This window comes from Octopus sinensis, linkage group LG17, assembly GCF_006345805.1.
Source record: "Octopus sinensis linkage group LG17, ASM634580v1, whole genome shotgun sequence".
NCBI classification, from domain to species: domain Eukaryota; kingdom Metazoa; phylum Mollusca; class Cephalopoda; order Octopoda; family Octopodidae; genus Octopus; species Octopus sinensis.
Window position 1 is genome coordinate 17,602,014 of NC_043013.1, and position 144,179 is coordinate 17,746,192.

Sequence of the window (144,179 nt, forward strand, 5' to 3'; positions counted from 1 at the left end):
TTTTCTTTGGGACTGGCCAGATTGGAGCAATCTCAAGTATAATCAGCCGAAATTACGAAGATAATCTGGTACTCGACTGAGGAAAGAAAACTTTGAATGACCCATCCTTGTTTTCTTTGTATTGTCTATCTGGATGTTTTGTTGTCCCATTTTTGTATCATCTAACTGTTAGGATGTTTTTCGTTCTTGTCCCATTTTGTATTTTATATATATATATATATATATATATATATATATATATATATATATATATATATCATAACTCTTTAAATCCATGCAATATTCACTCCCTGTGTTTATAACCCATGTGTTCCCATACTTTGCCATGATTTCCTCAGCGATCTATCCCTCAATCTCTTTAAAATTTGTAAAAATTCTCACCTTGTATAACTTGTGTCTTTCTCCTTCTTATGATTTCCTCCAGCAATAAAGTCTTTCAACTCTCTCTCTCTCTCTCTCTCCACCTCACTAGTGTCTTCTTACTGCTATTTCTGTTTCCTGAGGCAAAGCTGGCCGTTGCTTATCCACAATGCACCCACCTATTCCTGCCCCACCACCTAAACCAGAAATCACTTCTCTTATACCAGAAACCCTACAGGGCTCTGCCTCGCTTCTGTACCAGAAGACTTGCATACCTCCATCCCCACCACCACCAATCATCCACACTACTGCATGCACCAAAAGGAAATGTGTTACATAGTAAATTAACGAATCACCTACTGCTTTCTATATATAATGGACTAAATAATAGCAGTTCATTTACTTAGTTAATTTAAATACTGACCTATTTATATTTGCAGCAGTAATGCTTATATTTACAATGCTCATAAAACTTATATTTACAATGCTTACATTACACTCATCCCCCAATAGGGGCAACAATTTTAACATGTTTGAATGATGGTAGGTTAAAGCAAAAACAATTGATCTGACATGTTTGTTATCAAATGATTGTTGAAACTGCCTTTTCAGGTGCTGAATACCATCTCTCCTTCCCATGTCCCTTTCCTAGTTTTCAGAGTTGGCACTGTCAATGTAGGCACATCGAAAGGTAGGTCTAGCGAGATTGTTGTGATGCTTGAATGGAGGCATGTTGATGTGTGTTGCATCCAAGATGTAAGGTGGAGAGGAGCTTCAGCCAGGTTCCTCACAGGCAAAACACATGGGTATAAAATCTTCTGGGAAGGTAACATCAACAGGGGCAGTGGTGTGGGCATACTTCTTGCAGAGAAATGAGTGGATAAGGTCATAGAGGTAGTCAGAGTGTGCAATAGAGTACTTAACTTTTGCAGAATAGCATAGTGACAATTATCTCTGCTTATGCCCCACAAGCAGGCCTACCAAATGAATAAAAAGACCACTCAAAGACGAGTGACAATGATCTCATCTTCATGGCTGGGGATTTCAATGGGTATGTTGGATGGCAGCCCAGTATCTTCCATGGTATACATGGGGACCATAGAATTGGTTCCCGAAACAAAGAAGGGACAAGGCTACTGGAGTTCTGTGATGCAAATAACCTACTGATCTGCAACACCAACTTCAGGAAGCCACCCAGCCACCTGATAGCCTACCAACCAGGTGACTGTGCTAGCCAGATTGATTACATTCTCACCAGACAGCGAGATGCATGGTCACTCTTAAATAGAAAGAGCCTCCCTGGTGAAGAATGTACACCCCAACCCCACCACAGCATAGACTAGTCACTAGTGACTTTAGAAGGGTGCTAAGAAGCAAACCAATTTGAAAAAGACGGATTTGGAAGCTTAAAGACCCTTCATATGGTCAGAGATTTAGGGACATCCTAATTGAGAAGTTTAATGAGAGGGATGAGGAGCTACAGACTTGTGACATAGGGGGCAACTGGGAAGTCCTGCAGGACAGTTTGCTGAGTGCCACAGACCAAATCTGCAGCTGGTGCAAAGTCCCATCCAGACGTAGGGTGACATGGTGGTGGAATGATGCCGTAGACAGGAGCATTAGAACAAAGAAACAGGCCTGGAAGAGTGGGGGTAGCAGGGAACTATATCAGATTGCTACTGATCTCACACCTTGCACACACTTTCTTTTCTATTCTTCTTTCCTTATCCACTCTTGAATATCCCAACTTATCTCTCTATCTACTGGTATTTATCACCATATGCACTCCCATCTGTGTTCATCACTCACTACATTAACCTCTACCTCCATCTGCTTACTCCACATCCACTTTCTCATCTTCTCCCATGTCTCCTCTTATGCTCTCCCTCTTGTGCCTTGAGAGTTTGTTCTAGCATCCAATCACTACCTTCTTCTTATCTCCTTCCACCATATATCTCCTCTATAGCAACACACCTCTGTCTCTCTATCAGCCTTTTAACACTTGGCATACAGCCACCTACCATTACATTCCCATCCCAAATACTCCTCTTAATACAGGATTCTTTTTCTGTTTCCTTTTTCTCTGTTCTTTTCTGTCTGTCTTGCATATTGCATAGTTAAACCACTAGAGCTGGTAGCACAAAAGAAAAAAAAAGCACCCAATACAGCCTGAAAAGTGTTTGGTATTAGGAAGGGCATTCAGCTGTAGAAACGATGCCAAATATGACATTGGAGTTCAACACATCCCTGCAGCTTGCTGGCTCCCTGTCAAACCGTCCTGCCTATGCTGCATGGAAAACAGATGTTAAATGATAATGATGAGATGTTGATCTTCACAGAGATAACAAAGGACCAAGGTGATGGGCGATTTGCTGTGCATGAGAAGATTCATCCAGCATAGGAAAATGGAAGGAAGTGGTGTCATAATTATAGCAGCTGAGTTGATAGTTCTGCAGATGGAAAGGGGAGAAAAAAAAGGGTTGTGAAGGGTGGTTTGTCAGGAAGGAATTGGGTGCATAGACATGGGTTATAGGGATAGGAGAGAAGGGAGGTTCGTCCAAGTCAGATTGGGTGATCATCATCATCATCATCATTTTAATGTCCACTTTTTTATGCTTGTGTAGGTTAGACTGAATTCCTTGAGGCAGATTTTCTAGAATCTGATGCCTTTCCTGTCATCAACTTCCACTTGTTTCCAAGTAAGATAGCTGGATATGTAATCAAGGAAGACTAGAAATGAACGACATCGCTTGCATTATTGTGATGCTCACTTCAAACTAACTAGCACACTATGTCATGACAAAGAGACACAAACACACCCACCCACATGTATGTATGTAGGTGTGTGTGTATGTATGTATGTGTGTATGTATGTATGTGTGTGTGTATGTATGTATGTATGTAATACATACAGCCCATGCTCTGAAACTTGTTAAAGAATAATTTGTGTGTGTGTGTGTGTGTGCATGCGTGTGTTCGCGTTCGTAATTTCATCCCTAATTGTATGGGCATGGAGAGTGTGGTGTTTGGGTATCGACCCCAGTGCGTAACTGGTACTTAATTTATCGACCCCGAAAGGATGAAAGGCAAAGTCGACCTCGGCGGAATTTGAACTCGTCTGCGTTACGTTGTGAGTAGTCGACTTTGCCTTTCATCCTTTCGGGGTCGATAAATTAAGTACCAGTTAGGCACTGGGGTCGATGTAATCGACTTAATACCTATGTCTGTCCTTGTTTGTCCCCTCTGTGTTTAGCCCCTTGTGGGTAGTAAAGAAATAGGTATTAAATGTGTTGTTGCATGGTCAAGAAACGGGAGTATTGAATGCAGAACGTGTGAGAAGGTTGGAAAAGAGAGGTGAGCTTATTTCACTGGATAACATGCCTAGATTAATTATTAAACTGTAGAAGCACCTGCTTAAAGCACCAAGGGATGTATGTTTAAGGATACACATATCTGTGGAATGCTTAGTCATTTACACGTTAATTCAATGAATGTGATTATTCAGTTGATCAAATAACTGAATCCTCACGCCAAACTACAGAGATTTCCCCCACCCAGCATATGTTAAATTTATATCAACTAAAAATTACTTGAAGGACGGAGTGTATTCATCCAATTGTTGTTTAATTCTATTCTTGTATCTATTTGTCGATATTTGTCCTTCTCTTGATCTTAGCTTTCTTTATCCATCTTTCTATCCCACCATATTGGCTGCTTGGCAGGACAGCCAAAGGAACTGTTCATTGAAAACTTCTTCCTTCCTTCCGTTCTTTTTTTTTTCTTTTTTCTTGTTTCTTTCGGTTTTTCCTTCTCTCTTTCTTCCAATGATGGCGCTTCTTTGCTATCTCTCGTCCTACAAGAAACAGGCAGCCAAATCTTTAAATCACACTACAAACTTAAATTATAAAGAACCACAACAGAACGTGTTGAATAAGAGAGACTCTATTCTCCGTTGTAATTTTCAAAGATTTTTTTCAGTTTCCTGTTTTCAATTGAAAGAAAAGAACAAAAACAAAAACAAAACTTTTAACATTTTTCCTCATCCTATATTTATTATTACCTTTTTTTCAATTTTATTTTTGTTTGTTTCTGAATTAAAAACATAAAAACAGATTATGGAGGTTACGATTCAGAATTCCTTTTTTTTTCTTCCCCCCTCCCCAAATATTAATGCCGATTGCATATGGTTATTTTCCACTTTCAGTTTATGATCATAAACCGAAAGAATGCCCTATATACACTATGAATGAATTAATAAAAACAAACAGGACAGTCACGCCAAGAACATCTTTGATCAATGTCTGGTGGATCGTGGCTCACCTAGGGCTATACAGCATCAACTTGACCTGCAAGAAATGGCAGCCACATCCTCCACGACTGTTTTAAAGGAATCAGAAAGCATACTGGGTATTTATAATCCTAATAGACGAGGTAGTCACGGCTAGAATGAGTTTGGTCAAAGGCCTGCTGAATCAGATTTTGATCTGAGACGATATAAACATCAACATTAAACAAGCAATAATCCCTATAATGATTTCTGATGTAGGTATAAAGACCAGCATTTTAAAAAAATTATATATCTACCCTGGTACTTGGTTGTTTTGTATTTTATCTACCCCAAAGGCATAAAAGGCAAAGTTAATTTCGATGGGATTTGCACTCAGAACACCAAGTGCCGGAACAAATACCGCAAGGCATTTTTTTCTTCGATACTCTAAAGATTCTGCCAATTCGCAGCAAAATCTTCCTCAACTCACAACTATGTAGTATTTAAATAAACGAAAACTATATTAGACAACGCAATATAATGTAATCTTATGTAATTAATTCCTTGATATTATACAAAACGACAGGATAGTCATGGCTGGAACGCATTCGATCATATGTGTTGCTGGGTTAGAGCTGATCGTGCGAAACACTAGCTATCCACTCTTCCCACAAGGAATCGTTTGCGTAGTTTCTCGTTCTGCTAGAAATAACAGTTAATTTACCTCAAATTATGTCATAGCGTCTTAGAAATGTAATCTTAGTGACATAGACAGGATGGCGATTGCCGGAATACTTTTGATCGTAGATCTGTTGTATAAAGGCTAAACACCAAAATCAAATACCTTTAAAAATTATTCCGCTCAAAAGAGGTCAGTTGGGGGTCACAGTTAGCCGAATCCCCCAAACAGAATTTGAATTTTCTGTTGAAGTCAACAGCTTTCGAGAAATATACGAACATTTTATAATGCCATTCTACTCAAAAAATTGTATATCGGCGACAGTGTATGTGTGTCGGTTGGCGATCCTTCGGGTTCGGGGATGATTTTCCACTAGATTTAATTTCTATGGACTCGCATGTGACTATATAGGCCAATAAGCCCCTACCTCACTCCTGCATGCGTATGTGTATAACTCACACACACGCATAGATAGATATCAAATCACATAGTCGGACGGTTGAGCGAGTGACTTCATGTAAAGCAGATGTAATTAAAATCTTGTTTTTTTTTTGCTTTTTGTCCCGGACAGTCCTGTGATCAAATATATTCCAGCTGTAATCACCCGGCCGTCCTTTTGTACAGCAGAAAGTAGTGTCCAATATACCTTTTCCTGTTCTTTTAAAGACGGTAATGATTTAAGGGAGGTTTTGGCTGCTAATTCTAGTAGGTTGGTCAGCGAGTAATTGAATCACATATTGTCCCATTACTTTACATGACGGTCATTAATGCGCATTTCAAATTTGTTACCTGTATTGTTTTTTTTTCAATTAACTTATTATTATAACTACGAAGTACTTAACAAACTGCTATAATTAACACATGTTCCTTCTGTTATGGCCTACAAAACCTCTACAAGCTACCAGCTTGCACTTTACAATATAGGTTATTAAATAAAAAGTAAATTAACATCATGTTCCATTACTATTATTGATTATTATTATTTTCCCCCTTCATCATAGAAGTAGAATTACCAAACATCTAAACGATCTGACAAATATCCATGTTCTTTATGGGTTAAAAAATAAATTTAACGTCGAAATTCGTAATGATTCACCCACAAGAATTTTTTTTTAATAAATAAATTCTTTACTAAGTTTTGTTGTGACCGGTTTAGGGTTTGAAATGTACAATTAAAAGGTTACATTCAAATTGGTCTTCTAATAGCTAAAAAAACCCCAGATTTTTCGTTTGAAAAACCATTAGATTGAAACGGTAAATAACAGAACGAAAAGCCATGCAAATTTTATTTGTGATATGAAATATGTGAGAACGAAGGATTAGCTTTGTCTCAAAAGTGCCATTTACACTCTTCTCTCTCCTCCTTCTCTCATATACACAACACACTCTCTCTCTTATCTCCTCTCACATACACAATACTCTCTGTCTCTCTCTTTTTCTCTCACATACACAACACTCTCTCTCTCTCTTCTCCTTCTCTCACATACACAATACTCTCTCTCTCTTCTCCTTCTCTCACATACACAACACTCTCTCTCTCTTATTCTGTATACTCTCTCTTTCCAACCTCGCTCTCGGTTCTCTCTCGAACAGTTGACAAGGTCCATTGTGACGTCATAGCGCTGTTTCGTGACGTCATAGGCCGTGTCAAGGAAGTCCGGTGCGGTTTGCGCATGCGGGCTTCCTCTGCTCTTCTTCAGCATCTTTCCGATGGCGGGGTCTGAGAAGGAGGAACGATGGCTTTTTACCAAAACGGATATTTCTCATTCTCCCAGTACACGGGGTCCTGATCCTTTAGACCCGAAGAAGGAGTTACATTACAGACAGATGGCCGCAAATTTTATCCAGGAGATGGGCCAAAAGCTTCAGGTGTATCCTTTCTATATATGTCTCCATGTATACATATATGTGTATTTCTATGTATTTATCATGCATACATACATATATATCCCGCTTTGTCTGTACATTTATATTAATATATATAGATTCATATATATATTCATATATACATGTATCTAAGTGAGTCTACCGTGCATAGATAATAACTATTGTAGCGAAATGTCGGTTCTTTTTGGCCAGCAATTATACGCTTTAAAATTCTGTCTGTTGTTGTCTCCCCATTTTAACTGACAAATTGACAAACGGTTTAGCCATTTAATTGTCATAATAATAGAAATACGAATGTTTACACAAGTTAAAATATAAAACTAATAATAAAAAAAGGGAAAACTAGAAAAGCTCCCCCCCCCCATTTAAACAGTTACAAGTTAACACATTGGAGAGAGAGAGAGAGAGAGAAGAGAGAGAAAGAAAGAGTAAGAGATAGAGAGAGAAGAGTGAGTAAATATGGCGGTCGTCGGCTTTTAACTTTTCGATTTTCCCCTCTCCCTTATCAGAAAAATGACTCCCTTTTAATAAACAATGTGGTTAACCCTTAAGATGTTTGACATTTTCTTTTTATTTGACCCTCTCCCCTTTCTTCGACTCCTCATTTTTGCTCAGCACTATTTCTATCCGGGTGAAAAAGCTCATTGCTCTTTTTATATATAATAATAATTATTCTGTTTGTGTGTGTGTGAGTAAAGGAAAGAGGGAGATGAAATATGGAGTGTATTGTGTTGAGTATTTTGCAATTTGTGTTAGATGTGTAGTATATTGGGTATTTGCTGTGTTGATTGACAGTAGTTGTGTGTTGGAAGCTGTAATCTAAAATAAATGCTCATTGTAAATGAGTGGTTATTATTATTTTTTTTATTAATGACCTACTTCGTTATTTTGTCATATATGTACTATACGCATATGTATATTATATATATTACCAAATCCCTAGCCACTGCATGTGCATGTTTCATAATAAATATATATGTATATATACACATACACACACATAATATGTAAACTACTGCTGTCTCAACCTCTTCGTATAAATTATTTAGACACAGATAAATATACTCATTTGATATACATGCAGAAATTATGTAACCTGTTCTTTCATTCTATATAATACGTTACACATACGATATCACAAATGTACAAAAGCAATGTACATTCTATGTCCCCTATACATACTACAATATATTGCTTTAAGCTTTCTTTATACAAATATTATGACCATATCACGGACAGATACGTAGATTTACACACACCAATCCCCTCCTATATTTAATACAACACCATGCTAGTTTCTAGCCTATTATATTTATTGTTAGACTTGTAATGGTCACTGTTACATATCTTTTGAAATTTTCTACAGCTCGAATTAGGTTTTGTCTTTTCAATAGTTTTGGCTACAAATGGTCAGTCGGGGAGTGAGTCAAGGGAATTTAAAACATAACTGAACAACAGTTTGGAAATATCGATATTTAAATTAGATCTTCAAAATTCGTGATGGTGTGTGTGAATATCTGTAACTAGATTCATGCTTGTAGCTCAAATCGAATTCCTATGGCATTCTTTACAGATATGATACTAATATCGAAAGAATGTATACTCATACAGGTTCAAGTAATTGTATGTATAAGGGAAGTGTTAATTTAAGTGCTTTTTCCAAAACCCTAAGACTAAAGAGAGGCCATGTTTTCGAGCCTGTTCTCACAGAAGATAAAGCCAGGTGATTTAGTATCTGTTAGTAAAAACTACCTTGAGAAATGTGTGCGTGTATGCTTACAATATAATTCTTAACATTTTAGTTTTTCGTTAATTCACATATATGTGAATCTCTATTACTAAAGGCACGTGTTTACCCACACGTGTATAAAGATAGGTATCTATCACACATAATCCTACAAACCGGCCTTCCCTATTTTTAATATATATATATCTTATTTGTAGAAAACAAACCCGGAGAAGAAGCACACTCGTGTGTGTGTTGGTTTGATATAGTCGTTTGTTCATAGCAGATTCGTTTTCTAGTTTCAGTCTGACTATACTGGGGCACGATGGCTAATTCTGAGCGAAAGGGTATGCTTCCTCTCTCTACAGATTTCATTCTCTTTCAACGATTATTAAGTAGTTCCTTTTTTTATTTGAACCCTTACGTTTGGGTTACTGAGAGGAAGTCTTGCGGATATTCACTGATATCTGATCCACTATACATCCACCCCTTCGTCAACAGGCCTCGTGCCTTCGAAACCATTATTTCAAACATTCACATTGTCAGCACGTGACCTGCTAAGACTTCCTACATTTGATGTCTGTCTCTCTAAGTTTTCTTTGTAAACGCCTCTCTTAAAAGGAAAGATATCGAGGGAGACTTTTATATCCCCATCTCTTGTCCCTATGTCGCGGGTTTTTTTTTTTTTTAAAGTTAATCCCTACATCGTTGTATGGAACTCATTATCAACCATGTCAACGTACACTCCTTTCTTGTGAACCTTGTTCTATCAGTCTGGCGGTTCTGGCTGGCTGGTTGGTGTGTTGCTGGCCTACTACGGTATATAAAGCTAGGCTTCACGTGACTTAACCGACCTGACCCCACACTGTACTATATCCAGTATCTCTGTCTTTGTAAATGTTTTGTACGATTGCACTAATTTAATTGATTGTATGTTTGTGTACTTCTATACAGGGAGAAAGACTCGTGCGCGCACGCGCGTACTGTTATTGTTCAGTTTCACCTACATCGCTAATGGACGTCCTTGGGAGAGGCATGAACGTTGCCGGATGACGAGTGTCGTTTTACGGAAACATTTTAAGACCCCTATCTCTAAATTTATCTTGTATACATGTGTATATAAAATACTCGCATGCTTCGTTCGTCAATTTGCTGCGAGAACCATTTTCACTAAGGTCGTTGCTCTTGAATGAGGCATAAATAATACTTCACTATTTTAAATCCGTTCCTCTCCTGCTTCATGTCTGTTGGCACAAATGGAGATATTTGTAAGGTGTCTAAAGAGTAACAAAATTTCAAAAATACAAAAAAGAAAAGAAATCTCCTTAATCTGCAGCCTTGTCTTGTTTATATCTTACCTACTCTCCACCTTTTCAATCATCTTTATTTATAATGTCATCTTCGTTTTACATTGATTATTGCTGAATAATTTATTCTCAAGAAAAATTCCGAATATGTTTCTTTTTCTCCAAGTCAGTAGGTGCTTATAGCGTGAATTGATGGGTATATTAGTATATTATTCTGGCTAAGTGTTTTCAATGTTGTGCTTTACCTAATATTGTTTTAGATGTTCGTTGATCGTCGCATTCTGGCGAGATGTATGCTTGTGCCAATTCTTTTCAAATATTTCTGTGGATAAAAGATTTTTTTTTTCTCTCTTCTGTTTGTTGGACTAAGAAAACATTGGTAGTGTAAACTATCGTTCGTTTCCAACCAAACATATGTTTTATTTTGCTAACTTTAATTAACCTCTGTATAGCATTTTATTTGGTTCGTCTGTGTGATTGTGTGTTTAACTTTAACAAGGGTGTTACAATATGAACTGGTTGTTTAGCTAGGTTCTATGACATTAAACCGAAGAGGCATCCTCCTAGGTGGATGGCCATTATCGTGTTCCTCAGTATTGTGAAGAGTCGAGAAACAAAAACGACAGTTTGATCTGATTCTGATGTAATTAGCTTAAAATGTTTTAATTTTATAGTAAAAAGTAGAAATAAAACACATTTAGCTTCATTTTTCTTTTTTTTTCAGAAAATCAGTGTAATCCTCTAGAGGTTGTATTCTGTTTTTTTGGTGCCAGTTTTCCCTTTCTCGAAAATAGAAACCCTTTTCATCGTTGAGGTAAAGCCAAATGAATGCAAGCACTGTCAAGAATATTATTTATTATGAATACGCGACAAAGTGACACTTGACTGCACTAATTGTAAAGATCAATACATTTGTATATAATGAATATATATAATAGTGATTAGGTCGCCGTGTTGTTTTTCGAAGCTTCCTTACACATTTAATATTTCGTGTCTGAACAAATTTTAATCTATGACTTCAAAACTAGTCACCATTTGAGATATTTTAATTAACCATTTGGAGTCTAAAGGGTATGGAATCTTATAAATGTCTCCCACGGTCAAGTGTTTGGGCTGTTATGATTTATGAAAGACTTATCAGTGGATACAGACAATATGGCCTTGGTAAAGATCATTGACCCATGTTTGTTTTATATGCAGTAGCTTGAGAGAGGGAGAGTGCAAGGTTAATTACATTGTTTATACGAGAATTGCATTTGGAACTGTTTTCCAGTTGATTTTGTCCCTTCTAATCCATAATCTAATTTGTCAACTATTCTCTCTCTCATATATATGATTTTTGTATAATTGTGGCCTTGATTGTAGTTGTGAGCAGACTGTTTTTCAATATTAAGATTAGACAGTAAAACAGCTTACTAATGCAGTGTGGTCTTAGAAATTTTTCGATTTCCATTCCAAGACAGGACTGAAACTGCTTAGTATATTGGGTATGTAATTCTAGATACAAATACAGACCTACCTCACTTTCAAAAATGTTTAGAGCATTGTCTTTACATTAGTACAATATATTTCTCTCTTACTATTCATATTTCCATTCCAGTTATTGTTGAAATGGCTCGTATCCTTTCCTGCACACCCTCCTGCCATTTTATTGTCGTTAAATGTATTTCATCTTAACACTCCAATACTATAATCACCCACCATTATTCCTGTTCACACATAATATTTATTATGTTCAGAATGTAGTCGTATAATATTCCTCAGTGTTTTTTCCAGACTGGTGTTGAAAACTCTTCATAACCCCACACAGTGAATTCCTTTTCACATCACCTGTATGGTTCAAGTTTCTTAAATAGTAGGCACATTGAATAAACGTGCCCCAACCTTTATCCCTTTTTGAAGGTAACCGTTCTGGAAAGATTTTGTTCTAGCTTCAAGAAGAAGGGTTTGCATTTAAAAGAACGTTTTGTTATTCATGTAAGCACATCCTTGTTTGACTGAATGGTATGGTTACTTGCTTTTTATGCTTGAACGTTCTTCCTTCCTGTCATTGAGTGTAGGACCTGTTTTTATTGTATGAGAAGAAATTGAACAAAGAGAACTAGGTATTTTTTCAGGGGTGCAGACAGACAGGCACACATACACCTGATGGCTAGTCTAGTAAGATGTGAATACATAACTTTGTAGTCCTATACATTAATTAAAAAATACACAGCTATCATAGTTGGTATTGTAGCAATTGTTAGTCTCCCTTCCTAATAACTAGCCTTTATCTGTTCACTTGAAAAGATAAATTTTGTTTATCTTTGTAAACTGTTCAGTCTTGTTTTATAAAATAACTTGTGTCAATAGATAAAATCTTATATAAATTTTATCTCTGAGACTGTCTCTCCCCTGCCTTTTTTTTTTTTTTTTCTGCCAATGTCCAATCCAGTTTCTTATCTTTCGAGATTTATAATCTTTGCAGAAGAAAAAGTTTTTGAAAATGAATGATTTTTCGTTGATTTCATGCTGGTTTTCATTTTTGTTTTTCCTTACATTCCCTGAAAATTCAATAAGTAGTGTTGTGTCTGGATATATAACAAATTATAAATTTCCTTTTTTTAAATTGGTAGATTGAATTGACTTGCCTGATACTATTTTATTGAACTTCATCTAATGGGATTTGAACTTGGAACAGAGAGCAACAATTCTGTAAATGTTTCCTTCAATACAACCACCATTCTGTGGTCATTTGTTTTATTAGTGATTATCTATGAGTAGGTTGCCAGTGAGGGGCTAGAAATAACAAAATCTCTTAAATCACAACCCGACATCTTTAACCATTTAACATTTAAACCAGCCATATCCGACCAAAATAGTCTACCTGTTTTATATTCAAACAGGCTAGAGCTGGTCTCACATCTACAAAGTCATTCTAAAAAAATTAACTGTTACTTCATCAAAATCTCATAGACATTAGATAATGCATGATTAATTCAAAATAATGTGAATAAATGAGCATTACTTTTGACAGAATAATGTGAATGCTGAGAGGTTATATAGGACAGACATATTGGGTAGTCTGTGAGATTGGTCATTCATGGCAAAGATTTTATCATTGGTTTAATTGCAGGCTAACCTGGAGGTAAACAGCATCAATGTTTGAACTTCTGTTACTAAATAAATCAGCCATGATCTATTGTTGATAACTGTCTCTTTCTAAGTGGCTGAGTTCTACACACACACACATATAGTCTTAATACAGTTCTCAGGCTGTATCAGCATGTAACAAGGCTGCACTGCTGAGTTCAAGTACAATCCAGAGAAAGACAAGAATAATCTCAGCACTGGACTTGTACTTTCTGAACCCTGTGGGAGTGTTGATGTCAATGGGATTTTATTCTTTGTGAGCTTAGTACTTTTTCTATCAGTCTTTTTTGCTGATAGGTGGGACTGAACCCGGAACCATGTGGTTGGTAAGCAAGTGACTTACCACACAGCTACAGTCTCTAAAAAAATTTTTCAATTTTAATGTTTTTGAGACATTGAGAGGTTTTAGTGTCGTAATTTAATTTTTTTGCTTACATAAGCAAAGTGATAGAAATATGGGGAGTGATAGACAGGACTGCCTTTACATAAGATTTTATATAATGTATATATATATATATGTATATGACCCTCTCTTCTAAAATGTGAGCAGTTATGTAGCTCCTCAATAGCAAGAAGCTTGTTCTACTCTTCCCTCTTTTCTCATTCTTTTACCTCTCATCTTCTATCATAAAGCCCCAACCCATCTTCCTCAAAGTTTGTACTTTTGCAAGCTACATGACAACCATGCTGGTGGCACACACACAAAAATCGAAAAAAAAAAAAACAGTACACACTGGAAAGTGATCAGTGTTAGGAAGGACATCTAAACCTCACCAAACTGGACATTATCATCATTTAACATCCATATTCCATGCTAGCATGGGTGGGATGGTACAAGAGCCAACCAAACCGAAGCCTGGACCAGACTTCTGTGACAGTTTTGGCAGGATTTTTACTGCTGGATGCCCTTCCTAACACCAACCACTCAGCAGAGTCGACTTAGTGCTTTTTATGTGACACAAGCACAGGCAAGGTTTTTACAGCTGGATGCTTTCGAACACCGACCACTTTACAGTGTGGACTGGGTGCTTCTAAGTGGCACCTGCACTGACAGGGTCACCAAGTACTTGCAAGACAAAAAATTTTAAGAGGGGAGGAGGCATTGGAGGAAGTGATAATGAAAAGGTTATGAGACAGATATAGGTGTCTTACTGAAGAGGAAGTACAAGAGGTTACCCAGCCAGAGAGGGAAAGATCAAGAATGAAGACAGAAACAGGTGTGCTACCGCATTGGAGCGTAATGCAGTCCTTTGACCTACTGGATCCTGTTAAACTGTCCAACCCTTGACATGGAATATTTATGTTAAATGATGAAAATATAAACATAATATACATTTAATAAATAAATAAATATATATATACACATACATACAAGATGCAGTGAATAAATTGTCTAAATTATGCAAATATGAAAATAAGTGACATCTCATTTTAACATATATTTACCAAAGTTACATAAAAATATCTTGAAATATTAAAGAGTAAATTTATTCAATATAATTGCCATTGGCTTCAACCATGGCCTCCAGACGACTTTGGAATCTCCTGCAACTCTTTTGGACATTTTCCTTGTTTAAGTTAGTGAATGCTGCCATAATCCTTGCCTTCAGTTCATCTTTGGTGTTACAAGGAGTTTTGTTGGTCTCTTGCTCAACTGCACCCCACACATAATAATCAAGGGGTTTGTAGTCTGAAGAGTTAGGTGGCCAGATGGTAGGGGTGACGTGGTCACAAAAATTGTTCGACAGCCATGACTGGGTTCTCTTGCTTGTGTGGCATGGTGCAGAGTCTTCCAGCAGCCACCCTCTTGATCCAGAGCTGTACTACCTCCTCCAGGCACTTGATGTAGGCCTCTGTATTGAGTCTGAGGTTGTGTGGGAAGATGAATGGAGACATAATGTTGCCATTAGTAGTGATTATTCCAAACACCATGATGACTGGATATTTGATTTTTATCACTCTTGGTGCATGTTTTGGGGACATGGCAAGCCAACAGTTGTGTTTTACCATCTGATCCTGGCAGAAATTTTTCTCTTCCGAGAAGAACCAAAGCACGTTTGGTTGGAGGGAATGCTTGAGTTTTTTTCAAAAGCTTTGTCGCACGGCCTTTCCTCTTGTCCTTGATGGCTTGGGATAAAAATTAGCCCTTTCTCATCTTATATGAGGAATACCAATGGTCTTCATATACTACCTGCCTGATAAGATACTCAAACACTCCCATGGACCTGATTGACTTTGAAGGATCGTTGTCAGTCATGGCCTAGATTTCACCAGCAAATTCAGGAGTTCTTATCAGAACAATCAGTGAGTTTTCCGAACTGCCATACCTTCGTAATCACCATTAGGCTCATCCAACGCTTTCCATATCCTCTACACTGTCCTCAGATTGACACCTAAACACTTTGAAATGTTCGTATTGGAGCTTCCAGTGCAAATGCCAAGCAGTATTGAATGTCGTTTCCAAATTTGTGGCAGAGTGAATTGTGTCATGGTGCTGTTCTCACAGATGGTACCCAATGGACCCTACTGTATACTGTGTCGTCAAAATCCAAAACTGCGCATGAGCAAAATTAAAACTATAAAATGGTGACAATTTACCCATTGCACCATATATATATATATAGATAGATATATATTTGTGTGTACATATACATGTGGGCCATTGGTAAATATAAACAGAATCCATTTAACCCTTTAGCTTTGAAACCAACCATGTCCAGCTGAAATATTCTACTTGCCTTATGTTAAAACTAGCCAGATCTGACTTCTCATACCTACCCTACAATGTTATTCCAAAAATTAAACCCTCCCATTATTGAAACCTCAAAGACATAAGATATTGCATGATTAATTCAAAACAATGCAAATGAGCATTACACTTGACAGAGTAATCTGAGTGCTAAAGGGTTGAAAAAGTTGCTGGTTCATGTAAGAATTTTCTGTCAGTATGCCAGCCACTGTCAATAGCCTGGGAGAGTATTGGTTAATTCTCCTTTTTAAGATGTCAAATTAATATTTAAGATATTTTTTTTAAATGTGGTGGTTTAAAGTTGGAAATATATGAATAGTATATTGTTTTTTTCAAATGGTTATAATTGAAAATGTTTTTTAATTAAATTTTTCTTTTCTAAATGTGCCTTGCTAGTTTTCTTTAACACTTCTTCAGTACCCAGCTGTGTATCAACACTGCTATCGTGTACATGCATAGATTTTATATGTTGCGGTGTTTCCAAAAGTTCAGCAGGAATGTAAGTAGCTCAGTTTCCTTACTTTTTTTAAAAAATTTTTGTTTCAGTCATTGAACTGGAGCACTGCCTTGAAAGGTTTTGCTCAAAATAATCAACCTTAGTACTTGCATTTTTTTTTTTTAAAGTTAATCCTTATTTTACTGAATCCTTTTGCTGAATCAATAAATTATGAGGAACATAAACAAATCACTGGTTGTCAAGCAGTGGAGGAATGACAAACACAGACACCAGCTTCTACAAAATTTTTGTCTCCCAAATTCATTCACAAAATCAGCCTGGGGTCAAGGTACCACTTTGTGAGACTGTACCTGAAACTGCATGGTTGCAAAGTGAGTCTTAATCACACGGACACACTTTTTCTTGAAATTTTATTGTAACAGTACCAACAATACTGTCATTCCCTGTGTGGGAATAGCTTTATTGTTGAAACAATTTAATTCACTAAACATTTAACATTCTGTTCTACCTGTTATGAGTAAGTGTACTTAATTATTTCTTGATATTAATTCTTTTGAGGTGGGTGTGGAGAAGTACTTGTATTTATAAGATAGTTGGGACATAGAGAGGAAGTGTGACACGTCACACCTGAATGTCTGGGAAGTGGCGTTTGTTCAGATTGCTAAAAGAGCTCATGGATCAAGCCAGGTGGTGTTTAAGCCCTTTTGATACAAACTTTCTGTATTAAAGTGATCTAAATTTAAGCCTTCTATCAAATTTTCTGTTAATTTATATTTTAAACACCAGCTTTATAGTGACATTTTTTTTTCTATTTATGACTAAATTCAGCATTATTTTCAAAATGAATAGAAATATAGGCACAGAAATGTGGTAACAAAAGTAAATATATTTTCATTTGGTATTATTTACAAAAGGACTAAAATTTATACATTCTGAAAGGCCAATCCTGTCAGAAATTGTAGTGATCCCATCAACACTGGCAGTATTCAGTTTTGTTTTCTTATAGAATTCAGTGATTGAGACATCTATTGCTGCTTACTCACCCACCCCCTCCAAACCTTAGAGAATGTAGAATTAAATGGTCTGAACAGAATCAAGGATTTATTTTAACCATATGATACTGAGTTTATATCATAGGATTCAATACGAAAGCTTCTTAGCTATTTTGACAAGCCAAAATTGATAATGTCACTTTGACTGTGGAAGTTGACTCCTGAGAAGTTAATGAAATTAACGGAACAAATTAGTTAATTTGCAAATTAGCCAAATTTAAATAATTTTCTTGATGGAAAGCTATTAGTCAGACGTTGAGCTTCTGACATTTGATGTCAACCACTGACATCTGTAATTGTGATGTCATCGTGTTTTTAGCTAATGTTGTGGTATGTTAACAAACTAACCTCAGGGTTATCAATTAGCAAGTCATAATATCTGTCATCTCCAATAACAAATTTAGTTTTAAAAGTATGTGTTAGCCATTATATTATTTGTGATGATTCTCAAAAACTTTTATGTCCACATCTGTAGCCTGCAATTTGATAATGTCCTCTACTTATTTGGTTTTGCATTAAATTTTATTTAACCCTTTCGTTACCAACCCGGCTGAAACCGGCTCTGGCTCTCTAGTACAAATGTCTTGTTTTCATAAGTTTTGAATTAAAATCTTCCACCAAACCTTAGTCACAATTTATGTTCCTAACACTAGCTTAATGATGACTAAGTTATTTTACTAAATTCTTTGTTATATTTGAAATTAATTGAAAGAAACACATAGCATCTCAACAGAAATATGGTAATGAAAGGGTTAAGCTATGAAAATCTTTTTAAGTAGAAAGTTGATTTAGAATTCCTCAGAAGTGAATTTACAATATTTCCTATTTCTTTTTCTTTCTTGCATTCTTAAACTTTTTTTTTATAGATTTTAACCACTAGGCTGTTAACGTGCCATCTACAGAAAAAACAAGAATTGTTTCTAAATAGAATTTTGGTTATGACATAGGAATTGTGTTTAAAAGAGATACAGATAGCAACAAATTAACAGCACTTTCTGTGATATGAATTTCTCTCCAATGCTAATGTCACCTGGTTTATTGTTTATAAAGATCTCATCATAGAACTTGTAACTTTTCACAGACTATAGTAAAATAGTGTTTCAGATTATCATTTTTTTGTCGTTTCAAAAGTTATTATTTTTAAATAAACCTTATCTTGCTTTGTCTTTCCAGCAAATGGGCTCAGTTTGTCTGTACCTTGCTGCCAAGGTTGAGGAACAACCACGGAAACTTGAACACGTAATAAAAGTGGCATATGTGCTACAACATCGCGATGGAAACCTAGACACTAAGAGTGAGGTAAGGAAAGCTAAAACTTTTCTTGGGTGCCATTTTAGGTTTTTCAGTGAACAGAGGTCTGTCTGTCTTCATTTCCATATTTTTATCCCCATAATTTTCATGATTCAGTAAATTATAGTTTGAAATGAGTATTTGAAATTTTTTAAAGATACCCTTTTTATCACCATTATTCTTGTCCTGCTATTTTTAATTTCAGGTTAATCTTGTAAATATAAAATTTAGTGACATCTGCTTATGAAATGCTAAGGACCTACCTTCATGGTCTGTTCTGGGATGCTGTCTTTTTTTTTTTTTTTTTGCAGCATACCATTCTTTTATGTACATTTATCAATTAATAATCTTGACGATGAGCTATGTTAAAGATTATAGTATAAACAGGTTTCTTTACAGATATTGAGTTCTTCATTTTCAACATGGATACACAGGAAGTTGCTACCCAACATATTCTATTTTTCATAGATACACAAGCATTCATATACATGCAATTGTTTGCATGTATGGTATGTGTTTGGACAAGACTTGTGATGTGTGTGTGTTAGTTGGTAAATATGTATATACATGCATATATTTGTGTGTATTATATATATATATAGTGTGTGTGTGTGTATGTATATAGTATGTGTGTGTGTATGTATATATATATATATATATATATATATATATATATATATATAGTATGTGTATGTGTATATATATATATATATATATATAGTATGTGTATGTGTATGTATATATATATATATATATTGTATGTGTATGTATATATATATATATATATGTATGTGTATGTATATATATATATATATATGTATGTGTATGTATATATATATATATAGTATGTGTATGATGTATATATATATATATATAGTATGTGTATGTATATATATATATATATATATAGTATGTGTATGTATATATATATATATATATATATATATATATAGTATGTGTATGTATATATATATATATATATAGTATGTGTATGTATATATATATATATATATATATATATATATATTATATATATAGTATGTGTATGTATATATATATATATATAGATATATAGTATGTGTATGTATTATATATATAATATATATATATAGTATGTGTATGTATATATATATATATATATATATATGTAGTGTATGTATATATATATATATATATAGTATGTGTATGTATATATATATATATATGTATGTGTATGTATATATATATATATATAGTAGTGTATGTATATATATATATATATATAGTATGTGTATGTATATATATATATATATAGTATGTATGTATATATATATATATATATATATATATATAGTATGTGTGTGTGTGTGGTATGTATATATATATATAGTGTGTGTGTGTGTGTGTATGTATTACAACTGCATATATTTATGTTTATATTGTGTGTGTGTATATATATGATTATTTAAAATTATTCTCTTTTTTTTTGTCTTGACTTTCTTCTGTTTGTACAGTGCATGTGCAGAAGTTGAAATGGCTCAACTGAAGACTGAAACTGGGTCCCATAATTGGACTACCTTGTATATATTGAAATATAAGGTTACTGGTGGTGTGGGAGTAAGGGAAGGTTCCTATCAGATCATATTATTGCTGTGTGTTGGCGGAACTCTTTCTGTCCCACATTCTATCAACTGTGGCATGCCTCAGGTTTTGTCCCCACCCTCAATCTCTTCTCTGTATCTTTGGCCAATTTGACATTATATTCAACAACTCCTGCTCTTACACAGATGATGCAACTCTTTATACCTCACAATCATCCACGTAAAAACCATGATTCCACATACTGTAAATTAACGCCTTGAAAGTATCTTCCAGTGGGGTCCATAGGAAACCAGTGTAAAGATTCAAGCACAACTCACCAAGAAGACATCATTGCAACACGCTCCTTCAAACATGAAAAACATGCTACTCGAGAGCTCACAGTTATTCCAGAAGTTAGGGTTCACACCTTCTGATAAAAGCAGATCTTTGACATAGCTTGGACTGTATCTGACATTATTTTTCATGACCAAAACTTAATCCCTCAATGCTTATTTATACTGTAGAAATCTTAACAGTGTATTGCTCCTACATTTGGTATAATGCTTTGACACACACACACCCTAAACTATATCCAAAGAAAGGCTATAGACATGCTCTAATCTCTGCTATACAGCTGTTATCTGCTCTCTCTGCTTTTTTCTACTTTTATGGCCTCTGCTCCTTGAAGTTGGCTGCTCTTGTTCTATCTCCATTCATGTATGCTTAAGTTACTCATCACTCCTCCATTCATCATTCACATTATGTCCCTTCCCTTGTTCCTCATTAACTATTACGCCCAGTCCTTCCTTGAACATAGGCCCTCATGCTTTTCCTGCAAGTGTCAACTTGAAACAGTTTAAGTAGAACATTAATAGCAATCAACCTTATCAGTCTTAGAGGTGGGCCTATAAAAGTTCTGGGCACTGACTCTTCATACAGACCCTGCACAAGAAAACCCGTTTACTCAATGGATGATTCTCTAAATTTTCTTTTAACTAATCAAATCACTTGCCACCTCGTATTTCATGTAATAACATTTCAACAAATCACAAGTGATGTGTTTGCTACCATAACTAACTTTTTAGACCTGCTTTAAAAAGTAACCTGGTCATGTTCAAATCACTCTGTCTTGTGTTGGTATACATTAGCCAAAGATTAATGGAGATGCACAAAATGAAACTTTTTATCCAAAGGGATTTTCACGCACACATTCTAGCTGAAATGAGACAGAGGGTGACAGATGCACAGACATTCTGAAAATGCATTTACATACAGACACTCACAAAAATACATACTTTATGCAATTTTTTTCTTATTTGAAACCTCTAAGTCACAAGAATGTAAACAAAGCAACACTGGTTGTCAAGTGATGGTGGGGGTTCATAGACACATGCACACACACACGTGTGTTTGTGTGTGTATTATAGATGGAAGTATGACTGAGAGATTAAGTATCCTTGCAATTATGAGGTCTTAAGTTTGATTTCACTTTGTAGCATTTTCCTAAGCCTTGCAAATGAAATTGGATAACTTGTCAGATGGGCTGCACTTGTAATGAAAATGTCCTATCATGTCACACTAATGCTATTTCAAAATTACATGGCGAGATACACACGTATGTTGACTACACAATCAGTTTGTATGTTAATCTAGTGAGTGGGTTGTATACTGATCGAGCAACTGGATGCACATACCTCAAAACCAACAGGAAAGTTTGTGTGTTTCGACTGTTGTATGGCTTGCTTCCCAACTCTATGGTTTTGGGTTCACTTCCACTGCACAGCACCTTGGGTAAGTGTCTTCTGTTATAGACTCTTCCAGGCAGACACTTTTCTCAGTGGATTTCGTAGATGGGAACTGAAACTCCATATGTGTGTCTGCGTGTGCCCTTGTTTTGACATCACATGATGGTTATGAGTGTTATCATACAAGCAATGTTGTTCATTTCCAGTCTTCCATGTCAGGCCATGGGAAGTATTACCTTATTTGGAAACAAGTGAAGTTAGGTGATAGAAAGGGCATCTGGCACTAAAAAAATGTGCCTCAACAAATTACATCTGACCCATGCAAGTATGGAAAAGTGGATAGGACAACTATCATATACATATTATACAGTTCTGCTTATCTGGCACATTTAGGATGTGAGTAGTGCCAGATTATCAAATGTGCTAGGATGTTGAAACTCATCTTTAAAAACCAGCAAAATAATACTCTTTAAGGAGGTTATCCATATTTATCTGTTTTTCAACAGTCTCAGTATCTACCAGCTGCCAGATCAAGTTTTATAGATGCCATGCTATATTTTAAAGTTCCTGAACATCTCTTGGTAAAATGCTCAAGTCACTATGATGACCATATTTTCGTGTAATTTGCTTGTTTCCAATGACCTTTGATCTTGAAATCAGCATATTCTTTGAACATTTTGCACTAAATCACTTGAATATAACTGCTTATAGTTCTGAAGCTCTTAATTTTTTTCAATGTTTTCTGTGCATTAACACCTTTACTTGTCTCTAAAGCAGCAACAAAATATATTACGTCATTTTGTTTCTTAATGTCATAAATTGTTGAATGTGATATTCCTGTAGAGAAGCCTTCTTGTCTTCCAATGCAGTATGATTTCAGTTACTGGGTGTAATGGGCTTTCACACCTTTCCCAGATTGATTGTTCTTGTTAACATTGGAAGACATTTTCATTAATTATGTGGACAATACCTATTTCTTTACTACCCACAAGGGGCTAAATACAGAGGGGACAAACAAGGACAGACAAATGGATTAAGTCAATTACATCGACCCCAGTGCGTAACTGGTGCTTAATTTATTGACCCCGAAAGGATGAAAGGTAAAGTCAACCTCGGTGGAATTTGAACTCAGAACGTAACGGCAGACGAAATACCTACAAAGCAATAGATCTAATCTGTTAGGGCCTAAACTCAGCTAAATAAGAACAAAACCTACATTATCATATATGTAAATACACACACACACACACACACGTGTGTGTGTGTCCATGTCCTACCTGAATAGGGGATATTCTTTTTATCCTATATGTAAAAATAACACACACACACACACACACGTGTGTGTGTGTCCATGTCCTACCTGAATAGGGGATATTCTTTGAATTCTGTGGTTCTCAGTTCACTGTCTCAGAAAGTGATGTGATAGTTTTTGATCATAATTTTGGTCAATCATTGATGTGCAACTAAAAATCTACAAGAGTCACAAACTAATAAGAAAGCCTCTGAACAGTTGTTCAAATAGCTAGAAATAACAACCACACCCCCTCAAATCATAACACTGACAGTCTCAAGATGCTTGAAAGACATAATGAAAATGTAGTCCTAATATACAAAATGAAAGGACAATCATTACTGAAATACATTTTATCATTGATCTCCTTGGTCAGAGCCAACTGGGCCTATACATGATAGTCAGTGAGGAGATCTCTAATGGATCCTATGCAACAACTAAAGGAATCTCTACACAGTAAGTAGCCAATGAGGGCTCTTCCTCTGAGTAGTTGCTTGAATTACTAGGAATAGAAACCGTATTTCCCTTACATTATATTTTCTGCTGACTTACAAAACAAATGTAGTCCAGGACATAAAAAAACCCCAGCAAATTTGAACAATAGTTTCAATCCTTCAAGAAATTATAGACTAGAGTAGGTAAAGGGAATACACTTTGAATTTAATCAATAATGCAATTTAAAGATCAAATCGAAATCGAATTGAACCAGCCAGGATCCCTGGTCTGGTGGTACGTAAAATGCACTATCCGACTCGTGGCCGATGCCAGCGCCGCCTCGACTGGCTTCCGTGCCGGTGGCACATAAAATACACCAATCCGACCGTGGCCGTTGCCAGCCTTGCCTGGCAACTGTGCAGGTGGCATGTAAAAAGCACCCACTACACTCACGGAGTGGTTGGCGTTAGGAAGGGCATCCAGCTGTAGAAACATTGCCAGATAAGACTGGAGCCTGGTGCAGCCTTCTGGCTTCCCAGATCCCCGGTCGAACCGTCCAACCCATGCTAGCATGGAGAACGGACGTTAAACGATGATGTTGATGATGAAAGCAAATTGACGTTTAGGAACTTCAAAGACTTTGAGACAAATATAGGAGTAGGGAGAATGTTATACCATGTGTCTCAGCTTTTGAGCTGCAAAATGAAGTCTCTATAAATTCTCATCAAACTCCCTTACAGGACTAAACCTGGAAAAGGTCCTGGTAAAACATTTAATCCTTAAAAGGGAAAGCTATACATGAACTCTTAAAAAGGACAGGGAAGGGTCACAAGATTACAGATATGTCAATAAATATGGAGTGTGTAAGTTTTTTTAAATCAATTTTTTTTTTTTAAGTTCTGAATTTAATTTCAAGGGTTGACCTATTTTCAAAACTAGAAATGCCTTTTCATATTACTCTGAAAATTCAATATATAATTTAACCCACGTTGCCTGAGAATGTTTATTAATTTCAGAGCAATATGCAAAAAAAAAAAAAAAAAAAGACTGAGTATTATATAGCTAATTGTGAGAAATGTGTTTCATCAAATTATACTATTTTCCTGTTTTACCAGTGTCTATCTAACATTAGATCAACAAAGATATTTTTTTCTTAAAAGAAAAAAATCAACTAAAGTTAAATTCACTGTTTTAGTTAACATTGCTTTATAATATATTATGCTTCTTGTCACTGTGATGTTATCAATAACACTGTTGATTTTTACCTTGAAAATATCAATAGAGTGGTTTTGGTTTATATTTTATGTTGTATTTTGGATTTACATGTGAAAGAACAAAGTTCCCATGCTGGTATGGATTGGACATGTCATTATGGTCTGAGTTAGCTTTTATTCAGTGTCATTGCTCTTATAGACAATAAGGGAAGGCATGTCTTGCTTGAATATTTTAAAGTTTGGCATGTCTTTTGTGGCTGGTTATCTTAACTCATTTGCCAACTCCTTTTCAGTGATATATTACATCCACATTTAAATGATTGAGCTATTTTTAAGCTATCAGCAGTAATGCTGTAGCAGTTGTGTGAGACAATACCTGTACTAGCCCAGCTAGTACAGGTATTGTACATATGTGGTTCTTCTTATTCCTACTTCTCACTCAGTTGTAATCTAGCAGTCATGCACACTGACATTTCACATCCATTTGGTGAATACATCATTTCTTTCTAATTTTGTAAGCCTTCTGCATTCAAGGCATCATACAATTGGCCCTTCTCACTGAAGGAGAAGACCTTTATTGCCAGTAGAGCTAAGTTTCCTGAACTTTTCAAACCTGTTCATCACTTGGTTACTGTACTTCCAGAATGGCTACCACCACCACTACAAAATATGACATCTAACTCCAGTGGTGCTAGGGAAAGAGCTAGTAACAGGTAGAGGATGCTACTGGAAGTTTTCAGCTTTGACCCTGCATGCAGGCAGCCATAGGGAGGAATGGTTGTTTCCCTGCAGACCTCCATGGTTTGCTGACCCATCACTCATCAAAGTAACGACAGTCCATCATTGTGTATGTGTGTGTGTATGTGTTTGAAAAGCATGATTGTGTGGTTAAGAAATTAGATCCCAACCATGTGGTTTTGGGTTCCTTCCCACTGTGTGGCACCTTGGGCAAGTGCTTTGTATAGCCCTAGGCTGAGTAAAGTAACCAGAAACTGAAAGAAACTTATAAAATAATATATATATGTGTATGTGTGTGTGTGTGTTTAGCTTCCTTGTGTTGACATATGGTAGTTGCATACAAGTGTTGCTATCATAGAAATGGCTTCATGTGTTTCCACACTTCCAAGAAAATGTGTCTGCCCATGACAAAGCATTACCTTGCTTAGAACAGGTGAGGGTTGGCAACAGGAAGGGTATCTGGTCATAGAAAATCTGCTTCAACAAATTGTCTGATTCATGCAAGCATGGAAAAAAAATGGTGATAATGATGATTAATTTGCTACCAAGTAAACCGAGAGAGGAGTGCAATACATATTGTAGAGTATCTGGTTTATTGAAACTTAATTTTTTACTTGCAGCTGCAGTTAGTGTGACCTTTATCTCCTCTACAGCAAGACACCTGTTTCTGACCCTCAGTCACACTCTGACTTTTGTCTGTTTGTTAAAGAGTTGTGTGTATACATATATGGCCCATATTTTCAATTGTTATTAAAACAAAACTATGCCAATCAGCCAGATATAATCATCATACTTCTCTGTTTACATCTGCACCTCAATGTGTAATCTTCTTTTACAAAGATGACTTCCTTTCAGTCTTGGTTGAAATAATTTCTCTACTTCTGAACAAATGTTCAATGAACATTTGCACCTCTTTGATTTTGAGATTCCTCTGTTTGACAGTCTCCATAACAACATTCTTTTATATTTATCTATTAAATTCTTTTTCATTCTTATTTGTAATTTATTACTGTTGCATATTCATTTAGCTGGGCTTTTCTTCTTATCAAATTACCTATGATGTACATCTACCCACCCTACTTCCTCCACTACCATTTCTGATATACTTTGCCCAGTGCATTCCTTTGGAAACTGCTGCCACACTATGGAAATTCCTTTAGATGCTATCCTGTTCTTAGACTTAATGTTTATTTTCACCCATATATTATATGTATGTATATATATATATTTACCTACACAAACTTTTGTATATATGTTATTGTTAACAACAATGTACATAAAGCAAAGTTTACTCTTCATGGCATTCATCACCTGTCCACACACTCCTTATATATTTATTATTGGTGATTGTATGCTTTGTCATAGTGATTTATTGGTGTGTGTTGATAGCATAACAAGATAGAGGAGCATCCAAACATATGAAAGATCCTTCTAACTGCTTCTTGATGATCATTTACTACAGACAGCAGGCACTGACCAGAGGAATCCCCTTTGAAAATACTCTTTCTCTTCCTTTTAGGTCATAATTTCCTGTCACCATTAATATTTGCTCAATAAGAGAGAGGTCATGAGAGATTATAGAGATGTTAGAAAAGAGGAGAGTTGATAAATGTGGTGTGCAAAAAGTGAGCCCACCTTCACTTTTTGCACACCAAATTAACTCACAGACAATAAACAAAGCTATTAATTCTTTTGGAAGGGTAGCAGGAATGGTGTAGGCGAAGCAGGAATATTATGAACAGAGAAATTGATAGATAACATTATGCAGATAGTGTATGCAATGGGCTAATTAGGCTTAGGCTTGGATAATTTGACAGTGATATCTCATGACTAACAGTACGACTTTTTTTGAGATCTGAGACCCTTCTGCAGATCATGTTTGAAACTGGTGAGGGTAATCTTATTGCTATTTGCAATTATGTCATCTCAGTTATGTATGAAGAATATAGTTTTGGTACACTGGATCAAGAGGTGAAGTCAAGATTCATTGAGTTTTGTGATGTGAATAACCTAACCAATTGCAACACTGACTTAGGAAGCTAGCTAGCCTCCTCATTGTCTTCCACCAAGATAAACACAAGTCAGGAAAAGCATCAGACAAATTTATAGAGGTGCTCTCAGCAAAGTGAGCAATGGTTGTCCTCAAATCTCTCTTCATTGTGGTCCTCCAATCTGTAACAGGAGTTTAAGACTGGATGCCCCTGGGAACCTCTATTTGCTGTAGTGACTCTAAAGAAGAAATTTCAGATAAAGAAGCAAAATCTAGTATTGAAAGGCATTTAAAGTTAGTAAACAGTAAAATATTAGTAGGTTGAGGAGAATATAGGATTCTTCTTCCATCTGGAAAATGGTCCTGCTCAGAAAAGGAGTTAGTAGGAATTCCATATATTCATAGTGCGTATTTAGTGTGAACTATGGATACATAAAAGATGCAGTAGGATCACAAGTTGACTAAGAAAGTAGATTTCATATGTGACAGGTGCATGGGGAGTATTAAGAACTCACAGGGAATAGTCTACCTAAAATATTTGGATGGTTCCCTAAGGGCAGTATGTGTATGAATTGAAATTCTGCATGTTATTTGAGAAGTGGACTTTCATCATCATCGTTTAGCGTCCGTTTTCCATGCTAGCATGGGTTGGACGGTTCAACTGGGGTCTGTGAAGCCGGAAGGCTTCATCAGGCCTAGTCAGATCTGGCAGTGTTTCTACGGCTGGATGCCCTTCCTAACGCCAACCACTCCGTGAGTGTAGTGGGTGCTTTTTACATGCCACCCGCACAGGGGCCAGACGAACGGATGGTGCTTTTTATGTGCCACCGGCACGGGGGCCAGGCGAGGCTGGCAACGGACACAAACGGATGGTGCTTTTTACGTGCCACTGGCACGAGGCCAGTAGGCTGGCATAGAATATTGCATTTTGCAGAAAATATTGAAGGGCTGGCCAACAGTGCAGTTGAAAGTCACAAGAATGGTAGTAAAGTCATTTCATGGTCTATATAAGAGAACATTGGACATATTGTGTCTTCTATACTTTACCCTTACCCTTCCTGTACTGACAGTCATTACCCCATTCACACCATTATGCTCTTGCTGCTTTTCTCTTGCACATTCTGCCTCTTCCGCTGTCATTTTATTTCCTCAAATGTTTCACCCTGTTTTTTTCTCCACTTTCTTGATTACATTACTTTGTTTCTATGAATAGGTTTCAGAATACTGATTAGCCCCTATTATTCATCACTCTTATCATTTATACATCTCACTCTGTAAATTGGTTGGTGTTAAGGACATCTGGCAGTAGACACCCAGCCAAATATGAAATTGACAAGCAAGATGCAGTCATCTCACTTGTTTAGATCAGTATTATTCCCAATTGTGGTGACTCTGACCATGGCAACCCATCAGACCCATCCTAGCATAGAAACTGATGATAATTGTGTCCCGTCCCACCATGTGTGTGTTTCCCCTCCTCAAACCAACAGTAACCCTTGAATCATATTTCCTCTTGTATTGAGAACATCTATTTCACTTCTCCCTTGGGTCATCATTTTTGGTAGCTTTAGGAAGAGGTGACATGTTAGGCAACTACACATGACTCTCATTTGTGATACCAGTTCAGAAACTGAATCCTTTCTCATTCGCAACTCTTTACATTAATTTGTTTTACTTTCTACATACCTTCCACACTGACACATGCACACTCAACTTATCTCTTGTCTCAAAACCTTACATCTATTAATCTGGCTGTTTTTGCCCCCGTCATGTCATCTGATCACTGTTTCACCACAACTGTGCAATACGCAATCACACACTGTACAGTACCTCCTTCACTCTAGACTCGACAGCACTTCAAATCAGCTGACTGGTCAGCCCTTTGTCAGTTTTGTGTCACTTAATCCTTGGCAGCACATGTGGCTTCTCTTTTGATTCTTCAAAAACTGCTAGTTGGGTAACTGAAACCATTTCTTTTTAAGTGTGAGCTCTTGACATTAACAAAACCTTGCGCATGTCTTACATGCAAATCTTTTATTGAAACTTCCCATGTGAGGGTTTTACTCATTTCTTAGATTGGTAGCTTCTTATTTGATTACATTATTGCATCTTGTGTTGACAAAGCTTTCTTCCCAACTGTGTGTCAACTCTGTTGTTTCTTAGGGTTGGGTTTTGTCCCTTCCTCACTTTCTTCCTTCTATATATATCAAAAAATTAATTGTTACTACACCTGACAATACCCACTCTTATGCATATAAGACTTTGTTCCTCTTCAAATTTCAGTAACCATGTCTCATCCACTTGTAGTTTATATACTGTTTGCCAAGCCTGCACTGATTCTGTAAATGGAGACCTTGGCCTTGCCAACCATGCCTCATGGTTAGTAAAAGACACTACTTATATCAGGAAAACACCACTACACTTCACTGAACATGGGTGGGGCTCAACTGCAGTTGTCACAATCGCTCCAATATCGAGCCTTACTATCTCCAACTGAAGGTACATCCTTAACATTGCTAGGACCACATCTCAAAAGACTAGTCTTATCTTCAGATCCATAAAAAGTTTTAGTCCTTAACAACTGCCGATACTCTACAAAGCACCATTGAGGCTCAGACTGGTGTACTGCTTCCACATTAGGATAATACTGTGTTACTATGCACACATCCTGGAGTGCATCCGGAGATGGTCATGTGATATAAGCATTTGATTATGAATGGATATGTTCCGTCCTCTGATTCAAAGGCATACTGTCTCCTCCTTTTGTCTTTTCTAATGCTACCATAATGGCTTCTGTTCCTCAGACCTTCTACCTCCACTACTTAGTCATCCCTGACACACCTAACCACCTTTCAGTCACTCTTGTTTGAATCTTCATCCTGCCCTGCACTAACCATTATGTGCAGTCCTTTCTCCCCAGCTCATTGGTCCTCTCTCATGTCTTTCCCTGCAGGTGTTGATCTGCACAAGAGCATTAACAAGAAGCTCACCAGACTCAGGGCCTGCAAAGGCAATGGGCATGGCCCTCCTTCAGACTCAATGAGTTATATATATATAACTAGTTAAAAGTATGTACGAATATGCGCACATGCGTGTGTATAGTGTAAGTGTATGGTTAAGAAGTTTGCATTCCAACCATATGGTTTTAGGTTCAATGTTACTGCGTAGTACCTTGGGCAAACCTGTGTCTATTGAAAACAGCTCATGAAACTCAATATCATACACACATACATGTTTACACACACATTTATGGTGACAGATTCTCTATTGCTTTTGACTAACCCATGTTCATGAGGAGTTTTAAACTTGGCGTGGATCAAACAGTTTTCCTGTATCTTTACACGCATGAATTGGCCTCTCCTGAATACTACTTGTATCAAATGTCTTCATCTACCAAGGTTCTGATAATCCACCCTGACACCTTAAGTCCTCTGGCAGTGGCCCTCATTGATTTTCCAGGGTCATCATCAATAATGTCTTGAGTTTATTGGATGGATTGTGATGTCCTTTTAGTATTCAAATATTTAAACTGTCTTTCTCTCTCTGATACAGTTGAAACACCCGCCAGAAGCTTCCAATTCCACTTGAACTTTCTGTACAAAAGATCTTGCAATATTTAGAAAGTTGAAATTTTAAAATTGCTGTTTTGTGTATATGGTAACAATGACTGCATGTCTTTTCATTTCTTGTGTCAGCATTTTATGTGCCATGGGGGATTTGAAAGAAAAGAAAAACTTTTGATTTGTTTGAAGAGAGTAATATACTGATAATTATCTTCAAATACTCTTTGCACTATAGATAGATATATGTGTGTGATTGTATGTTGAATGAACATAGCAGTACTAATGCGTGATTAGTATATTGGATGGGTTTTTTTTTTTTGTCTTAAACTTTTTACCTTGAATACACCCATTTTTGTTATGATTCTATCACCCAAGCACAAGTTTTTTTTAAAGAATGTCAAGATCAAGGAGAGAGAAGAGAGACTGACTATTTTAATATAGCCAGAGAATAATGAGAGAATATATGTAGGTAGATCTCTCTCTCATCTATTGAAAATCCATCAATGGAATTGAGAGGTAATATATTGAAGAGCTGGCAGCGTCATCATCAGTGTTTTATATTAGGTGTTTATTTGCTTGCATGCGAAAGGACCTGTGTTGTGCATATATGTGTTTGGTTTTATATAAATGCAAATATTTGGAAGTGTGTGTGTGTGTATTCATCATTGAGAAGGTGCATGGCTTAGTGGTTAGGGTATTTGGCTCATGATTGTATGGTTGTAAGTTCAATACCTGGCAGCACATTGTGTCCTTGAACAAGACATTTTATTTTACATCGCTCCAGTCTGTTGACAAAAATGTGTTGTACTGGTATTTCAAAGGGCCAGCCATATTGTATTCTGTGTTATGCTGAATCTACGTGAGAACTGAGTTATGGGTATGTGTGTCTGTGCAGTGCTCAGACTATTTGCACGTTAATTTCACAAGCAGGCTGTTCCATCGATCAGACCAACTGGAATACTCATTGTAACCGACAGAATGCCATCATCATCATTTAATGTCCAATTTTCTATGTTCTCTTGGGTTAGATAAAATGTCCTGGTTTCCTTTGGCCAGATGCCCTTCCTGTCACCAACCATCCCCTTTGTCCAAGCAAGATAGTATTTCCTCATGGCCAGATATGTTTTTCACAAAATACTGGAAGCAAAACTATCGCTCATGTGACTGCTTCTTACAACCATCATGTGTGACATCAACAAGAATTCACTCACACATATGTACGTGTATATACAACATGCTTCTTTCAGTTTCTGTTTACGAAATCCACACACAAAGATTTTATCAGCCTTTGTCACTCAAGGTGCCATGCAATAGGAGTGAACTTGATATCTCATGGTTGGGAAGTAAGCTTCTGAACCACATCGGCGTGTCTATTTGCCTATTTTTGTTCAAAAATATTATAACTGAGAATAACATAATGACTAAGTTGAAATTTCTGTTCATCTACATATAGGATTAAGTTTCGGTGTGTTTTCAGCAGATTTTTTTTCTTTCCATTATAGCGTAGGTGTAAATATGTTTGTTAGATATTTGAATGTTAGATATTTAAGAATTATAGCTTCAGAGATACACCTATATACGTGTTGTTCTTTTTATTTCTTACCTTTGGAAAATACTAATATATTGAAACACTTATAAACTTGGAAAGTATTTCATTTAAATATATAAATACATACTCTACATTGTACTGAGTCATCATCTTGAAATATCTACAAGGCTTGGCTGAAAAGTTCATTGACTCATGGTATTCTCATGGAATGTGACCAAATGAGGTTTATTTTTCAATATAGTTCCCCTTGTTGTCCACACACTTCTTCCATTGGCGTTGCAATGCTTGGATCCTATTGGTGAAGAAGCTTTCATCCTGTTGGTCAAAAAAGTCAGCAATAGCTGACATGAGGTCATCACTGCGATGCTGGTTCCCATCCAAGTATTTTTCATGTTGGGGAACAGATGATAGTCGGATGGGACTAAATCAGTAGAATAGGGAGGGTGATCAACCAATTCAAAGCCACAGCCATGCACAGCAGCCATAGAAACCAAGGACTTGTGTACTGGAACATTGTCCTGATGAAACAAGACCCTTTTCATCAGTTTTCCTAGGTGTTTGGACTTGATAGCTTTTCGTAACTGCCTTAGCAAATTGGCATAATACTCTCTATTGATGGTGTAACTCTTTTGAAGATAGTCAATAAACACAGTGCCTTTTGCATCCCCAAACACTGAGGCCATCACCTTCCCTGCAGGTGAAATGACTTTGGAGTAGGTGAGGAGGGGTGTTTCCTCTGCATGGATTGTCACTTTGTCTCTAATTCAAAGTGATGAACCCAATATTCATCCTGGCTGAGGAAATTTTCAAGGAAACCAGCTGCGCCTGCTTCAATCACTTTCAGATTTTGTGATGTGATCACCCTGGTGTGTTTTTAATCTGGTGTCAGAAGACATGGCACCCACCAAGCAGAAACCTTTGTCATGCCAAGTTCATTGAACAGAGTATTCTCAATTATCTCCTGGGATATGCTAATAACGTTTGCTATTTGATTATAGTTAACCACCTGTCATCTACCACCATGTGCTAAGCACAATGTCTCCCTTGGTGGTGGGAGTTGCAGGACGTCAAGTCCACGGGTGATTTTTCAAGTCTCTCCCTTCCTCTTCTAAATTCACCTACTCACTTTTACACTGTTGATAAAGCAGGAGCGTCATCCCTTAATGTGGCAACCATGTCAGCTTGGTTGGAACCTGGTCATAATAATAATGTCAGCATGAATGTCGGGGGTTAAACAATTTTTCAGGAGGTACTTCATAACACCACAATGCCGTTGCTACTAGTTACTTTTAAAGTCAGGTGTCAGTTTACCTGGAAAGAAACAATGCAGTTAAGAAAGGTTGAAATTAATGCATGCAAAATTTCACAGATCTAACATCACTCCATTTGAAACTTTTCGACCCACCCTCATATCTATATGCCTGTGTGTATGTGTGTTTGTAACTGACTTCACACAGTATACAAGCTGGTGTGTATTGGTAGCTACCACTGTATTTTACCTTCACTCCCTTCTGTCCCATCAATAATTTTGATAACCGAAGCCCAGGTACCATTAGTCTACCACCAGTAATTACTCTTGGCTAAACACACCTTTATACATTACATTGTAGGCAGCCTTCTTTCCAATTTCTGTCATCACTCTCCCTCAGCCTACATATCTTTACGTGGAGCTGTTTTACACTATCATCATTGTCTCTTTTTGTACTAACTAAATGACCCATCATAATCATGGAGTTATCCATTGTTGCTGAGAACCTTAGCTTCCAAATTCAGCCACTTGATTAATCCTTACCCTTCTCTCATGACATCATCAAGAAACATGACTTCTCATGCATAGTGAAGCTGATCATGTAGGAAGTTGGACAAACAAACCCAATGAATAGTGTTCTGTTTTAATTGTACTGGTGAGATGAGGTCTCTGCAAGCCATTGTGAAGGCAGTTCATACAGGAGTAGCAAATGTGGATAAAATCTGTTTTGGAGTATTGAGACCTTTTGATCCCGGCAGTTAAAGAGGTTGGCATTAGAGCATTCATTTGGAAAAATTGTAAGAAATGGCAGTGTATATTGTAAGCTGCAGTGAAGTCAACCAGCTAAGAGAGGGCAATAACTGTTAATAGACTTTGTTACAAGATAAAGTGGAATCTTTAGTTGTGGTATAACAACCTTGCAATAGGCTGCACCCAGGCCATCCTGCAAAGTGTGGACAGTAGAAATAGTATCAACTATTTACAAAGCCTGTCAAGAAACTTGATACACAACACAGATTGTGAAGGTCTCTTTGTTGATATATGTCACAGATATCAGAAGACAGTGGAGACAATGTGCTCCAGCACATTGTACCATGGGGACAATGCTTCTGGAGCAAACCTTCCAAACTGATGTCTGAAAGATACGAAGAAAAATTATATCTTAAATATATATAAAATGTAAATTGTGTTTTATACAGAAACTATAAAAGGAATAACCATAAAATGATATAGACTATTGTTAATAATCACAAGGAAGGTTTGTATAACATTTATTTGATATATAAAGCAGCAATGTCTTTTTTTAATATTTATAAATTTCATATTCCAATCAAAATATTTGACCATTTTGTCTTAAAATTATTTCCCTCTATCAACTTGTTTACTTGAATCATTTCAGAGAGAGAGAGAGAGAGAGAAAGAGAAAGAGTGTATGTGTGTGTGTGTCCAAGAGAGAGGTAATGCATAAGTTGAGAGAGAGATACAGAGATAAAGAGGGACGGAAAGTCAGTTGTATATGTAACAATCTTAGAGTTGTGGTTTGTATTATTGAGCCAACATCTACACCTTTTGACCCACTAGATTGAAAAATACCAGTCATATTAGACAATGCAGTGTAGTTTCTTGTATGCAGGCTAGGTAACTCTGAAATCCTGCAACTAAGGTGAAAAAAAATGAAGTCTTGAAATTTTGTATGTTTACTTTCCTTGTCACAAGGAAGATATTATTTGATATCTACCATCAATAGTTAAAACTGTTTAAATGTGAACATGGAAGGTTGAGCATTACCTCTTTACTTCATCTGCTTCAAGGTTTTCCTAATGGTAGTCTTCAGTGTAACAAAGCTTCTGCAAGGTGTTGCATTGCACTTGTCCTCAGTGATGCCCCACATCCAAAAGTCAAATAGATTTAGATCTTGTGAGCTACAAGACCAAACTTCTTTGTTAAAAAAAGAATGTTCTCCTTGCAGTAATCCCACACTTTAAGGTGTGTGTTGGTACAGTGTTGATCAAACAATCTCATTTGGATCACAATCGTTGGTAATCAGAAACTATATTAAGGATGTTTAAATATTTAATCATGTTGATGTTTAGGACCAGTTCTTGTTTTGTACGACAGCAAGAATTTTGGAAACTTTGAAAGTAAGAATCCTGCATTAGGAATTGATGATTTGGTTAGTTTTTTGTTGTTAAAGCTTCTTGCTTTTTAGAAAATTTAGAACTCTTCTGAGCATCAATAGCAATAGGGCCGACTGAAGAAGCATTGATGCCTATGACTGCATGACTTAGTCTAAGTTATTTTAAATGACCATATCTGCTTCACCACACTTGTTTTTTGCAAGCTTGGTTATGTTGGTTAGTAGATTTCCTGCAATAGTTAGAAAAGTGTTGATACACTTGTTATTGTTGCAGATGCAGTATGTGTAGTACACTTTTGCCCACCTTGTTTCAACATTTATGTCAAGGGTTATGCCCAACATTTCATCACAGTGATTCCATGATTCTAGTACAGTGTGTAATAAAAAAAAAAACAAAGATGCTATCAGACTTGTTGCTTTCAAAGTATCAATTCACATGATTTATTAAATGATGACATTTTTAAAACAGCTCCAGTTTAGCTGCCTAATCCTGTATGTAAAGATGGGTTGGTTTTATCTGGAAGGCCTTTAAACCACAAGTTTGATTGATCAGCACTGGCTTGGGTTAAACAACAATCTGGGTATATTTACTGCTATCCATAGTTACCACTTCTTGGACTGTCTTTGCAATGGCTTGCAGGGTCCACATCTCTCCAGTACAATTAGAACAGAACACAATGTGGTAGCGGGAAAGGAGTAACAAGAGGAATTATCAGAACATATTTTCAAAGTAACCTGTCCAAGACCTAAATAGAAGTGTGTGGTGACAGAAGACTTGGAGAATAAAGGTTGCAGGAGTGCAATCCAACCTTTCTCCACTTAAGTATTATGATTCAGAAGGATAGAGGAAGGAGCAGTAGGCTATGAGTGATAGATGGAGGTGGATTCAAAATAAGTTAAGATGGTATAATAGTGAATAGAAGAGTTGATAGGTGGCTGGGAAGAGTGGGGGATTCAGTATACACAGGTTGAATGGTTTCCTCTCAGTTACATGTGGCTTGATAATTTGATGAATTGGAGAGATGAAGGGGATGCAGTGGGAGAGTGTAGAATATGTATATTGGAGAGGTATGATGGTATAGAATAGGTAATAGGCTTTGTGGTAGGGAGCTGTATATTACTCCCGTTATTTTAGTGGGCATTTTGATTTGTAGAAGTGTTTGGGTCTTCTGCAGCACCACATATCACCAGTTGACCTGTTCCTCTGTTATCTCCTTTGTTAGATGGTAGTATCTTAAGATCTTTTTCTATCACCTTCTTCCCTAAGTCTTCCTTTGAGTCCCACTTCTGCAGATACCATTCACTTTCAGCTGTTGGCACTTGCTTATGCAGCAGTCACCCTCCATCTACACTTTGTAGTTATACCATCACAGATTCCTTTCTTGCACACTACATCCGATTCCTCTGCGATCATTTATACTTAGTCTTTCATGACCCTAACTTGGCACAACCAGCAAAGCATGCTCACTTCATTTCTTTCTAGTTTTCTACATTCCAGTCCCCATCTTATTGCTGTACAGCAATGCATTTCACACAAACATCTTACAATCTGCTCTTAACTTCAAGGGAGAAGCCCATTTTTGGAAGTAGAGGAGCTCCCTGGATTTTGTCTGACCCATTCTTATTCTGGTTGCCACACTTTCAGCACCCTTCCTCCATTGTTAAATAATTCACCTACTTCTTCTAGGGAGCCATTCAGACATTTAAGAGAATCTATTTCATGGGTACTCTTGCTGCTTATTTCTGTGATATACTTGCTACATGTGAAATCTACCTTCTGTGTCAACCCACTTAGATCCCACTACACTTTGTGCCCATTGTTTACACTGGGCACAAACCTTAAAAAATTTCTACCAATCCTTTTCTGCAAACAGAGCATGGCTATTTTCCTGATGCTAGAAGGGGCTTATCTTCTTTCCGACTTACTACTTGTGTATGTGTGTGTATGTACAGATATTGTTTTGTGTATGTTTTTATGCATGTATATGTTTGTATAAAATGGTATAGTTGTGTATGTGTAATTGTGTTCTCATCTCTCTCTCTAATCTCTCTCTCTCGTGTATGTACTTGTGCTTGCATTTGTGTGTGGGTGTGTAAAATTTGTATATTTTATCTTTTATAGGAAATTATGGTAAATAGGTGGCTTTAAATTTGTCTTCTAAGCAAGTTCCTTGCCAGATATTCTGATATAATGCTACACACTTGAATGGATTGAATTATCAGCTGTCATTGAAAAATGTTTTCTGGGGTGGGACGGGTGTGGGTGTGTGTGTCTCTTAAATCTGCATCTATTGGAAAGATATTTTCAGACACTCGGAGTGTATTGTGTAACTTTGGTATTTATTGATGTGTAAAGGAAGTATTTTACTGCTCAATAACGACAACTTACGATGTTATCATGTGACTCAACTAACCGAGAGCTGATATATTGTCTTGTTCTTATTATTTATAGTCATCAGTAGAAGTCCACTTTTCCATGCTTGCATGGGATGAATGGTTTTTCTGAGGCTGTGTTTTATGGCTGGATACCCTTCCTGTCACCAACTCTTAGTTGCCTCTGACATACCGGGACATGGTATATATACCTGTTCTAAACTCAGGATACATGCAGCTATCCAATAAATACTCTACACACACACACACACATGCGCGTGCGTGCGCAATCTAAATTCACGTCAAGTTGCAGATCAATGATTTTTCAAACTTGCAATGTATGAAGCTAAATATATTTTAAAACTTCATTTGGTAGTGGATTTCGTCATCAAGAGTAATAACTGTCTCTGTGATTGGTTTGTTGGTGGGTGAGACAGTTAATTGTGGTAAACTCATTACATATGAATGTGTGTGTGTGTTTACCATTTATTTACTGCTTGCCTGGTAAGACTTTATTCTTGCTTACTTGTAAGTATCAAGATTTTTCTGTTTACTTAAAAAGGGGTTGAATGTTAAATTTATGTTTTGCTGTTTTGTTAGTTAGACCGGTAGTTAACTTTGCATAAGATTAGTTTTTGTATTTTCTATTTCTTGCATCCAGAATACTCTCCCTTTCACTTGGCTGGCATAGTTCAACTTATGTTCTGATATTCAACTGATCGCTATTCAAAATAAAGCAGCTGTTTTTTCCGGAAACTATCCTGATTCATTTGAAGGTTAATCTGCTACAAGGAACGATAATACAACACACTATGGACTTGTTGACCTGTGAAGGAATGATGATGATTGCTTATCTGGAGAATCTGAAATTTATGTGATGTTGCAATCACAGATGCTGCATATTTCAATGACCGTGAACTGTGGTGGAAAAATTTGTCTACATACTATGTAAATGTCAATGGCATTTCCTTATGAAATTGACTCTTTTACGCAAAAGATGGTCTATTTCTCTGCTACTGTGTTTGCCTATTTCTCTCTTGGGTCTGCTCTCTGGAAATGGGCCGTTCTGTAAAGGGAAACTTTTAATCTGAGCAGTAGTTGTTTGTAGATTCTGAGCCAATATTCAGATTTAGTTTGTTTTATGGCCTGGAATAGACAAAACATACTGTATGATAGCAAATGGTATTTCAAGCATTTGTTAAAGAAATACAAATTGTCATGTTGGGTTGGTGGAATAAGTTTACTGTGAGACTAGGCAAACTTATAAGATGTGGTAGCTATCAGTTCTGGGTTCAACTGTAGGCTTCTTTTCTTAACAATCTTTGTATGCCAAGGTTGACATTGTCACAGTTGACTGATGAGCTACTTAACATTTCATGACTTTAATGAACTTTCCATAAATAAAATACTTTTTTTTTTCTTCTTAAATCTGAGTTCTTATTATTTATAAAAGTTGTTCCTTTATTATTTTTTTCTTGGTACATTTCAAATTAGCTTTGTTTGGTAGAGAGTTAAGGAAAGATAACACACTGATGCTATTTCTCTATACAACATATGAGCAAAGGGTGACAGGGTTGGTAGGGTGCAGTATTTTGTTGTGCCCTTTTATGTTTTGAGATAAAGTCCCACTGAGGTTAACATCCATTCAGAGGCCAGATACCAGTTAAATACTGAAGTTGATGTAAACTTCACTCTCACCCGAATTTGTTTTGTACCAAAGTTGAAAAATTGTCATTATTAATAAACTAACTTATTTTACTGCTAATAATAGTCAGTAATCCATTTACTAAATCATGTGGTTATATTTTAGTACTATAATAGTAGTAGGTGTGGCAGTTTTTAATTTGACAATTTTGCTGTGCAGTGATTGTAATTTCAAACCTGAAGTGGATACTTATAAGAATTAAAAGACCATTAACATATTCTTCTGAATTTATGGTAAAAGGTGGAAGCAAACCTTGGAATTAACAGAAGATGGCACCTGTATGTCTCTGCCTCTCAAATCCATTATTGCTATCAGGTGGACAATGGTACTTCAACAATAGTCTGATATTTCTGGAATTGACCTGTGTGTATGTCCAGATGATCTGCCTTTTATCAATGAATGTATCCTACTGGAAATGTTTGAATTCTGGAAGTGAATCTGGCCAAGACCTCAGTGATAGTTGAAGTGGAGCGTTAGTAATGTTATGGGATTGTAAGTATAATGTGTGACCATAGAGTAAGTGTGATTCAACACACTCCATCAGTTCTGTGGGTGGTGGTTGCAATTTTGTTTTAAAAACATGCCTGAAGAATTTAAAAAAAAAAAACAAAAAGCATAAGCAACTGCTGCTTTGACCAATGACCAAGAGATTTTTCTTCGTGCTAAAGGTAGGTTGTATGATGCATGGTTTATGAGTATAGTGCTGTTTGATCCTGAAATGTGGGTAGCGTAGTGGAGGAGTGCATTCTTCTCGTTGTGCAGTGTGATCTAGGTAGAGTGAATGGCACTTGTGTATTGTGTTTGTCTTTAAAACATGGATGACTTTTTATACGTGGTAAGAACTGCTAAAATAGTCGGTTTTGTTTGAGAACATCTAAAATATAGAAAGGGCTCTTTTTAAACAAGAAATTTAGCAACAGACAAGATCTTAATGTGATCCCATTTTTGGTAAATATTTTCTTAAAGGAGCTTTAGCTGCTGCATTTAGCTGGTCAAGGGATAATGAAGAAGCTAGATTCTGAGAAATATTTGAAGCTATGGTCCTTAGTCATAGAGAGCAATGTACAAAAAAGATAGTGACTCTTCATTGTCATTGCTGCTTCAGAAAAACCCTCTTCTATACGGCTGGCTGGTTCTTTGAAAGAAATTTTGGCTGCTGAGAAATCTAAATATAAGAATAGCTATTAAATAGATTTCTATTGCAAGAGAAGTCTTAATCGTTTTAGACAACTCGCTTTTTAAAGAGAATTGTGCGATGACATTTAAAAAATATTTCTGTCATTTCCATGCAAAATATGATCACAAATAATCTACAAAATAGCTTGTTCCATTACAAAAATCCAGAGCCACAAGAGTACAGGTGGGATATTTTTCTCTCATTTTGGAATTTCCTATTGGATTGAAACCACATCTTTAAGTTCAGTGCAATGAGACCACTTGCTCGTTTTTTAATACATATGGTGAAACATGTTGGGCAACTGAGGAGCAGGGAGCATGGAAAAACAAAGCCACTAAATCAGTAAAAGCAGTTCGTCTCAAACATAGCACAATCCATTCACCAAACCACTCTCAGCCCTGGTGCAACTCAGAAGTGGCCACATGCCAAGAGCAGCATGACCTCTGCCCATGCATGCAATCAAGTTCTTCCCCCTCACATCAAGAAGCACCAGATGAAGCCGTGCAGGAGGTTCAAAATCAGCCGAGCTAGGTTGCATGGTCCATGTGAGAGGGAGTAGATGCCTTGTGGAAATTGCTTTCCAACTATTCTCTCAATCCAGAGTGTAACCACCAGTGTCCAATGCTTCAATGAGATGACACAGGTATAATATGCTCACAACTGCCAGGACTCTCCGAGATGAAAGGACCTGTTGTGTACCACTGCAGGCACTTTATTGGATTCATGCAGTCACCTATTACTACTCCAATTCACCTGCTGATTCTGGTGGAACTTCTTTTCATCACAGAAGAACTAAAGCATGGCAATCTGTTAAGAGTGCTTCAGCTTGTATAGCAAACACTTCAACCAGATCACATGTTTCTATCAGACGCCAGTGGCACTTAAAAGGCACCATTTGAGCGTGATTGTTACCAGCATCGCCTTACTGGCACTTGAGCCTCGTGCTAGTAGGGTATTAAGAGTACCATCCAAGCGTGATCATTGCCGGAACAGCTATCTGGCTTCTGTGTCAGTGGCACGTAAAAGACACCATTCAAGCATGATCGTTACCAGCATCGCCTTACTGGCACCTGTGGCGGTGGCATGTGTAAAAGATTCGAGTGAGGTCATTGCCAGTACCGCCTGACTGGCCCTGTGCCAGTGGCATGTAAAAGCACCCACTACACTCTCGGAGTGGTTGGCGTTAGGAAGGGCATCCAGCTGTAGAACCTCTGCCATATCAAGACTAGAGCCTGGTGCAGCCATCTGGTTCGCCAGTCCTCAGTCATTCGTCCAACCCATGCCAGCATGGAAAGCGGACGTTGAACGATGATGATGATAGTGTTCTCTCCTCATCATACTGGACTTTGTTTCTCATGTCTTCATGCACCACAAGTTTGATAGTGGACTTCCACCTTGAGCTGTTTGGCACTGGAGTTGTAATTATGATGTCTTTGATATGCTGGATCAGTTAGCCGTTCTGACTATATACGATCATTGAGAATGTTTGATTCTCTTATCTCTTGATGACATTTGCCTGCCATAGACCTCAGCTCTTTACTGACACTGAATATGAAGGGAACCACTACATTCAAGAAGTTGGCAATCCCTGAACCTTATGATTTAGTCATAGGCACAGTGTATATCTTTCCCCTTTCTGTTTCAGATTGGAATTTGCCATGTTGATGCTGTAAGTCTGTTAAAATAATGAGAAAGTTAAAATTTTGTGCATGCAGCATTGCATTATGATAGGTTGCCTTTCCTTCATAGCTTATGAAAGTTGTGTTCACAAATACCCATTATGGTGTGTGTGTGTATGTATATGTATATATATAATCTCCAAATATATACTTTTCTGTGTTTGTCTGGGTATATGTGTATATGTATGTAGATATATGTAAATGTGTTTAAATGTGTGTGGGTATATAAGCAGCAATGTTACATTTTTCTGTCTTTTTATATATATTTATTTAGGTGTATGTTTATATGCAATTGTGTATATGTGTATATAAACACATGTAAATGTGTGTAATATACGTAAATGTCTTTGTATGTGTGTATGCATATGTACATCATTGTTTTAAAGTTCTTTTCCATGCTTTTATGGGTTGGGTGGAGTTTATTGAGGATTTTCTATGGCTGGATGTCCTTCATGCTTACAAATAAGATATTTCCTTGGGTCAAACAAAAAAATAATGGAAAATGTATTATGTGAAAACTGCATCAAGAAGTGCTGATCTCTAATTGTGGAGGGAATAAGTGGAAGGAACGGGCCCAGGAAGATGTAGAATGAAGTGGTGAGAAAAAATATTCAGGCATTGGGCCTCACAGGGGAGATGGCAAGGAAGGAACTGAAACTTCTCGTAGTTTGTAGGGCTTGAGAAGAGATCCTTGCCTTGTGGGCTCTTACTGTTGCTAACAAGTGAAGTAATTTATTATAATTTCACACTTAATTAGTTAACTAGTTGGCTAATAACCAGTGCCTGTGTTTTTATTCAAAAATGAATCTGTTAAGGTACAATGTCAGTTTCACTTCATGATTTCACATCAAGAATCTATGAAAATATATTTTTAAAATGTGTGTGTATATATCATTTTCATTATCAATTAATGTCCACTTTCTTATGTTTGTGTGGATCAAACAGAATTTGTTGAGGCAGATCTTCCTGTTGCCAACCATCACCGGTTTCCAAACAAGGTGATTCCCCCCCCCCCCATGGCCAGACATGTTTTCTCGTGGAAGACTAAATGAACAACATGTGTATGATAGTGATGCTTGTTTACAACCATCATGTGATGTCAAGACAAGAGTACAGACACATATGTATGTGATGGGCTTCTTTCAATTTCTGTCCACCAGATCCACTCAAGGATTTGGGAACTATAGTAGAAGACATTTACTCAAGGTGCCATGCAGTAGGACTGAACCTGAGACCACATAGTTTGGAAGCAAGCATCTTAACCATTTGGCCATAAATACCTTTATATGTGTGTTACTTGCTGTCTCTCCATCACTTCACTCACATCTCACCCTTTCTCATCTCCCTACCACCTTTGCTAATCTCATCCTCATGACCCTGCCTCCATCACCCTTCACTAGGCTTTTGTTTGTCTGTCTGTGCCGACCATCTTGTCTACCACAGTCTCCTATCTTTGTGGCCTACATAACAGTGATAGTGTTAAAAAACCATCTGTACCCAACATATTCTAACTTCATCCTGTCTTACGGCCAGCCAACCATCACTTCCACTCCTTTGTGTCGCTTTTGTTGCCACCTTTCAATTACTTACATTTGTTCACCTCTACTATCACCCATCACTCTCCTCTCTAATAAGTCAATCTTCCATCATACTCTTTTCATCAACTCATTCTAGTCTTTCTGTATTATTCTCTCTTCAAACCCTTTCCTTGCTCATCTGAGTGTTAGTGAATGTCATAGGTTGCACTGTACTCTCAACACTTAACACTCTTGTGCCTTCCTTTCTGTGCCCTTCCCCTCAATCCTTCGTCACCTTAACAAAAATACACTCCAAGTTCCTGACTACTACCTACATTTACAGTGTACAAGACACACTTGCCCTGTGCTGGGGCTAAGTTGACAAACTCCTTTAGTCTTGTCTGCTTGATGCACCTAGCACATATTGTAAATCAGATGGTTAAATAAGGGAGGAAAGTATAGGGTTATGAGATCCCTGTATTCCTATCTCTTACTAAACTCTCTAGTGCTGGTGTCATGACAAAGCAATGCACCTTTTTCAGTGATATCTATCAATATATATGTGGAGGCATAATGGCTCAGTGGTTAGGGTAGCGGACTCGCGGTTTCGATACCCAGACCGAGCGTTGTGAGTGTTTATTGAGCGAAAACACCTAAAGCTCCATGAGCTTCTAGCAGTCGATCCCTGCTATACTCTTTCACTACAACTTTCTCTCACTCTTTCTTCTGTTGGCCTGCTCACTTAGCCAGCAGGGTGGCGTCATTTGAAGGCTAAAACAATGCGAAGCGTATTGCGACCAGCGATGTGTAGCAACATCTGATAGCCTGGTGATATCAATATATACATACATTCTTGCCATATATATGTATGTTTACATTTGTGTGTGTGTATACATACCTACACACATTGATGTGTGTGTGTGTGTGTACTTATGTCATTTATACAGAAAACCTCTCTCTCGTATTGTTTTCTACTTGTATTCTAACAGTCAAACCCAGTTTCATAACAAAAGTTTCAATACCAAAACTAAAAGTTTGTCTTGAAACTCAAAACTCAGTTTCAGTAAAAGAAACTATATCCTCTACAGCATGTATTGTGCTCTCCTCTCATTTGTTTGACATAAAGCAATATATGCAGTGTGTGTGTGTGTGTGTTGTGTGTATGCTGCAGCAGACAGTAGAGCTTGGTACAGTCTTCTAACTTACCAAATCTTGTCAAACCATCCAACCCATGCCAGCATGGAAAGCAGATGTTAAATCACGATGATAATGGTATATATAGTGTGCAGTTCTGTTATTGTGGGGATCAGTCTGAATGATTGCATGATAATACATAGCATGCTATACAAGCTTGTCTGTACACTGTAATTTTGGAGGTATAAAACTAATGGCAGCTCGCTTATAAATCCTATGTATGAATCATTTGATGTCTGTCTTTCATGCTGGCATAGGTTGGCCAGTTTGACTGGATCTCTGAGTCAGTATACTACATCATGCTACAGTGTTTGCTTTTGCATGGTTTCTGTAGTTGGATGCTCTTCTTAATGCCATTTCACTTTATAGGGTACTAGTGGTGGGGATACCTTTTTGTCTTTGCACCAGTACTAGTGAAGTTGCCTTGCAACTTGCTGATCCGGGGGCTTAAAAATGGCCTCTATGGTTTAATAATAGAAGGGTGTGTGATGATTCTAGACAGGGTGATGAGAGAATGTTCTCTCTCTATCCGCTCAGTCGAAGTCGACTCTCGGTCACTCATTGGATCAGTGTCCTCCAGTCAGTTCTATCCTGGGCCGCTTCTTTCAGATTGGCTATGTCCATTCCGGTATCACTCTTGATGGTGTCAAGCCAGCGGGTTCTTGGTCGGCCTCTTCCTCTCTTGCCGCTGACCATTCCGAACATGATGTTCTCCTCCAGGGATTTTTTCCGCATAATATGACCGAATATTGCCAATCTATGCTTGGTGATCCTCTCTTGCCGCTGACCATTCCGAACATGATGTTCTCCTCCAGGGATTTTTTCCGCATAATATGACCGAAATATGCCAATCTATGCTTGGTGATCCTAGAGAATGTTAAGTATAATAAAAGGAATATTTTTATAGTTGTGAAGAGGATGCTAGTGGAGGACATGACAAAGTAGACACGTAGCGGTGGGGATGGAGTATGAAAGTATATTGGTGAGGAAGGTGGGAAGTAGAAAAGGATACATGGAAGGCATGAATGAAAGAATAGATGAGGGTAGCTTTTAATCTGGAGTGTAATTGAAGGTGAGCTGTGGTGGTATCACAGAGGGAAAAATGAGAGGGTGTGTTAAAGAGGCAGAGAAGCAGTGAGATGATGATGGTGAGAGAAAACAAGGCATTGAGAGAAATGCAGAAATTGTGGGGCAGAGAGCATGTGGAAGCAAGAGACAAGCTCAGGTGAGGAGGCTGGAGAGAGAAAGGGGTAAAAGGTTGTTGATCTTATTAAGGAACAATATATATATATATATTATATATATATCATGGTTTCTAAAAGACACTCTTACTCTGGTTACTATGCTTTGGAATGCTCACTTCCACTGTTAATTAGGTCCCCTAGTTAACAGAAGCAGTCAAACTAATTATAGGAAGCCTCTCAATTGTTCCACTTACATCCAATTTTTCTCTTGGCTCATTTGTACCCTGGTGTTCATTTACAAACGTCTTACAATCTGTCCTTCACTGTAAGGGGAAAATACTTTTGTTACTAGCAGGGCTGAATTCTTTCTAACCCAAACTCTGGCTGCTACACTTTCTGAACAATGACCTCCCCTGCTAAGTGTCTCTTAGGCAACAGAAGCTATTAGCTACTAGCAAGCCATCCAGGTATTTCAGAGGATCTATTTCCAATGTGCTCATAGTATGTATAGCTTCTGTTAACCTGCATATGATTCCACTACGTTTCTCATGTAGCCATAGTTTACACTGAAGTTTGTAGTAACACCTTTTCTGCATATTGAGCAAGGTAATTTCCTTGATGATAATAGGGCCATCTTCTCTACTTACTGAGGATTGAGCCTCGATAGACTTTAATCTAAATTCATTGCTGAACTGCTCTTTTCTACAAAGCTTGTACAGCTCTCGCTAACCATTTGTCTACAACTTGTTCCCTTTGTGGCTACCAAATTACTGATTGTGGCACCCTATCAAAGACCTTCTCCAAGTTGGTGAATACCTAGATTATAGACTTTAATCTAAATTCATTGCTGAACTGCTCTTTTCTACAAAGCTTGTACAGCTCTCGCTAACCATTTGTCTACAACTTGTTCCCTTTGTGGCTACCAAATTACTGATTGTGGCACCCTATCAAAGACCTTCTCCAAGTTGGTGAATACCTAGATTAGTGTTTTAATCTTAGCCAAGTATTTCGCCCCCCCCCCCCAAATATACACCTTCATTAATTAATTTTACATCCAATTTTCCCCGTTGGCTTGGGTTGGACAGTGACTTACCTTAAGACAGCATTTTTATGATCAGATACTTACCCTTTCTCCAACCGATACCTGTCTTTTAAGTAAGGGATTACTTTATACCACTTTCTCTTTGAAAGCCCAGTGTAGCCAGTCTTAAATGTTGGCAGCAATGTAAACATCGCATCACATTATTTCATTCAGACAGCGACAAGATGTAAATTGTTAACATTTATTCTCACTTATGCATCTGGCCACACACAAACGCACACATATACACTTCGGTGTCATGCAATGAGATAGAACCTGAAATGATGTAGTTATGAAGAGAAGTCCATATAAAAAGAGTCATGTTCAACCCATGCCAGCATGGAAAATAGGTATTTTGATGATGATGGTTACACCAGTGTGTGTGTGTGTGTTGTGTTTACAATGTTGTTGTTGTTACAGCTCTACAGCATTCTACAGTTTGTGGAGCAGCTTTACCCAGTTTCTTGCCAGCCTTTATACAGCCTCCACATTCAGTATCCACAGTGTTAGGAAGGGTATCCAGCCATAGAAACCACGCCAAAGCATGCAATAGAGCACAATACATTCCCTGGACCTGTGAGATCCTGTAAAACCACCCATCCCATATCAGCATAGAATACAGATTACAAAGATATCATTTGACCAGTATTTGTTTTGGCTCTTTTCATCCTGAGTTCAAACTCTGCTGAGGTTGATGAAACAAAGTACCAGTCTCTGGTGATGGTTAGCAGATATCAAAGAAATTTGTTTTGGATCTTTGTTTTCAGTTTGTTAAGGCTGTAGTTCTACTTTCCTTTCCCATAGGTAATGCCTAGTGGAGGCGCAATGGCCCAGTGGTTAGGGCAGCGGACTCGCAGTCATAGGATTGCGGTTTCGATTCCCAGACCGGGCGTTGTGAGTGTTTATTGAGCGAAAACACCTAAAGCTCCACGAAGCTTGGGCAGGGGATAGTGGTGATCCATGCTGTACTCTTTCACCACAACTTTCTCTCACTCTTACTTCCTGTTTCTGTTGTACCTGTAATTCAAAGGGCCAGCCTTGTTACTCTCTGTGTCACGCTGAATCTCCCCGAGGACTACGCTAAGGGTACATGTGTCTGTGGAGTGCTCAGCCACTTGCACGTTAATTTCACGAGCAGGCTGTTCCATTGATCGGATCAACTGGAACCCTCGTCGTTGTAACCGACGGAGTGCTAAGAAAGAGGTAATGCCAATAGCTTGGAGAAGGGAGGCTCACTGTATACACTACTGTTGGCTTTACCGCTCTCTTGGATAATGTCAGTGATGTGGAGAGGGAAAAGTTGCTTTATAGGTTCCTCCTATTGGCTTTCCATAAAAGAAATGCCTATGCCCCAAAGAACTTGATAGGTGCCACTGCAAGGTTATTTTTAACCAATAGATACTTGTAATGGAAATCATTCCTGACCCTACATACAGGCATGTATATTTGTGTGGTTTAAGAAATTTGCTTCCTTAACTACAAGGCTTTAGGTTCAGTCTCTTTGTGCAGCGCTTTGGACAAGTGGCTCCTCTATAGCCTCATGCAAACAAACACCTTGTAGGTGTATTTAGTAGATGAAAACTAAAAGAAGTCCAGTATTATGTGTGTTTACATTCTTGCTTCTTCAAAAATCACTGTACTGCAAAGTGATGTTATTTTCCCTGTCAACAAACCATCTGCTGGTTTTACTCCTTGGAAAATGTGTGGAGTAGGAAATCCCTTACCGGAAAAGCAGGTAAGGGTTAGCAACATAAAAAGGAACCCAGTTGTAAGACACTGCTTCAAGAATATATTTGTCTAATTCTTGCAAGTATGGAAAAACAGACATAAAATCATAAAGACACACTTTTCTGATTGCTAAAAAGTGTTTCCTTATCCTCCCATGGTATTGTGTTCAGTGGTTCATCTCTGAAGTGGATTCCAAATAGAAAAATATGTTAACAAAGTTTCTGTTTATTTGTCAGTGTAAATACTTAAACAGTTTTTGTTGGTTTTACTGTTTCTGTATTTAGTGTATCTCTGAACTATGTAGTGCGCAAGTTCCAGTGGAACAATGACTTTGTGCTTTGTCCAGGACAATTTTTGCTCAGCACTGCAAACTCATAAAATTCTCGACAATTATCAACTTTGTGCATAAATAAGTGGTATTCAACTGTCAACTTAAAAGGCAACATGTCTAAGCTAAGAATACATTTGTTTAATTGAAATAATGATTAAAATCTGCAGATTTTTGCCAATACAAATCTCTGTATTCCAGTAACACAGTGAGAATTCTGGTGTCCTAAAACCAATGAATTCTTGAAAGATGTGCTGAGCTGTTGATTGTTTAAAATCTTTGACAGGAAGTTATCAAGGCGCATGAAAAAAAAAATGAAAAAAAACGATAGTCATTTAAAGGAAGGTCTGGGAAGTAAGCTAGTTGGGGTGTAGGTTTTGTTTCACATTTGTTCAATATCTGCAGAGTCATTTGCGTGATGTAGTCAGGCATTGTCATGGAGTAACATTGATCCTTTTCAGTTGACCAGTTTTGTGTGTACACATTGCAGTTGTTGGTGCATTTTGTTGATTTCCTGGCAACATGTCTTTGCTGTAATGGTTTCAACAGGATTTAAGAAATACTCGTGGATGATAGCACTTGTTGAGCATCAAAATGTGTTTCTTAGAGCAAGGTGTGTGATACTTCAGAAATGGGTGTAACAAGGGAAGAACATTTGCAACAGTTTTAATTAAAACCCTTCTTTCACACACACACACATACACAAACTGCACGTTCACAGTGGTGTGCATGTTTTTTTTTTTGTGGAAAATCAAAGAAATTGGGCATTGGGTAAAAAGTTGGAGAAACACTGATGCCCTGTGGATTTTATCTGTCTTGCCTCAAACTTGTACTCCCTAAAATATACAAATGAATAAAAATAAAAATCATCAGCAAAAAATAAGGGCTAATATCTGAAATACTCTGCTGCTTAAAAAGTTTTTTTTAAAGTATTTCCCAATTTAAAAGTTTTGAAATTAAATCAAGCCCACACAAATATGCAGTTCTATTCATATGCACTGCTGAATACAGTACCACATTGTTAATTTCTTTTCAACTAATAAGTGATCTGCATGATGTTGTATTGACTAGTACACCCAACTACAGATAGCAGTAGTAGCTCACACAACAGCACAGTTCGATCATTTTCCAGCAGTCAAACAGCTCAGTGATGTCAGACAACCATTACAGCTGTGCACTGAAACAAGAACAATAACAGGCAGCCTTTCACTGCCAAGTAACTTGCAGTTTTACACCATTTGGCATCTAATAGGAAAACAGAACACTACAGAACGTACATTCTATCCTTACACCTTTATTGTAGACTTACTTGCACACCTACACTCATATTATATACACATGAATGCATACATTATACACAAATTGTGTGTGTGTGCATATATGTATATGCAGGCATGGCTATATGGTTAAGAAGCTCGCTTTGCAGCTACATGGTTTCAAGTTCAATCCCTCCACACAGCACCTTGGGCAAGTGTCTTCTACAGCTGCAGGTTAACCAGTGCCTTGTGAGTGAATTTGGTTGGCAGTAACTGTCTGGAAGCCTATCACATGTCTTTTTTTTTCTCCCTCCCATCCCTTGACAAACGATGTTGGTTTGTTTTCATCCCTGTAACTTAGCAGTTTGGCATAAGAGACTGATAGAATACGTACCAGACTTTAAAAATAATTATTGGGTCAATAATTTGCTTGAAACTCTTCAAGGTAGTGCCCCAGTATGGTCTCAGTCCAGTGACTGAAACAAGTAAAAGTTGTATAGAAGAATTGATTTGGGGGTGTTGAAAAATGTACCCGGTTCTTAAAACAAATTGAAGCTTTCTTTTTATTTTTTTAAAATCTATTTAAGTATCATACTGATTTCAACCATTTAAAAAATTTTCAATGGTCAATATAAGATTTAAAAAAAAACAGGTAAGAAGTTTAAAAGAAAGTTTGCATAGGAGAAAATTCCAAAGCAATAAAATATGCTAAAAAAAAAAAAATCAAATGTTAAAGAGGTTTTCATTGCAAATTAATTGATGAAAACTCAAAGTTTCACAGCAATAGGAAATTATGAAAGCTCAAATGTTCAATAAATTTTAATTTATTACTCTTATAGAATTTATCAAACATTTGAACTTTCATTTCCTATTGTTGTGAAGCTTAGTGAATATTTTTTCCTGAGTATTCTTTTTCTTTTAAACTTTTCTTTTGTTTTATATTTACCATTGAAAATTTTTTTTAAATTGTTGAAACCAATTTGATATTTTAATCAATTTTAAAAACATTAAAAATGAAAAAAAAACTACAGGCGCAGCAGTGGCTGTGTGGTAAGTAGCTTGCTAACCAACCACATGGTTCCGGGTTCAATCCCACTGCGTGGCGTCTTGGGCAAGTGTCTTCTGCTATAGCTTCGGGCCAACCAAAGCCTTGTGAGTGGATTTGGTAGACGGAAACTGAAAGAAGCCTGTCGTATATATGTATATATATATATATGTGTGTGTGTGTGTTTGTCCCCCTAGCATTGCTTGACAACCGATGCTGGTGTGTTTATGTCCCCGTTACTTAGCGGTTTGGCAAAAGAGACCGATAGAATAAGTACTGGGCTTACAAATAAGAATAAGTCCCGGGGTCGAGTTGCTTGATTAAAGGCGGTGCTCCAGCATGGCCGCAGGCAAATGACTGAAACAAATAAATGAGTAAATAAGAGAGAGAGTTCGTTTTAAGACCCAGGTGCATTTTTACCTCCCAAACCAAATTCTATATTTGTCCTTGTGTTGGAAGTAAATTTTGTATTTCTAAATGTGTGTGTGTATGTTGTGTATGTCATCAACACTCTGCAGTCTACTCTATTATTTTCTGTTTTCAATATCATTTCACATATTTCATTTAAAATTTGTTGATGTTGAACTTGAAGCCCTTCTTTTATCATTAACAATACTTTTATCTTTTTGTCATTCAGACTTCTCACAGTCCACTTAACTTATCGGCAAGTAGAGAATCTCTTTTCCCATTCTCTGATTCTAATAGACTAAACAAACAAACCATCCTTATCATTTAGTCTGTAATTCTGTCTTTTGGTTGAATTTATATTTTCTGCACATGAATGTCGAGGGTGGACAGCTATGCCCTTCAGTGGACACCAAGTAGAGATACATGCGTGATTGTGAGATGTTTTTTTTTTCCTCTTAGTTATACACTATCATTTATGCTTGTTTTTGTGTTTAGCTTCTTTCTTTTTTTCTGGCTAAACAGTGTTCTTGTTAATAGGTAAATTAATCTTAACGAACACAATGTGAATCCCAATGCTGCCAAGGTTAACTTTGCCTTTTATCCTTTTGGGATGAAATAAAATAAGTACCAGTGCCAATGGAGTATTGTGGTCGATGTAATCAACCTTCCCCTTCCCTCAAAATTGCCAAGAGGACACTATATTTCGTCTCAAGAAATAAAGTTAATAGTTTAAATAATTATATTATAATTGTAACTGTAACAATTACTTCTTGAATATTCAACTAGTATTTAATTAGTGTTTTTGATGTATATCTAAATTGAAACAATCTTCATCACTTAATTAAGCAACATACATGACAAAGTGGCTCTTAATTTTTTTAAATTTTAATCTTAACTATTTATTTAATGGCTATGTATGTTGTCTTTTAACACTTATGTCTTGTTTAATGCTGCCAATGTTGAATATTGAGTTGCTATGACCATTTTGTCCCACCTTGACTTTACAAAGACAAGGAACAAACATAAGAGTGTTGAGTTTGGTTGTTTTTGCATAACAGCTTCAGTAAGAAGGTTTTACAAATCCGTTGAATGTTTCTACCTATGCATTTGTAAGGAGGGGAGGGCATATGAGGAGACTCATGGCCAGCATAACTGGCTGTGGTTTTTGGTTTCTTTGCTTTCACTTTAATAGATTAACCCCTCATTTTATAGACAGCTCTATTTGTCCACAGCCCCACTCTTATCCACATTTTAAACATTTCAGTAAGACATACATGCAATCTTCTCATTAGCAACATTGATAAATTAGTTTTGACCAGTGTTACCATGGCATCATTATCAATGATTCTACTCCTGTTTGTCCCTGCTACAAATAAGCTATCATCATCATCTCAAGTTCTTGAACTCATAAGGCTGTTTTCCTGGTGTCCATAACATGTAAGTGACCAGTATTGCATTACTGCTGTACAGGCAGCCAGTCCTTTACAGAATTACTGATTTACACCTCTGGACCGGAGCAACGTGAAGTGAAGTGTTTTGCTCAAGAACACAATGCACCACCTAGTCTGGGAACCAAAACCAAGGTCTTGTGATTGTGGGTGCTACAATGCATCTTTAAGCTTTATCAGCCCCCTACAAATAGGATTCCCAGGTAAATGCTTGTAAGCAAAGGTATGCTAGTTTCTTATTTACCACCTTGGCATACTCACCTATGAGTCAGAGGTTATCTCTTCATTATAATTATTGAGTGAGAGAGCAGCACATGCCATCAAAGTGACACTAGAGTGCAAATATACTAAGCCCAATATACTCATCATGACTACCTGCTTGCTAAGGGTACACCAAGCGCATGCATCACAGCCATATGTGTGTGTGACAGGGTGGTTTCATGACCTTGCAGGGTGGAGCTCAGAGTTTTCTTCAAGATGAGTAACCCATCCCACTCAAAATGTCCCTGAATAAGAATTAAGGATATTGAATGAAATACCTATGTTTTCCAAGATGAATTATTCAAATCCCAAAGAATTCTTCTCAACACATGGCTATGATGCTCCTCTACTACTTCTGCTCATGACCAAAGATGCACATATTGTCAGCCACCAAGGGGCATACTCAACAGGTTATGGTCAAACAACTGACAACCAAATCTGTGGTATTGAGCAAAATATTTGCTGTAGCCCTTCTTTTACAGCAAGACAAAACATGTCCTTGATAGCACCTCCAATCAGTTAAGATTAGAAGCCATAAGAGCCACTGCCTGGTATGGCATCAGAGCAATATTATTAACAACTCTGGTTTTGTTGGAACTCTTAGAGTCTTGCATTTAATACTTTCCTGATTATTCTGGCCATGCCAAGGAGGCAGACCTTTTGTAACAGTTCTACTGGGCACTCTATTCTCATTTCCTTTATATTCCTCTTGATGCCTTCTGCTACTGATCCCAAGAACCCAACAATAATTGGCACTATTTTCACCTTCTTCATTGTCCATAGCTGCGCTATTTCATACTTAAGAGGATTCTATATATCTATTTTTACACCTTCATTCTTGGCTATTTGTGGGTCAAAGGGGCACGTAACATCAATTATATATTACATGTGGTTCAATTTGTCCACCACCACTAGGTCTGGTTTGTTGGGCTCTAGCACCTGATCTGTTTGGATTGGGATTTTGCAGGTCTCCAACTCTGCCACTCTACAGTTTGTTCTCATACTGTGTCTTGCCCCTCTCTAGACCCCACTTTTCACATATTTTCCAATGTAGCACTTTTGCTACTTCATCGAGTTGCCACAATTTATAATGATTTTGAGCAAGTTTGAAGCATTTGTTCACAATATGGGCAGTGGTTTCGTTCGCTCTATTACAGATGTGGCACAGTAGAGACACTTGCCCATCCCAAAGATTGACACTCCAATTTGTGGCCAAAGCTTGGTCTTGCACTGCCAGTATGATGCCTTCAGTTTTGCTCCTTTTTCACCATGTTTTCCAGCAGCTTCAGTTGTGGCTACAGGGAATTGATTGTGTGGTCCCTTCTTGCATAGTGCTTCTTCATGTCCTCTTTGTACTTCTTGTTTTGTCTTTTCCCATTTCTCTGCTTTCAATACTCTGTCATCCTTAACTGACACTAGCAAAGTTTCCTGTCTTTGTGGTAGGTATTTCAATAATAATAATGATGATGAAATTATTGTATACAGTGCTCAGGTGCACCCCAACTTGTCAAAAGTGCGTATAAAGCATATGCAGTAATGTACAAATGTCTGGGAAGTGAACAGTGTATGAGTCCGATACATGCTTGCATGTGTATGGAGGGGAGAAGATCAGGTGTAGTGTTGGCGAATCTCAGGAAGCATGGAAGTTTTGAAGGATGCAGTGCTCCGACAACTAACAACTGATGCCGGCAGTTTTTTCCATACTTCAGCAACTCTTAGTGTGAAAAAATGTTTCCAAAAGTCATGGGAGCTGTACTGTTTTCTGACTTTGTAAACATGTCCACGGGTGTTAGACAGGTGGAGTTTGAAAAGGTGCTCAGAGATATTGTTTGTAAGATGGTTAATAATTTTATGGGTGTCTGCCAAGTCAGATGCAAGACGTTGGAGTTTCAATGTATCCATGTCCAGGGAAGTAAGGCGCTCAGAATATGGCAAATGCCTGATGGGGGGGGGGGGTATTCTCTTGGTTGCACGTCGCCGAATGGTTTCAGGCAATTAATATCCTGGGCAAGATAGGGATTCCAGACTGGTGATGCAAATTCCAGGTGAGGCCGCACCATTGCTATATAAAGCCTCAGATAGATAGCCGGAGAGCGGCTCACAAAGGACTTGGTGAGTGATGCCAAGTCACCCTCAGCCTTCTTGGCAATTTTAGCAATGTGTTTTGTCCAACGCAAATTGCTGTCGACAATAATGCCCAGGTCACATTCACAAGAAGACTTTTTGAGATTAGTGTTGTGGAGGGAGTAAGTAGACACTGGGTTTTTCCTCCCAAAATGCATGGTGGTACATTTGTCTACAGCCAGCTTGAGTTGCCAGTCCATGATCTACTGCTGCATTGTGTCCAGGCCTGATTGCAATGAAGATCTATAGTGTACAGGATCTGTCCTCTTTATTTCAAGGTACAGCTTGATGTCATTTGCATATTTCAGCACTGTGGCATTCTTTAAGTTGGTATCTATGTCATTAACATATGCAACAAATAAAAGGGGGCCAAGAACAGATCCCTGTGGTACACCAGATGTCATCTCATAGGGTGAAGAGTGCTGTCCTAGAACTGTGACAACTTCTTTTCGGCTGATAATGGGCTTCAACCAGTTATAGAGATCATCTCTTACACCCATTGCAGAGAGTTTCACCATAAGTCTTTTGTGTGGCACAGAATTAAAAGCCTTAGCAAAGTCCAGGTAAGCAACATCCACCCAGGATCCGTGATCAGTGATTCGGGTAATGTCGTCAAGAAACTCGATGAGTTGATTACAGCAGCTGGAGTTAGGAATAAATCCAAATTGTGATGCCTGGATGAGGCTGTGAGACTTCCAAGAGTTCCAGAGGGTTTCTCTGACACAGGATTCCATCAGTTTGGCATTGCAGCTAGTAAGACTGACAGGGCGATAGTTAACAGGCGATGTGCGGTCACCTTTTTTGAACAGAGGGATAACACCATTGTCAAGACAGAATTGAAAGAATAGTGAAAGTTGGTTTAGAAGAAAGTACCCACCGCGTTTGAGAAGTAGGTATGTAACACCATCGAGACCAGGAGAGGCATAGTTATGTTTATTCTTAAGGTGGCGTTGTAGCATTGCTGGTGTAAATTTCATAGTAGTTATAGAGTCTGGTGTCAGAGGTGATGGAGATGGAACATTTTGATCTTCGACAGTAAAGATACCTGCATAGCAACCAGCAATGATTTCTGCACATAAGCTGCTGAGTTTGATATGTATGCACTCTTCCACGCTTACCAATCCCTTTCCTCCATTTATTCTCTTCATGTATAGGTTATAATATCTGCACATGGATGATGAGCTCCATGCACTGTTAGGGGCTTTTCTTGTCATCCTGTTAATTCCTTGAGTTCATCCTCTGTTCACTTCATCAGATGTTCAGTGCCACACTGAACTACTATGACTGCGCAGGAGTTTATTACTGAAATTATGTTTTTGACATTGACCTTTGAATCCAATATTTTTCTCACTTGTTACAGGTACTCTTTCTTTGTCTTTTCTTTCAAATCATTGGGGTTAATTCCATCTGCCTCAAGTGTTCCCAGGTATTTATTATTTGGATTCAGGTTCAATTGCCTTCATCAATTCACCACTTGGCATACTTATACCTTCTGACCTGACAAGCTTTCCTCATCTCAAAGCACCTTTTGAAAGGTCCAAACTCCATCTTGCTATCATTTGAGAAAGTCCACACAGACTGAGCTAGACCGTTTGGTTCAGCCTCACCTTTTGTAAATTTCAAATCATCCTTGAATAGCAGGTGGTTTGCGTTTTCCCTTACCACTTCTCAAATCATATCCCAACTTTGTCTTCTGCAGTATTTCACTCAAGGAATCATCCCCAGCATAAAGACCATTGGGGATACACTGTTGCCCTGGAAGATTCCTCTCTTGATTTTCACTTAAAAGCTGATTCTCTGCCGTCAATTCAGTTCTCCAACATTTCATACTGTTCCGTATAGGGCATCTCTTTTCTGCTACTCCATACATTTCCACAGTTCTTGTTACCCAAGAGTGTGGTATCATATTGTATACCTTAGGATAATCAATTCATGCCATGCTCAGGTTTGGGTGTCTTCTTGCAGTTTCTGATAATTAGTTTGTCAATTAGCAGCTGATCTTTTGTTCCCTAGCTCCTCTTTCAGCACCCTTTCTGTTCAGTAGGTAGCAACCCACTTTTTTTCTTAAGTATCCATACAGTTCACTGGCCACAGTACCTGACAATAGTTTCCACATCGGTGGAAGACACATTATTGGTTAAAAGTTGGATACATTATTACCCTTTCCAGGATCCTCGGCACATAACAATGTCTTTCTCTTTGTCATTCAGCTGAGTACTGAGCCTTCCTGTAAGCACTCATCCAGCTGTTGCACTATCCTTTCATGGATCCTGCTCAGCTTCTTCATCCAATAACTTTGGATACCATCCAACCCTGGGCTCTTCCAATTGGGATTTTCCATAATTGTCTTTTTATTATTTCTGTAGCTATTCTTATGTTGTCTTCGCTCTGTATATTTCTTGGATTTCGTGCAGCCACTTTGCTTTATCACTATGCTTTACAGCAGTGCTTTTCAACATTTTTGCTGGAGTGGAACCCCAATGAAACATTCCACTGGCTCGAGGAAACCCTGTGCAATAATTTAATAGTTTTATGCATACATATCTGCACAGGAGAATTAAAAATTACTGCCGATTTTAGCATTTTTGTAACTTCTTGCAGAAACCCTGGACTGGACTACTGGCGGAACCCTGGTTGAAAACCACTGCTTTACAGGTTCACCCCAGACTGCTCTGCTTTTGTCTGCCTCAGATATCAATGTTAGCTGTAATTGCTCATCTACTTCCTTAAACAGGTTTTTCAGATTGGTTTCAGACAATCTGTTCTGTCTGAATTGTTCTGATCTACTGTCATATCTTCCCAGTTTTTCTTTGATTGCCATTGATCTTTGTTTCAATTCTTCCAACATCACATCATACATATTATCTTTTATTCTGTATGTTCTTTCCAGTCATTTTGCAATTCCCCCTCTTTTTAATCTATCAACTTGATCCAAATATCTTTTTAACTTTATTTCTTACAAATCCTCTACATCAGTAAGGTTCTTTATGCTCTGTTTGTTCTCTTCTTTTATATCCAACTCTTTCTGTGGCAACCATAGCTGCAGCCCTAATAATCTTGTTGGTTTCAGTTTTACTTCTCATCTGGTATAGTCCAAGGACAGAATCTATCTTTTCAGTTTCAGCTTTTAGCTTATACCTCTCAACATATCTCAGATTGGGTGTTGTTTGATCCTCATCTTCTCTAATATATCATCACATCATCGTATTCTTGTAATGTAGCTATTTCCCTTACATCTTCACTGCCACCTTTTATTTCTCTGTCATTGCTAGGCACACCATCTGCTGGTGCAGTATTATCATTGTTTTATATTTTCCTCTTTGCTTCTTCAATCTCCATACCTCTTAGCTACCCATTTGTTCTTATTGTTCTTGCCTACTCACTTATCTCGCATCGTCCTATTTCATCCCATTTTGATTTCATGCATTGTTGGAACCCCTTCTTCTGGGTTCACTTCTGGTCCAGCACTTAATTATAGTTCAATTTGCCTCGTTATCCCACCTTTTTCTCTGACTCTGAGTATAAGCAGTCTCTGGATGAAAACCAAACCTGTGCTGCACAGTCACAAAGCGCTATCACTACTGCTGCTGCTGCCGCCATTTTATTTAGGTTGACTTACCCGTTTATCTTTTTGGAGTTGATGAAATAAGTATCCAGATGAGCAGTGGGGTTGATATAATTGACTAGCCCCCTCCCCCAAAATTTCAGGCCTGGTGACTATGACAGAAAGGATTATTATTTTTAATATTTCAAACGAACTTCTCATCAATCTGATATAATCTAAAATTTGTATACTTGTTGACAGAAATGTAAATGCATTTTAGTCATAATTATTTTGATTTATATGACACTAACAGCAACTTTAAATCTCATTTGTTGACATAAATTAGATGAGTACTTTCTTTTTCTTCAATTGTTTAGTTCATTTGTAAACCCTGCCTAACACACTAAGGGTCATTTTCCCATTGCACTAATAGTGGCTTCAACTTCTATTGACCCCCATTCACTTTACTCCACTATCTTTGTAGCACATTCTTGTGCTCTCCTCTCTTTCTCATTTCACACAGAACAGTTAAATGTTTGAATTGTGTTGCACCAGTTAAGCTTTTTCATTTATTTCAAAGCTGCGACCATATACATTATTGTCTATTGTTTCATTACTGTTTTGGTGTTACCACTTTACCAATATCAGGAGGTCATCCAGTTGAGTTGACCTGTAGCAGTGGTGGTGGATGGTTGTTGAACCAGATGCCAGTGTAATTAAAACAAGGTTTGAGTATTGTCATGGCCGAATGCTTACCATATGAGTGTGGATTCAATCAAGATTCAAACCTTGATTAAAAAAATTTTTTTTGGCATGGCTCCAGATTGAGTAGAGTGAAATTAGGTACATGTAAACTTTGAGAAGTTTGGCAAGTCGACGCAGACAGGGACAAATGAGGACACATGGATGGGTGCGCGCGTGCACACACACACACACACACACACACTAAGTATACTCATTACACATGATTAAATTCCATGCATATTTTCTTTTGAAGAAAGATTAATCATGTGGATTCTGTTCACAATTTCCATTTCAACTTGTTAATTTTGTTTGTCTGTTTTTGCTTTTTTGTTGCTCTTCTTCCAAGCTACTTTTATTTTTATATTTCTAATAAATTAAATTGGTTTTTTTACATTTAGAACACATATGTAAATAGCAGTTCCAGACTTAAAAAAAATAAGAACTAGGGTTGAACTTAAACCCTTCAAGTCAGTGCCCCAACATGGCCAAAGGTCAATGACTAAAAGCAAGTAAAAGATAAAACAAGTTTTTAATGATGATTTATCTCCAAGTGGATTCAGCTAAAGATAACAACTTTATAATACATTAGGATAGAATCCCTTTGCATGAAAAGGGGTTGGATGGCAGCAAGCTGTCTTGAGGACTTGGGTCACATCTTCTGTAACGACATACTACCTTTTACCCCAAATCAACCTGTTGTCTACTTTTGTTTCTTCTTACCTTGTAAGAAAGTTTACATTTATTTTTGTTTCATAAGGGAAGCAACTCAAAATATTTTGAATGATTTGGTTTTTGAACGTGTCAATTTAACTTCTCAGTATTTTTAAATATGTTAAGTTATTAAAGACCACAGTGTTTTAATAACTTCAAATATCTCCTACATGAACAATTTCAAATTATTGAAATCATTCCTGCTATAGTAGTTACATATATCCATTGCTGCTCCATTATAAATTCTCTAATTATCATATCACTGTTTCCTTCCTTTTGTTTACTTCAATACTGAAAACAGTCATAGCAAAAATAAAATGAACTAAACCTAACTTTAAAAAACAAAACAAAAAAAAAAGCATTTTCCCCCAGTGAATAAATATAGTAATTTTTTTTCCTTTCATTCTTTGTTTCAGACTTATCTGATGATGACAACAGAATTGGTGAGAAATGAGAATATACTTCTACAAACGCTTGGTAAGTGTCTCATTTGTATTTTATGTATATTGTGATCTATTTTATTATGCCTTTTAGTCAGAGGCACAGTGGAGTACTTGTCACCTTTCAACTAGTCTCAGGAAATGGGCTAGGGGTGAATGTTATGATTATATCTACCAAATTACCCTCACACTGTGGTATTTAAATACCACTGAAAAAAAAAAGCACACTGTTTGTACTTTTAGTTTTGACTGTCAAAGTTCATGGGATGGGGGTAGGAGTGGGTTTTATTGCCTTGTATAAAGTATGTACATAACCATTACCACAAACTCACCACCTCTCCATCATCATTGTCTTTCTTGCTACTTTGTCACAGGTTGGACACAATCACACCACAACTTTTCCTCTATGTATTTAATTTATATGTTCTCTTATATAATCACTCATCAGTGTATTTGATAACCAGTCTAAGATAATTGTTGTTCGTTAGACATGGCATATAAATCAATTAGATATCATCATTATTTTATGCCAGCTTTCCATGCTGTCATGGGTTGAACAGTTCAACAGGATCTATTGAGTTGGAGGATTGTATCCTGCTCCAATGTTTGCTTTGATAAGGTTTCTATGACTGGGTGCCCTTCATTGTGCCAACCACTTTACAAAGTATACTGGATGTTTTTATCATGGCATGAACACTGATGATGACTATTTCTTAACTGGCAAGACTGAGGAGGAATAGAAAAGGGGGGGGGCAGTTCTAGTCAGTGGGGGGGGGGATATAAGGGAGGGTAAGTAAAATAAGATATTTCTTGTTGCAATTGCATTAATTACATGTAACAAACCAATTACTAGTTCATTGTATTTCTTTTGTTGAGATTGACAACACTCATTTTTTTTCTTTCTTATTTCTACCATTTCTCATCATCACTTAGAGCTTTTGCTGGTATACATTGGCAAAAGGTATAAATATAAAAACATAAATACACACATACATTGGTTTAAGAAGTTTTCTTTCCAACCACGTGGATTGGGTTCAATCCCACTGCATGGCTAGTGTCTTCTGCTATACGCGTAGTCTGACCAAGACCTTGTGAACAGATTTGATAGAGGGGGAAAAAATCCCTTGTGTGTGTGTTAGTATGTGCCTGTCTTGATATTATGTGGTAGTTGTAAATGAGTGTCACTGTCTTACAAGTAATATCAGTCATTTTTAATTTTCTACATAAACATGTTTGGCTATGAGAAATATTTGCTTGGAAACTGATGGTGGTTGGTAACAGAAAGGGCATTCAGCTGTAGAAAATCTGCCTCAATAAACTCTGTCTGACCCATGCAAGCAAAGAAAAGTGGACATCAAAATGATGATGATACAGACCATTGTTTCCACACAGTCTCTGTTTACCAACAAATTCCTCTCACAAAGCATTGGCCAACCTGAGACAATAGTAAATGACACTAGCCCCAGTTGCCACATGGTCAGCTTGAACCCAGAACCACATAGTTGCAAAGTGAGCTGTCTTGATGTCCTGCAATTTCTATAAACAGACATTCTATCTTTATGGAGTGAAATAATGTTTAACAACTCTTTTTTGATTTCTCTGATTGTCACCTTCCGTTTTTCACTCACCTCTGTCATATGTAAAAGCAGAACGGTGATGCAAGCACTGAGTAAAAGATGTTTGCTACCAAATAATGGAATGGGTTAAACAAATTGTTCAAAAACTCAAGGATTCTATCTTTTGTAGATTCTTGTGGTATAAAAGAAAATCTGTCGCATTGCAGAGAGGGTACAGCAAATGTGTACATGAGAGAGAGATTCAAACAAATGCTGCTAAAATGTGCATGCATGCATGCACACACACACAGTCACATATATGAACACTGCTGGCATGTGCACACATGCAACATGCACACGACAGCTGTGTATGTGTGAGTGGGGTGTATGTGTTACACTGTTTCCTGGATATGGGTTTTTATGAGTTATATAATATCAAGTGCTTCTTGAATTATTTTATTACTGACATGGAGTTTGGTCTGTTACAGTGGACAATAATTATAGAGCACAACAGCAAGAATTGAATTGAGCAAGGCAGAGAAAAATACAGGGAAAGATTGGGAAAAGGGCAGAGAGAAAGTGTAAGAATTAGAAATAGAGGAGAGGAGAATAAGGAATGATAAGGGAGGAAAGAAACGAAATTAATGCGAGAACTGAACCTGGAAACGATAAAGATGAAGTTAAGAGGGGAAGATTGAAAATTGTTATTCAAAGAAGGCAAAATATGAACAATGATAGGCAAGAAAAGCTAGAATGAGAAAATGTTAGATGAGAGCACATGACTGAAAAGAATAGAAAAGATTTCCTAGAAATTAATTAAAAGATTATGAAGGAAATGACAGGATATTATTACCTAGTGGCGAGATGTTTATGGTTGACAGTGTATCACAAAATGGATTGGAATTTCTACAGGTACTCTTAGTTTTGTTATACACACACTGTGAAGTATTGTTAAATGATCTAATCATAAATAAATGAAGCATTTATGTTGTTGTTGATGTCATGAGAATATTTCAGCAATGATTCCTTTTCGTTTACAGGTTTTGATTTAACTGTTGATCATCCTCACACTCATGTTGTCAAAACCTGTCAAATGGTGCGAGGTTAGTAACCCCTTGTTGCTGTTGTTGTTATTATTTCCCTCGTCCCTTTCTTTATACTTCTCCACTCACTTCCAGTTTCAATTTCTTTATATAAACGAGGGTTGTATATAAATAGTTCATTGTATTAATTTAAGCGGCGGAATCAGACCATAGTATTTTATTGGATCCCTTAATGTTCAGACTTCAAATCCTATTATCAAATCTTTAAAAATTTTATTTCATCCCTCTGAGTGTTGATGAAATGAGTACTGCCTATGTATTGGGGTTGGAAGTCATATTAATTGAATATCCTCCACCCTTACAATGTGTAATCTTATAAATATTTCTAACTGTAGAATACTGGTTTAAATGCCTTGAAGTTGTTGTTATAGGTTCAAAAGCCATCAAGATTAACTAGAAGCATGCTAAGTCGTTTTGATCGAAAAATAGATGTGTACAGTTTATCCAACATGTTCATTTTAATTATAATTATATACACCTATACTTCTATCAGCACTATTTAGTGTGCCTCTAGTTCATTAATTCCAGCCTGACTAAGGTTTGCACACATCAGCAAATGTTTTATTGGCTGTTTAAGTATTAGAATGGCAGTTCTTAGTGGGCTTTGAACAATGAATTTGTTGCTCATAGCTGAAGTGTAACAACACAGAAATGTTTCTACTGTGTGATGATGTCATTCATGGCCCAGTGGTATGTTTTTCACACATTGTCTGAAAGGAGAATTTCCCTACAAATATAATTTCCACAGTGAAGGTCTTTCTGCATTTGTGATTACACAGATATGTTAAATGTAATTGTGTGCACCTATATTCCATCAAGTTTAACTTTTCTGCTTGATAAAGTTGAAGTTTTAGGAAATGGATGTTCATATTCTTTGAAAGGTCAGTGGTAATGTGAGACATATAATACATGGGGAGTTAATAGTGAAATTTCTTAATCCCTAACATTCGTTCTGTTTTTATCTAACATAGATGACTGAAATATTGTTGAGGGTGAACAAAAAGCAGTGAGAAATTAATTAGCCAACAATGTTATGACAGTTCAACAATTTCTACATCTTTCAAGCTGTCAAAAATAGCTAGCTTAACCCTAATAATGCTTTAAAATTTTGGCACAAGGCCAGCAATTTCGGTTGAGTGGGTAGGTCAATTACATTGACCTCAGTACTCAACTGGTACTAAATTTATTGATCAAAAGAATGAAAGGCAAAGCTGACTTTTGCAGAATTTGAACTCAGAACATGAAATGTTGCTAAGGATTTTTCCCAGTCTGCTAATTTTATTCACCGCCTTCATGATGATGATAATCCTTTCTGCTACAGGCACAAGGCCTGGAATTTGAGGGGTAGGGTATAGTCAATCACATCAACCCCAGTACTTGACTGGTACTTAATTTATCGACCCTGAAAGGATGAAAGGCAAAGTCAGCCTTGGCAGAGTTTGAACTCAGTACATAGCAACAGGTGAAATACTACGAAGCATTTTGTCCATCATACTAATTATTCTGCCAACTCACTGCCTTAGTAATGATAATAATAATAATAATTGCTTCTAATTTAGGCTTAAAACCAGCAGTTTTGAGGGAAGGGGATTTATATGCAGCATTGACTGGAACTTAGTTTTATCAAGTGTGGAGAGATGAAAGGTCAAGTTAGTTTCAGTAGGATTTGAACTCAGAACATAGATAACAACAATGATGATTATGATAATACAAAATAATTCTATTGAATTATTGGATGTTCTTGTTGGACATGCTTTATTTTTCTACTTTTAATTTTCAGCCAGTAAGGATCTTGCTCAGACATCATACTTCCTTGCAACAAACAGGTATGTTCTTGTCTATCAATTCATCTCATTGTTTTCTTTTCTTTTTCTTTTTTTCAGTGGTGGTGGTGGGTGGGGCTGTGTAAATATCCCTGCCTGTAGAATGGCTAACAGAATCACCCTTCTCGTTGTTGCAGTCACTGCTAGTGGTGTTGTCCTGCAACATGAGGCAAGGACTCTGGCCTTAGATATTACCTCTCCCATCGCCATGGAGTGAATATTTGGCTGCTTTTGCAATTCGACCAACATGTGGTCAGGAAATCCTGTCACAAATGCTAATTTGACTGTTCGTTCCAGTGCCTTGTCAGTGTATCCTGCAAGTTTTGCCAATCTCCTGATTTTGTTGGCAAACACATCAACCTGTTCACCTGTCCACTTCGCTTTCCTCTGTACCAAACTCTGTCTACTTTGGCATGGTTTCTAAAGTTGGATGCCCTTTCAAATGCCAACCATATTACAGAATGTACAGGGTGTTTTTTGTGTGACACTACCAACAATATTAAAACAAGAAAGGTCTTTTTACTTTGTTGTGAAAAATTTCTCCCAGATTAATAATTTGTGAAATGATGTATTTTGTTGTATTCTATTTTGAATTTTCTGTCAGCTAACATTGAATATTTTTCTTTTTTTTTTGGACAGTTTGCATTTAACCACAATGTGCTTGATGTACAAACCAACAGTCGTTGCTTGTGTCTGTATACATCTTGCTAGTAGGTGGGGTAGCTGGGAGGTAAGTTCATTTTGCTTTTAATTTATTTTTACAAACTCCCCCACAGATACACTCTTACAGTATTTACTCACACCAGTCTAAGATGGAAAAAAAGGAACTGGCTCTCTCATAGGGGATCAAATTATGTCAGTAACACGAAAGATAATCAGTAAAGACTAAAGATTCCTTGTAAAACACACATAAACGCAGGCATATAAACTGATTTTTTGCAGTTTGTATTTGAAGTGAAATATAGCAGTTTAACAGTTATCATTGTCATTTAATCTCCATGTTCCATGCTGCCATGGGTTGGATGTTTCGACGGAGTATGATGGGTCCAAGGACTGCATCGTGTTTTAGTATCTATTTTGGCTTCATTTCTACAGCTGACCCCTTTACGGCATTTATTGTGTGCTCTTTTTCTTGTTCTTGTGCCACTAACTTGTATGAGGCCACCATGCAGCTTGCAAGGCTAAGAACCCCAAGGAGGCATCTGAATGCTAGGAGATGGGTTAAAATATGAGGAAAAGGGCCAGGACAGGTTTCCTGTTGTAGAGGACTACTCATGTTAGACATGAAGGTGGGAGTGATCAGATGGAGCTGGAAAGAGATAATTTTAGTGATAAGATGTCTGCGTGGACCCTCAATATATGAGGTGAGTAGGGACAGGAATCAAGACTGAGGGTTAGTGAAGGTTGCATGAGTTGGTAGAAGGGAGAGTAGGTGATGACTGACTGTGCAGATATATTTATTTATATAGAATCCATGTATTACACAACAAATTTATGTATATTTCTTTTTTTTTTTTTTTTTCTTTTTCTCAGTTGCAGTCATCTGCTGAAGGGAAACCCTGGTATTCGTACGTTGAAAAGTCTGTCACTCCAGATCTTCTTGAGGGTGAGCATTGTGTCTTATCTTCAGTACAGCCTACAGACATCTAGCTCATGGATCTGAAATTCTGACTTATACACCTTCCTATGTAAAAATCTGGTTTGTAAAAAATAGAAAACCTAGAAAACCTTTGAGCAAGTATCATAACCTCACCTTCACACTGTCTTAGCTGTAGGTTTGTTCCTATTTCATAGGAAAAGCTAACAACAGTGATGTTTGAAGTGGGGGTATCTTATGATATTAGTTGCTCTTAATAGAACGTAAGTAAGCAAATGTCAGAGAAATGACTTGCTGTTTATGCTTCCTTAGAAATCCGTTGTAAATAATAATGTTAGCTGTTTAATCTAATGTTTCATTATAAATTCATTTTAATTAAGTACACATAAAACTAGACGAGTAAACTCATTACTAAACTCTTGGCTAATCAAAATAATTTTGTGTTAATTGAAATTTATGAAATTGAACATTAATAACTACAGAGATAAATTCATTTTTTTAATGTTAAATTTTAAAAATTCCATTGGAAAACAAATGGAAATTAAAAGATATATTAAATGTAAAAGATTATTATTGAAGAAAATATTTTATTTGGGCTGTTTACTAAATATATAATGAATACTGAATTTTATGAAAAGTATATGTATTAATATGTATTTTATGGGTGTGTGGTTAAGAAATTTACTTCCCAATCACATGTTTTGGGGTTCAGTCCCATGATGTAATACCTTGGACAAGTGTCTTCTACTATTGCTCCTGGCTAACCAAAGCCTTGTGAATGGATTTAATTGACAGAAACTGAAAGAAGCCTGTCTTATAAGTATGTGTGTCTCCTTGTCTTGACATCATGCAATAGTTGTAAATAAGTGTCACCACCATACAAACAGTGTCCTTTGTTTCAAATTTTTCCTGGAAACATCTGACCCTGGGAAAATATCACATTATTTGGTAACAAAGCGAGTGTTGGTGACAGGAAGGGCATCAAGCCATAGACAATTTACCTTGGTAAAATTCATGACCCATGTAGGCATAGAATAGTGGACATTAAAATGTCTCTGTTAACAAACACACACACACACACACGGGTCATTCAAATTCTAACAGTCTGAATATCACATTTTATTTTTACAATTTTACACTATCACAAGTACTTTCGTGTTTTATACCAATTTTGAGGTTAATGTTTATGTAGTAGCATTAACAAACAGCTAACATAGATATTTACTTAAAAATATTTTATAAAACTTGTACTTCTAACATTGTAAGATGGTAAAAGTATAAAAAAAAAGGCTCAAAATCAGACTGTTGGTATTTGATTAACTTGTATATTTATCAGTCAAACTCCTAAAAAGTTAGGGCATATTTTTAAATAAGAAAAATCCATATTACTTGTATTTCACATCATCATTTAACATGTCTCCTTTGCTGGCATGGGTTGGATAGTTTGACTGGATTCAAATGAGCCAGAGTACTTTCATCTCCAGTGTTGACTTTGGCATGGTTTCTACAGTTGGAGACCCTTCCTAAGTTTTTTATGAGGCCATCTTTTACCATTATCCTGATATTGTATTAAGGCATCTATTTTGTTGCTTTGTTAAATTCTGTCTTATTTGTCTTGTATCTTCTCTCAATCAGAGCTTACCATCGATTTCCTAGAAGTTCTTGATGGATGTCCAACTCGATTAAAGAAAAAAATCATGACTTGGAGAGTATGTATTAAAATGTACTTCTTTTACAATTGAATTTTCCACCAGTACAGGGTAAATGACCCCCAGTGTTTCATTTGAATAGTCAGTTGCTGTTTAGCCTGTACTCAGCTATGACCTAGCAAACCCATAACCAAAGATGTCCCAACCATAATCATTGTCTCTTGTTAGATATTGTGCATATGATTACATTATCAAATGTCTCCCTCTTATATTTTCTTTTTAAAGTCAACAATGAAAGACTTGTAGATTTGACTGTTATTGCTTGCATGAACTCAATAGGTTCTGTTTATTTTAGTTGATGAATTGATTAGCAATGCATGTTCTGCTCAAATTTCACTGAGGTTGACTTGGCTTTTCAACCATCTGAAGATGCCAAAAAAGGACCGAGTTTAACCTTGAAGGCAGTGTGGCCACAGTCCAATGACTAAAACCACTCAGTAATTAACAATACCATTATCTACAGTATTTGGTCGTTTTGTAGATTTTCATAGCTTGTGATAGTTTTATCACCACCAGCTTCTAATTCAAGTAAATTTATTAAGTTAATCAATCATGTGTGAGAGAGAGACAGTAAGTAAATCAATGGTCTGTGTGTGTAAATTTCAGTTAATCAGCTGGGTATGTGTATGGGTGGGGTGAATTTAAGTAAATCAGCTGACTACTCAAAGCTAATGGTTAGTTTCTTGTCGGGGTGGAAGGTTAAGAATTTCTTGACTCTGAATCTTTTGATATATCTCTTGTGTTACTTTTGAGAGTTTAAATGTTGTATTTGTTTATTTGTAGTCTGGTCGAGATAAAGATGATGATAAAGACAAGGATGGACCACCTGAAAAGAAAAGTCGTCTTGATATACGAGGAACGTCTAATTCTACAGCCATTGGTAGCAGTCCTGGTCCATCTGCCGAAAGCGATTTCACGAAGGAACGCTTGAACATTGCCTCTTCGCCTTCAGACCGGAAGGTCCGCTTCAAGGTGGAAACCCCTGTGAAAGTACTATCACAGTCTGAAAAATCTAGTTTTCCATTGGACTCTACTGCTGTTGGTGTTCCTGGAGTTCCAGCAACACATGCAGCAGCTTCTGCTGCTGCTGCTGCTTCAGTTAGTAGCAGCAGTAGTAGTAGTAGTAGTAGTAGTAATCCAAAACTTGATCAAAGAAAAAAGATGCACAAAAGTTCTGTGCCACGTGCAGATTCTAAGTCCTTATCTGATAGACATTCACACATTGTGCGTCCCCATCAGAATGCACCTCTGAAACTAACTATAAAAACTCCCATTCCTCCGTGTGATGGTGAGGCTAAATTACCCGGGTCTAGCCAAGTGTCTGGCAAATGGAGCAATCAAAACCGATTAAAACTTGATAACCATACGGGTTCAGCAAATGTTAGCATGAAACAACTACACAATAGTAAGGTGGACTATCCCCCCTTAGACCGTATGAAAGATGTGAACCATATGGTTAACATGAAGGGTCATATAGACCCCTATTCACAGAAATCAGTGACAGGCAGAATCGATCCCATGCTACAGAGCTCAGCTACTTCTAGTAAGTCACATTTTAATCCAAATAATGCTTACCCCGTTGTAAACCCTTCTTGCACTTCAAATGATGTACAGTTTGATTCGACATATAGGAACTCTGCTCGAAGACAGAAAGTGTGTGATACATCTCAGACACCTTACAAAAGTGGATCCAAACAGCAACAGTTGTCTGCATCGCAATCATTACGCTATAACTCTTATTGTCAAGGTTCAGATTTAAGGCTGGACAATGAAAAACTAATCGGACACAACCTAGAGTCTAATGGAAGCGGGCTGTCTAACTTGCACTCTTCTCAGGCATTAACAAACCCTCTCCCCTCTTCTGTTACACTTGCCTCAGCTTCAAATGCCACAGGTGGACAAGAACAATTTGGTGAACTACAAATGCAGATACAGCAGTTAATAGATATACAGAAAAAAAATATTCGAGAACATAGGCAGAAATATACCATGGATCTGCACAAATGATGATGATGAGTTTATAATTGTTCCAGCTAAACTTTGCCCTAATAAATTTTAAATCTAGGTCTTTCTCTTTACACAGCCTGTTTCTTCAATCACCATCAATAAATATTCTTAAGGGAACAGCAGGGTCTTTTTTTTTTTTTTGTAATGTATTCATATATTTACATATGGATGGATGTATGGATATATGTAGTCAACAGTTGTACATATTAAGTTTAAGCCTGAACATAGATAGCCAACACAACAGAGAAGAGATGGAGGAATGAGCGCCAGATGGACGTTTTTTCCCTCCCCTCCCTCCATTTTTTTTACTTGTGTTTTATCTTCATTTCACACATCTAATGTATACATAGTCAATGAACAACTGTAATTTAATTACTAATTTCTACACTTACGGAGCAGTTCATTACTTCCTACTTTGGTTGATTGGTCTGTCTGCTTTTGACTGCGTCTCTTCGATTTTTTTTTTTTTTTTTTTTTGTGTGTCTATAGATTTTTAAGTATATTTTAACTAATTTTTATCAGTGACTTTTAAATCTGTAAAAATCTAATGCAGCAACATTAATTTGATGGTAGATGCAAGCTGTACCATTAGGTTCTTTTTTTTTTTTTTTCTTTCTTTTCTTTTCTTTGCCAAGTCGAAACATGTAGTACTTTCTTCTAAAAGTAGTTTTTTTTTTTGCTTCCTCTTCAATTTCAATTTTTTTTTTCTTGTCCACCTTGAGACTTCGATTACAGTAGTTTTGTGTGTGTGTATACATATATGTATGTGTGTGGGTATTTTGTGTGTGTGTGTGTATATATACACGTATGTATGTGTGTGTGAATAAGGTGGTCTGATCCAATAAGTATCTGGACTGTTGCCATAGTAACAAAGCTAAAGCATGCAGAGTGAAGCCGCTTGGCATAGATTGATCTAGAATTCTGCTGTGCATGTGCACTAAGTTTTAACGTTCTAGCTCACTTCCACTGTTTACAGCAGTGCTTGGAAGGAAGGTGTGTAGTATGATTGTTGCATTGACCATGACGGAGAAAGTTGAGCAGAGACCTCTGCACAGTTTTCATTGTTTTTGATACAATCAAGATCTTGTGCTACTGAAACCTGAGTGTCGTTTTGGTCAGCTGAAAGCAATTTTGGCAAAAAACTTGACAGACATGTGTCTTATACCCAAATCTTCAGTGATAATGGACTGAACTGTAACTAATCCGCACATCCACGGATGGTGATTTGACAATCTGCCCTCAGCTGCACGCACATCTGAAATGCTTTTCTCAGTTCTGCTGGTTGTGGGTCCCCCAGGACTCTTGTCAATACCAACTTTTTCGGCCATCATGGAAACTTCTGGACCACTCGTACACGTGTGTGCAGCTCATACACTCCTCTCCATACACTTTCTGCAGCTTTGAGTAGGCCTCTGAGCAGGCATCATCATGCCAACTTTCTGTCATAGTCAATACAACGATCACATGCTACACACCTTCCTTCCAAGCACTGCTGTAAGCAGTGGAAGTTAGCTAGAATGTTAAAACATTGTACACATGTACAGCAGAGTTCAAGGTCAGTCTGTGCCAAGTGGCTTCACCCTGTGTGCTTCAGCTTCGTTACTATGACAACAGTCTGGATACTTATTGATCAGACTTATACACAAACACATACATAGATTAAACTAGTCTTATTTCTTTTAAATTGAAAAACAAAAGGTTAATCACGCTTTAACCTTTAAAATGTGAAAAAAAGATTTTTTGTTTTTGTATTGAATTTTATTTTAAAATGTGTGACTAAGTACTAGAAATATTTTAAAAATTGTATTTATAAGGAGCATCTTAATGTTTGCTCTTGTTAGTCTGCCTAGTTAATTATCATAGGGTCTCGTTTTGGAGGACTGAATCCTGATTGGGACTTTCTAACCATTTTCTTCTGAATTTACCTTTTCCTATTTCTAAATATAAAATAAGATATTTAGACAGCATATTTAGAAATATAAAGTGTGTGGGACAGAGAAGGCACTAAACGAATTCCATGTTTTATGAACTAACTCATTAGTTTTCAAAATCATTTACAGAATAATAATGCACTATGTACGTATATGTATGTGTGTGTGTGTGTGTGTGTGTATATATATATATATATATAGAGAGAGAGAGAGAGAGAGATAGAAAGAAAGTTAAAGGTAGTGTGTTCACTCCCTGATTGGTTTTGCTGGTAGACCTGATATTTATTAAGGGTTTCTGTGTGTATGAAATAGATGTGAGCTGTTCATACTGTGTTGTTTTACTCCTGTAAACACTATTTACATTAGTATATTGTGTGGTTGCTATTGAATGTATAGTAAAATGTTGCATCATTGATCACCAAGAAGTCTTTGATGCTGGCATTCATTATACTATGCTGCATAGTTACTTCAAGTTTGCTTTTAACTGCTGATATGACTCCAGTGTTTCAAGAATAGAAAAAAAGAAATGGTTTTTATTCCTCCCCGCCTCCATCCCTCCGCAATCTTTCTCAACTTTACTAATAATTTGCATTTACTTTATTTATGTCATTGTAAAGAAATTCTATTTTGAAATTTTCCAAGCTTTATCTCAGTTTAAACCAAATTCCATAGTTTTCCTCGGTAGTGCTTTATAAACCATTTTGATACCAACCCACTTGAGATCACCCCCAGGCTCCATGATACAAATCTCCCGTTCTGAAAATGATCTAAATTGCAGCCTATCTTTGAAACTCTGTTAATTTAGGTTCCAAGCAATCAGCTCAAATAATGACAAAAGTTCTTTTATTAAATTCTTCACTATTTTCAAAAATGTAAAACAAAGGCAGTGTAGAAGTATATAGTAGTAGTGACAAAAGGGTCCCAAGGTATTATTTCCCCCTCCCCTTTTTTCTCCTGGTATTTACATCCCTTCCCTTTTACTCTTCTGAAAGGAATTATTTTGAAGTTGCTAATTCTGTTTTCTTAGATCTCAATGGTGCTACTTGAGTGACTTCCCCTTGAATGTCATGATAGCCCTTCCTCTCGGTGTCCTGATTAAAATTTATTTCTCTTTCTCTGTATGTTGATCATTGTTTTGTTTTCATAATCTGTAATAATCCTTCGTTGAAGACACTTAGGTATCATTGTGTTGCATGACCATCTGTTGTTGCTGTTGCTGCTATGCAGTAGTGGTGGTAGTGACAGAGGGTAGAGGGGTGGGATTGTCTTTTAATTTTATTTATCCTCTTTTACTAGAGACAAAAATGATGTGGAGCGTTTTGACTGCGCAAATGTATCACAAAGAAAAAGACCCTTCATTGTTAATGAGAGAACATTCAAAACAGATCACATACCTTGATATTGTAGTAAAATTACCTTTTAGATTTTTAATTAAGGTGAATGAGTTAAAAGTTAACATTTTTGTTTGTGCTGGTTACGAGTGAATTGGGTTTTGAATAAGTAAAATAAGTACCAGTTGAACACTGGGGTCGATGTAATCGACTTAACCCCTCCCCCCAAAACTGTCTCCAGTTGAAGTTAATTAAACTAAAGAAACAGTTGAGTGAATCTCAAAGTGTTGGGATTGTTTTCAGAGAAAATTGATTACATATATGTGATTGGTTATATATGGTCTGTGTGTGTATGTATATATATATATATATGTATGCAATTGTTTTCAGAGAAAACTGGCTATATATAATAATGTTCTTGTGTATAACACCACATAGATCTGTTCTGTTATGAATATTATTTCTTTCTCTATCTAATGTTGGGATTGACTGGCTTTAGTTTAGAAAAACCATCTGCTGAGGTGCGGCATAGCTTACTGAATTGTTGATGTTCACTATCTTAAAATCTCAATGTAAGTTGTTTGGACTGACCACCTTTCATACAGAGGTGGTTTGTCTTGGTAAAATTTTAGTGACAACACCATTTATGTCAAATGTCATCTGGCTTGGATAATTTATCAAATTAGGATTAGCTTGTAATGTCATGTGATGTCTATTGATTCTTCTAATATATGATGGTACTGGTATGTCTGGAACTCTGTTTGGAAACTTGCTCCCAAAGGACCTCTGCCTTATATACGGTTGGCGTTTCATGAGTTAATGTTTAGTTTATGATGAATTCTAGCAGGGACCCACAAAACCATGTCTCCCTTTCTGTCTCTTTGTGACACACACACACACTCTCTGTCTGTCTGTCTCTCTCTCTCTCTCTCTCTCTATATATATATATATATATAAATATTGGGTTATTTCATTCCATAACAGAAAATTTCAGTTATTTCCATTTACAGAATAAAAACCCTGTGGCTTTACAAGTTATGTCCCTAGCATTTTAGTTTTTGCAAGATAAAGCTCTCTATCAATAAGTTGCAATTTTATTTCCCCTAAATATCTTATAGTATCTGGCTTCATTTTACTCTTTCAGTTGTCTCCAGTGTTTTGGTTATTAACTGGCAGAATCATTTGAACATCAGAAAAAATACCTAGTGGTATTTGCGCCAGTTCTGTATATTCTGAGTTCAAAAGCCCTGCTAAAGTCAATTTTGCCTTTTATCCCTCCAGGATTGAAGGTATTGACTAAACTTCTCTTCTCACAATTACTGAACCTTGTTCCTAAAATACAACAATGTTATTTATTAAGGTAGCGAGCTGGCAGAATCATTAGCGTGCCAGGCGATATGCTTAGCAGCATTTTGTCCGTCCTCACCTTCCAAGTTCAAATTCTGCTGAGGTCAATTTTGCCTTTCATCCTTTCAGGGTCAATAAATTAATTACCAGTGAAATACTAGGGTCAATGTAATCAACTAGTCCTTTCTCCCAAAAGATTATTATTAATATTATTATTATTATTATTATTGATAAAGTACTAGTCAAGTACTGGGGATAATTTAATCGACCTACTCCCCCACTTCAAAATTGCTGGCCTTGTGCCAAATTGGAAAAAAATGGCTATTGTTATTCTCTTATATCTAGTGTATGCTACATTAGTTAGCAGCAATATTTCTTGAGGTTTGGTGACAAGTCTCCTCAAATCTCAAGAATCTTAGCAATCTTACCTGGCAGAATGCAAAATTGCACTTTTCTGCAGGTCTACAAAACTTCTCTCAATTCCACTATTCTTCAGTCTCTGCAATTAGGGTGTTGGCCAAGTGCACCAGTTACCACATAAGCAAGTGCCACTCTTCTCTTCCACAATCTCTTAATCTCTCTGGCTATCTCCTGATATTTCTCAATTTCTTTGATATCTGCTTTATCATCATATGATTGCAAAGTTTGTGTATGTTTGTTGTTTGTCCTCTACAATCATTCTAGTCTTCTTGTTTCAATAGTATGGTCAGTCGTTTTGGAGAAATCCTGTAATTATTACTCACCCTTTGGCTTGTGTTCATACCGTTTTTCTGTCACTTTGCATCATCATCATTGTAATTGCTATTCAGTGTTGATAAAACAAGTACCAGTCAAGCACTGGGGGGCAATGTATTCAACTAAACCCAACCCCCAAAATTTCAGGTCTTCTAGAAAGAGTTATTATTATTACAACTAGCGTCACTGAAGACTGGCAAGAACATCAGTTCCGTTTCAAATCCTTGCTTAATTACAATTACACTTCAACACAGCATTTTTTAAATTCCAGATTATAGGGTTTCAGTAGAGAGAGGTTTGTTATCTCAACTAATCATAATGTTTGGAAAATGATTTTTTTTTAAAAATTGTTTTTGTCATAAAATGTGATTAACGAATATAATTAATTCTCTGTGAATATATCTTTAGCATTGTTGTTTGTTTCACCTTAACTGAGCAGGCAGACCTACAATCAAAAGCATTCTGGCTATGGCCATCCTGTCTTTTATTCCGGGTTAGTTTATCTAGGACTACATCCATTAGTGTCCTTTCCTTAAGTTGAAAGAGATTAGACTGCTATTTCTAGCAGATTGAACAGGTATATAGCAGCACCCTTACACATAGGCTTGTCAGCTTTAAGGTTATTATTTGTGTGGCCAAACTGGAGCACTAACTTCAGTAGATGATTTTAAAATTATATTCTAGGTTTTCATCAAATTGACAGTTGTTAGATAACAACATTGTTAATGAGTTGTCTGGCTTTATTTTAAGAAGTCTTGGATTTTTGATTTTGATGTGTTTTTATAGAAAGTATAAAAAGGCAGGGTCTTATTTGGTGTGTGTGTATATATATATTTCTTTATTGTCCACAAGGGGCTAAACATAGAGGGGACAAACAAGGACAGACAAAGGGATTAAGTCGATTACATCGACCCCAGCGCGTAACTGGTACTTAATCTATTGACTCCAAAAGGATGAAAGGCAAAGTCGACCTCGGCGGAGTTTGAACTCACAACGTAACGGCAGATGAAATATGGCTAAGCATTTTGCCTGGCGTGCTAACATGTGTGTGTATATATATAGTCTTCATGGATGGATCTATTTATAATGGTTGGGGGAGTATGTTGTCTTTATGAAGAACAATGTTGCTTTATTGTTACATAGAATTATTTTTATTTTAAATATATTTGAATGTCTTTTAACAAAAAGAAATATTTGAATATGATCTGCTGATTGATTTCTGCATGCCAAAATTGTCTTTGAATTCAATTTCTTCTCTAGCCAGCACTAAAGACAACAGTCATTTATGACGATGTTGGTGATGTCCATGTGAAGGAAGGGAGAGATGAGGTGTAGGATTGAGATAGAATCAATCTTATTATTTTAGATGGTGATGAGGCAGCAGCCTGCCAGAACTGATAGCAAGATGGACAGAATGCTTAGCAGTATTTTGTCCATCACTATGTTCTCTGTTCAAATTCTGCCAATGTCAACTTTACCTTTCATCCTCTCAGGGTCCATAAAATAAGTACCAGTTGAACACTGGGGTCGATGTAATCGACTTAACCCCTCCACCCAAAACTGCTGCCCTTGTGGCAAAATTTAAAACCATTGTTTTAGATGGTGATGATGATGATGATGCTCAGCCTTTTCTTTTACTTTAGCTGTAGTGGAAAACTTAGAGGATAATATTAGACTTAGCTGATTTAGTACTTTGAGTAAACTCCATGGACATTGCATCTAATTGTCACCATGTTGATGTGAATCTTTAAATATGAATTCTTGCTCCTGTGAAAAATCAGGAATTTTTAAAACAAGACAAAACAAAAACAAATAATTTAAAGCCCCTTTTTTTGTTTCTAATTTCTCACCTTCTCTCTCAGTCCAGGTTGAATGGTCTGGAATGAAGATATTTTGGTCCAACTTATTTATAGACGGTGTATTTTTTTTTTACAGTTTTTTTCTTTTTCTTTCCAACTTTAGTAACCGAGAGTCACAGACTCTTACATTTGTGCTTGTCATTTGTAAAAGACTCATTATGAAAATTTGATTTCTTAATTAGTAGCAGTCATAATTGTTTAGAAAGAGAACAGACAACAAATAGTGGAAGATCAAAGTAAATATTTTGTAAATATTTACTTTTAATTCTTCTCTGTTTGCTGGGGTTGACACAGCATTTCATCCATTTCAGATCAACAATACTTTCCAATGCTACAAACTAATGGGAAACATTTCTTAATTCCACAATGTTCTTGCTGTTAGGGTGTGAAATGTACCTGCTGGTGGTACTTTAGATAATCAAATTATTGAAGCTATGGCATCAATGTAGCTGCATTGGTATTTCAGGATGTGAATTACTGAACCACCATCAGTCTGACATCCTATTGTACAATTGTTTTTGTTATAAATTCTAATTAGTTAACGTAATTAATTCTCCATGGATTTAGCTTTAATGTTATTTTACCCTGACTGAGCAGACATGGCTATGTCAAAGATATTCCTGCCATGACTATCCCAGCTTATATTCAGGCATATTTCATCTAGGATTACATTATCCTTTGTCCTTCTTTCCTTAGGATGGAATGCTGTAATTTGAATGAGATTAAACTGCTATTTCTTGCAGGCTAATCAACCACATAGTGGCACCCCCACTCATAGACTTACCACCTTTAAGGTTATTTGTTATTGTGATGTTGGTGATTATTCATTTAGGCGCTCCTTTGTGGCTAATTAGCTGTTACAGTTTCTCCTGGAGCTCACTACTGCATTCATTTAATATTCTTCCTCGAGCCCCTTAAGCCCCTTGCCCCTGAACTTCTCTTATGCCAGACAGTTGCTAAAACTTTTATTATGGACTGATTGCATGTACTTTGTAACAGCTTTCCAAACTAAGAAAACCTCTTTGAGATGTTTCAATGTAAGCTTAATGCCTCACTGAATCAGAGAAGAAAACCATAGTATGTATATATATATATATATATATATATATATATATATATATATATATATATATATACACATAAATTTAAAAATAAAGCAAACACTAAAAATAAATTATAATTAGAACAGAAAAAAAAAAACCTATTAAATTTATTTTCAAGGTAATAAATGTTAAGATCACCTATATTACAGCTGAGTTTGTGAGTTGCAAGGATGTTGTCAGAGGTATGGGTTTGTCTTCAGATTTCGTTCCATTTTCCCGTTTTTCTTTTTTTCTTTCTTTTTTTTTTTTTGCTCTCTATAAATCTAATATTTTGCAACATATTTATATCATACATGCATACATATATATGTTTGTGTGTGTGTATGTAGATACATATTAGGTTCTTCATCAGAAGTCTGAGACAACCTGTTGTACAATTAACAAGTTGATTAGTGGGCGGGGTGTACAGAGTAAAATATTGTCATGTATGTATATGGCTTGCAGTGGCACCAATATTTTAGAACTCTTTATTCTCAGGGGCACTGGGAAGAATCATTTGGTACCACCATGGACCACTTGTGTGTGTGTGCAGCATGTATGTATGTATGTATGTGTGTGTGTGTGTGTATATATATATATATATATATATAGCCCTATACATGTGCATGCACATATACATATAATTGATTATTAGTTTCCTTTTTTGATTAATTATTCTTATGTTAATATGAAAAATACCCAGTTGTCCCAAATTTATTTCTGCTTCTGTGTTTCATTCAAAGATGGTGCTTTTATATGAAGTTTAGAAAGGAACAGGGAAGACCGTCAATCCTGGTCAATGTTCAGCTCTGATGAACCCCTGCGACTGATGTTGCGTATTTTAACAATAAGGTTTTATGACAATACCTGCCATCTTTGAAATAGAACCTAATTGTGGAAGCAATTTCTTAATGAGATATTTACTCTAATTTACTTATTTATCATTTTTAAATATTCAACTTATTAGATCAGTTCTTTCCTCAATTTTATTTTATTTTATTTTGCATATTTCACAGGAAACGTAAAACAATATTTTATCTATTTTGTTTTATTTTATTTATTTTCCTTTAAAATTTTCTAATTATTGATGCTAGTGATTGCTCATCAGTTTATATATTGTTGATGTCAAGAATTTTCTAAACTTTCAAAAGATTGTAAAATAATTCTTTGTTTGGAACAGTGGGTCTCGAAGCATCTAAAGCTATAAATATACCATGTAAATAAATATTGGATTGAAAAACACTTGGATAGAAAAAGTTGTTGGCAGCCTGTGGGAATCGAACCCACATCTCCTGTGGACATGACAGGCATTCTACTATTGAACCAAAGCAGTTCTTCAAATTTCTCAATCCATTTTAGAAACTTTATTCTTACTAGCAAAAATTGTATATTGTTGATGTTATAATAATTTTGTGAATTTTTGAGAGGATGTGAAATATTCTTTTTTAGAACAGTAGGTCTCAAAGCACGGCTGTAAATATTGGATTGAAAACCCATTTTGGACAGAAAAAGTCAAAAGTCTGTCTGTGGGACTCAAACCTACGTCTATTACTTATAGCTTTATGTGCTTTCAGATCCCCTTTTCCAAAAAATGAATGTAATTTTTTTTTTTTTTAATTACAGTTTAGTCTAGGCTTCTGTGACATTTAAAATCAATTGTGACATTTGCCTATCGGTTTATTGTATATAAAAATCTACCTCAGGTAAATATTTGCTAAATTGAACATTAGAAAACAAAGTTTTCCTGTCAGTTTTCAGGGAACGAATATATTCTTTCTAAAAAAAATTTTTTTGTTAAAGAATACACTTTTCTACCACCACCACTACTGCTGCTGCTACAGCCATTACTACTACTACTACCACCACCACTGCTACTACTACTTATCTGTTGGTTTGCTGTTCTTTAGAATTGTACTGGCAACACAATTCTTTATAGTGTTTTTTCTCTACTAAATTAGGAATCGGTTATTTTGATTAAACTGTTTAATAAAATGATATCCAGTAGCTTACTGTAGCCATCGCAGTTCCCTTTAAACTAATTATTATAGTTGTAATTATTATGTTGGTAAAACTATTTCTGAACAGGACAACCTTTTATGTGGGTAAAGTGGCAGAAATATGAGAACCTCTGATGAAATAACTTGAGGTATTTATTTCAGCTTCTTGCATTGCGAGTTCAGTTCCCTCTGAGGTCATTTTTTGCCTTTTATCCTTCTGGGGCTCAATAAATAAAGTACTAATCTGCAACAGCAGATTGATGGAATTGTGTTGGATGGGCTGATTTTGTTGTATTTATTCTGGCTCTTTGCATTCTGAGTTTAAACCTGTCGATGGCCTTCTTGGGTGTGAGACTTAATCTATTGTTTGGTTTACGGTGTCACACCACAACCTTTACTAAAGGCCCACCTTGGGTGCTTTTAGCAGAGCCTACACTTTTGGATGCAATCAAGCCTGGTTTCTAGTTTGACAGTAGGAGACCTTCCCCTACCGTCCCTTCCTCGCTCCCTCTGTCTTGCCAATCTCAGAACATGAGCACTGCTTTTCCTCCTCAGTAAACAGTTTATTAATAGATAAATCCTAACCAATATTGTCTTCAGATAAGATTAGATTGTCAAACAAAGTTCCTAACAGACTTCACTCATTGTAGTTTTTAAAATTATTTAATTCCAATTTTTCTAGTTGAAATTTTGTGATGGTTTTATCTGCTGTGATCTCCTCATTTGTCTAATTTAAATATGAAGACTTGAACATTTTGTTATTCAGGTATTTCCATTATTTGATCTGACAAACCTATTTCTATTCTTGTTTGAATTGTCAATTTACAAGTGTTCAGATGAAATCTTTGTTAATAACATACAATGTCTATCTTAGGCTTCCATTAACACAGTTATCTATCCATAGAGACCTTCTATCTAGTCCTGCTTTCATTTGAGTATATAGATTTCACCACATCATCCTATGACCTTCATGGTGGGCCACATTGAAATTATAATATTTATGTATGACTTTACTATTATTCCATAACAGAACCAGGAGATATATTCCATTATGGCTCTATTATTATATTCTATTATGTTGGCTCCACAATATGGCCAACAGGTTTGTGTTAGATATTTTGGCAATGTTACCAATCCTAGCAGTTTTACCTGAAGCTTTTAGTTTCTTCTGTCTTTAGCTGTTTAGTATCACCATCAAAGTATTTTTGTAATAACTTACTTCTTAGTTTGTGTGAAAAACTAATAATGTGTGTGTGTAATATATATATATATATATATATATATATATATATGTAAATATATGTGACAATTATTCAGTAGCCAAGATAAAACTCTGAGTTTCAGGTGCTGAGGTGGATTTCCAGCTCGGCATCTGAAACTCAGAGCTTTATCTTGGCTACTGAGTAATTGTCACACATTATATTTACAGATAAATTTCTCTATTTACATAATATTGAGGTCTCTTTCTTTCTTTTGTTATCTTACCGTTTTTACCAAGATATATATATATATATATAGTACAACCAGTCATATGATGAGTAACTTAGGAAGTATACTTTTGTCACCATGGGTAATGTCCCTTGACTGCTAGGGATAGGTATTGACAATTCTAATGCTGATGACACCTATTGAGGCAGAAACAGAGAAAGTTTTAAATGAAGAATGCATGGTATTTAATATACCTTTACTTGTGCATATATGTATATATATATAATATATATTTTATTTTGATTGAGTCACTTTCTTATTTACCGTGACAAGTCATAACTTCAAATTAGCAAGAGATTCGATCAAAATAAAATATATTATTAGTATCTACTATTAATATCCACAGCTCTTCAATATCCTTCCTAAATGCCTGAGAGACCTGCATGGTGTGAATATGGGTTTCTTTAAAACTAAACTGGATCTCTTCTTGTCAGGGGTTCCAGATGAACCTACCTCTCGGCAGGAAACACAGATGCGGGCAGCGGCATCGAACTCCCTTGTTGATCAAGTGCCATGTATCAGAAGTAGTTTCACATACTAGTGTAGCTTATTCAACGGTGGTGCCCCAGCATGGCCGCAGCCTTTGGGCTGAGACATTTTTAAGGATTTTCTGGTATTGAGTGCACATCTTTCCAATAATCAACACTAAACATATTTGTGTATGTATAAAATATGTGATTATGTTGGAGTTATTGAACAAGGAGTGTCTTGTATTGGTTATGGTTAAAAACTTAGTCTTCTTCCTCTTCTGATGTACTTCAAGCTCATGATCGTAAGAGCATGGGATCAGTTCCTGGACAATGCAGCTTGTTGTATCCTTGAGCAAGGCACTTAATTCCATGTTGCTCTAGTCTATTCTGCTGACACTACCAGCCTTGTGCTGTAGAAATTGTCTCTCTCTCTCTCTCAGATTCTTCTAAGTCAAAAGTGTTGCCGGTTTGTGATAATGCAGGTACCTAAAACAATTTGTGCAAGTATGGTACAAGTTACTATGGTTATACCATACTTGCATGTGAGCGACAGCCAAGCTTTTGTATGCTCAATAATTATGCAATATATATATATATGTGTATATACATATACAATGATTGTGTGTTAAGGTGTTGAGCTAGTGGGTCAGATACTAACAAGTTCAAACTTGGTTGACTTCTGTTATTGTGCCACAGTGCAAGGCCCATAACTCTGGCTGCTCCACATTGAATACCTTCGAACTGGAAAGGCATTCAGCCAAGGTATGTGTCTTTCAACATAGGAAGCAATCACATTTCTCATACAGTCTCACTCTCTTCTGCTCACCTCACATATTAAATCACGATTTTGCGACCTAAAATATTTTTCCTGGCAATAATGATAACCTAAATTATATTTGAAAACAATCAAAATAGTAGTTGGTGAGTTGTGAATCTTTTTTAAGGTTTAATAGAAAATAGAATAAAAATTAGAGGGATTATGAATTGTGATCCTTAATTACCACAAAATATTTGGTCTGAAATTGGTGAAGATTTTTTTATTTTTTATTGTATTTCTTCCAAACACTGCCAGGTCATGGCACAGTTTGTGAACACGTTGCAATTTAACTCTCTTCTCGTTACAACTGTGTAGGTATAAAGCATATAGTTAAACATTTGTTTTTCATGTAAAATACCAGAAAAGGCTAACACATTCTTATAGAGTTTTGTGGAGCATTCTGTGTGTGTGTACTTGCTTAGAGATAGCGAAAAAGATAGTTGTTGGATTTGTAGCAGGGTTTTATGATCATGTCTACTTTTTTCATTATCATCATCATCGTTTAACATCCGTTTTCCATTCTAGCATGGGTTGGACGGTTCGACTGGGGTCTGGGAAGTCAGGAGGCTGCACCAGGCCCGTCTGAGCTGGCAGTGTTTCTACAGCTGGATGTCCTTCCTAACGCCAACCACTCCATGAGTGTAGTGGGTGCTTTTTACGTGCCAATGGCACAGGAGCCAGATGAGGCTGGCAAACGGCCACGATCAGTTGGTGCATTTATGTGTCACCGACACGGAGGCCAGTCTGGTGGCGCTGGCAACTGGACATAGATATTCAGTGGGCTCCTTCTGTAGTGGTTGATCAGCTCAACCAGTCAGGATTTCTCTCTCCTTTAAATACCTGGAAGCTAGCACCAGACTATGGTACACGTGTGTGTAGGGGTAGTTTTAGAGTTAGGGTTTATGTAAAGATGTAATCCATTTTATTATTTATAGTTAAAGGCACAGGGATGATTGTATGGTTAAGAAGTTTGTCTGAAGCATGTTGTTTGGGGATCAGTTGACCAGTGCCTTGTTGGTGGAATTTAGAAGCAAGAAATAGTATGAAGCCTCTCCATCTATATCATTAGATAGTATACCTTGAATACTGTATAGACTTAGATCCTCCAGGTCAATAGTATGTCATTGTAGCTATTTAATTTAGGTTAACTTATTTAGGCAGTTGACAATTGTGGTGTCACTTTGGGTTAGTGGTTAACATTCCTGTATGGTTTATAGTAGACGCAGTGTTCTCATCCCACAAGAGATGTTACAACATTTTGCCATTTTCATGTATATTATTAAATAAATGATTAAGTATGTATATATATATATATATATATATATATGTGTGTGTGTGTGTGTGTGAAAAGTGCTTAACTAGAAGTAGTGAAGTTTGTTCCCTGTCCACAATTTTCTCCTAGCTCTGCACTTTCAAAGACTTATGTTATAAAAATTCTTCTCTCGGAAAAAAAAGTCAAAAAAAAAAAGTTTAGCATCAGAAAGGGTGTCCTGCTATAAGCAATGTCTCAATAACGAATATTTGTCCAACCCATGCTAACATGGAAACACAAACATAAAAACGAATAAATTTCAACTGCTCCTTCCTCTCCCTGATTCCTTTGTCTCCTCCAAACAACTTTCACTTTCACTGCCTGCCATAACAGCGAAGCTTTCAGTTTTTGCATTTTCTATTTTAATTTTATTTTGAAATTGAAAATATGTATTATATAAAGGAATAAGGGTTTTTATTTTGTAGTTTATATATTTTTCTGTGTTTATTCTAACACACACACACAAAAATCAAAACATTTCTTGCAACGAATTTGCACAACACTGAAACAGTTGTGTAAAGCAAGTGGATAGATTTATTTGTAAACTCTCTCTCTCTCTGTATGTAGGGTTAAGCTTTTCGACATTGATAATAATGGTGTTTTAGCACATTTATTGTTATATGTTGTCAGTATTAATTCTGCCTTTTATTCTCCAACATCTATAAAACAGGCACCAGTAAAATATTAAGTCCATTTGGCTGATTAATATATACCCTACCTAAATACCGTCTGCAGTGATTAACTTTATACCTAGTCTATATACACATATATATATATATATATGCAGTGGACTCGCGGTCGTAGGATCGTGATTTCGATTCCCAGGTTGGGCGTTGTGAGTGTTTATTGAGCGAAAACACCTAAAGCTCCACGTGGCTCCAGCAGAGGGGTGGTGGTGATCCCTGCTGTACTCTTTCTTCTATTGGCCTGCTCGCTTAGCCAGCGGGGTGGCGTCATTTGAAGGCTAAAACAATGAGAAGTGCATTGTGACCAGCGATGTGTAGCAACATCTGATAGCCTGGTCAGTCACGTGATCACGTGATATACACACACACACACACACTCACACACATGTACCATTAGTTAGGAAGATAGCTTAGTCATAAACCATGTAAACTCTATTATGAATTTTTTGAATGTCCAAGATTAAAAAGCTACTATTATATAAGGGTGGAATTCAGGGTAATTCTTATAAGTTCTTGGCTAATTTATGAAATTTTCATTTTGATATTTGCATGGGTTTTCTTCTTTTTCTTTCTCTTTTGTTTTTTATACATCTAGCACATTTTGTTAGACAAAAAAGAACGTCTGTTATTGATGTGTAACATACCCCATCATACTTTTGGAGATGGTAGAATCAGCAAAGCAATAGATAAAAGACCTTTTTAAAGCTTTTATAACTATTGATCTATTATATCTGACAGCTCACTCAATATTTTAGAAGTTTGTGGGATAATATATTACTGGTACTTGCTTTATTTGGTGGTTTAAACCAAGGAAGCTTCCATGTGGTTTGCTTGATGCACTAGAAATAGAAGCTAAATCTTCAGCACACCAACAGACTTTAAAAAGAAAATGAATGACACATTAGATACACTATTTAATACCCTATTTCCAACTAAATATGGTTGGTCAGAGATGGAATATCTCTAATATAAAGTCTGATGGATTAGGGCTGACCTTGATCAAAACGACTCTGAGCACAAACACATTTAGTCATATAACCTATTGTTTCTGAAGTGACTACCTTAATAATAGTAGTTCTTTCTACTATTAACACACAGCCTGAAATTTTGAGTAAGGCCTAAGTCAGTAATGTCATGCCCAGTGTTCAACTGGTACTTAAATTATTTTATTGACCTTGAAGGGATGAAAGGCAAAGTCTATCTCCGCAGAATTGAACTCAAAATAGATTCAAAATAAATGCCACTAAGCATTTTACCTGATAATCTAACAATTCTTCCAGCTTGCTGCCTTAATAATAACAATGGTTTTTGATTTAGGCACAGGACTTGCAATTTTGGGGAAAGTAGGTAATTTGATATCACTACTACCAGTACTTGACTGGTACATTGTTTTATTGACCCTAAAAGGATGAAGGATAAAGCTGACTTCAGCAGGATTTGAACTCGGAATATAGTGGAAATAATAATGCTAAGGATTTTTGCCAATGCTTTAACAATTCTTCCACCATGTGACCTTAATAATGGTTTCAAAATTAAGTACAAGGCCAGCAGTTTTGAAAATTTGACCAGTATTTTATTTTATTGACCCTGGAAAGATGAAAATTAAAGTTCATGACAGAATTTGAACTCAAAACAGCAGTTCTGCTAGTTCACCACAATAATAATCATCATCATCATATGTCCACTTTTCCATGCTTGCATGTCAGATGGAACTTGTTAAGGCAGGTTTTCCACAGCTGGTTGCTAACTCTCACTTGTTTCCAAGCAAGGTAATATTTTCCCATGGAAGCGGCGAGCTGGCAGAATCGTTAGCACGCCAGGCAAAATGCTTAGCGGTATTTCGTCTACCGTTACATTCTGGGTTCAAATTCCGCCGAGGTCGACTTTGCCTTTCATCCTTTCGGGGTCGATAAATTAAGTACCAGTAATGCACTGGGGTCGATATAATCAACTTAATCTGTTTGTCTTCTCTGTGTTTAGCCCCTTGTGGGTAGTAAAGAAATAGGTAATATTTCCCCATGGCCTGATGTGCTTTTCACAGAAGACTAGAAATGAAGATACTGCTTGTATGATGATCACATTTGCTTGCAGTTAGCATACAATGCCAAGACAAGCATACATATATACATATAAGATGTTAAATGATGATGATGGTGACTTGCCCAAGGTGCTGCTCCATGGGACTGAGTATTAATGGTCATATTTTGCCAGTCATTCAAACAAACGGAAAATGGTAACCGAACAGGATTAAACTGATTTTCTCTGTCATGAATGTTGTATAAATCCAAATACCCAGTTTCAGTGATGGTATGCTAGTGCTATAAATATTCTCCCTTAGGTGTACTCCCTCTTTCTCCTACATGTACTCCTTGTATTTGCATGTTTGACTTTGTCTTCAAAAAAGGAATAATTTTTTTATTACAACTATATATAACAATGATCTTCAATGCTTTGCACACACACAAACATTCAAGCATTCACACACCGCCCCCATGGAGAGACACATATTACACACTCACAAACAGGCATTCACACATGCAGAGAGATACATGGACACATACACAATTTTTATGTTACAGCAAATATAATTTTTCTATCTGCCCCCCCCCCCCTCCTTTCTTTTCTTTCATCATTTTTCCGTTTAAATTTCCTGGCAGTAACTAGTGATGGTGTTGATAACAGCTTAGGGTCTTCTTATCCTAGCCAGACATCACTGTTTGTGATGCTAAGGTCTTGGTAAATAGAATTATTGACTAGATTTAAAAACTTTTGAGCTTGATCTGTTTCCTGGACTATATTGGCCATGTCCTCAATTGAACACACACACTGCTCTGTAAGCATTTTTTGTATATAACTGCTGTACATAGTCATATATTCACACACATACACAAACCAATAGGGGAGCATCTATGTGGTCATTCATTTTGCTGAAAATAGCTGTCATGTCTCCCTCCCTCTTTAAAAGAGATAACCACATTAAATAATGTAATTTTGGAATGATCATAGGTAGAATGGCTTTGATCATAGGCCTGGCCTGTCAAGGTTAATCTAAGGCTAAATGGTGCTACAGCTACCATTGTTGGTTTATGTTCCTTAGTTGAATAATCAAATAGAAAATGGTGGTGGTCAGGTAGATTAAATGTTTAGTTATATCCTTTAGTGTTCTAAGTTCAAATCCTACCAGGGTGGATTTTACATTTTATTTTGTTGGGAGATGGGAAATGTTGGTTAAATAAAGCACCAGTGATATATTGAGGCTAGTTTACTTGCTGGGATTCTTTCTTGTAGAGATACACAACTTTTTGGCAACATAAATTATTATTGCCTTCGTAGCCAGCAACTGTTTAGAAAGGGTTTCTCATTTGACATTTAACCACTAGCACAATAGCAGACATTGTAAAACACCAGTTGGAGTCAGCCAGGTTATAGTCTGGGGAGTTCTGAGGAAGAGGTAGAATGGACAACCTTCGGGAGCCACTCAGTAAATGATAGTTGCAGTGCATGTGTGTGTGTGAGTGTGATCTTGTAAGTAGACCTGTTTCTCTTTCCCAACATAAATTGATGTTTATAACATCTGTAAATATCATTTTCTCATCTTTGCTGTTGAATTAGGTGGAGGCTGGTAAGAAAGGACAATGTATTTCTTCTGATATATTTTTGTTTCTTTCAGAAGTTTTGTTTTACTCACATTGTAACTGGCAGAAAACGAAATGTGCATGCATGTATGATGTATGTATGTATAAATACATATTTAATTACACACATGTATAAATGAAGCATGGGTGGTAGGCAGTGTTAATTTATTGGACAGTGTGCTTGTGAATAACAGCAAGACAATAAAAGCTTTCCTTCCTAGTTTGCTAAGACTGACTCTGACTTGTCTAAGCATTTTTCATATATTCTCACTAATTAGTAATTAATTAATAATATAAATAAATACCAGCTAAACAAATTATGTCAGCATCCAATTGAAGCCAGTCTGTCTTTACAGCTAACAATGATAACTGTCTGTAGTATTTGATGTTGAAACTTCTGGGGAGAGGCTGGACAACTTTAGCCCAGCAATTTGCATGCAGCTTAAAACATGGTTCCATGTTGAACACATTATTCTATTTGAAACAGGTCGGTGTATTCGATTGTAATTTTAATGGCATGATTCCAGTATGATCGCAGGCAATGAACAAACCCAATAATAGAACTAAATTATTCATTTAGCTGCTTGTAATATTGCCCACGAGCCAGTTTACCATTTGTCCAGATGTTGCAGCTCCTGACCCAGTTGGCAAGACATTTAAACTAAAACCCATCTATTGTTATACAGCTGTAATTTAATGATGTACATCCATCTGCTTTTTAATAGGTTTGTATATATCTGCATGCATGTATATATATATATACATACATGCAGAATACACCGTTTGCTGTTATATCTATTATCTATTGATGTTTTAAAGTGTATGTTGGCCTATTAACTAGTTTCTGTGTGTCAGAACAATTATTCATGTATATGTTTATAAAAATTTGCACAATATATAAACATGACAGCAAGCTGGCAGAATCATTAGTGTGTCGATCAAGAATGCTTAGTGGCATTTCCTCTAGTTCTTTATGTCCTGAACTCAAACTCTGCCATGGTCAGTGTTGCCTTTCATCCTTTCAGGGTCGATCAAATAAGAGCCAGTTGAGTATTGGGGGGTCAGTGTAATCAACTTAATTCTCTCAAAATTTCAGGCCCTGTGCCTATAGTAATTACTATCATCATTATTATTATATACACACAAACACACACACGAGCCGTTCTGTCCTCTAAATGAAAACAACATACAAGTTAAAAGAATCTTTTACTACTGCTATTAGTACACTACTATTACTAATGATTTGTTTTGGTTGAGTGTTTACTGCCCTTATTTAGTTTTACTACTCTAAATTTTCACTGGGCCAGAAGTACCATCCTTTTTATTGTCTTTACCTGCAACTACATTCTAGCAAACCCCATTGTAGTAGTCCAAGTTGAGTGGAGAGGGAAACCTTTCATAGTGAAGAAATAGCAACCCAATTTTTTTCAAGTCACACCCACACTGTTCTAAAAAAAAAAAGAGGACACATTAGATGATGTACTCTTAGATACCCACCCTTTGGAATACTTTTGTTTGTCTTTCTGCTTGATCAGGGCCTATTTGTATATTCTTCAAGCTCTTTGTATAAATCTTTTTGCCCTATCCTCACTCATGCCCCGTCTATTCTCTATTTAATTCCATTATTAAAACCACTGTTGTCATGTGAAAGAAATCACGTTGCTCCGTGAGGGAAGATGGGTGGAAAAAAAAAACTTGACAGGAAAAAAAAAATGGAAACAATTTTTAAAAAATATATTTAAAAAATTATAATTTCAAAAAAAATGGTTAAAAAAAAGTATTTTTGTATCAATAAAAAAAAAAACAAAAACAAAAAAATATCCCCCCTCCTTAAAAAATTCAACCAAAAAATTTTTAAAAACTCCTAAACTATGTGAAATACTTCAGGTCCAACTATTGTCTTTGTACTTTTTACATACTTGAATAAAAATTTGAAAGGTAAAAAAAATAAATAAAAACTTTCATTTGTCTTTGTTTATTCTTTGTTGTATGTTTTAGTAGTTGCAATTTTCCTGTTTTTAAATATTTCAAACAAGATCACTTCCTAAGTGTTTTTTCTATTAATTTTCATTATAAGCGCAGGAGTGGCTGTGTGGTAAGTAGCTTGTTTACCAACCACATGGTTCCGGGTTCAGTCCCACTGCGTGGCACCTTGGGCAAGTGTCTTCTACTATAGCCTCGGGCCGACCAAAGCCTTGTGAGTGGATCTGGTAGACGGAAACTGAAAGAAGCCTGTTGTATATATGTATGTGTGTGTGTGTCTGTGTTTGTCCCCCTAGCATTGCTTGACAACCGATGCTGGTGTGTTTATGTCCCCGTTACTTAGCGGTTCGGCAAAAGAGACCGATAGAATAAGTACTGGGCGTACAGAAAGAATAAGTCCCGGGGTCGAGTTGCTCGATTAAAGGCAGTGCTCCAGCATGGCCACAGTCAAATGACTGAAACAAGTAAAAGAGTATAATCAAAATATTAGGGGGATTGGAGAAGTAAAATATCTAATTTCATCTGTCAATTTGAGTAAGTCTTGCCATGCCTGACTGTAACTTTTTGTGCTATGTTTGGTGAGGGTGTTTCTATGAATGAATGTAGCCTGTCTTTGTATTGATGGAAGAAACATGGAGATGGAAGTCTCTCCTCATGGAGAAATGCTCTCAGCATATCTGGTCATGGATCCAGTTTGTGTGTGTGTGTGAATAATCATCATTAATCTTTCACTTGTTTCAGTCATTAGACTGGGGCACACCTTGAAGAATTTTTTAGCTGAACGGAATGGGCCCTACTACTTATTTTTTAAAGCTTGGTAACTTATTTAAACAGTCTTTTCTGTCGAATGGTGTCAAGCAGTGGTAGGGACAAAGATGCGCACACACGACAGGCTTCTTTTCAGTTTCTGTCTATCAAATTCTTTCACAAGGTTTTGGTTAGCCCAAAGCTATAGTAGAAAACACTTGCCCAAGGTGCCATGCAGTGGGGTTGAACCCAGAACCATGTGGTTGGGAGGCAAACTTCTTACCATACATCCACACCTATATATATATATATATATATATATACATACTTTTTGTTCATCCTTCGGGTTCGAAGATGACCATTGACATCATTTGGTGGAATTGCTGCTATGAGACCGGAGGTGGCTGGTGAGGCCAATCCGGGCAAGAAAGCCCCTCCCACAAGTGGGGCAGAAGTGGGTAGGGGCTGTGCTATTGGTGCAGGTGGCTTTGGCTTTCTGCATCTGGCATTTCTGTTCTGCTGACTGAATCCGTCTCTCCTCGGCTGTCTTTGCTCCTGTGGTGATTGCGCTGCGCCAGGATGAGCGGTCGGCAGCAAGTGTCTCCCAAGTCTCTGTGCCGATGGAGAAGTCTTTGAGACTGTCCTTGAAGCGCTTCTGCCCTCCGACTTTGCGTTTGCTCTGGCTGAGTTCATCGTAGAAGAGCTGTTTTGGGATGCGAGTGTCGGACATGCGGGAGACGTGGCCTGCCCATCTTAGCTGGGCCTTGTGCATGATTGTGATGGTGCTAGGGAGATCAGCCTGCTTCAGAACTTCCGTGTCTGGGACTTTGTCCTGCCAGCAGATGTGAAGGAGGTTCCGAAGACACCTGAGGTGGAAGTGGTTTATCTGGCGCTCGTGCCTTCAGTAAGCAGTCCACGTCTCGCAACCGTATAGTAGAGTGGTAAGCACGACTGCCCGGTAGACTTTCAGCTTGGTGTTGAGGCTGATTCCTCTCCACTCCCAGACTTTCTTTCGCAGTCTCCCAAATGCGCTGCTTGCTTTGGAGATTCTGTTGATAATTTCAGCATCTATGTTGGCATTGCAGGAGAGAGTGCTGCCCAGGTAGGTGAAGTATTCCACCGCTTGTAGGATCCGTCTATTCACCTTTATCTGAGGCTCATGGTATTGTTTGCCGGGGGCTGACTGAAACATCACTTCGGTTTTCTTGGCATAAGTGACATCAAAACGAGCCTTTTGTTTACAAATATGATTTCATCTGTGGGATGAGGAATCAATACAATAAAGTACCGGAATGGTAACCTAGGGCTGAATAAATCACTCTGGTACTTTATTGTATTGATTCCTCATCCCACAGATGAAATCATCATCATCATTGTTTAACGTCTGCTTTCCATGCTAGCATGAGTTGGACAGTTCGACCAAGGTCTGGGAAGCCAGGAGGCTGCACCAGGCTCTAATCTTGATTTGGCAGAATTTCTACAGCTGGATGCCCTTCCTAACGCCAACCATTCCGTGAGTGTAGTGGGTGCTTTTCACGTGCCACCGGCACGGGGGCCAGTCAGGCGGTACTGGCAATGACCTCGCTCGAATCTTTTTACACGTGCCACCGGCACAGATGCTAGTGAAGTGACGTTGGTAACGATCACACTCAATGAAATGTAAAAAGAAATATAAGTAACACCACAAGGCATTAATAAAGAAAAACAAAAACTAGTATATAAGAATAATATATTGAAAGAAAAAAAATTTACATCTTCAACAGTTGCCCAACACAACTGTGTTTGCCATGGTTCAATATACAAACTTTGATGGAAGGAAAACAAATTTGATGTCAGTTGGATTTTGTTTTTATATGGATTGTTATTGTTTTTTTTCTTCATTGTTTCCTGTTAGCATTGTAACTAATTTATTCTAAAATGGGGTTTGGAGGGATAACAAAAACAAAAAAAAAAGGGTTCATTAATGTTGAGGCTGGTCAAATGGAAAAGAGGTCTCCTGCTGATGGTAATGGGGTAACATCTTGTAATAATGTTAAGTCAGGTAAATTTTGGATGTGTGACTGTAACTCTTCGCGGACTGTCGTCACTTTGGTCAACTTTCGTTTGTATTCCTACAATAAATAAAATGTTAATACTTCAAAATATAAACTAAATGTAACAAGATACATGCATAGAAAAAAAAAACAATGGTTTTTGCTTTAAACTATTAATATATATTTCTTTATTGCCCACAAGGAGCTAAATATAGAGGGGACAAAGGGATTAAGTCAATTACATTGACCCCAGTGCGTGACTGGTACTTTATTTACCGACCCCGAAAGGATGAAAGGCAAGGTTGACCTCAGCTGAATTTGAACTCAGACGGCAAACGAAATATGGCTACGCATTTCGCCCGGCGTGCTAATGTTTCTGCCAGCACGCCGCCTTTTTGTTTTAAACTATTAATATATTTAAAGGTAAGTGTGCTTAACCCTTTAAGCATTTAAACCAGCTATATCCAGCCAAAATATTCTAGTTGTTCTATGTTGAAACCAGCCATATCCAGCTTGTTGTGCCTGTCCTTCAATGTCAATCTAAAAATACGTAACCACATTATGAAAATTTCAAAGATACAAAATGATGCATAATTAATTAAAAACAATGTGAATAAATAATCATTACATTTAACAGAGTAACAGGAATACTAAAGGATGAATGGATCAAAGTATACTAGATTACCTCCCCTGATTCCACTCTTCCATGCTTGCATATCAAAAGGTATTCATCAAGGCAGATTTTCGTTGCTCAAATGCCCTTCCTGACGCCAATCCTCACCTTTTTCCCAAGCAAGGTAATATTTTTCAATCATTTTCAAGATTTTTCAAGATTGGAAACAAAGGACCCCCACTTGCAAATTACTGACAGTTGTAACAAACATGTGATATCAAGACAAGGCTACACAAACACATTCACATACTTGACAGCTTTCAGTTTCCAGCAACCAAAACCATTTACAACAAGGCTTTGGCCAATCTGGAGCTATTGTAGGAGACACTTGCCCAAGTTGCCATGCACTGGGACTGAACCCAAAACCATGTGGTTGGGAAGCAAACTTCTTAACCACATAGCCACACTAATTTCCAATCAGATCAATCACCAATCATCTTTGTCTTATTTGTGTCAATTGTTTACATGCCTTATATGTGTTTTTCTTAACAAAAGGCGGCGAGCTGGCAGAAACGTTAGCACACCGGGCAAAATGCGTAGCCGTAATTCGTTTGCTGTTACATTCTGAGTTCAAATTCCGCCGAGGTTGACTTTGCCTTTCATCCTTTCGGGGTCGATAAATTAAGTACCAGTTACACACTGGGGTCGATGTAATCGACTTAATCCCTTTGTCTGTCCTTGTTTGTCCCCTCTATGTTTAGCCCCTTGTGGGTAATAAAGAAACAGATATGTGTTTTTCTTAACAAGATTATAATTATTCAACATATTAACCTCCTTTATTCAGAGTACAATTAAAACATTTAAACCTATTCAGTCTCTAATTGTGGTCAGATATTTTATCCACAGAGAGCAGAAAACATTAAAAACAAAAAAATACCAAATCTAAAATACAAAATTGTTCAGATAAAACAGTAGTTCCCAAACTTTTTCAGGCTGCCACCCCCATGGCACTCAGACCACATTCCTAGTGCACCCCCTCACCACCACAGACATAGACCATTTTCTGCAGCAAATTCAAAACAAAGGTATTTCACAAATAAAACTTTAGTCTAATTAATCCAATATTTTGTTTTTTACATCCATTGCCTCTTTTGGCCACCCCATTACCACCCGACTTTTCTTCAATGACCCCACCACCACCATCAGAGGAACAGTACCATCCCACTTTGGGAATCACTAATGTAAAAGCTAAAAAGAAAACAAAAATAAACTTACAATGAGTCTGGCCTCTGCAATTTGTAGATGATCTCGTTGAAGATTCAGGTAGGTCCGCACCATACGAGCATTTTCTTTCCTGTCTATGAGTTCTTGGCTCAGTCTTTGGTTGTACTCAGTCAACAAACTATAAGCTTCGTCTACTGTCTCAGACAACTTCTGTGCATCATCTTTATCTGCAAACAAAGGATTCCATTGTTCAAGAAATAGACATGATTTGATTTCAGTTACTTTTCCCCTGGCTCGATATCCTTAGGAAAACCAAGGCCCAGAAAATAGTAAGGTTTTGTATAGTTGCTCACTCTCTACAAAAGGCACACTAGCAAGCCCCTTTAGAGTATTGCTCTGGGTCGGTACTGATATGACAAACACACACAAACATATATTAATCTTATTGACCTGAGACAGTAAAGTACAGATGTTTTAGATGCAAATCAGAATAGCCTTTGTTGACCTCAGGTGATAAAGTACTATTATATACACACATGAATATACTGTTGATTTGAGACAGAGAAAATATAAACCTCATATACAATCATATACACTCTTGAGAACAGCTGACACATATCTGGGATGCATAGAACACATATTACATTCTAGAGTGTATAGAAAAAAAGCTTAATTTAAGTGCATAGCAGAATCTCATAAATGCAACATAACCATTAACCCTTTCGTTACTAAACCGCCCTAAAAAAATTTTGGTTAATGTGACCAAACCGCCCAATTCATAAACCTATTCATATTTAAATGAGAATATCAGAGCAAATCTCTTTAGTACATTTGTGAAAACACGTGATTATATTTCGTAAACAGTTCATCTACAGTTTTGTACAACGATCAACGTGTAATTTTAATTCCCTGAATTTTGGGAGATTTTTTTCCACATTTTTTTCGGCATCGATTTTTCTTCAACTTTGAAAATGGATAGGAGTTTCATGTTATCAAATATTGATTCCGAATTGGAAAATTTGTGAAGCAAATACTGGGTACTGTTGTGGATTTAGTTTTTATACAGGGAGACTAATGTTAGTCAGCATGGCTTAGGGTATGATGTGGTCTGGAAGTTATTGTTTGAAGCGATCAATGTGGAAACAAACTTACGCAGAATGTAAACTAACACAAAATGGGGGTTCAAATTTCGGAAAATTTGTGAAGCAAATACTGGGTACTGCGTGGATTTAGTTTTTATACAGGGAAAATAATGTTAGTCAGCATGGCCTAGGGAACGATGTGGTCTGGAATTTATCACTTCCATACCATAACCAGGGCCGTATATTATTTTTTGACCGATTTCTTTAGTTCGGTCAAACTTGCGGTGGATTCCAGTATTTCACTTTATTCCACCTTTATGGTACACCTGTTGTGCATTAAATTCAACTGATGATATAGTGATGTGCACAATTCTTCTTTATCAAAATTTTGTTGCATACCCATTTGAATATTAGCTGATGATTCATTTTCTATGGTGATGTTTAAACAAAATTTTTATATTTTTACCTTTTGCTCAATTTACCTGGATTTACCTGTAATTAAAGTCACTTTGAGATAAAAGTTATGCAATAGAATTGATTAAGAACCCTTTCTTTAATTATGTTCCAAATATCACATTAATATGTTGATAAGTAAAAAAAGTTACAGTTATTTAATGAAACAAGCCTACATTCATGATTATTTTAGAATTTAATTGAAACTCATGAGGGGTGTATTTTGATCAGAAATATAGTAACGAAAGGGTTAATAGAGACCAACATAGACCACTTCTGTTTAATAAACTTCAACTGATCATATGTTCTGCTAGAAATGGCAGCTAAGTATCAATCACGTCACCTCAAGCCATCTTAAATAACAAAAGAGATAGGACAATGTAGTCCTAGACACTTTCCTTGAAAAAAAAAAACCTTGCAAGTGATCCAAGGCTGGATCACTTGCTCAATCAGATTGACTCAGGGTTAAAAAGCTACAAGGACCAAATTTTGTTCCATCCTGTTTCCATTTTACCTTGCAAATAAAATGAAACATCAGTCTGAAGGGCATGAATATCAGTTTGCAGGAGAGGAACTGAAGGAAAAGGAAATAGGAATGGGTGAGGAAGGAGGAGAAAGTAATAAGGGGTAGTAGTAAGGATACAATGTGAAATGGAGGTGGGGGGATAGGTGGTATCATTAACAACACCTGAGTGAGTAGTTTTGCAGTTAGAAGATTGCTAGAGGAACAGGTGTTAGATGATGACTTGTGGGAGGAAAGTTAAGCAAAAAAATAAGCCAACAAAAGAGCCATTACATGGTTACTCCACCAGCTAGAAATAACAGCCAGATATCCCTCAAATTACACTCTACCATATAATAAAAAGGAATGATACATTAGCTACATAACATAAGCCTATACATCATCATCATCATCATTTAACGTCCGCTTTCCATGCTAGCATGGGTTGGACGATTTTGACTGAGGACTGGCAAACCAGATGGCTGCACCAGGCTCCAATCTGATTTGGCAAGGTTTCTACAGCTGGATTCCCTTCCTAATGCCAACCACTCCGAGAGTGTAGTGGGTGCTTTTTACGTGCCACCTGCATGAGAACCAGTCAGGCGGCACTGGCATCAGTCACACTTGAATGGTGCTTTTTATATAGCACCAGTAATACACACACACACACACACAAAAGATAAGGTAGTTACAGCTGGGATGTCTTTAACCCTAGGCCTACTCAGTCAGAGCTAACCTGGGTTTAAACAATAGAAGAAAGTTCCAAACCTTTTAACTTCTCTAAACATGTATGGTCAGCAACTTCTTGTGGAAGAGCTGCAATTCTTTCTCTGACAGCAGCATCACTCGAAGGAGAATTTTCTAGATTATACAGGTTTTTCACAAGATCTTCAGTCTGAAAGTAAAAAATGGTAAATGAATCATCAAATAAATTACAAAATCAAATATCAGTAACAGACATTATTTTAATTTTATTTATTCATCTGTTTTGCTTTTTAAATATTTTATTCAGAGGATGGAGGGTCATGTTAGTAATAACACTTCAGGACTGATGAGAGAAAGGTATATCCCCAGACTGGGCATCTCACCTGAATGTTTGGAACAAGGTGGATTCTGTTAGAGGTACTCAAGGAACAGATGTTGGTTTCAAAGTGGTCTTACTAAAGATACCCAAGAACCAGGTAGTGATATTAAACTGTGACATGGTATACTCTGTTAGAGTCAGCCAAGAACCAATTCAACAGGGTGAACAGCTAAAAGGTACCCAAAGATCAAATGGTGGTGTTAAACTGGATGACAACAGAGTAGACTCCACTAAAGGCATCCAAGAACCAGGTAGGAGTGGGTGACATAAGGGTAGACTCCACTAAAGGTACCCAAGGACCAGATAGTGTGGTGTTAAACTGGGTGACAACTGGATGGACGCTGCCAGAGGCATCCAAGAACCAAGCATGGGATTAGCTTATGCTCACACAGAAACAATCACTTCCTCTGATGTGTCCATCTTTGAACTTTGAGTCAGAAGGCTATGGTTGACCAACGACACTTGCCCAATATGTGTGAGTGGAACAATGACGATATATTAGCATGGCTGTTAAGTTACTACATACAGGCCTGCAAAACACCAACATAACATTGATATTTAAAACATTTGGCATCTCAAAAGTAATATGTACATTGAAAACACACATAATTACAAGCCAATGAGATGTCTTCTATGCAGTCGATGGACATGCTGGTAATAGGAGTCAAATCTCCTTCAAAATCATTTCTTTGTTGGTACAGGACAGCACTTTGGCAACATCTAACAAAATCAAAGACATTCTTACTCCAATATTCTTGTTTTATTAGAGAGAGACAGTGTAGTAGCAGCTCCCTAAACTTATTCTAATGACAACAATAGAGGCTAGCTTTTCCTCACATAAAGATAGCAATTAGAAGGAAGGGGTAAGAAATTAAAAGGAGAAATTGAAGGTAAAGAACATTTAGAAAGCCTACCGTTGGGGGTTCTCCAATTTCATCCATGGCATCAATTTCTTGTTTAAGGGTCAGTTGGTGTTCTTGGTGTTTCTTCTTCTTCACTGTTGGTGATTTATTGGTGGTGGTGGTGGTGCTGCTGGTTGTGGTAGTAGTGGAGTTGGTGCTGTTGTTGTTGTTACTGTTGATGTTGTGGTTAGATAATGATGAAGTGGATGACAGATCTGTTGTCTCTGACCAAGGAGAGTCTGCAGGGAAGGTATAAACAGGTTTAATGCATTTGACATTTAAAGGGATTCAACTTCAACCAAGTTAATGGTCCTACACACAAGTTTATGTTGACAGATCTCCCTCACTCATGTAATCTACATGCTGACATAGATATCACTCAACAATATACACTGACGTGTTATATATATATATATATATATACATATTAGTATATGTTCATCCAGAACTACACTAATAGCTTAGGTGTGAAATTTAGGATTTTTCGGTTTTCTGTGAATCAGTTTTGATAAAACTTTACCCAGCACCAGACTCCAGTTTGATTTGGCATGTTTCCGAGAATGTAATGGGTGCTCTTACCTGCAACCAGCATGGGTGCCATTTGTGCGACACTGGTATCTGCCATGACTGCAATTTTGCTTGGCTTGATGGGTCTTCTCAAGCACAACATAATGCCAACAGTCTCAGTCATTGCCTCCAACGAAAGGAACTCAGCCACTCTGCCACCATGAGGCCCAACGCTTGAAAGGGAACTTACCTCTGTGAGGCCCAATGCTTGAAAGCAACTCAGCTACTTGGCCTCCGCACAAAGGGAACTTGTCACCATGAGGCCCAACACTCAAAAGGAACTCAGCCACTTTGCCTCCATGAGGCCCAATGCTTGAAAGGTGCTCTTTATGCGCCACCAGCATGGGTCCCAGTTACGTGACACCAGCATTAGTCACAACTATGATTTCACATGGCTTAACAGGTCTTCTCAAGCACAGCATATCACCAAAGGTCTCAGTTGCTAGTCATTAGCTCTGTGAGGCTCAAGTTCAAAGATCATGCTCCACCACCTCGTCCCATGTCTTCCTGGGTTCACCTCTACCACAGGTTCCCTCCACATTTAGAGAGCGGCACCTCTTTATACAGATGTCCTTGTCCATATGCATCACATGATCATACCAGTGCAATCGTCTCTCTTGCACACTACATCTGATGCTTCTTATGCCTAATTTCCCTCTCAAGATGCTTACACTCTGTCAAACATCCAGTGAAACATACTGGCTTCATTTCTTTCAAACCTACACATGTCCTTGGCAATCACAACCAATGTTTCACTGCCATGTAGTATAACTGTTTGCATACAGGCATCATACAAACTGCCTTTCATTGTGAGGGAGGGGCCCTTTGTTGCCAGCAGAGGTAGGAGCTCTCTGAACTTTGCCCAGCCTAATCTTATTCTCACAGCTACACTCTCAGAGCATCAACCCCTGCTACTAACTTGGTCACCTAGATAATGGAAGCTATCTACTACATCTAGCTTGCAGTTGATGGAGTCTATTTTCTGTGCATTTTCAGTGTTTATTGTACCAGTACATCTTCCACATACAAAAGCTATTTTCCTTGTTAGCCTTCCTCTGATATTGCTGCACCTTTTATGTGTCCAAAGCTTACACCGGGTGCATCTTATGGAGTTTCTACCTATGCCATTTCTACAGATCGAACAGGGCCATTTACCTGAAGAGGTTTGTGATTTGTCTGCCTTCCTACTTACTAAGACTTTGGTTTTTGCTAGGTTAACTCTAAGGCCCTTCGATTCTATACCTTGCTTCCATGCCTGGAACTTCTTCTCTAGTTCTGGTAGTGACTCAGCTATAAGAGCAAGGTCATCAGAATAGTGGAGCTCCAAGGGGCATCCTTCCTTGAAATCCACTTTTATTGCCTGGAGGACTATGATGAACAAGAGGGGGCTGAGGACCCTGAATTCTTCGCTGTACTCATTGCCAAACCTCACCTTACTGGTAGCATTCCTGTACAAGGCTTGTACAGCTCTCACCAACCACTTGCCTATCTCTAGCTTCCGCACTGACCACCAGACAAGGGATCAGGGGACCCTGTCAAAAGCTTTCTCCAAATCAATAAAAGCCAAGTACAGAGGTTTATCTTTGGTTATGTATTTCTCCTGCAGCTGCCTTACCAGAAATATAGCATCGGTGGTGCTTCTACCTGGAACAAAACCTAACTGCATCTCATCTTGACTAACTCTCTCCTAATTAGTTGGGCTATGACTCTCTCTCACTCACCTGATACAACAAATTGATACCTCCGTAATTATTTCTATCTAAGACATCACCTTTACCTTTGTAGCAATTGACAAAGGTGCTGATATATATATATATATAAAATCAGCTAGTAGTTCGTGAATTAAAAAAAAATTACACTCCAAAATAAATAGAACAGTTACATTTTTATACATTGCTGAGCAGTATCTTTCTGGTGATGGCATATAACTGATCCAAATGTTACAGTTTATGCCAACTATTGCACTTGGCAAGATTGATGACTCTTGAGCTTCTTTCAATTTCCATTTATCAAATTCCAGATTCAATCACAAGACTTTTGTCAGCCCAAGTCTCTAATAGAAGACACTTGCTTAAGGTGCCATACAGTGGGACTGAACTCAAAAATCATGCGCTTGTGAAACAAACTTCTTAAGCACATATCCATGTTTGTGCCGATATAGAATATAAAGAAATAATACTTACTGAGGCTGTGCCTCATCACTTTGATAAAGTCTTTGTCATAGACTCCTCTCTCTCCCCAAATATTCAGGATTCTTTCCAATGTCTGTTTAATTTTGTCATCAGCATCTCTGTGGAAGAACAACAACAACATCGACTTCTTTATTTAGGAGACACAAGGACAAATAAATCAAATAGTTAACCCTTAGTGTATTACAGGTACATTATGTCATTGAACACTTAATCCTACCTGCTGAGGAAGGTGGAGAAAAGGCAAAGTTGTATTTGGAAAACAAAATCATCAACATCATAGTTTAACATCCGTTTTCCTTGCTGTTCAGGGGAGGGAATAAGTTGATTGCATCAATGCCTGTGCTCAACTGGTACTCATTTTATCAACCTTGAAAGGATGAAAAGCAAAGTCAATCTCAGCAGAATTTGAACACAGAATGTAAATGCTTCTAAGCATTTTGCCTGGTATGCTCACAATTCTGCCAGCCAAAGCTACCTTTTATACAGATATAATATACTGGAAAATGTAATCATATACAGACCAGATCTGAATAAAACAAGGGCTGGTTATAAGAAGATTCTTTTATAGGGACTTAGTAAGAGGGGTGGGCATAATCAACAACAAAAATGACATTCTTAATATGATAATCTAAAGAAATACTTACTTTGCTGTGTGTTTGTAAGCATTAGGCAGAATGGTGCCAAAGTCTTTGGAAAATTCTGGACCTTTCTTCTTGCTGTTCTGGATGACGTCATTAGCAAGATAAATGAAGTGAAGCTTCTTGTTTGGTTTCACTGGAAAATTACAGTTAAATAAGGGGTTCAGATTTTATTTAACAGCAGTGGTTCTCAACTGGGATTGATATAAGGTTTTTAGTGGGGTCCACACAAGCAGAATAGTAAGTCAGGGATCCACAGTAGTATACTAAGGGTCCATGTAAAAATGTTAGTTAGGATAAATTTATTGCAAGAAACAGTTAGGTTTCTTTTTCTAATGCTTTACAAAGTTCAGCTTACACAAGTTTATGTATGAAAAGCGAAATAGAAATTTTGAAAGTATCTATAGTTTTTAAACATTGAATGACTATGGGGGCCCACAAGAATAAAATTGTTATCAAAGGCGTCCAAAGGTAAAAAAAACAGTTGAGAACCATTGTTTAATAGGTTCCTGATCAAAATTATTGATAAATATTATATTTAATGGAGAAAAACTACAAGTAGTTGATAGCTTCTGTTACCTAGGTGACCAAGTCAGTGGCGGGGGTGGATGCTCTGAAAGTGTAGCTGCTAGAATAAGGGTAGCCTTGGAAAAGTACAGAGAGCCCCTACCTCTGCTGGTGACAAAAGGCCTCTCACTCAGAGTAAAAGGTAGATTGTATGATGCATGTGTGCGAACAGCCATGCTACATGGCAGTGTAACATGGGCCATGACTGCTGAGGACATGCGTAAGCTAGCAAGGAATGAAGCTGGTAAGCCAGGAAGACCTGGGATGAGGTGGTGAAACACGACCTTCAAACATTGGGCCTCACAAAGGCAATGGCAAGTGACTGAGACCTTTGGAGATGTGCTGTGATTGAGAAAACCCAACAAGCCAAGTGAGACCATAACCGTGGCCTATGCCAGTGCTGTATAACCAGCCCATTTAAGAGTACCCTTCAATCATTGGGCAATAAACTATGCTTGCGAAGACCTGTTGAGGCAAGTGAAATTGCTGTCATGGCCGATGACAGTAGCACCTGATTGGCACCCATACCAGTGGCACGTTAAAAGCACCATTCACGCGTGGTCATTGCCAGTGCCACCTGACTGGCTCCCGTGCCAGTGGCATGTAAAAAGCACCATTTGAGTGTGGTCGTTGCCAGTACCACCTGACTGACCGTTGTGCTGGTGGTACGTAAAAAGCACCCACTACACTCTTGGAGTGGTTGGCGTTAGGAAGGGCATCCAGCTGTAGAAACTTTGCCAGATCAGATTGGAGCGTGGTACAGCCTTTTGGCTTGCCAGCCCACCAGTCAAACTGTCCAACCCATGCCAGCATGGAAAGCAAACGTTAAATGATGATATCAGGTCATCCCATAAATAATGTCTGAAATGTCATATATGTAATTTCTATTGAATTTTACTGTATTTTAAAATGTCAAATGGTATAGTTTGATATCTTTAACTTAATATAATTTCTTTTAACAGCATAATCAGACTGAATTAATTACTAATATTAACCCCTCAAAGATGGATGTATCGTAGGTATGAGAAACTATCTACTACCGCTAAGGAGTCCCCTGGACATTCTAGAAAATCTATTTTCTGTATACTCTTAGTGTTTATTGCACCTCTGCATCAGCTACAGACAAAGTCTACTTTTTCTGTTAACCTTCCAGTGATTCCACCTGCACCTCTTATGTGACCATAGTTTTATGGAATTTCTACATACACTTCTTTAACATATGGAACAGAGCCATTTGCACAAAGGGATTAGGGTCCTGCTTGTTTTCCTGCTAACTAGAACATTAGTCTTTGCGATGCTAACTCTAAGGCTCTTTGATTCCAGATTTTGCTTCCATACCTGGAATTTCTTTTCTACTTCCAATACTTTCAGCTATAAGAACAAGGTCATCAATGTTGGGGAGTTCCTATGGGCAGTTGGTTTTAAATTCCTCTGGTATGGCCTATAGGACTAAAATAAATAGGAGGAGACTGATAACCAAACCTCAATGAACTATCTGCACACTAAATTCATTGTTGTAGTCATTACCTTTCATCTTACTGACAGCAACCCTGTATAAGACTTGAACAACTCACTAGCCTTTCATCTACTCCTAGATTCCACTGCAAACACCATATCAAGAAGTGAGGCACTCTATCAAAGGCTTTCACTAGGCCGACAAAGGCAAAGTACAGTGATTTACCTTTTGCTAAGTACTTCTCCTGAAATATGCTGTAATATAAAGAGTGCATCAGTAGTACTTCTTTCTGGTACAAAACTAAACTGCATCTCATCCAGTTAACTTTCTACCTAAGTCATTGAGCCATCACTTTTAGTGGTTTTCATGACCTGATCCAGTAGTTTGGTACTTCTGTAATTACTTCTGTGCAAGGCATTTCATTTACCCTAGTAACAGATACTATGATGCTGCTATACCGGTCTTTGGGTATGAAACCTTGCTGTGCAACCTGACTAACTGTACAGGTAACTAGCACATACCCTACTCTGCCAGATATTTGAAGTACGTGTGAAAAAATATATATGTGTGTGTAAACTTATAGTTACATGTAAACAGTTAACTCGTTATAAAATAGAGAATGATACTATGAAGAGAAAATACATTTTGATTCCAACAATTCTGCTTACTAAGAGTGACCCACAATACTGGCAACTAACTTATCGATAGTAAACCTCACACATGCTTCATATCAACTTAGTCGCAGTCTTCTACAACTGTAATAGATTCCCATTTAACTTACATTTGTATTATTTCCCACTCGTAGAAGGTGTGAAACACTTTGTAACGGTTGAATGAAATTTATAATGAGTGTAAATGATCTTAAGCCAATTTATTTCAAAGCATCTTGAAACGACTACGTAAGATCAATCTTTCGCAGGCTTTTCTTCAGACGCAGCCGTCTCAACATGCCACATGCAACCATACCCAAACTTTTTACCAATAAGCCAACTACTAACCATACATAAGAATCGTTACAGTCCCATAAAGAAACAATTTTAGTAAATAGCAACATGTAGCATGTAACTTTGTTGATCCTGGGGCCACGGCTAATTACTACTTGTATCAGGTACCAGATAATTAGGGAGCTTAAACGAAGTAACAGACGGATGGCGAACACTGAAATATTGGCATGTTTTTATATGATATCCTAGAAGTGATTTAAGGTATAATTTGGTGAGGTTCTGCTCAGTCCACAACAATTAACAAGCTGGAAATGAAAGCTAAGTCTTCCTCATCTTGCTCACCGTTGACCACACCTTTTTTATAAAAAAAAACCCTGAAGAATTAGATTTAAGATAATATGATAGCTGATATACTGTATCTGAATAAAAGACGGGATGGTCACGGCTTCTGCTGGCCTAGAGTGGGTTAATTAACAAGAACAATAATTAACTTACCTTTCTGAAGTTCTCGGAACCAAACCTGGACAATGGACTTTGAGTGTTTGCGGTGATGAATGAGCCACAGAGATAAAGTCTGAATACTTTGTTGTGTATTGTTTAATTCAGACAACTTCTTCACGAAGTTGCTGTCCGAAAAGACGACATGCTCTCTCTCTCCTCCTTCTCTTTCCCTCTCGTTCCTTTCTTTAAAACTGACAATGAAGACGATCCAAGTTTCGAATAGAAGGGGCAAGTCTTGCTTCGGTTCTGTTTTGTTTGGATGTTGTGCTTCGTTTCTCCTTCTCTTTCCCTCTCGGTTTCCTTTCTTTAAAACTGACAATGAAGACGATCCAAGTTTCGAATAGAAGGGAGCAAGTCTTGCTTCGGGTTCTGTTATTTGTTTGGATGTTGTGCTTCGTTTTTCCAATGAGTTCGTCTTCTTTTTTTCAGGTGGCAATTTCACAGTCCTTCTGCTAATGTTTTACTACTGCTGCGGGGATGATTTTTATTGATATAAAAGTCCAGCAGTATTGTTTAATTCAGACAACTTCTTCACGAAGTTGCTGTCCGAAAAAGACGACATGCTCTCTCTCTCTCCTTCTCTTTCCCTCTCGGTTTCCTTTCTTTAAAACTGACAATGAAGACGATCCAAGTTTCGAATAGAAGGGAGCAAGTCTTGCTTCGGGTTCTGTTATTTGTTTGGATGTTGTGCTTCGTTTTTCCAATGAGTTCGTCTTCTTTTTTTCAGGTGGCAATTTCAACAGTCTCTGTAATGTTTACTGCTGCGGGGATGATTTTTATTGATATAAGTACAGCTACCAAACTATACCTACATGCTTCTATACAAACACACACGTTGCAGAGTGTGAGAGACTGGAGACGAACAGAAACAGAGAGAGAGAGAGAGATGTGTGTGAGATTGGAACTAAAAGTGCGTGGGACAGATGTTGTCAGGATGTGTATTTAACCCAGGCACAGATAGGAACTCATTGCATCCACCTTTATCAAGAACAACAGCAACAACAAGACTAATGAACTATTGTGAGTCTTTTCAAAGGTTCGGGTTTCGCTTTGACTCCTGGCAAAAGCAAAGATGAGATCAAATATTGACATAGAATTCCCAGAACGAAGAACGAAGGAGACGTGACTTTAATCCCGAAACATGAAAATGTGGTAAGAATTGGGAATTAAAGAAAATAATAAAGTTAAGGTTTTGTTGTTGCTTTTGCTTTGTGTGGAAGATGAATGTGTATTTGCTCGGCTTGTTGGTGATTAGTAGTCCTCGGTGCTGTAATAATTGTTTAATGAGACACAAGAAGAAAGAAGGAGGAAAAAGTTGCAACGATTTCGTGAATCTGTTACTTTCTATTTTCGCTCAGAAGAAATGTCAGCAAATCGAATCACATTCGTCCCTCTCCACTGGGAGGCCATCACACACACTCGCTCCTACACGAACTACATTGTCAGCAATTTCGGTAATCTTTCCCTGCAATCTTCGAAAACATGTCTATACACATACATCTCTCACATATCAAATCTCTAAAAAAAGATAGACAAGCATCATTGCCTGTCTTTACTCAATAAATATAGCCATAGATTTTGGGCGGACATGGTATGGAAATGTTTCTAAAAAAAATAAATAAATAAAACAGGTGGGATACCTATTCATTAAGGTCAACATATAATTACATGTATATGCTTGTGATTTTTACTTTTTTAAAAGTGAAAGCAATGCAAGTGATAAAAAATAATACAAGAACAGCGAAGTTAGGCTACAACACCATTTCTTCGAAGATTTCCTGAAGAAAGGGTCCAAACTTTGAAATATTGAAATGCAAGGTAAAAGTACAATCCTTTTACTGGCTTTATTTCTTATAACTCACATGGTTTGGGCTTAAAAAAAACTATATTTATCTAGATCAGACCATGCTTCATACAAACTATACTACTCATATATATATATATATATATATATATATATATTATATATATATATATATATATATATATATATAATTATGGTAAGGACCTATAATCCTTTAAGGGATGTTGCAGCCAAAATTCTCAGGGTTTTTACCAATGTTCAATGAAAAACTAAATACGTTAGTTTGCATTGATGGATATGGGTAATTAAATTATTTATGAATAAACTGATGTCTATATATCAATTTCTCCATTTTACTTCTTTTTCTCATTCCACTACTACTACTACTACTACTACTACTACTATCATTATTGTTATTATTATTATATAAGGCGGCGAGCTGGCAGAAACGTTAGCACGCCTGACGAAATGCTTAGCCGTATTTCGTCTGCCGTTACGTTCTGAGTTCAAATTCCGCCGAGGTCGACTTTGCCTTTCATCCTTTCGGGGTCGATTAAATAAGTACCAGTTACGCACTAGGGTCGATATAATCGACTTAATCCGTTTGTCTGTCCTTGTTTGTCTCCTCTCTGTTTAGCCCCTTGTAGGTAGTAAAGAAATAGGTATTTCATCTGCCGTTACGTTCTGAGTTCAAATTCCGCCGAGGTTGACTTTGCTTTTCATCTTTTCGGGGTCGATAGATTAAGTAGCAGTTACATACTGGATCAATGTAATCGACTATCTCCCTCTCCTCCAATTTCGGGCCTTCTGCCTCCTGTAGTAGAAAGGATTATTATTATTAAATAGCGGGTTCGCGGAGAGAAAGTGCGACGATGTTTTCGGGGAAACTCTGGGCGTCGACGAGGATCAATTTATTGGTCTGTTTCGGAGAACTTTTGGGCCTGGGCCTATATGGATAACTTCCAGAAATCCCTTGCCTGGCAGTGCTACCAAGGGGCGCTACCCGTTCGGGATAAACGTTACAGCCGGGCCTGCCCATGATGCGCGCAGAGCGACGAAACCGTTCTGCACGCCCTCGTCCAGGGCCCAAGCATTGCTAACCTGTGGGTTTATGTTGAACATCTGCTGTCGCGTGTAGGACGTGTCCGGCTATCAGCTGAATCCATAGTGAAGATTGTCCCGCCGCCCTCTTTTGGCCGAGAGGTACAGACAATTTTTGTCTGGTGGATGTAGCGAAACAGGTAGTATGGTGAACTCGCTTGTCGTCAGTGGTCCCGTAGGAGAGGTGCAGACATGAGCCATCCTAAAAAGATCCATCTACGACAACCTCCACCTACTACGGTACCTCATAGAGACAGTGGGTAAAGAACTTGGCACGAGTGGGGCCCTGATCAGTTTGGATCAATCCAAAGGTCTTGATAGAGCCAACCACCCGTACACTAGCGTAGCTAGTGTGTGACACCCGGGGCGGTTCTTCCGTTTTCCGCCCCCGGACCCCACAAAAAAGACATTACCTACTGTAGACCCAAAAGTGGTGCCCGGGGCGGCCTGCCCCCCTCCCCCAGCTACGCTGGTGCACCTATACCTGGCAGTGATCCTCAAGGCAGCCGGTTTCGGGTCCGAATTCAGGGGATGGATCGCTGCAATGCACAGCAACATCTGTTCAGTGTCTAGAGTGAACGGTCACCTCTCGAAACCGTGTGTGAGATCTGTGTCAGCAAATGCCGACGAAGTCACCGTGGTGATGTCGAAAAGCAAACGCATTGAGATAATCGGCACCGCTCTCAGAAGTAGTATTGGAAGCGAAAATTAGTCAGGAAAAGTCAGTGGACTTGCGACTCGGCACCTGGAGAAGCAAGTCCATACTGTCCACTTGCGTTATTGGACGCTGGGCGGACGGACAGGTTAAATTATTTGGGTCTTTATTCAGTCTAGATTTCCAGATGGGCAAAAACTAGAACGAGGTGACAAGCAAGGTAATTACACTCACCCAGAAATGGACCAAGGGGTGGCTATCCTTGAAAGGTCGAGTAAAGGTGGCTAATGCCTACATCGCGTCCGTCATCTGCTGCTGTCTGACCACCGGGCTTTATACTCATTCTCTTCTTGTGGAAGGGACGCGTTCGATGACCAGGAAAGCTCTCTATTGTCAACCTTCGCTGCGTGGTGGACTGAGCATGTCGTGACTGATAACGTGACACTACAACTCCAGCACTTCCTACAAGCATGTAAGTGCCGTCAGCCGAACATGTCCAAGATGAGCGCAGAGCGACGAAACCGTCTTGTACGCATTCGTTCAGTGTCCGAGCATTGCTGACATATAGGTTTTTGTCGAACATCTGCTGTCACGCGTGGGTGGATCCGACTATTAACGGAATCTATCGTGGAGATCACCCCGACGCCTTCTTTTAACCGGGAAGGGCAAGGAGTTTTTACATGCCTTGTGGCCACGGCGAAAGAGGTTGTATGGTGGACGAGACTGAAAGGGCTGGCGACAAACACTTTCATTTTTCTCACTTGAAATAGGTGGAGAGTGAAGTGTTGCCTTCCAGCCGTTTTGTTGAAAGGTGGATGAAAATGGCGAGAATGGTGCGAGTGAACAGGCTTGCCCTGAGTATACGCTTGTAAATCAGACATAAGAAAGTTATGGTTTTATGTCTTTATTTTTGGTCCCTGAGCAGCTCTTGAACGTCTCCTCTTCATTGAGGAGTACTCGTTGTTAAAATGTTATTACCTTTTTCCTTTTTTTTTACACCTGTTTACACGCAAAACCCTGACAGTAACATGCGCGCGTGCGCACACACACACAATATTTTGTCCTGTGTCGTCCATAATGTTTTTCTTAATGAAGACCAGGGGCTGACTGGGCCGTCGGTCAATCGGACATTGCCTGAGGGCCCGGAGCTCTACTCTACATGTTGACTCTACTGATATCCATGCTAAGGGGCCTGGTAAACAGTTATATCCGAGGGCCCTTAATACTGTCAGTCTACCCCTGATGTAGACCCTTTGTGGTCAATAAAGAAATCGTCATCATCATCTGTTTATTTAATTTAGTTCGTGCAGGCTCAGATTACGATAATCTGAGCCTGAACAAGCTAAGTTTCAGTAGAGACAAAGCTCTAAGTCGCTTAGCCCAAATCAAACTGCTTCAAATAGCAATATAGCAATATTTGCCAAATATATTTAGTAGGAGTTATCTACAATAAATAATAATGAAATTATTGTATACAGTGCTCAGGTGCACTACGCACTTTTGACAAGTTGTGGTGCACCTGAGCGCTGTATACAATAATTTCATCATTATTTATTATAGATAACTCCTAAATGTGTGTTAAGTGCCTTTCTCTTTCGTGTTTCTTACTCACTCAATTCTATATAAAATATATATATTTTGTGGTGCACCTGAGCACTGTATACAATTAATTTCATTATTATATATATACAGAGAGAGAGAAAGAGAGACTGACTGTAATCCAGTTGGTGACCAATGTGATATATTGGTTTCCATACTTTTATCTCTGTTGTTAACCATCAGCTTTGAGAGCACACTCCGCAATATCGTTCCGTTCAATTGAGTTCTTCAAGAAATTTCTTCGCAATTATTTTTCTATTCCATGTGTTCAACACTCATTATCCATGCCTTACGCCAATAGACCTGTTGTAAGCATCTCGCAGCTTACTGATGAGAATATCAAATTCATTTTGGAGGACACAGACCTCAGGTAAATAAATATCCTTCTCATCCTTTCGGGGTCTATAAATTAAGTACCTGTTGTGGACTGGGGTCGATCTAATCGACTTGTCCCCTCCACACCAACAAATTTCAGGCCTTGTGCCTATGGGAGAAAGGACGCCAAAAGGATTATTATTATTATACTAAAGCGGTAAGCTAGCAGAATCGGACAAAATGCTACGCGGGAGTTCAAATGCCAACGAGGTTGGAGCACTGGAATCAATATAATTATAATTAACAACCCCATCCCATCAAAATTTCAGGCCTTTTACCTATAAAAAATTTTTAAAAAAGGTTAACCAAAAAAGAAGATCAGGATCTTTTCGGTTTGAACGGCAGTTTTTTTAAATGATTTCCACGTAACTAAGCACTTTTAAACTTTGTATACTGGTAGAATGGGATCTTTTCCTTTTGAACGGCAGACAATTTCTAGTTAACTAAACACTTTAAAACTTCGTATACTGGTAGAATGTGTCAAAATAAAACATTTTTTCTTTTGGCTTTATTGAGAAAATTCTATAGTTTGTAAGATATTTGTTGTTTTTTTTCTTCAATTTCTGCAATTTCAACCAATTAATGACGTCTATTGAGGTGAAAACATTCTGCGCCGTATGAATATGTCCCTCGTTTAAGAAACAGATTGGGTTTATTTACATTTCTGAAGAAAAAAGATACCCTTCCCCCCACCCCTAACCCTAACCCTAAAATAGATTGATTCTAGGGTCATAATTATGGGTGACAATTTCATATGACACCGCTAGAAAAAAACTGCCGTTCAAACCGAAAAGATCCAAAGATTATTATTATTATTAAGTGCCAGTTAATTACTGGGGTCGATGTAATCGACTTACCCCATCCTCCGAAATAGCTGGCCTTGTGCTAAAATTTGCGACCATTATCGTTATTATTAAGGCAGAAACGTTAACCCGCTGAGAAAAATTTCCAGCGGCATTTCGTCTGCCTTTACGCACTGAGTTCAAATGCCGCCGAGGTTGGCTTTGCCTTTAATCCTTTCAGGGTCGATGAAATAAGTACCAGTTGAACACTAACGTCGATAAAATAAGTACTAGTTGGGCACTGGAGTCTGTATAATAGACTAGCCCCGCTTCCCCAATTTCAAGCTGTGTGCCTATACTAGAAAGAATTATTATTATTATTATTATTACTTGCTCACACAACACAACTTTGTTTCTTCCTAATTCTCAGTCGAGGAGCAAGATTCTTTAATTCTGAAATAGCAACATATCACCCAAGACTCTTCTCTGAACTCCTTGGAAATAGTTGAGGTAAAAATACTGACTAAATTTTGCAGAGTTTTTGAATATCTGTCCCTCGAAGTCCCATACTGTATGCGAAAGAATAAAATAAAACCGAGGATACCTGTTCCCTCCACCCTCTTTTTTAAGATAGTATTCTTGTGTTACTTATTAAAATAACGATTCTGGTCCCCATTTCTATACCTTTTCCCTTTCTTACGAAGCAACTCTGTCCTAAGTTTGTTTCAGAAAGTTTGTCATATAAAGAATTTACAACTACAAATTTTCAGAAGAGTGATTTATTACAGTCAAACAAATTACTAGGTCAGACATATAATTGAGTCATTTTTTAAGGCTTACAACACAGGCTTAAACAAACTTGATGAAAACATACATCATCATGATTGTTTATTGTTCCATATGCGACATATCACATTGTCCCATATGTGATATGACACATTCCCATCATTCATGGTCCAGCATTATCTTGCCTATGAAGCCTAGCATCTTCAGATCTTACTTCACCACCAACTCTTACTGTATCTCCTTGTTACCATCTACTGTCACAACACAGTACCTTTTACTGATCAACTTGACTTGACTTGTCTTGAGACAGCATTCACCCGGGGTGGGTTGAGCTGGCTTCATTCATCCTCAATGCTGCATCTCACACAAACGCCGACCAGACCTGGTGATTTGAGGCTAACAACTGCGAGATCTCCAACCACTCCTTATTCCAGTGGCGAACGCCGTAGATATGGGGGCCTAGGTTGGGCTCCAGATCAGCATTGACTGTCATCAGCCAGGTTTTTCGTTGTCCACCACATCGCTTTCGCCAACCCTGAAGGGGAGCTGGGGCAATTGCTTCGTAGATGAATTCTCCTGGTTGACGACGGAGGGCATAACCCAGCCAATGCAGATGTCTTGTTAGGATGACTTGTCGGAGGGAGGTGATTCTGCACTGGTGTGATGCCATCGGACATACACAACCTTATGTGTATACATACATACATACATATATATATATATATATATATATATATGGTTGATTATGAAGTTGGCTAGACACTGATATGTCTATCAATAATGAAGGAACGTGATACAAGTACTTGAAGAGCTGAGCAAAGCCATTGATTGACTTCCATTGGCAAAGCACTGGGATTGAATGGCATTCCAATGGGGACCATCAAGTGCTCGACTAGCATTGAGTGGCATCTACACAAACTGCTGTACCAACTCTAAAAGGTGCAATGCCACTGGACATGAGAGACTAGTATTGTTACCATGTACAAAAACAAAGGGGGTAAAAGTGATCACAACAACTATAGAAGAATTTCCTTGCTAAGGGAAGGGTTTAATTCCTGTGGTCCTGAACAAACTGAAGAAAATCACTGAAAGGGTTTATTCAGAGTCTCAGTGTAGTTTCAAACCAGAATGCTCCAAAATTGACGTGATCTACTCTCTTCGACAATTACAAAACAAATGCAGAAATCAAAGACGACCACTTCACATCACTTTCATCAACCTCATGAAAGCCTTCAACCTTATGAGCAGATATCGCCAAGATTAGGTACCCTCCAGAGTTACTCAGTATCATTCAGTCATTCCTTACAGACATGAAAGGTGTCTTACAGTTTGATGGTTCTTTCTCAGAATGCTTCAGCATTTGCAGTGGTGTGAAACAGGGTATGTGCTCACTCCTAGCTTCAATTTGAGTGTGTCTCGACTGAGGACAAGATCCAAAGTACTCATCAGGAACATGTTGTTTTCAGATGTGGATATGGTAACACTCAGAGGAACAACTGCAATGCCTCATGGACAGTTTTACAAGAGCCTGTCAAGACTTTGACTTAACCATCTCTCTAAAGAAGGCAAAAGTGCTGGGCCAAGGTCTTGAGCACCCTACTGCCATTGCCATTAACAATTGTGAGCAGTCCAGAAGCTTACGTGCATTGGTTCCAACATCCTGGACAACTTACATCTCGAGTCTGAGATCAATAGTAGACATATTGGAAAAGCAGCCACAACACTCGTTAGGTTGATGAGGGCCGGGGAGAATAGTAAGCTAACAGCACACACCAAGGTTGCAGTCTACAGAGCTTTGTGTTCTCAGTTCAGTGCCTTCCTTCTCTGGCCTGAGATGGATCCTAAACATCAAGAGGACTGACCAAGTCACCAATAAAACCCTGGCTCGCATGCAGTTACTCTGCCTCCTTATTCTACTGCAACAAGTGAAATGTTGCTGTTTATTACTTCTATTTTTGGATATGACTATTTTGTAGAAACCTGAGTTAATCAGTGCATTTTGTGATATGTGTGTGTGTGTACATACACCAGGTATATGTAGGGGTGTGTGGTCAATAGGTTTACTTCCCAACCGCATAGTTTTGGGTTCAGCCCCACTGCATAGAACCTTTGGCAAGAGTCTTCTACTATAAGCCCAAACTTAATAAAACCTTTGGTAGATGAAATCTAAAAGCCGTTATGTATATATGCATATCAGCTGCTGCAGCGTTTAATGTTCACTTTTCCATGCTTGCATTGGTTGGACAGTAATTGTTGAGGTGGATTTTCTACAACTGGATGCTCTTCCTGTCACCAACTCTCACCTGTTTCCAAACTAGGTAGCATTTGCCCCTGACTTGACATGCTTTCACAGAATATTGGAAATGGACAAAGCTTGCATTACAGTGATGCTTGCTTACAACTATCTAACAATGTCAAAGCAAGGAACACACACACACACACACACACACACATATACGACAGGCTTCTTTCAGTTTCCGTCTACCAAATAATGGAAGACATGTGCCAAAGATTGAGCCTGGAACTGTGTAGTTGAGAACAAACTTCTAACCACACAGACACACAAATATTTCTCAACACTATATTTATATGTGTGTGTTTGTGTCTCCATTGTCCTGACATCATGTGATAGTTATAAATGATTGTCACTGTCATACAAGCTGTGCTATTCATTTTCAATGTCCTGCAAAAACATGTCTGGTCTGAAGAAATATTACCTTGCTTAGGAACCAGTAAAGGTTGACACAGGAAGAACTCCAAACTGTAGAAAAATCTACTTCAGTAAATTCTCTCTGACCCATGCAAGCATGGAAATGTTGATGTTAAAATGATGATGATTATGATAGTCGCTAATATCATCATAATTAGAGTTATCGACATCATAATCACTAGTATCATCATCAACACCACTGCCATCATCAGAATCTTTGATCTCATCGTTATCAATGTTTCAGCATCTACTGTCCACACTTCAACTAATTTTTCTCCTCTTCTCCTATTTTCAGCTCCGCCAATGCTCTTAGACGAGTATGTATAGCAGAAGTACCTACCATGGGTGAGTTATCACATTCTTTTTCCCATTTCTTCCTAACACTTATTTTCAGTTGAGCTACGACAGCATACTCTTCTGTATCAGTGTGTCTCAACCATTTTTACTTATGAACCCCTCTGATTCCTATTTTATTCTACTTGACACCCCCCAGCTATTCAGTGTCTTAAAAAATCCTATTATATTTCTAATACTTATATATTATTAGGAAGGGAGGCAAGCTGGCAGAATCGTTAGCATACCGGACGAAGTGCTTAGCGGCATTTCGTCTGCCGTTACGTTCTGAGTTCAAATTCTGCCGAGGTCGACTTTGCCTTTCATCCTTTCGGGGTTGATTAAATAAGTACCAGTTATACACAGGGGTCGATGTTATCGACTTAATCCCTTTGTCTGTCCTTGTTTGTCTCCTCTGTGTGTAGCCCCTTGCGGGCAGTAAAGAAATATATATATTAGGAATTGTATAAAAAAATTAAAATATTTTGTGTATTGTAGAAGTATAACCAATTTATTGCAAATAAATTTTAACAGCAAAATCTTATATGGACCCCCACCAAGGGTTATATGGACCCCAGTCAAGAACCACTGCTTTGTATGGTAGCTTGACTATCAAGAAATAGCAATCAAATCTCCTTCAAAAGCACAGTCCACCAGATTAAAAGATGGGAGGATATATTTCATAATATACTCCCAGGTACACTGTGTCCGAATGAGACAGGATGGTCATGGCTGACATGCTTTTGATCATTCAGCATCAACTTGGGCTAAGCAACTACAACAACCACCTGTTTTTGCTTTAGTTCCCTGCTGTTGCAACACTGATTCCTGTTATATATTGATACATATAAATACATCTCCTCTCTCTCATGATGATGTGTATTAAGGTGGCGAGCTGGCAGATTCGTTAGCACGCCGGGCGAAATGCGTAGCCGTATTTCGTCTGCCGTTACGTTCTGAGTTCAAATTCCACCGAGGTCGACTTTGCCTTTCATCCTTTCGGAGTCGATAAATTAAGTACCAGTTACGCACTGGGGTCAATGTAATCGACTTAATCCGTTTGTCTGTCCTTGTTTGTCCCCTCTATGTTTAGCCTCTTGTGGGTAGTAAAGAAATAGATAAGAGGTTGATGTAAAAAGAAGGCTGCATCTGCAATGCTTGCTTGACATTGTGAATTTACATTGTCTTCTTTCATGACAAACCTTTTTAATAATAAATTTCAAAAAAGCTGCTATAAAATAATTTTCCAACAATTTTCTGAAATAAACGAATGGAGAAAACTGAAGTAAAAGTTAGTTGTGTGTTGGGTGAGACACCACTTAGATAAAAAGAAAACAGAGGGAATGATAAATAGATACTTAACGTTTCTTATTGTGAAGAAATTAACTTATTAAAGTTCAACAAAGAAAAATAAATATTCAGGAGTTAATTTTATTAAGAGAAATTTAAAGAATGGAGGTTTATCATTTTCTTTTCAGTTTATAATAAATATTTCTTTTAAAAGAAGAAATTTATTATTTTTTGAAGTGGTAACTTAATGTCTGTTAAGAAATGTTTCTGTGCACGTCTGTGTGTACACACACACACACACGCAGACAAGCAGATAACACTGTTGTCATTCATATATTTCTATCTGTGTGTACATTTCTATACATGTCAATATGCTTTGAGAAAGGCAGAGAGAAAGATGTGGACAGAATAAAGATTCAAACTTTTGACTTGTCTTTGACGATAGTTTTGAGAAATGTATGTGTGTTTGTGTAGATACAGAAAAAGAGAGGTGGGAGTTGCAAACCAAGCTGGAAGAACAGCAGAACTATCATCATTTCTTGTAGGAAAGGGAAACTAGGAGTGGTTTCTGGCAACACATTCCCAATGCAGTACGACTGATTCTGAGGGAATGAGGGAGAGGAAAGATTTGATCCCTAGTACTTGACAGGTATTTTATTAACCCCAGGCAGATGAAATGCAAAGTTGACCTCACCAGGATTTGAACTCAGAACACAAAGAGCCTGAATAATAACCTCAAGGCATTTGTCCATCACTAACAATTCTGTCAATCAATTACCTAATACTCTGACAGAATCATTAGCACATCAGGCAAAATGCTTAGCAACATTTCTTCCAGCTCTTTACATTCTGTGTTCAAATCCCGTCATGGTCAACTTTGCCTCTCGACCTTTCAGGGTTGATAAAATAAAGTATCAGTTAATTCTTGTGTCAATAATTAATCCCCTCTCCTTAAATTATTGACCTAATGCCAAAATCAGAAAGAATTATCGTCATAGTAAGGGTGGTGAATAACATGTAAACCAAATCCCATGTAGTGTGGAGTTATGTCCCTTCATTAATCTAAATTCAAATGTTTGGGTGGGGTGAGCACTGACCATGTTCCTTCTCATTTTAATATTACACACACACACACACACACACATACATATATATACAGGGTGTGATGGGTAAATTGTTGCCATTTTATATTTTTAATTTCACACATGCATGTTGCTTCTTTTTGATTTTGTTGACTACACAGTATAGTAGGATCAGTTGGGCACCATCTGCAAGAAAAACAGCACCATGATGCTGTTCACTCTGTCAGAAATTTCGAAATGACATGCTGTACTGTTTGGCATTCACACTGGAAGCTCCAATACCAACATTTCAGAGTGTTTGGGTGTCAATCTGAGGACATGTACCAAGAGTGATAAAAATCAAATGTCCAGTCAACATTACAGTCTTTGGAGTGATTACTAGTGATGGCGATGTTATGCTTCTATTCATCCTCCCATACAGTTTCAGACTCAACAGAAAGGCCTACATCAGGTGCCTGGAGGAGGTAGTGCTGTCCTGGGTCAAGAGGATGGCTGCTGGAAGACCCTATGTCTGGCAACAGGACTCTGCACCATGCCATACAAGCAGGTGAACCCAGTCGTGGCTGTCAGACAATTTCTGCAACCACATCACCCCTAACATCTGGCTACCGAATTCCCCAGATTGCAACCCTCTTGATTATCATGTGTGGGGTGCAGTTGAGGGAGAGACCAACAAAACTCCTTGTAAAGATGAATTGAAGGCAGGGATTATGGCAGCATTCACCAACTTAAACAAGGAGGCTGTGGTTGAAGCTAATGGCGATTTTATTGAGTAAATTTACTCTTTAGCATTTCAAGATATTTTTATGTAATTTTGGTAAATATATCTGTTAAAATGAGATGTCAGTGTTATTTTCATTTTTGCGTAATTTAGACAACAGTTTATTCACCACACGCTGTATATATATATATATATATGTATATAAGGTCATCCCATAAGTTCTCTCCGATTTTACCTGTTTTAAAACTGAATAAAATTTAATAGCATTTTAGAATGTCTAATGGAATTAAAAATTATTTTTATGCATTTGTGTACATTTAAACTAATTAAATATTATTTTACAGAATAATAGAATTAAAATTTCTTTGATTAAAACCCTTTCTAACATGGAAGTATCCAAAAAGCATTTGAAGCACATAATGCTTTATGAGTACAAAAAAGGAAACTCTGCAGCCGAAGTGACTCGAAATATACACTCAGTTTATGGGAAAGAATGCTTGAATGAAAGAACTTGCAGAAGATGGTTTGCAAAATTCAGAAGTGGAGATTTCAGCCTTGACCATGAAGATCGAACAGGGCGTCGAGTTGAGTTTGATGATAAGCTCCTTGGGGCATTACTTGAAGAAAATCCTGCATTATCAGTTGAAGAATTGGCAATAAAGCTCAGTTCAAACCATACAACTGTTCATTGTCATCTTCAACAGCTTAGAAAGGTTCCTAAACTTTCTGTGGTCAAATAGAAAATTAATAAATAAAAATACAGTACAGTACTGCACTGTATAACACATTAATTAAAATATATAAAAAGAAAATACATAGTGTACCGTGGATGAATAAACACAGAATCACGCATACTGTATGGAAAACGAAACTCAGGAGGCGAATGTGTGGTGTTCTTTTGCATTTGAAATAAATATATACAAATTATAAAAAATAAAAGTGTACTGTTTCTACTTCACAGATTTTCACCTATTGAAGGGGGTTTTGGAACATAGCACCCACGATGATCAAGGGATTACTGTATATGTATATATATATATAATACCTGTAATGTTAATCAACTTTCTGTCTGTCCTTTCTCTTTGGATGTTGTCACGTGTCAACCTCAGAACTAATTTTTATACATGTAATTAATTCCCTGTTAACTTGCTGCTGCTGTCGTTTATATTTTGTCAGCCATTGACTGGGTCCAGATGGAAGCCAATTCCTCGGTATTGTTTGATGAGTTTATATCCCATCGGATTGGTCTCATTCCTCTCACCAGTGACGAAGTGGTGGACAAAATGGTTTATTCTAGAGTGAGTAGCAGCATTACCTGATTTTCTTTCTTTCTTATTCTTCTCTTTCTTGTATTGTTGTTGTTATGCCACCACTTACTTTTATGTTCTGAGTTCAAATCCTGACAGAATTAACATAACTCTCCATCCTCTGGGTTAATGAAATATGTATTAATAGAACCATTTTTGTATTAGTTTTATAATGATGGTACCTCAGCATGACCAACTCATCATCTCCACTGCTTTTTATGTGGCACCTCAGTTTTAGGATATCATTTCTCTATACTTAACTTAAACTGGGGGATAGACATAAGCTGTTGTTAATCAGTTTTAATGTGAGAATAAACTAGTTGGTTCAGTCTTCACTCCAAGTTGTTAATGGTCCTGTAGTTTAAACCATAGTGTCTCTACAAATTTATAGCCAATGTGTCAACATTAGAGATCATTATTATGACCCTGTATATTCTGAGTTGATTGTTGCTGAGGCCAACTTTACTTATTTGTAAAGAGGAATAAAACTTATTTGTTTAAGGGGTATAAAACAAGTACTTGTCATAAGGTTTAAAATGACCTTTTGTCATCATCATTATTATTATTATTATCAAATGACAAAGAGCCACATTAATTTGTGATAAAACAGTCTTAACCCAACCCCACTCTTTCCACTTTGACATAAACTCTCTCTCCCCTTCTTATCTTTCTTCTTATCTCCTTATCTCTCTCACCTCCTCCTCCCATTCACTTCTCTCTTCCTCTGCCTCTCCCATTCCTTCTTACTCTCTCTTCTTGCTCTCCCTTCTGCTCTCCCTTCTCCCGTTAATTTTCCATTAAATCCCTGCTGATATGTGTTGGCTTTCTTTTTTCTTTCTTCTCAGGATTGTGCATGTGAGGACTTCTGCAGTGAATGTGCTGTAGAGTTTTCTCTGGACGTTAAATGTCTTGATGACCAGACAAGGCATGTGACCACAGCAGATCTGATAAGTAAGAACCCCAAAGTTGTACCGGTCAGTATTGCCCTTTTCTATTCATTATCACAACTTAACTATTAACGACACCTCTCATATATTATTAGGTTGTCCCAAAAGTTTGTAAACACTTGCGAAAATTGAATTTTTACTCGCCAAGTACTAACAAAAACAACAAAAATTATTCCTCAAAATAAAGACCATTATTTTCCAAGACTTTCTACGAACTTTTGGGACAACCTTATATAATGTCTTAAACTTGACTTTGGTTTCATACAACGGATCACGTATGTATTGTGTATGTTTGTCTGCGCACGTGGTCTGCTCTGATGGGTGAATGGTTTAAGAGGTTTGATTGACAATCATGAATAGCTGAGTTCAATCCTACTGTGTAACATTTTTCACAAGTGTCTTCTACTGTACCCTCAGGTCTTTCTCTAAGCTTTGCAAATGAAATTGAAAGGACAGCTCCTAAGATGAGAAACCTTTAGAGTGCATAGTATGGGTTTCTTCAAGGAACCAGCTTGGTCATACATGGTTTTACATCAAGTACAAATGACTCAACCACAATCACTAAAATAATGAACAAGTATTCTGTTGTGTCTGGGGAGAGTCATTTTCGTTGCATCTTGCAACCTTTTCAATAGTTTTCGAAAAACTATTGAAAAGATTGCAAGATGCAATGAAAATTTTAGGAAAATATAAATAAGAAAAGAGTGAAAATTTTACTGGTGAGTGTGTTACATTATAAGGCACAAAAAGAAAATGACTCTCCCCAGACATAACAGAATATGCTTGAACACACGAACTCATATAAAGAATCTTGCAAACCAAATCCAAAAACAAAATGAACAAGTAGTTCTGCCTATTTACAATATCTCTGTATTAATTTGTTCATTAGTTTTTATTTCCGACTTTCTTTCTTCTACCTTGACATTCCACAACTGGGTTTCAACATGCACAGCAATTTTTGATCTCCTTTTTACTATTATTATTATTATTATTATTGCTTAGTTGACATAGGTTGGACAAGTATTTTTACATCCAGGTGCTCCACTTGCCTTCAACCTTTTCTCTTTCATATGTAGAAGAGTTTATATTTCACTGCTTTAAAAGTGAAGACTTATGGGACTTTGCTGGAAATATAAAAATGGCAACAACATTTTCTTTGTGTTTCTATGCAGTAGGACTGAATCTAAAACATCATAGTTGGGAAAGGGACATCTTAAGTACACAACCATACCTATATATATATATCCATATATATAGACATGTATGTATATTTGTGTGTATATATATATGTGTGTGTGTGTGTGTAAATTTGAATGAAATCCGTTGGGTAGTTCTCGAGTTTTAGTGATGCAAACATGCAAACAGACACATACATATTCTCAGAGAAAAGTAGGACCTAAGAAGCATCAGTTGTGGTGTGCAAGAGAGACGTTTGCGCTGGTATGATCATGTGACAAGAATGGCTGAAGATAGTTGTGTGCAAAAGTGCCACACCCTAGCAGTTGAGGGAACCTGTGGAAGAGGTAGACCCAGGAAAACCTGGGACGAGGTGGTGAAGCACGACCTTCGAACTTTAGGTCTCACTAAGGAAATGACTAGAGACCGAGACCTATGGTAGTATGCTGTGCGTGAGAAGACCCGGCAAGACTAGTGAGACCATAACCCATGGCCTCTACCTGGTATGTAGCCAGTCGACTTATACATACCTTTCCTTCTTGGGACACAAAACTCCACTTGTGAAGACCCGTTGAGGCAAAAACCAAATCAAATCAGATATCAGAAAGCAGAACCAAAATCGAAGCCGATCAACATCAATGGAAACTGCAGCTGTGATACCAGTGCCGGTGACAAGTAAGCGAACCATCCGATCGTGGCCGTTGCCAGCGCCGCACCAACTGGCCTCCGTGCCTATGGCACGTAAAAAGCACCATCCGTTCGTGGCCGTTGCCAGCCTCGCCTGGCCTCCGTGCCGGTGGCACGTAAAAAGCACCATCCGTTCGTGGTCGTTGCCAGCCTCGCCTGGCCCCCGTGCCAGTGGCACGTAAAAAGCACCATCCATCCATGGCCGTCTGCCAGCTCCGTCTGGCACCTGTGCGGGTGGCACGTAAAAAGCACCCACTACACTCACGGAGTGGTTGGCGTTAGGAAGGGCATCCAGTCCGTAGAAACACTGCCAGATCTGACTGGGCCTGATGCAGCCTTCTGGCTTCACAGACCCCAGTTGAACCGTCCAACCCATCCTAGCATGGAAAGCGGACGCTAAATGATGATGATGATGATGATATCAGTCTTTATCCTTTTATTTGTTTCCATATATTACTTTGTCTATTGCTATAATGTTTTTGTAACTCCTCAAAAGGTGACCAACTTTATTTTTTCATTGCCAGAACTACTTTGGGTGGGATGTGATGCCACCCTTCCTGTACATACCTGAAAACTTTCATGCTGGTAGGCCACATTAGTCCCTGGCTCTTTTGCCTAGAGTACAGACATCTGCACACTTGTTGGATTTTCACTTTCACCAAATGCATCAAGCAGAGATATTGCATCAGATTTTGCTAAAGCTTGGTGATACTCAAGCTCAAACCATCCAGAAGATTCAGCAAGCCTTCAACAATGATGCCATGGGCAAAACCCAGATCAAGGAGTGGTGCAATTACTTCAATCATGGTTGCATTTCAATGAAAAGCAAGGCAGGCCATCCACAAGCTGAAATGAGGAGCCGATTGAGAAGGTTTGGCAAATACTCATGAAAGGCACTCGTGTAACAAATCAGGGAATTGCTTACGAAGTGGGAATAAGCACAGGATCAGTGCATTCCATCTTAATGGAGGATTTGTGCATGCATAGAGTGTCAGTGAAATTTATCCCGAAGTGCTGATGGTGCAACAGAAGCAACTCTGCATGGAAATTGCTCAGGACATGATGGATTGTGTAAGCCGTGACCCAGGACTCCATGAAGGCAATCATTACTGGTGATAAGACATGGGTTTATGATCTTTGCTCAATGCTTTCGGTGGTCATTTTGCCTGAAAATGGGAATCTGACGAGCACACACTACATGTCTGTACTCTGGGTGTAACAGATGGAAATTGATATGGCCTAGTGGCACAAAAATTTTCACACATGCGTAGGAAGAGTGGCACCACCGCCCACCCGAAGGAGTTTGCTCATGTAGCATTGGTTTTGGCAGGAAAGAAAATAAAGTCAGATACTTTTTGAATGCATCTCATATCTTGGTTTTGTTATGTGCATAAAAAATGGCCCTGATGGTAATGATAAAGAAATTATTGTTGTAATTTTTATTCCAGGTAACTTCCAGACATCGTGAAGAAGCAAGTGAATATGAAGAGACAGATGGTAAGCCATCTTGAAATAATAATAATAATTTAATCTAGTTTTTCTCACAACAAGGGAGCTCCTACTTAGTTACTGGGTCTGTTGGAAATATCAGCTGAACTTCCCTTAGACTACACTCTCCTGTCTTAAAAATGGGAGTTACACTATATTTGAAAACAGAAAGACAAGATGATTGTGGCCGGAAAGATTTTGATCTTCGTCTTCTCCATCACAGCTGACCTGGGGCTAACAACAATATTTTCCCTTAATGATTTTTTACTTTTGCACAAGAACTTTATTTTGTTGATGTAGGTGCAGGTATGGCTGTGTGATTAAAAAGCTTTCTTCCCAACCTCATGGTTTGGGGTTTAGCCCCTCTCTGTTACACTTTGGGCAAGTAGCCCTTGACCAACCAGAGCCTTGTGAGATGGAACCTGAAAGAAGCTTGGTGTATGTGAGTGTGTGTGTTTTGTCTCCAAGTTTTTATATTGCATGATTTTTGTAAATGAATGTCAATGGTTTGTCTTCATCTCTGATCTTATGTAAAATTCTCTTTATTTTGCAGATATTCTTATTGTAAAACTTCGTAAAGGACAAGAACTGAAGCTACGGGCTTTCGCTCGTAAAGGTTTTGCCAAGGAGCATGCAAAATGGAATCCAACTTGTGGAGTCGCCTTTGAATATGATCCAGACAATGCTTTACGCCACACTCTGCTTCCCAAACCTGAAGAATGGTAAATTTTCAAGAACTAAAATAACTATCAACCATCTCTTGGACAAGACATTTGATTCTACATGCTCCAGTTGGCCTGGTTGACAAATGAATGTTAGGCTTTCAGGGGAATGTCATCCGCTGAATAGTTTAGTGATTCTAACCAGAAGAAAGTCTTCTGTCCATGTCCTGAGATTGCAAAACCATAAGAAATGGACTTTAATCACAGACTATGAATATGAGAACATTCAGAGTCGTGTAAATGAGAGTGTAGTGGGTGCTTTTTATGTGCCACTGACACGGAGGCCAGTCAGGCGATACTGGCAACGACCTCACTCGAATTTTTGTACACATGCCACCAGCACAGGTGACAGTAAGGCGACAGTAACAATCACGCTCAAATAGGCGTAGTTGAGAGAGTAAAGTATTAGACCAGAGGTTCTCAGCCATTTTTATCTATGGACCCCTTGGTTTACTGTTTTATTCTGTTGGACTCCCATGGCCATTTGATGTTTAAAAATTAATTCCTTCAAAATTCTTTTTACTTATCACGCCTTCACACGTGCAAGTTGAACTATGCACAAACTTAGCTGTTTCTTAAATTACATAGATTTAAATCAGAATTTAGCATGGACCCCTAAAATACCACTGTGGATCCCCAATTTACTATTTTGCTAGCGTGGTCCCCCAAAAATCTTATATGGGCCACAGTTGAGAACCACTGCATTAGACTAACGTATTCCTGATCTTCACTTGTCTCCCTTGATTTTTAAATTTTTTGCCATCTTCACTGTGGATTATCTTCCCACTTTAATTAATGTCTACCAACCAACAGGTGTGTGTTTCACCTTGTGCTTAGCCCCCCCCACACACACACTTCCACTCCCCCCTCAAAATACTTCAACTCTTTCTCTTTATACTTCACTACTCTTTATCTCTTCTTAAATTTTTCAGCACCATTCGAAACCATTTTATTCATATCTCCCCTTCCCTGGAATATTTTTGATCATTGTTCTATTCAGTTGGAACTGACCTTCGTTAAACAACAATAGCAATCGCGATGAAATATTGTCTCAATGTTTAGATGTTTAGGCAGCATGTTGGCATGAGTTCGACGGTTTGACAGGTGCTGGTAAATCAGAAGACTGCACCAGGCTTCACAGTCTGTTTTGGCATTGTATTTTATGGCTTAATGCCCTTCATAATTGCAACCACCTTACTGAGTGGACCGAGAGCTTTTTACATGGCACCAGCACTGGTGAGGCCTGTTTTGGCATGGTTTTTACACCTGGATACCCTTCCAAATGCCAACCACTGTGGACTGGATGCTTTTTACATTGCACCAGCGCTGTGGGGGTCACCAAATAACTCACAAGACAAAGATCCTTTGAGAGCAGGGTGTATGTAAGTTACTGGACTACCAAATCATTGATCAGGCGTGTTTAAGGTAATAGATCAGTACAACATTCCGCTAGAAGATTTTTCTATTCCTCTCAGTTAATTGAACAACATAACGTATAAAGTTTGACAATGCCATGGTATACTCTATTTACTGCCCTGTCTATTTCTATATGAATAAAATTATTCTATTGTTTGTCTTTTTAATGGTTTTATATTTATTCTCTTTCTATTTTCTTTCAGGCCTCGAAGTGAATACAGTGAGCTTGAGCCTGATGATCCCCGTAAGTTATACACTCCCCACTTCCATTAGACCTCAATTATCTGATTTGGGCAGGAATTGAGTATTTTATTCAAATAACTTATCTGATTGCTGTAAACAATGGAAGCTATACTAAATATAATCATCATCATCATATGTTTAAAAGGATTTAAAAAAGATATTTGAGGTATGAGTTTTGCAATGTTGTGCCATCATTGATGTCACTATTTCACAATCCTGGCGCTATAAGACCTTCTTATCAATGTTTGGTCGTCTCTGATACTTCCTTTCTCTTCACAGACATAGTAATGACAACAAACTTGATCTTATGTAAATGATTTGTATTCAGTATAAAGTCATACCGTCAACGAATGCACCAAATGGTTTTGCTGTGTTTTTTTAAATCCTTCAGCATGTCAGTTGTTTTTCATTTGTTAAAATTATTTTAACAGTGTTTAAAGTGATCAACTGAGATCAAATTAGCTGACCAGTTGACCTCTGGTACTTTTAATAGTTGTTGAAAAGAAGATGCATTCATCATACCATTGTTGATAAAATCTTGTTCAAGTATTGGTGTTTCACTTTTGAAATAAAAGATGCATTTGTCACACTATTGTTGGTAGTGTTTCACATAGCAGTGTTACATATATTAGCAGTCTAGATCTAGTTATCTGTTATCTAGTTATTTGTCTGTCTATCTACCTATGTGTGAGTGTGACTTGCTTCTTCCATGCTGGTATGCATTGGGCACTTCAACAGGAGCCAATTAGTCAATGGCCTGCATCAAGCTCTCGTTATCTGATATGTAAGCATGTGTCTTTGTGTGTATGTTTCAATTCTAAAACATTTCATCTCATTCTCTTTTCAGCTCAAGCCCCGTTTGACCCTTCTGGAAGACCAAACAAATTCTACTACAATGTGGAATCATGTGCTTCATTGCGGCCAGAAAATATTGTTTTTTCAGCCATTGCAGTCCTAAAGAAGAAATTGAGTGATTTACAGACGCAACTCAGTCAAGAAATGCAGGGAGATGCCCTGCGAATTTGAACATCATCTCTTAGATTTTATCAGGTTTTTTTTTCTTCATTTCATTCATCATTTCAGATAAAAAAAAAAATTCAGTCTTAATAAAATTCTAAGCATTTTTAATTCTTTTGTATTTCTATCATAATGAGGTTTTATTGTTTTTTTAACCCTTTTCTGTTGAAATACACTGGCTATTTTTCAGTTAATTTTGGAAACTGTGAAGAATTTAGTGTAACAATTTGTTTGGTGTTTGGAATATAAATTAACATGAAATTTTTACAGTAGGTTTCAATTTAAATTATTTAAAAACATGAAGTTTGTATCGTAGAAGCTGGAGTTGGTATCAAAAGTGTTAATATTTTTGGTCTGGTGGAAGAGAGCCCCTTCATGGCTTTCTCAGGCCCTTTGAAACAAGTGAGATCAACATCGACATAGTTGGTGTCCTTCATGATTAGATGCAGGGAATAGGGAGTGTGATTTTAGAGAGCTGACTTTTTTGGAGAGGGAATGAAGAGCCTGGTGTGGCAGCTGGCAATAAGGTGAAAGTACAATGTGGCTGACAGGTGGTGGATTGGAAGGGTCTTTTAGCAAGGGTGCAGATGTTTGTGTATGTGAAGTAGCAACTTCATTCCAGATGTTGGAGCAGAATTTCATTGTTGGTCCCTTTTATGCTTTGTACAAAGTATTTGTTGAGAGTTTTAAGTGTTCTGTGCCCTTGAGAAGCAAGCAAGAGCAGTCTTTATGATGCTGTCTTATACATCCTTGCATAAATTACTTTTTGTTTTCATGTTGGTTGGGGGTGGACTCTTTTTCTTCCCCTGCCAGCAAAAGTTGGACAATGACTGAGGCAGTATTTCATAGATCTATGTCCTTTCTGTTGCCAATCTTTACCCCTGTTTTTCAAGTAAGAGATTTTTATGCCATTGGTCTTTGCCACTCAAAACCATGAGGCTACAAGACATGTTGTTTAAAGGTATCTCACGTCACTCTTTTGCTTCAATAGTATCATGTAAAGGCATGCAGAAAGTAAACACATACAGACATATCTAATCATCATTTTAACTCCATTTTCCCAATGTGGCATCTGTCAAACAGGGTTCGTTGAGGCAGGTTTTCTACTGAAATATGACATACGTATAATAATTATAATTTAACTTTTATTGGATTTATTGGTGCTTATACAGAATGCTAAAATTTAGTATTCATTTCATTATTCTGTATAAGTACCTTCTGTGAAGGCGCATGGCTCAGTGGTTAGAGCGTCGAGCTTACGATCGTGAGGTTGTGAGCTCGAATCCCGGACCGGGCTGCGTGTTGTGTTCTTGAGCAAGACACTTTATTTCACGTTGCTCCAGTTCACTCAGCTGTAGAAATGAGTTGCGACGTCACTGGTGCCAAGCTGTATCGACCTTTGTCTTTCCCTTTGATAACACTGGTGGCGTGGAGAGGGGAGGCTGGTATGCATGGGCGACTGCTGGTCTTCCATAAACAACCTTGCCCAGACTTGTGTCTAGGAGGGTAACTTTCTAGGTGCAATCCCATGGTCATTCATGACCGAAGGGGGTCTTTACCCTTTATAAGCACCAAGAAATTTGATAAAAATTAAATTATCATTTAATATATATTGTATCCTGAAATTATCCATGGTGGTAAAAGTATACTTCCATTGTTACCCATATGACTGGTAACACTGTTGTTTTAAATAATCTCTAAGAAAAACAGTCATTAACGTCTTCCAACATCAAAGGCAAGCTGACAGAACTGTTAGCACACCGAGTGAAATGCTTAGCAGTATTTCGTCTCTTCACATTCTGGGTTCAAATTCTATCAAGGTCAACTTTGCCTTTCATCCTTTTGGAGTCGATAAATTAAGTACCAATTGCATACTGGGGTTGATCTAATTGACTGGCCCCCACTCCCCCAAAATTTCGGGCCTTGTGCCTAGAGTAGAAAAGAATATTTTTATAACAAATCATAAAAAACTGAAAAAAATAAACATGAAAACTGAAAAAATTAAATATCTTATTGAATCTGATAACATTTTTATAGCAAATCATATGATGCTTATTGAGGAGGCCAAAGGTGAACAATGTGTTGAAGTGTTGAATCAAAAGGATCTTACTCTTTTAATCCAATTTCTTGTTACATAAACTAAATGTTTTATGGGGGTGAGATAACCAAAAAGTACTCTGTTTTTTCTCCTGAGGCATAATTTAAAGGTTTACCAAATGAAGGTAAACGGGCTTTATTTATAATGCATTAAAAGTCAGTTTCAATCTTGCTTGCAATGTTACTCACCAAAACTGGCGCATAATGGGAAAATACCATAAATTAATTTTACCCTGAAATGTCAATACGAATGTGTGTGTGTGTGTGTGTGTCATCATCATCATCATCATCATCATTTAACGTCCGCTTTCCATGCTAGCATGGGTTGGACGGTTCAACTGGGGTCTGGGGAGCCCGAAAGCTGCACCAGTCCAGTCAGATCTGGCAGTGTTTCTACAGCTGGATGCCCTTCCTAACGCCAACCACTCCGAGAGTGTAGTGGGTGATTTTATGTGCCACCGACACAGGTGCCAGACGAGGCTGGCAAACGGCCACGCTCGGATGGTGTTTTTTATGTGCCACCGACACAGGTGCCAGACGAGGCTGGCAGACGGCCACGCTCGGATGGTGTTTTTATGTGCCACCGACACAGGTGCCAGATGAGGCTGGCAAACGGCCACGATCGGATGGTGCTTGTTACGTGCCCACAGCACGGAGGCCAGTCGATGCGGTACTGGCTACGGCCACGTTCGGATGGTTTTATTGTGTGCCACGTGCCACCGGCACTGGTACCACAAAGATACAAATTCCATTGATATTCATCTATTTTGATTTGTTTTGATTTGATTTTCACTTGCCTCAACAGGTCTTCACAAGTGTCACAAGAAGGAAGGTATGCACAGGTGGACTGACTACGTTCCAGGTAGGGGCCATGGGTTATGGCCTGACTAGTCTTGCCGGGTCTTTGGATGGTGTTTTTATGTGCCACCGACACAGGTGCTAGATGAGGCTGGCGAACGGCCACGATCGGATGGTGTTTGTCATGTGCCCACCGCACTGACTACAGCACTGATGGATTTCTTGTGTGCCACAGGCACTGGTACCACAAGATACAAATTTCATTGATGTTCATCTATTTTGTCTATTTTGATTTGATTTGATTTGATTTGATATATATATATATTTATATATATTGTCATCATCATCATCATTGTTTAACGTCTGCCTTCCATAAAGTAAAAACAAATGGTGTTTAAAATTTACAAAAGCTGTTTTCATAGAGTTTTATTCATGCATATATAACATAATCCACCATTATCAGGTAAAATTTTAAATAAATAAGATTTCAGACAGGTGAAATTTCTTGCATCAACCTGCACAAATCCAACACCAGTTGGACGAGCTCATTTTAGGAAAATCACACAATGTCAAGATAAAGTGGCACAAACATACTCATACTCACACACACACATATATTTCAGGTTTCATCTACCAAATCCACTTTCATGAATTTTAGTCAGCCTGGTGCTGTAGTAGAAGGTGTCATGCAGTGTCATTGAACTTGAAACCATGTGGTTGGGAAGCAAACTTCTTAATCATACGGTCACATCATGATGTCCCTTTAGCTGCGTCAAGCACGTGGCTACCTCTGTAGCACTGGTTGTCACATAAAACACACCCAAGATACTCTGTAAAACATATTGTGAAAGCACTTTAGTCTGGTCAAGAATATGACTATTTTTCTAGTGTTGCTGTCTATTACACTGTTGTTATTAGGAAGGGCACCCAGCCATAGAAACCAAGCCAAGGCTGATATGAGAACAAGATGAAGTTACCCAAACCAGCCAGGTGAGTAGGACCTTTGTATACACATAGACTGTAACCATGACAACCAGTCTGACACATGTCAATACGGTAAGTGAATGTAAAAGGATGCTGTTGATGATGATAGATGCATACATAGAAAGAGATGTATGTATGCACAATGGAAGGGCATCTATCCGGAAAACAACGCTTCAATGATATATCTGTCTTTAAAAAAAAATAAAGTTCCTTCCCGAGTCATAGACTCATAGGGCCAATTTTCACAGCATATGTATTCTCCACCTGGACAGGACACCGGTCCATCAAAGGATTACTCATTTTTGCCAGCTGAGTAGACTGGAGCAATGTGAAATGAAGTGTTTTGCTCAAGAACACGACATATCACCCAGTTCAGGAATTGAAACCACAATTTTACTATCGTGAGTCCAACACCCTAACAACTAAGCTATATGCTGCCTCTATCTGTCTTACCCATATATATATATGATGGCCATTCATTTGTGACCGAGGAAGACTATCACTGACCATTGCCCACAAAAAATGCCAGCAATGCCTGTGTATGAAGTTATTGCACCAGCAGTTGGTTTCATTCAGATTCATGCTCACAGCAGCACCCTCTTACTTGACCGAGCATTGGATAGGCATCTCACTGGTGATTGCACAATCTAAAATCTTAGGTGTAATAAAGCTTGCACAACACCTCATAGACCTTCTCCACCATACTGACATGATCCAGAACAAGATATCTAGCGCCAGCATAAGTAACAGGCTCAGGAATATGGGAGTGCCATGATCTGAAGTGCAAGCAAAAGATCCCCAAAATGTTCAGTCCCATTCCCTGCATATCTGGTTTTGTATCAGAGTGATCTTCTGGAGACATGCTTTAATAAAAGCAATGGGGTGTCTCACTCTCTGTGGTCTTCCAGTATGCTGGACATTAACCCTAAGGGATTGTGCTATTGTGACCATCCGATGAATGAGTAAGGGACACTGTCAAAAGCTTTCACTATGTTAGTAAATGCCAAGTACAGCACTTTATTTTTGACTTAATACTCCTCCTGCATTTGCCCTGTTATGAAAAGAGCCTCAGTTGTACTCCATGATACAAAATCAAACTGCTTCCTTCTAGGCTGATTATCTTCCTAATTAGTTGAGCTTTAACCCTTTCTGTAATTTTCATGACCTGGTCCAACTGTTTCATACCTTTGTAATTACTCCTCTCTAAGGTATCTTCTTTTTCCTGTAACAGTTGACTATAATGCTGCTAACCAGTCATCAGGTATGATATGAATACAGCCTTCAGGTATAATGTTACGTCTCAATAACATCTGTTAATGAAACATTTGTAGATATACCAAAGGCGGTGGTCCAGCATGGCTGCAGTCAAATGACTGAAACATGACTACAAGCAATAACTATTTCTTTACTACCCACAAGGGACTAAACACAGAGAGGACAGACAAACGGATTAAGTCGATTATATCGACCCCAATGCGTAACTGGTACTTATTTAATCGACCCAGAAAGGATGAAAAGCAAAGTCAACCTCGGCAGAATTTGAACTCAGAACGTAACGGCAGATGAAATACGGCTACGTATTTCGCCCGGCGTGCTAACGTTTCTACCAGCTTGCTGCCTTTAAAGTAAAAGGAATACCACGAAGTCCAATCATCTGTTTTATTCCTGTATAACACCATGCCTAAAGTTTCCTATTACACTGGATAATCTTGGATCTGCAGCATACTGAACGCCTGTGGGTTTTCCCTCTTCGATGTATTCTTCATCAATCAACTGGATTCTATTGTCAGTTGATTTGTGTCACACTGTCTAGCCATTCATAAGTGACATGCTTCTCATTGAGCTGCGTTGACCTATTCAATAGATTCCTATCAAATCAATATGTGTGTTTGTGTGTGTGTGTGTGTATGTTTGAAGAAACACACACAATTAGATTTATCCAGCAACAAAGGACATTAGCATCTCAGTTAAAGTTTAAGGTTTGTAAATTTTTCCACAGCACAATAAAAGTTGTTGGTATTATTGTTGTGCCCAAGATGTTGCCATTGGCTACTTTTGTTTCACATCAGCCAGAAAATGAGGCAATGGCCTTAGAAAACTCTGTCATCCCTTGGATATGATTGGCTAATGAACAAATAGTAAATTAGGATTGTAAGTCATGTGTGCATGAATGATATAGTTGGCTGCCTGAATGATAGGTGTGTGTGTGTGTGTGTATGTAATATATATATATATATATATATATATATATGCATACATACACACAAGCATACATATGTATTAGCCAATCATATTAAGAGAAGTTTCTAGATCTATATAAGGAAGTAATAAAATATTTATGCAGCTCTTCTTCTCTCCCTATCCTCCTCTCTCTCTCTATATATATTTATATACATATGTGTGTGTATGTGTATATAAATATATGTATGTATGTATACGTATATATATATTTTTATATGATGATGATGTTGATATATATGAAGTAATTAACAAGACAAAAAAAGACAAAACAGAGGACAGGTGTAAACAAAGGTGTTATTAGTATATTTGTATATATGTGTGCGTATGTGTGTGTGTGTGTATATATATAATAGAAATATGTTACAAAAAGAAAATAGAAACTACACGTGGAAATTAAGAAGAAAAATAAGTGAAAATGCATATTGGAAATCGATAAAAGTAAAGGCTTTTTATGAAGAGTAACGATAGATACATACAATTAGTTGAACTGAGGTAGGAATAAAAGTAATAAAAGTCATTGTTGTGAATTGTTAAAGAAATTTAAAAGCACACCGGTTTCTTAAATTGATAAATGATTGCATTAAATGAGCTATGGAAATAGATATACAAACATTAAGGGAAGTGAATCGAAATACTAAACCAGACTTAAAAATACTCCCGTACATTTCCACACATAACCCTAGAAACAACGAAGCCTTCAACATTATCACCCAAAATCTTCCCATCCTCACAGGAGATAAAACAGTGAACAAAATTTTAAGGTCACACAAAATCATCAAAAGCAAAATGTAACCTAAATTATTGAAAAAAATATTAACCAGCGCAAAACTATATCCATTAACAACAGAACCAAAAGTGAAAAAATGTGGTCGACCTAACTATAGTACATGCCCCTACCTTTTGGAGGGTTCAGAATTCCACTTTAGACAAGGTGAAATATTTAAGTTTAAATAAAATTTCACCTGTGCCTTGGAAAATCTACTTTATGCCATTACATGCTTAGAGTGTGGTAATAATTATATTGGCCAAACAGGAATATCACTCCGTCAAAGAACCACTCTCCACAAAGAAATCCGCCACCCACAATACTGACAGATACAGGTTAGTGAATACATAGAAAGGTGTGCTAGGAATCTTAATCCTAATTTCCTAATTTTCCCCTTCTATCAATGTTCACAGAACACCTCAGTACAACAAAGAATGAATAAAGAGGCAACTTTCATCAATAAATATCTTCCACAACTCAATATGAACACATAACATAATACAGAACACTACTAACCTTTCAATTAATACCACTAACCCCCATACATCCCATACACCATTTACATTTCAGATCTATGTCTACCCTAATTGCACCAAATCCAGAACTACTTACTTCCCTTACACATAATCCTTTTACTCAGGGACTAGTAGACCTGACACTGTTGCTTAATCGGTGTGCATTCAAAGCAATGATTAGTAAATTTAAGAAACCGGTATGCTTTTAAATTTCTTTAACAGTTCACAATAATGACTTTTATACTTTTATTCCTACCTCAGTTCACCTAATTGTATATATATCTTTCGTTACTTTTCATAAAAAGCCTTTACTTTTTTTGATTTCCAATGTGCATTTTCACTTATTTTTCTTCTTACCTCCCCCTCCCCTATATATATATATATATATATCATCATCGTTTAATGTCCGCTTTCCATGCTAGCATGGGTTGGATGATTTAACTGAGGGCTGGCGAACCAGATGGCTGCACCAGGCTTCAATCTTGATCTGGCAAAGTTTCTACTGCTGGATGCCCTTCCTAATGCCAACCACTCCCAGAGTGTAGTGGGTGCTTTTACGTGCCACCGGCATGGGGCCAGTCCCTAGAGCAGCGGAAGAATGTTATTTTCTCAGATGAGTCATCTTTTACCTTATTTCCGATCACCAGCCAAGTATATGTGTGGCAACAACCAAAAGAAGCATTTGACCTAGACTACCTTCTTCCAACTGTTAGACATGGAGGAGGATTTGTGATGATCTATGGGGTTATATCTTGGAAATTTACCATACCAAGGGTTTCCCTTAATGGCAGAATTAATAGTCAGGACTGTTTAAGCATTTTATCTAATCAAATTCATTCTATGGTTGCAGAACTGTTTCTGGAGGGAAACACAACCTTTCAGGATGATAATGCACAAAATCACACAGCTAAAGTTATGGCATGAGGAACATTCTAGTGAAGTTGAACATCTTATCTGGCCACCACAGTCCCCAGATATCAATATTATTGAACATTTATGGTGCATCCCTAGATCAAACCTTAGCTGTGATCTTGGAACCTAACGCTCGACTTGCTATAACACTTACCCAGCATACCTATTTGTTTAGATCACAAGTGAAATAAACCCCTCATATAACAAAAAAAGAAGAAAATGGAGAAATTGACATATAGACATTAATTGATTAGAACATAATACAATTCTGAACAACATCAAACTAAATTTCACCTGGAAATTTAATTTAATTTAATGTAGTTTCTCAAATTGAAGTAATTGGACATGGAAAAAATTGTAGGTGAAATTGTGTTTGATATTGTTCAGAATTGTATTATGTTCTAATGAATTAATTGTCTATATGTCAATTTCTCCATTTTCTTTTTTTTTTTTTCTAATATATAAAAATAGCAAACCCATATCCATCAATGCGAAGCTAACATCTTTGGTTTTTCACTGATACACTGGATAAAACTGGGGAACTTGGATGTTCCATTATAGCATGTATATATTATATTAAAAGAAAAATCAAAACCAAAGCAAAATGAGTATGTCAAGCCATTTAGAATAATTTTATTTGAAGTCTTAAAGCTGTTTCTGCGATAACCCAAATGGTAGGTAAGCATGTCCATGCACTGGGCATTCTGTAATCAGAGACAAGGTGTGAATATTTTAGACAGGGGAAATTCACAGTTTATAAGGAATAAAATAGAAGAGTAAAGGCGTAAATGTAGTTAGGAGAATATAAGCAGGAGAATAATGTTCACAATTCATCTTTTTCCGGAAGATATGGACGTTGGTTGGTACTTCGATCAAAGTACAGGTCTGTAGTTAAAATCCCAAGTAAATCCAGGCAGTATTTTGGCAGTACTTTGAATGATGTATACATATTGTAAATGTGTATATAGAAAGTATGATGGACATAAATGGGTTTTGTGAGTGGGTGTTTGAGAGAGAGAGAAAGAGAGATAGGAAGTAGGAATAAAAAATAAGATAGCGGTAATAGGGTAAAAAAAAGGTAATGATAGATATATCATAAATGAGTTTTGTGAGAGAGTTTGTATGGGAGAGAGGAGAAAGGGGATAAAAATAAAATAAGATAGAGGTTACAGGATAAATAAATGAGAATAAGAATAAAAATAAATAAAAAGTAAAGGTAATGATATAGTATTGTATGGGGGTTAGAGGTCAAACATTAAAGTTTCAGTAGAGTCAGGATGGAAGGTTATAATCTAGGTAAGGTCAATAGGTTAGTGCAGATATTTAAAATTCTATTTCAAGCTTAATAGCAATTGAATATGAAGTAAAGGATTAAGAATTAAAATTAAAACTCAAAACTAAAATTTAAAAGTTAAGCTTAAAATTACAAACTAAGAAAACTAAAATCTAAAACAACTACAAGAACTAAAAAATAAAAAATCTACAAGAACTAGAAATTAAAAATCATTGAGTTGAAACTAGCTAGTTTGATGCTGTTCTTACATTTGAGATGTTATAAGGAAAGAAGTTCGAAGATGGAATCAAATGTGAGATCTCTTCCCTGAAAATGGAGGCCCGTCTCATCCTATGATGGAATCAATCTACAAACATTATCATGGACCACCAAGCCCCCAGAAAGAACTGTTGGATTTGTAACACTGGTCAGCATCCCCTTTAATCCCCTATATCATTTGTATTCTATGTAAGTCGGACCTTTTTATATGTATACATTTATACATTTTTTGCCTTTCATGTATTTAATATACTTTATATATTTATTTGTCTAACTTGCTTATCCTTACATTTACTTACATACATACAAGTATATGTATATACACACACACACATATATACGGGTTTATATATGTATATATATATATATATATCGTTTTTAGAAAACATAAATCCAGAAAAGTACACTCTAAGAAGTAGAGCAGTCTATGTTTTTTACAGGGGTTATCCTGGGTTTTCCGTCCATATAGGGTTTAACTTTATGGCGTATCGTCAGACACCAAGACCTCTTTAAAATATGGACGGGAAAAGCCTCATTACAAATGTAAGCAAGGGGATTATCTCCTTTTGCCAATGGCTATCGACTAATGACCATCGGTATCCAGCCGTATCGCCATCATTCAGCTGCATGGGTAAGCGCTAGGGGATTATCTCTCTTTCTCAGTGGCTATCGACTTCCGGCTGTTCCGCTATCTTGCAGATTCCAAAATGCTAGCAGGAATCTCCTAAAATGTAAAGATGGCCCGAAAATCTCCGTTCTGGAGTTAAGTATGGCCCCTGGTTCGAGTGAGTCTTTTAGGATTCTCGTGCGTTCAGCTATGCATAACTTGCAACGTTTCGTCCCGTTGATGTGGGGGGGGGGGTTCGAGCGTGCAGGATCCGCAACAGTTGCCCTGTAGAAGGCCGCTGTGAAACCAAAGGGGTCGTAGATAACCCAGCCAATTCTACCGGCAGGACCAATATAAGCCGTCGACACGTGGACAGAACCAGCAACGCCGCCACCATCGCCGCAGCGGACAGCGTTGGCGGTACCAACATTAGCAGGACCAACGGCACCACTAACATCAACACCAGCCTTAAAGGGGACTAACAACGCCCACAATGGCAGGCTTGGCAGCCCCTATAGTAGCAGCAACGAAACATAAAATATATATAGAGAGAAAGGGTGGGATAGAAAAGAGATTTTCAATTTCAAGGAATATAAGAATGTCTGATAGTAGACCATTCTCTTGTGGATATTCATTATGAATAGTGACTCATTTCACAAGAAGAAATGTCTATTGTTTCCTAACAGACTAAGTAATCGTTACAACTCATGATTATGGCCAGTGACTAATTTTGTTTGATTCATGTTAGGAAGTGAGGGCAATAATTCTAGAAAAATGTCACACCTGCCAGATGGTTGGTCATTAGAGAGGTTTCCCAGTGCCCCCGCAAATGTTCAACCTAAGGTGGTGAATTGGTTTCTTTCTTCCTTCTTCTCACTCTTATGTATATATTTAAGCATAAATAAAGAAAAGAATTGTATGTCATGTGTATTTGTGGTTGTCAACAGTATGCGTATGACTAATATGTGCACGTGTATACGTAGTGAATTTTATTGAGAGAAATTACAAGAACTATCTACAGACCTCTATATTTATATATTCATTCTCGTTTGCTCTGTATATATATATATATATATATATATATATATATATATATATATATATATATATATATATATATATGACGTACATAATATGCATGTATATGTTGTATGTATGTATATATTTATGTATGTATACAGCCATCTATTTGTCTGTCTCTATATATATATTATAGGCGTTGGTAAAAAATACGAACACCACCCGTTTTCGGCGTATCAGAAACCCTAATCTTAATCACCGGGCTTACGTATTCGCTCCTAACCCCTAACCCTAACCCTAGTCACCAGGTGTACGTATCCTTTACTTTCGCCCCTAAACCCTAACAGTAACCACCGGGTGTATGATTCTTTACTTTCGCGGGGAATCTAAAAAAAGAATATATATATATATATATATATATATATTTACACACATATACATACAATGTATTTCAAATTATTAACGACGTAACATCTTAAATTTTTTATTTAAAAACTACTCGTTGGAATTCAACGAAATATCCCCAAAATGATGGCAACAGTTGTAGGTGCGTGGTGTGTTTTGCGCAAGTGTAAACAAACAGCTGTCATTTGTATGATTTCCACAAACTTTCAGTTGTTCCAAAGTATTAACGAGTAGTCTGATAATTATGGATCGTAAATGTGACTTAACTGCTTCAGAAAAATCTATTATTACTTCTGAACTTGCAAAAGGTAAATCAACATTACAAATATCTAAAATAATTGGAAGATATCACCAAATTGTGGAAAAGGTTGTTACAAATTCTACGTAGATACGTAAGAGAGCCGAGAAGGATCCGTCGAGGGCTGTTTCGCAGCGCTCTCTGTCACGAATTAAGCATGAAGCTGTGAAGAAAACTCTGTGGGAGGAGAACTTTTCAAGCGCATTGGCTAAACAGCTGTGTCCAGAACTACCCGATGTTATCTTCTGAAAAAGGTCGGTAAACCAGTGACATCAGTTAAAGGCCTCCTTTAAACAAAATACACAGGATCTTTACCTAATGACCGGCTCAGTATACGAAGTTTGAAAGTGTTTAAGTTACAAAAAATTATTTTCTAAATCTGCCGGTCAATAGGTAAAGATCCAATACACATACAAAATCGTCTGATTCATGCAAGATAATGCGCCCTCGCACTTAGCGAAGAAAACCATGGAGTATCTATCTGCAACAATTAGGTTTCTGTGGACCTAATTGTTGCCTGCCTGTTTTCCTCGACTTAATCCCGATAGAAAACTTGTGGAGTATTCTAAAGCGTCGAGTTTACGAGAATGGACCCCAATTTAGGAGCAAAGATGAACTTTGACAAGCAATAGTAGCTGTATCTTGCGGTATAACACTAGAGGAAATCCAGAAATTAGTACGTTCCATGGACCAGCGCTTTTCCTAACTTATTTCAAACAAAGGATCATCCACCCCTTACAAACCAGCTCACCTATCATTTTTGAACGCTGTTTATTTGTTTATTTCTATTTCTTCCATTTTTATGACTGTATGTGTTCATTTCAGTATGTACATCAAACAATGAAATTGGTATTTTCTTGTTTACATGAGTTTTAATTACACCTTGCTAATAATTTGAAACAGTGAAAGTTTACGTTAATTTGGTAAATGGTCGTAGTTTCTGTGTTGTTTTACGAAATCTCACACCATGCACATATAACTGTTATCATCATTCTGTGAAAATTTGGTTCAATTCCAACGAGTAGTTTTTAAACAAATTAAAAATAAAATGTTGTATCGTTAATAATTTGAAACGCAGTGCACACACACACACACACACGCACACACGAGGAGTTGCTGAAAAGTTCCTGGCTCTGGCTAAAAGAAAATACAGAAGGATCAGTCAATTATGATTGCATTTATTGCAGCGGTCCTTCAGTTTTCCTAAGGTCCTGTGAAAGACCTTAGAAATTGGACCTCCAACCAGGCCTTTTGTGACATTCTTAAAGCCAGGAACTTTCCTGTACCCCCTCGTGTGTGTGTGTATATATATATATATATATCCTTTTCTTATTGGGGTAGCCAATAAGATACCCATTTCTAACCCCCTATTACTTTAACTTATCAACTGGCATAATGCTGCCTCCCTTGATTCCATTTTTTCTCCCAGCCAAGAGGTCTTCATCT

General features: G+C 37.5%; 3 protein-coding genes and 3 long non-coding RNA genes across 7 annotated transcripts; 4 read left to right on the forward strand and 2 right to left on the reverse strand.

The window, feature by feature from the left end:
* The first annotated feature begins 6,919 nt into the window (after positions 1-6,919).
* LOC115220784 (cyclin-T1) lies at positions 6,920-72,236 on the forward strand. Its single transcript, XM_029790931.2, has 10 exons — positions 6,920-7,177; positions 16,525-16,606; positions 18,790-18,915; positions 62,301-62,361; positions 64,921-64,983; positions 66,764-66,809; positions 67,446-67,536; positions 68,340-68,412; positions 70,039-70,112; positions 70,896-72,236. Exons 1-10 carry the CDS (start codon positions 7,017-7,019, stop codon positions 72,117-72,119), a joined length of 2,001 nt encoding a protein of 666 aa, XP_029646791.1. The 5' UTR covers positions 6,920-7,016; the 3' UTR covers positions 72,120-72,236.
* Positions 13,059-16,238, reverse strand: LOC118766738. The gene is made up of 2 exons (XR_005002644.1): positions 16,093-16,238; positions 13,059-13,092 (listed from the first exon to the last, which is right to left on the reverse strand). It is a non-coding gene; the product is annotated as an uncharacterized LOC118766738 (long non-coding RNA).
* An 8,229-nt stretch (positions 72,237-80,465) lies between the features above and the next one.
* Positions 80,466-95,012, forward strand: LOC118766736. Its single transcript, XR_005002642.1, has 4 exons — positions 80,466-83,656; positions 83,900-84,049; positions 84,696-85,725; positions 94,964-95,012. It is a non-coding gene; the product is annotated as an uncharacterized LOC118766736 (long non-coding RNA).
* Positions 87,442-92,771, forward strand: LOC115220898. The gene is made up of 2 exons (XR_003882599.2): positions 87,442-88,943; positions 89,180-92,771. It is a non-coding gene; the product is annotated as an uncharacterized LOC115220898 (long non-coding RNA).
* Positions 95,013-95,251: 239 nt separating the features above from the next.
* On the reverse strand, positions 95,252-109,856 carry LOC115221108 (regulation of nuclear pre-mRNA domain-containing protein 1B). 2 transcript variants are annotated; one of them, XM_029791321.2, is made up of 8 exons: positions 108,837-109,856; positions 108,292-108,419; positions 104,836-104,965; positions 104,183-104,289; positions 101,445-101,671; positions 100,215-100,341; positions 97,461-97,636; positions 95,252-95,650 (listed from the first exon to the last, which is right to left on the reverse strand). In XM_029791321.2, the coding sequence occupies exons 1-8, from the start codon at positions 108,857-108,859 to the stop codon at positions 95,516-95,518; spliced, it is 1,053 nt and encodes a 350-aa protein (XP_029647181.1). In that variant the 5' UTR covers positions 108,860-109,856; the 3' UTR covers positions 95,252-95,515. The 2 variants fall into 2 exon arrangements, with proteins under 2 accessions (XP_029647181.1, XP_036366314.1); XM_036510421.1 differs by having other exon boundaries at positions 108,292-108,406; positions 108,824-109,855.
* Positions 109,857-113,617: 3,761 nt separating this feature from the next.
* Positions 113,618-130,659, forward strand: LOC115220865 (DNA-directed RNA polymerase II subunit RPB3). The gene is made up of 8 exons (XM_029791044.2): positions 113,618-113,826; positions 118,405-118,454; positions 122,712-122,833; positions 123,688-123,816; positions 127,101-127,149; positions 127,694-127,862; positions 129,482-129,522; positions 130,369-130,659. The coding sequence occupies exons 1-8, from the start codon at positions 113,741-113,743 to the stop codon at positions 130,545-130,547; spliced, it is 825 nt and encodes a 274-aa protein (XP_029646904.1). The 5' UTR covers positions 113,618-113,740; the 3' UTR covers positions 130,548-130,659.
* The last annotated feature ends 13,520 nt before the right edge of the window (positions 130,660-144,179 follow it).

Coding starts and splice junctions, on each gene's coding strand:
- LOC115220865 (XM_029791044.2), top strand. CDS start 113,741: ATGCCTTACGCCAATAGACCTGTTGTAAGCATCTCGCAGCTTACTGAT. Junction 118,455..122,711: donor AGCAGAAGTACCTACCATGG/GTGAGTTATCAC, acceptor ATATTTTGTCAG/CCATTGACTGGGTCCAGATG. Junction 127,150..127,693: donor TGAATATGAAGAGACAGATG/GTAAGCCATCTT, acceptor TTTATTTTGCAG/ATATTCTTATTGTAAAACTT.
- LOC115221108 (XM_029791321.2), bottom strand. CDS start 108,859: ATGTCGTCTTTTTCGGACAGCAA. Junction 101,672..104,182: donor AGTGATGAGGCACAGCCTCA/GTAAGTATTATT, acceptor CCTTCCCTGCAG/ACTCTCCTTGGTCAGAGACA. Junction 100,342..101,444: donor AAATTGGAGAACCCCCAACG/GTAGGCTTTCTA, acceptor TTTTACTTTCAG/ACTGAAGATCTTGTGAAAAA.
- LOC115220784 (XM_029790931.2), top strand. CDS start 7,017: ATGGCGGGGTCTGAGAAGGAGGAACGATGGCTTTTTACCAAAACGGAT. Junction 16,607..18,789: donor TCCAAAAGTTCAGCAGGAAT/GTAAGTAGCTCA, acceptor TTGTCTTTCCAG/CAAATGGGCTCAGTTTGTCT. Junction 67,537..68,339: donor GTAGGTGGGGTAGCTGGGAG/GTAAGTTCATTT, acceptor TCTTTTTCTCAG/TTGCAGTCATCTGCTGAAGG.